Source organism: Oncorhynchus masou, chromosome 25 (assembly GCF_036934945.1).
Source record: "Oncorhynchus masou masou isolate Uvic2021 chromosome 25, UVic_Omas_1.1, whole genome shotgun sequence".
NCBI lineage: Eukaryota > Metazoa > Chordata > Actinopteri > Salmoniformes > Salmonidae > Oncorhynchus > Oncorhynchus masou.
Genome location: NC_088236.1, coordinates 30705932 through 30827827, shown reverse-complemented (window position 1 = coordinate 30827827; position 121896 = coordinate 30705932). Strand labels below are relative to the sequence as shown.

At 42.3% G+C, this 121896-nt stretch overlaps 5 protein-coding genes across 11 annotated transcripts in view; 2 read left to right on the top strand and 3 right to left on the bottom strand.

Annotated features, from left to right (window-relative positions):
* Positions 1–16975: 16975 nt before the first annotated feature.
* nkx6.3 (NK6 homeobox 3) lies at positions 16976–18703 on the top strand. The gene is made up of 3 exons (XM_064936416.1): positions 16976–17391; positions 18150–18315; positions 18473–18703. The coding sequence occupies exons 1-3, from the start codon at positions 16976–16978 to the stop codon at positions 18701–18703; spliced, it is 813 nt and encodes a 270-aa protein (XP_064792488.1).
* Positions 18704–21521: 2818 nt separating this feature from the next.
* LOC135514101 (inositol polyphosphate-5-phosphatase A-like) lies at positions 21522–78817 on the bottom strand. 4 transcript variants are annotated; one of them, XM_064937306.1, is made up of 17 exons: positions 65510–65950; positions 59414–59446; positions 44841–44882; positions 44289–44389; positions 43870–43957; positions 33644–33707; positions 32905–33008; positions 32609–32661; positions 31901–32020; positions 31702–31786; positions 31504–31599; positions 31332–31406; positions 29342–29415; positions 29119–29230; positions 28953–29021; positions 28789–28848; positions 21522–27657 (listed from the first exon to the last, which is right to left on the bottom strand). In XM_064937306.1, exons 1-16 carry the CDS (start codon positions 65567–65569, stop codon positions 28807–28809), a joined length of 1218 nt encoding a protein of 405 aa, XP_064793378.1. In that variant the 5' UTR covers positions 65570–65950; the 3' UTR covers positions 21522–27657; positions 28789–28806. The 4 variants fall into 4 exon arrangements, with proteins under 4 accessions (XP_064793378.1, XP_064793381.1, XP_064793380.1 ...); XM_064937309.1 differs by lacking the exons at positions 59414–59446; positions 65510–65950 and adding an exon at positions 76598–78817; XM_064937308.1 differs by lacking the exon at positions 31332–31406.
* Positions 78818–78916: 99 nt separating this feature from the next.
* Positions 78917–106073, bottom strand: LOC135514100 (glycerol-3-phosphate acyltransferase 4). Of its 2 annotated transcripts, XM_064937304.1 has the most exons (13): positions 105208–106073; positions 103275–103893; positions 97965–98034; positions 97562–97862; positions 92517–92591; positions 92312–92401; positions 85012–85105; positions 84614–84729; positions 83010–83065; positions 82775–82860; positions 82562–82690; positions 79843–79922; positions 78917–79674 (listed from the first exon to the last, which is right to left on the bottom strand). In XM_064937304.1, exons 2-13 carry the CDS (start codon positions 103446–103448, stop codon positions 79566–79568), a joined length of 1380 nt encoding a protein of 459 aa, XP_064793376.1. In that variant the 5' UTR covers positions 103449–103893; positions 105208–106073; the 3' UTR covers positions 78917–79565. The 2 variants fall into 2 exon arrangements, with proteins under 2 accessions (XP_064793376.1, XP_064793377.1); XM_064937305.1 differs by lacking the exons at positions 97562–97862; positions 97965–98034; positions 103275–103893; positions 105208–106073 and having other exon boundaries at positions 92312–92433; positions 92517–92579.
* Positions 106074–106550: 477 nt separating this feature from the next.
* Positions 106551–113692, bottom strand: LOC135514102 (DNA-directed RNA polymerase III subunit RPC4-like). Of its 2 annotated transcripts, none has more exons than XM_064937310.1 (9): positions 113535–113692; positions 110702–110870; positions 110556–110599; positions 110286–110443; positions 110055–110179; positions 109768–109939; positions 109402–109652; positions 109152–109304; positions 106551–107051 (listed from the first exon to the last, which is right to left on the bottom strand). In XM_064937310.1, exons 2-9 carry the CDS (start codon positions 110867–110869, stop codon positions 106932–106934), a joined length of 1191 nt encoding a protein of 396 aa, XP_064793382.1. In that variant the 5' UTR covers position 110870; positions 113535–113692; the 3' UTR covers positions 106551–106931. The 2 variants fall into 2 exon arrangements, with proteins under 2 accessions (XP_064793382.1, XP_064793383.1); XM_064937311.1 differs by having other exon boundaries at positions 113590–113692.
* Positions 113693–118923: 5231 nt separating this feature from the next.
* Positions 118924–121896, top strand: part of LOC135513534 (phytanoyl-CoA hydroxylase-interacting protein-like) — a 16849-nt gene continuing 13876 nt past the window's right edge. For both annotated transcript variants that reach the window (XM_064936415.1, XM_064936414.1), the window contains exon 1: positions 118924–119132. The gene's annotated coding sequence lies outside the window, so the exon portion shown is untranslated. The remainder of the gene's footprint in view (positions 119133–121896) is intronic.

The window sequence follows — 121896 nt, the reverse complement described above, 5'->3', positions numbered from 1 at the left end:
TTTCTCCCCAGATCTACCTTGTTAGCAGCACATTCATAGAGCTCGCCAGCCCGGAAATAAGTTACCTCTGGTTTGTTCAGGGCCCTCACCTCCTCCCTGCAGGCTGTCTCTTCATTGTTGGTAATTAGTCCTACTACTGTTGTGTCGTCTGCAGACTTGATGATTGAGTTGGAGGCATGCGTGGCTACGCAGTCATGGGTGAACAAGGAATACAGGAGGGGGCTGAGCACGTATCCTTGTGGGGCCCCATTGTTGAGGATAAGCGAAGTGGGGTGTTGTTTCCTACCTTCACCACCTGGTGGTGGCCCTATGAGCTTGGAGAGTACTACGGTGTTGAATGCTGAGCTATAGTCAATGAACAACATTCTTACATATGTATTCCTCTTGTCCAGATGGGATAGGGCAGTGTGCAGTGCGATGCCGATTGCATCTGTGGATCTATTGGGGCGGTAAGCAAATTGAAGTGGGTCTAGGGTTTCAAGGAAGGTAGAGGCGATATGATCCTTAACTAGCCTCTCAAAGCACTTCATGATGGCAGAAGTGAGTGCTATGGGGCAATAGTCATTTAGTTCAGTTACCGTACTTTCTTGGGTATGGGAACAATTGTGGACATCTTGAAGCATGTGGGGACAGCAGACTGGGATAGGGAGAGGTTGAATTTGTCCGTAATCCCTCCGGCCAGCTGGTCTGCGCATGCTCTGAGGACGCGGCTAGGGATGCCGTCTGGGCTGGCATCCTTGCAAGGGTTAACATGCTTAAATGTCTTACTCATGTTGGCCATGGAGAAGGAGAGCCCACAGTCCTTGGCAGCGAGCCACGTCGGTGGCAATGTGTTATCATCAAAGCGGGCGAAGAAGGTGTTTAGCTTGTCTGGAAGCAAGGCGTAGGTGACCTGGCTGGTTTTCCCTTTGTAGTCCGTGATTTTCTGTAGACCCTGCCACATACATCTAGTGTCTGAGCAGTTGAATTGCGACTCCACCTTGTCTCTATACTGACTTTTTGCCTGTTTGATTGCCTTACGGAGGGAATAACTACACTGTTTGTATTCAGTCATGTTTCCAGTCACCTTGCCATGGGTAAATGCGATGGTTTGCTCTTTCAGTTTTACGTGAACGCTGCAATATATCTACGTTTTCTGGTTAGGGTAGGTTTTATTCTTGAAGACTACCCGGAACATATCCCGGTCCGCGTGATCAAATCAGTATTGAAGCATGGATTCCGATTGATCATGTCAGCGTTGAATAGTCCTTAACAAGGGTACTTCCTGTTTGAGTTTCTGCCTATAGGAAGGGAGGATCAACATGGAGTCGTGATCAGATTTGCCGAAGGGAGGGCGGGAGAGGGCCTTGTAGGCATCCCGGAAGTTGGAGTAGAAGTGGTCGAGTGTTTTAGCAGCTCGAGTACTACAGGCAATGTGTTGATGGAACTACGGTAGCATTTTCCACAAATTTGCTTTGTTAAAATCCCCAGCTACAATAAATGCGCCTCGGGATATGTGGTTTCCATTTTGCATAAAGTCCAGTGTTCTTTGAGGGCCATTGTGGTATTGGCTTGAGGGTCAATATACACGGCTGTGACTATAACCAAAGGGAATTCTCTTGGAAGGTAATACGGTCTGCATTTGATTGTGAGGTATTCTTGGTTGGGTGAACAAAAGCACTTGAGTTCCTGTATGTTATCACAATCACATGAGTAGATAATCATAAAACATACACCACTGCCTTTCTTCTTCCCGGGGAGATATTGTTCCGTGAAACAGAGTATCTTACAATCCCTGATGTCTCTCTGGAAGGAAATCCTCACCCTGAGCTTGTCAACTTTATTATCCAGAGACTGAACATTAGCGAGTAATATACTAATATAAGCGGTGGATGGTGTGTGCGCCTCTGGAATCAGTTCAATTTCCCTAGGGGGTATGAACAAAGAATCCAATTCGGGAAAGTCGTATTCCTGGTCGTAATGCTGGTGAGTTACTGTCGCTCTGATATCCAAATGTTTTTCCAGGCTGTAAGTAATAACACATTTCCTGGGCTAATAATGTAAAAACAACACATAGAAAAACAAAATAATGCAAAGTATCCTAAGAGCTAGAAGCACGGCAGCCCTATCCGTCGGCCCATTTTGTCTCACATAAGACCACTAGGTTTTTATGGGTATTATGACATCTCCACTGTGGGGCTCTATTCACCACTCTGTCCAACGGCAAACTCCGCCCACATAACAACTACCTCAGCCATGACGAACAGTGGCATAGAGACATCGCTGACATCGCTTTACGTCCCGCGACTCCTGCCGTGTCAACAGACTTCACCCAAACAAACAAAAACGGACTCTCGGAGAATGAATGTACAACTGATAAATAGTCACTGATATTTCAGTCAGATGGCTAGCTAGCTAGGTTAATCAAGGGCTCTGGCTGTTAACCAGATCGCTAGCTAGCTGGCTAGAAGGATGAAGTTAGAAGCTAACATTCAAATGGAACCTGACCTCAGCAGGAGCTGTTGACTGAAATTAAAGTGGAACTGACAGCGTTTTAACTACTTTGCAGATATGTAACAGACAATCATAATATCAATCAAAAATATAAAATTCCTAGTTTATGCTACAAAGCCAACTTTATAAGAGGTTTAAAAATAGGTTATATTTGACTCAAAACTCCATGAAGTACAGTAAGGCATTGTTGGCAGAATAAATTGATGCAGTTCAATGCATGATTAATATAATTCACCAATACATTTCTTGGTAGTCCCAAAAATATTGCTATCAGGTTGTAAATCACAGCTGGTCTCCTACATTGTTTGCTGCCTCCACTAAATTTTGCAGTCTGGCTTCAGTCTGGTTTTTAAAGCTTAACAATTAATAACCTAAAATCCAAATCTGCAACAAAATACCATGCAAAGGAGAAACATGTAAGTTAGTTATCTATTTATTAAGCTAAAAACACGGAGCCTGACGTTAGCTAGCTAACCGCTGGGAGGAAGTCATGTCATTGGAGGAGTGGGTGAGTGACCGACTTTTCCCCCTCATATCATTTTTTAAGTGGCTACAGCTAGAGATGCAGGTGTCATGGTTAGCTAGCAAGAAATGTGAATAACTTTACTAGCTAGCTACGGGGTTGGCAGGTCTAGCTAAAATGTCCAGACCAATGACCACTCAAAACCAGCCCAAAAGGCCTGAGAACTAGCCACCAAAACAATTTCGCAGCAAGAGAGGAGTTTATTTATTCTACCTTCATATAACTAGGAAAGTCAGTTATGAACAAACTCCTATTTTCAATGATGGCCTAGGAACAGTTGGTTAACTGCCTAGTTCAGCGGCAGAACAACACATTTTTACCTTGTCAGCTCGGGGATTCAATCTTGCAACCTTTTGGTTACTAGTCCAATGTTCTAACCACTACCTGCCGCCAGAGTTGCCACCTCTATACAATAACATTATCAGCCAATTAAGAAAGAATATTGAAGTAACTTATTACGAGGTTAGAAGTAAAATTCAGTTTTCATCCAAATAATAATTGTGAGCTATAATGTGACGTAATTAAGGAATTTAAATATGTCTTAAGATAAAATATAATTTTCTCATATTAAACTGGCCAGATGATTTTCCATCAATGGAGATCGATTTAACTAGTTTGACTGCTATTATTGTCACACCCTGATCTGTTTCACCTGTCCTTGTGATTGTCTCCACCCCCTCCAGGTGTCGCCCATCTTCCCCTGTGTATTTATACCTGTGTTCTCTGTTTGTCGCCCTCCTGGTTTTGATCCTTGCTTGTGCTGACTCTGAGCCCGCCTGCCCGACCACTCTGCTTGTCCCTGACCCTGACTGCCGACCTGTACCATTGCCCCACCTCTGATTTACTGACCCCTGCCTGCCTTGACTTGTCTATTGCCTGCCCCTGTTGGAATATTAAAACATTGTCAATTTGATGTGTCTGCATCTGGGTCTTATCTTGATTCCTGATAGTATGAACTGGCCATAACTGACGCCATCTCCACCCAGGGAGCCACCATCAGTAGACACAAGGAATTGCTCGTGGCCTTGTGGTGGGGGTCCAAATGTTGGCTGAACGCCATGACCGGGCATTGGACTGTTTGCTGGAGCAATTCCACGGGTTGTCTGGAAGGCCGCCTACCACGGTGGTAACCCCACAACTCCTCAGCAACTCAGCTGCTAGCAACGCCGTGTCATCGGTCACTCCACCTTCTCGGGTGTGGACTTACCTCCTCCGGAACGCTTCAATGGAGAGTCAATTACCTGTCAGGCATTCCTAGCTCAGTGTGCTCTCGTCTTCGAGCTTCAGCCCTCCTACTTCCCTTCGTATCGCTCCAAGATAGCCTACCTCATCACGCTGATGTCCGGGAGGGCACTCACCTGGGCTACTGCCATGTGGGAACAGCCAGCCACGTGTGCTAGTCTGGAGGGGTTCGTTTGAGGTTTTTGATGCCCCATTCTCCGGAGGCTAATCCAGCATCGGCAGGACTCCTGCAGTGTAGCTGATTATGAGGTGGATTTCCGCACATTGGCAATGGAGACTGCTTGGAATCAAGACGCACTGTTTGATATGTTCCTGCACAGTGTATTGGAGGAGGTCAAGGATGAGCTTTCAGCCCAGGAGCTACCTACTGAGATCGATTCCCTCATTGCTTTGACCTTCCATATCGATGGGTGTTTACGGGAACAACGGAGGAAGAGGAAATTGGATTTCGCTCGCATGCCCAGGGATCCCAACTTACCTCCAAGTCATCCCGGAAGCTACCGACGGTCTCATCGCCGAGATAAACCGAGGCTTCCCGACCTGCCCGAGGGCTGCAGAAGACGGCCGAGTCATCGCTTCCTGAGCCTATGCCACGAGGCAGAGCTGGGCTGTCGCCAGCGGAATGGCAACGCAGGATTGACATGAATAGTTGTCTGTATTGCGGGACTCTTGGTCATTTCATGTCCTCTTGTCGTTTAAAAAAAAAAGGCTCACCGGTAGGAGTGAACTCGAACCACAGTGAGGCTATCCAGTTCCTGCTCATCAAGTCCCCTCAGATTCCCGTAGTATTGTGGTTCTCCCGGCTCCAGCTACACAATCCCCTCATTAACTTGTCTACTGGTGCCATCATGGGCTGGAGCCCGTTCTACCATGCCCATTGCCTGAAATCAGCACAACCTGCCTGGGACATCTTCCCGGGGGCTCGGATGGTGCCCCTGGCCTCTCCGTCATTCCAGCGGAGTACCAGGACCTCCGGGAGGTGTTCAGCAAGGCCCGGGCAACTTCACTCCCACCGCACCGACCTTCTGAATGTGGGATTAACCTTCTCCCTAGCACGACTCCGCCCGGGGACGACTGTACTCTCTGTCGGGACCAGAGACCAAGGCGATGGAGACCTATATTGGGGACTCCCTTGCTGCAGGATTCATCCGTTCTTCTTCTTCTCCCGCCGGGGCAGGGTTCTTCTTTGTGGAGAAGAAGGACATGACCCTGCGCCCGTGCATCGACTACTGGGGTCTCAACGACATAACAATGAAGAACCGCTATCACTCATCTCCTCTGCCTTCGGGCCGCTCCAGCGGGCCACCGTGTATTCCAAGCAGAATCTACAGAACGCCTACCACCTGGTGCGGATAAGGGAAGGGGCCGAGTGGAAGACCGCTTTCCACAATGGCCAGTGGTCACTACGAGTATCTGGTCATGCCATTTAGCCTTACCAACGCCACTGCTGTGTTCCAGGCTCTGGTCAATGATGTTCACCATGACATGTTTAACCGGTTTGTCTTTATCTACCTAGATTACATCCTCATCTTCTCCTGTTCCACCCAAGAACACGTGCTACACATCTGACAGGTTGTCCAACGCCTCCTGGAGAACCAGCTGTTTGTAAAAGCAGAGAAGTGCGAGTTCCATCGATCCACCATCACTTTTCTGGGTTTCAACATCACCGCAGGGAGTGTGCAAATGGATCCCGGGAAGGTGGATTGGCCCCAGCCTACTTCTATGGTGCAGCTGCAACACTTCTTGGGGTTTGCCAACTTCTATTGCCGCTTTATCCAGGGTTACAGCACCCTAGCTTTCCCCCTGCACCTCGTCCAAGGTTTCGTTCAGATGGTCTCCAGCTGCTGACCGGGCATTCCGGGACCTCAAACATCGCTTCACCGCAGCTCCCATCTTGGTTCCTCCTGACCCTTCCCGTCAGTTCGTGCTGGAGGCTGATGCTTCTGATGTCGGAGTGGGGGCGGTCCTGTCCCAGCGTTCTGCCCTGGACCTCAAGCTACATACCTGCACCTTTGTCTCCCACTGCCTCAACGCCACGGAAAGGATCTACGATGTGGGGAATCGTGAGCTTCTCACGGTGAAGATGGCATTGGAGGAATGGCAGCACTGGCCGGAGGGAGAGGAACACCCATTCATCATGTAGACCAACCAGGCAACCTGGAGCATCTCCGCACCGCCAAGCGTCTCAACTCCAGGCACCCAAGATGGGCCCTGCTTTTCACACTGTTCAACTTCTCCCTCTCGTGCCGAGAATGTCAAGCTGGATGCGCTGTCCCGCCACTATAGTCCCACAGGTACAACCCCGGAGCCCAAGACCATCCTTCCTACCTCGTGCCTGGTGACGGCACTCAACTGGAGTACAGTGAAACAGGTCTGGGAGGCACAGCGGTCACAGCCGAACCCTGGAGGGGGCCTGGAGGGGGCCCTGATAATCGGATGTTTGTCACTGACGTTGTCCTCTCTGCGGTCCTGGAGTGGGCCCAACAATACTTTTGGTGGCCTATGATGGTTCTGGATGTCGCCACGTTTGCCTCTGCCTTCAAGGTCTCTTCGGCAAGCTCTGGCTGGTCTTCTGCAACCACTGCCTTTCCCTCATCGTCCCTGGTCCCACATATTCCTGGATTCGTCACAGGTCTCCCCCCGTCTGAGGGCAACACTGCCATCCTGACTATGGTCGGCCGGTTTTCCAAGGCCGCTCACTTCATTTCTCTCTCCCAAACTACCCTCGGCCAAAGAGACAGCCCAGCTCATGGTGCAGCATGTCTTCCGGATCCATGGACTGCCCGTGGACATGGTGTCTGACCGGGGGCCTCATTTCTCGTCCCGGTTGTGGAAGGCATTCTGTGCCCTCATTGCGTCGTCGGCCTGCCTGTCCTCTGGGTTCCACCCCTAGTCCAATAGCCAGTCGACGCAAGCCAACCAGCTGCCTGGTCTCTGCCAACCCCACCTCCTGGAGCCAGCAGCTGGTGTGGGTCGAGTACGCCCGCAACACCCTTCCCTGCTCCGTGCCTATCTCCGTTTGCCACGTGTCTATCTCCGTCTGAGTGTTCCCTGGGGTATCAGCCCCCGCTCTTCCCCGAGCAGGAAGAAGAGGTCGGCGTACCTTCTGCCCAGATGTTTGTCTGCCGCTGTCGTCGTAACTGGAGGAGAGCCCGACTACCTCCAGGTATTGACGACAAGAGGATTGCCATCGGACTCCGGCTTCCCGGTATCGTCTCGGGTTAAAGGTATGACTATCCACCCGGGATCTGCCCCTCCAGGTGGAATCCGGCTAACTCTCCCCCCGGTTTATAGGTCCATTTTCCATCTCCAAGATGATTAGCCCCTCTGCTGTTCGTCTTCTGTTGCCCCGTACCCTTTGTTTACATCCCACCTTTCATGTGTTCAGAGTCAAACCTATGTCTCACAGCCCTTTGTCTCCTGTTTCCAGGCCCACCCCTCTCCCCTGTCTCATTGACGGCCAACTAGCTTACTCTGTGAAGCGTCTCCTGAAAGTTCAACCTCAGGGCAGGGGGTTCCAGTACCTGGTTGACTGGGAGGGTTATGGCCCAGAGGAAATGTGCCGAGTCCCCGCCAGGGACATACTGGACCCAGGCCTCATCGCGTATTTTCAACTCCGACGCCCCGGTCAACCAGGTATGCGCCCAGATAGGATGCCAGGTGGTGCCCCTAGAGTTGGGGGGTACTGTCACACCCTGATCTGTTTCACCTGTCCTTGTGATTATCTCCACCTCCATCCAGGTGTCGCCCATGTTCCCCATTATCCCCGGTGTATTTATACCTGTGTTCTCTGTTTGACCGCTGCCAATTCGTCTTGTTTTGTCAGGTCAACCAGCGTTTTTCTTCCCAGCTCCTATTTTTCTAATCTCTCTTTTCTCGCCCTCCTGGTTTTGACCCTTGCCTGTACTGACTCTGGGCCCGCCTGCCTGACCACTCTGCCTGCCCCTGACCCTGAGCCTGCCTCCCGACCTATACCTTTGACCCACCTCTGGATTGTTGACCTCTGCCTACCCTGACCCTGCCTGCCATCCGGTACCGTTGCCCCACCTTTGGTTTACTGACCCCTGCCTGCCTTGACTTGTCTATTGCCTGCCCCTGTTGGAACATTAAAACATTATTAATTTTACGTGATTCCTGATAATGATTAAGCAATAAGGCATGAGGCGAGGGAGTATGGTATATGGCCAGTATACCACGGCTAAGAGTTGTTTTTAAGCATGATGCAAAGTGGAGTGCCTGGATACAGCTATTAGCCATGGTATACTGTCCATATACCACAAATCCCTGGGGTGCCTTCTTGCTATTGGCTATCAACATAATTAGAACAGTAACAATTATTTTTTTGTCATACCCCTGGTATACCACAGCTTTCAGCCAATCAGCATACCGGGCTCAAACATGGTTTATAATTGTAAATACATCTATTTTGCAAGGGCATAACTATAGATAAATCCGACAGGAGAGTTTGAGTGATGAAAGTTGGACAGAGGATCTCAATCTCCGAGCAAGAAACACTTGAACGAACTTAAAACAAAGTAATGTTAGGCTATTTTCTGGCAATTGCGCCATTGTGATGTGCAAGATCTTAAGACTGCAAACAGATATAAATGGCACATTTGTGAGATCGACTTGTCATTTTAATTGACATAGGCTAAAGACTAAAATCTGGCTTTATCATTGTAATACAACTTTGCCATGGTTTGCTTGCTTAGCTAGATGCAGGTAGCCTATAGCCCCTGATAGGCCTACATCTCATTTCCTACAGTAGCCTAAGCAAGACGTAAACTGAATATTGTACTTCATACCTTTCAGACTGTCAGTATGATCGAAAGTATGGATTATACCCCTCGTGCTTTGCGCAGGTCGAGTAACAATAACAACAAAGTCACGCCGGTGACGTGACAGCGTGGGAGGACGTGCCCCCACAGTTCATATTGTCTCTTATTTTTTCTCGCAAAGTTAGTTTAGTCTTATCACGCAAGTTGACTGCTTCCGTTTTTTGGATCGCATCTTCCCAGGTATAGGTAGGGTAAGCTAAACTCTATGGGAGTTGTGTGTACTGTCTGTCAGCAACAGCCTGTGACCTGTGGGTGAGAGTGTGACATTCGCCTTGCAAAGCTGTGTGATAGCTCTGCACCTATCCCTTTTATCTGATGATATTAGGCTTCCTTAGCTTGTGCTGACTTAGCCCTCCAGCTAGCGTGTGTGTGTGTGTGTGTGGGGGGGGCACTGTATTCCTGTGCTAACCTTGTCAAGATCCCCCACTGCTGTGCTCACCATCAAGGCCACCTTGATCATCGAGGCCTTCTCATCGAGGCCTTCTTGATAACAGTGATGACTAAAGGATTCCACCCTGAAATCATATAATTGTACGAAATGTGTTAAGAGTCATAATTCCATAATATGTGTGACTAGACCATTGTGTTACTATGTAGTAATGTGAGAGTTGAGAGAACAAAGGACAATGGGAAAGAGGCTCCTTCCAAGTGTGTGTGTGTGTGTGTGTGTGTGTGTGTGTGTGTGTGTGTGTGTGTGTGTGTGTGTGTGTGTGTGTGTGTGTGTGTGTGTGTGTGTGTGTGTATGGGGGGGTTATAAAGACTGTTCACATTTTGGATGACTTTAGAATGTTCTCTGAATAAAGAACCAACCTTTTGCAGAAATCTGGGAAATCTTTGCCTAATTCTTATTAACCCTAGCTTTACAACAACGGGGGAATTGGTCAAAGCTATAGTGATTGTTATCATCATTGGGATTGCAAATTTTCGTGACACTTCTTAACAACGCTATCAACAAGGCAGGTCCTACAGGCCCTAGTTTTGTTGCACCTTAACTACTGTTCAGTCGTGTGGTCAGGTGCACAGCTGGCCCTTGGATGTACACAGAGAGCTAATATTAATAATATGCATGTCAATCTCTCCTTGCTCAAAGTGGAGGAAAGATTGACTTCATTACTACTTGTATTCATGAAAGGTATTGACATGTTCAATGCACCTGTCTAAACTACTGGCACACAGCTCCGACACCCATGCATACCCCACAAGACATGCCACAAGACGTGTCTTCACAGTCGTCTTCCCATAGTCCAGAACAGACTATGGGAGTCACACAGTATTGCATAGAGCCATGACTACATGGAACTCTATTCCACATCAACTGACTGACTTGGGGACTGTGAAGAGTAACTGACGTAATAAAATAATATTAGATATAAAAAACACCTTATAGAACAGCGGGGACTGTGAAGTTTCACAAACATAGGCACAGACACATGCATAAACACACACACAATAACATACGCACTATACACACACGTACACATGGATTTAGTACTGTAGATATGTGGTAGTGGTGGAGTAAGGGCCTTAGGGCACACAGTGTGTTGTGAAATCTATGAATGTATTGTAATGTTTTTTAAATCGTATAAACTGCCTTGATTTTGCTGGACCCCCAGGAAGAGTAGCTGCAACCTTGCAGCTAATGGGGATCTATAATAAATACAAACTCGGAACTGGTCACTTCCCTAGATAACCGAGTTTAGGAAGGTTGTTAGCCTAGCCAGCTATAACACTTGAGATTTGAATTAAGTAGCTTGCCAGCATTTATTTCACCTCAGACTTTCAAGGACATTTATGTAAAAACAATGTATGAAAACAATATTTTATTGCAAACATTTTGAACAACAACCATTGTTAGACATTTAATTAATTTAAGCCAAAGTAAGGTTCCAAAGGTAGCCAATGGGCAGAGCTCAATGAAGTAGGCCAGTGTTTTTGAGAGATGGGCCCAGATTGCAGAGGGGTCATCCACATAAAAAGGCTCAGTGAGCAAAGTGAAACTGTATCATTTGTGTCCAACACAGGTGTGGAAGGTCACTGGCTTGTGAGAATCGCCATAGTGATCTGCCTGGATTTCACTGGTGTATTTACACAAGTAGTTCTCTGCAAAGTCAATATACATATGATCTCCTCTTTCCGCAGGTTCTCTTTTAATTCCCTTAGTTTGGAGTATTGATGTCGCATGTTGTACACGTGTTTCCACAACTTCTCTTTCAATCCTTTGGAGAAGTCCTCCAATAGAATCTGCAGTGTGCTACACGCCTTTTCTTTTACTGCCAAATAGACAGCGAACTTCTCCATGTTTCCCTCTTTGTTTTTCCTTCTCTCTCTTCAGCTTTATTTTTCCACTCCAACCACCATGTCTGCTCACCAGCATCACAGTCAGATGTTTTAAGCTCTTTTGCTTGGCAAAAGGAGCACTCTGTGTACATGCACTCTTTCTTCAGGTTCTCACAGCACAAATACGCAATAAGGTTCTCAATCTTTCTGCAGCTCATCAGTTTGTGATGGTGTAGGTTGTCCGCCATGAACTGGAGGTTGGCGTGGGTTTTGCAGAGGCATGTGTCCCTATCCTGGATTGTTGGCTTGACAACCCAAAAATGACTTATTTTGCAGAATTCATAGTAGTACATTTTAATCTCAGATTTGTCACTCTTAAAATTCTGATAAAGGTCTTCAATTGTGCCATACAATAAGCACTTCTGCTTTTTGTTGTTCCTCGTTAGTGTGTCCTTTTCCCCTGTTGTTACTCTACTGTTGACATCACGTGCACAGAATCTAGTGATTTTATTTTCTGTGGCTGTGCTAATTATGTTACACTGCTTTTTCCTGGAGTATTGAAAACTTGTTGGCCTGTTTCCATTTGCCCTCTGATCAGACCATACTTTCTCAGGATGTTGCCTCTGAGCATTTGTTTGTTCTTGGCACTGCACAGTTTTTGATACTTTTGCTTTAACTCTGCAATGATGGCATTTTGAAACAAGAAATTCCTTCTTAATAAGTTCTTAGGAGTTCCCTTCATTTGATGTTTTGTCTTTGTCTTTGGGGAATCTTGTCTCTCCATTTTCTTCATCAGTTGATCATACCTTTTTTGGGGTATTTTTCAGCTTTCCGTAAAGTTTTATCAAGTTTGACATTTGTCATGCAACGATCTCTGTATGTTTTTGAGCGACCTCTTCCAACCTTTTTCCTTCCATCAAGTATTTGACTTCTCATTCCTGTTGCAGATGATGAGGAAGGGGTATCAGGGCGTGCATCAGTGGCAGGTAAGTTAGGGGCAGGTATGTTGGCCTCATGTTCTGGCTGCAAGTCATCTGGTGACTGAGGTGGTGTGTTGCCTGATCTCCATTGCAACTGTTCTCTTTAAAGTCTGTATTCTATTCCGTTGGTTGCATTTCCATTGCCTTCTCTTGCTTATTTGTTCTCGCTTTGTAAGCTCAGAGATAGATTTCACTTCTTCCTTATCTTTTTCCTTCCAGTATCTCTTCCTGTCTATTTGCAGATGTTCCTGGTATCGGATCTTTTTTTACATGTTGTTTCTATGTCTGTGACCTCTGTGCTGTTTTATGTGGCATCTTTTAAAAGCAAAGAAAAATACTACTTAAGTTTTCAATTTGTGCACACCTTGGAGAATTTTCTAGATTAAATTAATTTAAAACATGATTAAATTAAAAAAATTAAAAAAGTAATAACAATGGATTTTGCCATTTCCACCACATTCTGTCATTTCCACCAGTTAAGTTTGTGATGGAAATGACTGTCATGGAAATGACACTTCTACAGTTTTTGGAGAAAAATGACAGACTGCTTAGCATGCTTTGGCTAGTATTACAGCTAGCATATAGTTTACACTAAATACATAAAAAGTAAAAAAATTATTATAATAATTCTACCACAAATTAAAGAAACTATAGCCTGTTTAGAAATGACCGACAATAAAAATATTCTCTACACAAGCAATATTTAGCTTAACATTCTCCAAAACTTTATTAATGAGGAATTTGCCCTCAGTAGTGGAAATGACATCACTACCAAAGGACGGGTATATTTTGTGTAAATAACAATATAAATTGATTCTCTCCATAGTAGATAACATGATATAATGTGTCATTATTAATGTTTGCTCATAGAAAAACAGTAGGACCTCAAAAAAAGGGGACAAGGGCAAAACAGTGAAATTGAGGTATAAAATGCATCTGAAAAGTATCTCAAGTTCTTGATAGAGAGGTGTTAAAACATCTGGGGGATTGTAAGTGTGAACTTAACACAAAGAATAGAAACATATTTTTTTAAATAAAATCCCAAAAATGTACCCTGAAGACATAGACGTGCCCGTAGCTGCAGAATCACCCATTAATAACTTGTTTCTCTTCAAATGGTTATAGAATACAACATGTTAGAGTCAACTAAGGGCCTTTTACACTGGTGCACTACTGAAAACTGAATTGTAGTTCAGCTCACATGAGATATTAAGAACATGAACGGGATTTAAAAGATAACACATTACAATTTAAACATCTTCACATGCTATTTTTCTGGACATTTCTATCTTTCAGTCCAAACGAAACATTTTGGGAGGGATGACCTGATGTGCATTTTGTGTCATTTTTAACTACATAAAATTACATTAGGCTTCCCTATAGACCTGCATGAAAATCCATTGTAGATTCAGTGAGCAGGTAATCTATTGGGTCAGGGCTGGGTCTCTCACAGGGGACTTGGCATGGTGGCAGATTTGACCCATTTGCAAAGTAGGCTGATGGCATCACTTACCGCTCAACTGTGACCCATTTCAAACTGTGCTTTCGAGATTATGCTGAAAATGTGTGATGGTAACTCCAAAAGCATATTTTCAGGTGTTTTTTTCTGATGCCATTCAAAACAAAGCAACTTGATCCAGTCAAGTCAACCTTTCATGGTAATAAACAGACGACTTAAAGCTTAAACCAAACTGCTGGTCAAACCCACTGCTCATACTGTGTTCATTGAAATATACCATATGAGAAGCAGTGAATACACTAACTTGGGAAAAAAATGTTTTGCATTTGGCTGCCCTCTGTTAGAGAGATGCAACATGCAGAAATCGCTTCTCCAATTCATAGTTGCTAAAATTCTAATAGTTTGCTTAGTTTCAGTTTGACAAAACAAGCACTCATAGTGTAGTGAATCATTATGCCATCTAAACTGCTGTGAAATATATTTTCCATAACCCAAAATATTGTGTTTGAAGCTGGTGTACAAAACTGAAAGTATAAGATGCAAAAAAACACATTTAAATCAAATATATTTGTCACATACACCTGGTTAGCAGATGTTAATACGAGTGTAGTGAAATGTTGTGCTTCTAGTTCCGACAATGCAGTACTAACCAACGAGTAATCTAACTAACAATTCCAAAACTACTACCTTATACACACAAGTGTAAAGGGATAAAGAATATGTTCTTCATGATGCTCTCTGCGCTTTTAACAGACCTCTGAGACTATCACAGTGCAGGTGCATTTATACGGACACTTGATTACACACAGGTGGATTGTATTTATCATCATTAGTCATTTAGGTCAACATTGGATCATTCAGAGATCCTCACTGAACGTCTGGAGAGAGTTTGCTGCACTGAAAGTAAAGGGGCTGAATAATTTTGCACGCCCAATTTTTCAGTTTTTGATTTGTTAAAAAAGTTTGAAATATCCAATAAATGTTGTTCCACTTCATGATTGTGTCCCACTTGTTGTTGATTCTTCACAAAAAAATACAGTTTTATATCTTTATGTTTGAAGCCTGAAATGTGGCAAAAGGTCGCAAAGTTCCAGAGGGCCGAATACTTTCGCAAGGCACTGTATACATATGAGATGAGTAATGTAGGGTATGTAAACAAAGTGGCATAGTTTAAAGTGGCTAGTGATACATGTATTACATAAAGATACAGTAGATGATATAGAGTACAGTATATACATATAGATATGATATGAATAATGTAGGGTATGTAAACATTATATTAAGTAGCATTGTTTAAAGTGGCTAGTGATATATTTTACATCAATTTCCATCAATTCCCATTATTAAAGTGGCTGGAGTTGAGTTAGTGTCTTGGCAGCAGCCAGTCAATGTTAGTGGTGGCTGTTTAACAGTCTGATGGCCTTGAGATAGAAGCTGTTTTTTCAGTCTCTCGGTCCCAGCTTTGATGCACCTGTACTGACCTCGCCTTCTGGATGATAGCGGGGTGAACAGACAGTGGCTCGGGTGGTTGTTGTCCTTGATGATCTTTATGGCCTTCCTGTGACATAAGAAAGGGAAGCATAGAAATAACTTACATTGAACAGGTCTATGTGAATTTGGTCGGGTCGCCCAAAAAGTTACATCTTGTATCTTTAGAGGTTGTGGAATTGGCAGGTTCAGCATCATGTGTGACAGGATACAGACCATTTACAGTACGTTCTAAAATCACCTTTTTTGGAAAGTACTTGGCAGATTTATAGTAAAGAGAAAGAGTAACAAAAAAAGTGAATTACATGTCACGTTATATCTTTCCTCCCACTAAATTGCCACAGGACAACTCTAAACGTCAGAATATGCAATGCCCTTGCCATTTCCCCCTTACATTTTCATCTTCCCTGGCAAGAGCAAAGTGTTTTGAATGTGCCTATATAGACAGCTACAGAAATCAGAGCTATATGTGTGCATATTACAAATACACCAGTTAATGATGATGATAATAATCATTTGTTTGTTACTTTCTGTAATAAATATACCCTACCACATGTAGTAAGGATTTTAATTTATATGCACAGTTGGATTTAAATAATCTATGTATTAATAAATTCACTGTTTATATTTATATTTCCATAGAGCGTTAAATACGTTCCAATATAGACAAAGGACAAACACATTTATTTGTATCTATTCATCAAATTAGTATGAAGAGATACAGAACACCATTAAATATGATGCATAAAAATGGACAGAGGGTAGTCACTGAATGTATCAACATTATAATCAAACTTACTGCAAAAGAGAAATCCAATGATTCCTTTGTGCATCAATACATTTTATAATAACCACTGTTCACAATATCTTACAAAAAAGGTAAATATGATACAGAGCTATTGTTTTACGATAAAGCTGATCCATCACAATATCAGTCTTTCCCAAATTAGCGTTCATACGCCATACTATGGAGTAAAACAGAAGAATTATAAACCTGTGTGTTGAAGCTGCTTCTGCCTCAGCACCACAGAGAGCCAGCCATGGCAGGTCATCAAAAAGCAACTTGTTCCCACTCCACCTGTTCAAAACGCTATTAATCTGCAGCCTTCCAATAGAAGGCTTGGCTTTGTCCCGGGAGCCAATAGAAATACGAGAGCTGCGGGACCGACCAATCCAAGGCAGCATTCTAATATGTCCTTTCTTTATCAAGGTGCCACTCCACTTCAAGATACTGCTTATTTATGACCCCCGAGGAGAGAGCAGGGAGGAGATATTTGTCTTAAGGAGCAACTGTGAACACTGTTTCTCAGGTTGCACAACACCTATGTTGATTTTGGAACTGTCACCTTTAGTACTATGGTACAAAGCAGGTGAAGGAAGACAGTGAAGAGGTTTTATGCTGGCACCAGCCCTCTGCTGTCATAGCCAGCTAGAGAGACACCTCTGCAGATACCAGTGACCTGGAGTAATCTAGTCCTCAGATAGGGGACATTGGCATCAGCATAATTTGAACATCAAAAGACTGGATTAAGAAATAAGAACACAATCAACGAACCCGTATTCATCCAGTCTTGGTGAGAGAGGTAAACGTGAACCTTTGTGGGCCGCACTGGGAATTTTCATGACTGGACCTTGTTAGGTGAGTTGGTGAAATCTAAAAGTGGAGGCACTTCTCATGGATTCCAACATACCGGGGTCTTTTCTGTTCAACAACAGCCTGAACCAGTTCTCCTCGGACTTAAAGGCACCTGTGTGTCAGTACTCAGTGCCCAACTCCTACTACAAGCTAAACCCAGGCCTGAACAGCCAGCTGCAGGCAGCAGGCACACCCCACGGCATCAGTGACATCCTCAGCCGTTCCATGATGGGTGCTACCGGCACTACCACCCTGCTCTCTGGATACCCTACCATGGGGGGCTTTGGCACCGTGGCCACCCCGGGGGTCTACTACAACCGTGCAGACTATAACCCCTCACTGGGCGGCTTCACCAAGCCTGGCGCTGAGTGCCCCGTGAAGGGTCGCAGTGGCAGCTGCTGGGTAGAGAGTGGGTACGAGTGGAGAGGAGGGAGGCAGCAGTGCAATAACAGTGAGTAACTCCGCACTATAGTCACTTAAACATCACATGACTCACACACCAACTGACTGAGGCATGGCTTATATCACCCATCCATAATACTCAGAGAACTGTATTATTAGCTAGATTCTTATCATGTTTTTTCTCAAAGCTTAAACAAATGAATATATTTGGTGTAAATTACTTTGTAACTCCTCTGTTTAATTAAAAAACAAATATCTTAAAACATTTGAATAACTTTTTAAATCCAGGTTCTGTTAGTTAAAGGTGTAAATATATTTTTGTATAAAGTGTATGGCAGTCTATTGTAATCTATAATGTAATTTTATGTGTCATTGTTTAAATACTAGTTATCACTAACCATTCAGTCTTTCAGTTAAAATAGTGTACATAGAATTTGGCTGACTCATTCACTTAACATACAAATATCTGGAATCTGATTACATGCTATACAAGGATAATGCTGCATAGGTCACATAAAACATTTTAAGATGTGAAAAAAGTTTGTATTTTATATATATTATATATATATTATATCAGATCATCTCTGCAATACAAACACACAAAAAATACAGTACAATTGGTTGTATATTCATTTTTATTCCTCCAATATGAGTATTTGACTAACTACTACTAATATTTTACAGATATGTAAAAATATCTATGTAATTGACCATCATTATTTACCTCACTATTTGTATGCAGTCTCCAAGTGACGTAAATTGAAAATAAGTGTAATGTAATAAGTGTAATGCATGCTTCATTTCCAGACAGTGGGCATCTAGAGGATATTTCAGGCAGGAAGAAGCACACCAGACCTACATTCAGTGGACATCAGATATTTGCCCTGGAGAAAACCTTTGAGCGGACCAAGTACTTGGCCGGGCCAGAGAGAGCTAGACTGGCCTACTCTCTGGGCATGACAGAGTCACAAGTCAAGGTAAAGCAAAAGTCTCCATATAGACAGATCTAAATGCATCCACTGACTATACACTTCATCTGAATTAATTTAGTAAAAAGGATTACAGTATTGTATAACTGAATGTATGCTGGTTAAAATAAGAAATCCCACTAAGTAAAGAAATTCTTTAAATCAGGTGTGGTTCCAGAACCGCCGTACCAAGTGGAGGAAGAAGAGTGCCTCAGAGCCCAGCTCCACCCAGGCGATGCGGGGTGAGCAGGGGGGGGAGGCCTCGGAGAACGAGGTGGAGGATGAGGAGTACAACAAGCCTCTGGATCCCGACTCGGACGACGAGAAGATACGACTGTTGCTGCGCAAACACCGCCGGGCTTTCTCTGTACTCCGCCTTGGACCACACCACGTCTGACACATGAACACGAACGCTGCCACACACACACGCACACAGACACACACGCACACAGACACACAACTAAATATTCAAGCATGTTCAAAATAAGGCAGATTTATAATACAGTAAGTTTAAGGAGAAAAAGGGGAACGGTTCACGTGAAGTGATGCCTTGACGTACCATATTTGTAACCATAATGGAAACAGAGGGAAGATGTTACCATTAAATGATGGGTGAAACAGTTTAAATTGAAAATAGAATTCACCAATGACTTTCAATGAGGCAAATGGTTAACTGTTATGTAGGAAGCCCATCATGACCTATTATCCTCAGCTGCACCATGATGGTTGCATTAAACGTGAAAGGAAATAGTTTCTCATGTGTACATACACATTATAGCAGACCAAAGCTAAATATATATGTAAACCATGGATAATGCAGTTGACAGTACCTGTTTTATTTGAGTAGAATAAACACTTCAGGTCAAGGACTTTTTATTTCAGTTCATCAAGTTAATTTGCTCGTTGTACTCTTAATATTGAATGTCCATTTGAACTTGTTTCAGTCAACTGCTGTACTATGAACACAGAATATTTCTATTATTAACTCTGATTCATTTAATTGAGAGCCTGGCAATGCTGTTTTTTTTATTTTTAACACTGGCGTTGAGGGTACACATATCAAGAGAAGTCTTGACCTTTTATTTTGACTAATGTGTTAGCTAATGTCATGCAGACATGCAAGCTTTCATGACATTTGAGGGTTTCTGCGCATCCAAATTAAGTTGCATAAGGATCATGTAAATGAATGTTGACATTTTTAATTGTACAATAAATTATTGTGAATTATTTATTGAATACAATGGTACAATGATTGTGTCATGCCTTGGTTTTTCAGTAATTGTTTTCATATAAAAGACAACAATCCTCAAACAAACAACTTATACTGTGCTGTATCTGACATCTAAACAGACATTGAAGTCTATATCAGCAATAGAGTTGTTAATACATTAAAAGCGACAGTTTAGACAGATGGTGGGTAGAAAGGCACAATCATTGAGTAGAAGTGAGGGGTCAAAGGCCAATCCCAAGGTGATCTATGTAGTTACAAGGGTGCTGGAATTGGACTGGCTGAACTGTTCTGTGTAGAAGACAAAGCCATCAGACCCATCCACGCCATCACAAAATCAATGCTACTTTTCTATTTCATTCACTAATTGAATATCTCTCACCCCTGGCCCCTGCAGCTCAGTGCTGTTTGTCATTAGGACAGATGCTACGGAAGTGTGTGAGGGTGTGCCCAGCACCAGGGAAAATATGCATTGTGCTTGTTGTACTGTTGAAACAATTATGCAATTGTTGATAGTAAAACATCAACAAGATGCTAGTCTCCCTAGGCAGACGGGTTGCCTCCCACAATGTGAACAATGCTCCAGGTCTGGGATTTCTGAGACTAACAAGACGCTAACGTCAAGAGTTAGGTCACTCTACAGTTGAGGATAGAGATATGTTAACAGCAACAGCATACACACTACAAACTTTGAGAATATAACCATATGAATATACTATACCAGACACCTTTCTACTACTAAAAGTTCTATACACAGGAGAGAAAAGGCAGGGAAACCCATCTCTGAGAAAAGCTGAAGAGCAACATTGATATCAGTCTTGGCATGGTTGGGAAACAAAGCATGTGCTGTATCACTGAATCTAGGAAACTCTCAGAACACTTCAGTTCTTGTGCAGCTTCGTATGAAAGTGATTTTTTTCTTTTCTTTTTTTTTTCCGAAGAGCCCAGTTCTGTGAAACTGCAAAAGCTCTTCATAAATGAGACTTGCATATTCATGGAATCTGCTTTACTTAAATCTTTCAAAATCTAGGCCAGGACAGGTCATTTCCATTGTTTTTGGTGCGCATTTTATATTTGCTGACTGCAGACTGTACTTTTTCTGCTGATTATTTTGCCTAGCACTTGATAAATCCAAGGCAACGGTATTGCATCAACATTTATCCTCCAAAATGCAATAATTGTGAGGATCGGATTTAGAGCAACTCACAATTTCAGTTGGTTTTTCCTTTCTGGAGTTTTAAAGGGTATTGATCGAAACAACTTTCCCAGTTCTGACCGTCCGAAACAGCCAGCCCATTCCACCTTGAGAGGGCACGTTTAATATCCCATCTACTTCACACAAAGTCCTATCAATACGCAGCCTCACTTTCTCTCTCCAACCAAAGAGGCAAGTCTCAGGCTGGGCTGGATTCTCAAACCATAGAATGGGAATAAATAACATGGCCATAATAAGTGCAAGTTGAGTGTGTAAGGTCCATGGACATTTAGCATGAGAATAATCAAATAAAAGTTTACCTATTTCAGCATGACCTCTCCAAAAGTGATCTGTGTGAGTTCCTCCCTGACAGCAAGTATAACCCATTTTAACCCAGTTGATGGGAACTGTTTAAGGACACTCCACCACGAGCATGGGAGAGTCCAGGCATTCTCGTTTCATGCATTAGGCCTACATTAAAGGAGTGGTACGTCGTCGGTGGTATGTTACAAACCAGCTGCATCCAGTGTTGTCGATAAGCATTGGAGTGAAACCATACACAAAGAGCTTTATTTGAAATCACATGGCAATGGTTGTGTTATGCAGAGCACTGGTGTGACTGAAAGAGAAAGCCCAATAGTGATCAGAGTTACCTGCCAAAAGGAAAACCCTTGCACAACTCTAAGATAAATTGCAAGTAGAATGTCAACTGAAAAGAAACAAGCTAGTAGCTCTAAAATTGATATTGATTTTGCAGAGGTAGATTCTCATGAAGGGAGAGTTATACAGTAATGTAATTGCAGTGGTCAACATTTATTTAAAAAACTGGAAGCATTACAAGAATGTAGTGTTTGTTTGTGTTCGACCAGAAATGACAAACATTAGTCCACTCCATCTAACAATACTACTGGCCTCATGTTGAACTCCAAACCAAGAGCATTCCCCGGAGGGCATTATTAGAATATGTTGACCATACCATGAATCAACTACTACAAATATGTTATTGACAGGTGAGCCTTGCACTTTCCACGCAGACACATCAATCATTAATTGTAAACAAACGTAAGGAAATTTGAGAGGGTACAGATTAAAAGGATCTATACATTTGAACTAATGAATCCTGGTATTATCAGTTTACAATTACTTCACAGCAGATTGAGTGTAAATCAGTCAACACATACTACAGAGGAAGATTGATTACAAATTATGCATTTTCTACTTCAAAATATAGGGAGTATAACAGTAAAATAAATAAGTCATTAATATGCATTGATCATTTAAGTGCATTCTGAATAACATATACAACTATAAAATAATATGAAAACCATGATTATATATTAAAAGTCTTTGAATTAGTCTGTAATAAAACAAAATTATGCAAACCAGCCATCCATTTCATACAAAATACAGAGGATGGACAATGAACAAAGATCTGCTGCAGCACAAATCAACATAGAACACGGAAAATAGATCAAATCAATAAAATAACTTCAACCAAAATAATATAGTTGGTTTCAAGCTTAAAATGTTGTGAACTTTGCGTGTGTTTGTGTGAACATGTGCCTGGGTGTGCATGTGCCTGGGTGTGCATGTGCGTGCTTGCATGTGATTTTGTGTGTGGCTGTGGTATCAGACATCCATTCCAGACACATTCATTTAAAATAATTGTATGGTAAACAAGTTATAGTGATTTGGCAGAAGTTAAACTGATCACAGTAACTGAAACAGTAAAACAATAGATGAGCCTTTCCACGAAATGAGTGCCTTTTGCGTCCATTTGATATTTTAAGAATAGATGATGCACAAATATTTAATTTTAAAAACCAGTTATATTCAATGAAGTGCCCTTAAATATAGACCACACAGATATTTCAAAAAATCAGATGAGTAAAGACTCTCTAAACGTCTTTCTGTGCACCCTCTGTGACTTCTAGAAAGATTAACCCACTTACCCCAACACTTCTCCAAGTTTTCACCATCATTGTAAAGCCCAAGCTATTTTGTTGCTTTGACAGTAATTTCTGAAGATAATTTATTTAATGTGATTAGTAATTCATTTATGTCTGTTACTCATTTTAAGGCCAACCCTGTTATGTGAACTGAACTCTTCATTTAATATGGTTAAACGACTCCTTTTTAAATATATTTTTTCCAAAACAAAAATGAACATTAATTGTCAAAACAGTGTAAAAGCAGGTGAGCTGGTTCTACTCTTTTTGTCCGTTTTCTGGTGTTTTGTGGTGGAGAACTGAGCGGGTCGAGAACACGTCAACCCTGTTACCCCACATATCGACAGTCTACATTTTTTTTATTAAATTTTTTGGGTGAAGCTTGCATTCAATTTTCACTGTTGAACACAACAAGCTTATATTCCCCGTCACAAGGGGATTTGCGGCTGATTTACAGTGGCAAGAAAAAGTATGTGAACCTTCTGGAAATACCTGGATTTCTGCATAAATTGGTAATAAAATTTGATCTGATCTTCATCTAGGTCACAACAATAGACAAACACAGTCTGCTTAAACAAATAACACACAAACAATGATATGTTTTCATGTCTTTATTGAACACACCATGTAAACATTCACAGTGTAGTGTATGTGAACCCTCCACACATAGTTTTGTATGTTCCATCCAAACAACTCAACCGTAGTTTAATCTGTCCACAGAATATTTAGCCAGTAGCGCTGTGGAACATCCAGGTGCACTTTTGGAAACATAAGACGCACAGCAATGTTTTTTTTGGACAGCCGTGGCTTCTTCCATGGTGTCCTCCCATGAACAACATTCTTGTTTAGTGTTTTATGTATCGTAGACTTGTCAACATAGATGTTAGCATGTTCCAAAGATTTCTGTAAGTCTTTAGCTGACACTAAGATTCTTCTTAACCTCATTAATCATTCTGCACTGTGCTCTTGCAGTTATCTCTGCAGGATGGCCACTCCTAAGGAGAGTAGCAACAGCGCTGAACTTTCTCCATTTATAGACAATTTGTCTTACCGTGGACTGATGAACATCAAGGCTTTTAGAGATCCTTTTGAAACCCTTTCCAGCTTTATGCAAGTTAATAACTTGTAATCTTAGGTTTTCTGAGATCTCTTTTGTTCGAGGCATGGTTCACATCAGGTAATGATTCTTGCGAAGAAAAGCAAACTCAAATTTTGTGAGTGTTTTTTAGAGGGCAAAGGCAGCTCTAACCAACATTTCCGATCTCGTCTCATTGATTGGACTCCAGGTTAGCTGACTCCATTAGCCTAGGAGTTCACATACTTTTCCCAACCTACACTGTGAATGTTTAAATGATGTATTCAATACAGGCAAGAAAAATACATTAATTTGTGTGCTATTAGTTTAAGCACACTGTTTGTCTATTGTTGTGACTTAGATGAAGATCAGATCAAATTTGATGACCAATTTATTTAGAAATCCAGGTAATTCCAAAGGGTTCACATACTTTTTCTTGCCACTGTAAGATTAAATTGTCAACCCTGTTACTTTATTTGGCACTTAATAGGCGCTTTCTATAGTAATTGTTTTATTAAACCTCTTGAGATGTTTGTGTTTTTTATTACGTTGACCATGTGCTCTTTATGACAGAATGTTAAAATTAGGCGAATGCATCATTAAAAACAAAATAACATTCAGCCAGTTCCCCTGAACAAGATACATCTCTATTAGCACACTCCTCATTTCTCTAAAAAGATGAACAAATATTTGGAACTTTGATGAGCTACTTTAAAGGACTAGCCCATAGTTTGTGGAATAAAGCACTTCATGGTAACAACGTAGCTGCGTACCACAGGCAATACGCATCAGAAATGAAAACAGACTACATAACTGCCAGCTATCATGGTGTCCTGACTTAATGTCCTGTAGAGTAGGGACTAACCTTACAGTTGAACCATAATAAGTTTGTCCATTACATGGGCCCACCCCATAATATGTCAATGTACAACCCGCCAGAGAGCACACCCAGCAGAGTGGAGTAGCAGGCAGGCAAAGCCCAGTGACAATCAGTATTCAGCAGCATATAGATGTTATATTTTAGAGTCTGCGGGAATCCAAGTTAGAGGTTCGATGGGGAGGGAGGGCATTTCCGTTTTTCATACTGACCTGATGGGCTCCCAGCCTGAATCTGGTCCCACTGGTCTTTTACATGATCTTATTGATTTAAGCTGAGTTACAACCATAGTTATGGAAGGAGGTTAGGAAAAGAGACCTCAGCGTGGCATTTTTTAAAAAGTAGACTGTTCGAGGGATGAGCTGGGATAGTATGTACAGTGCATTCAGAAAGTATTCACACCCCTTTACTTTTTCTATATTTTGTTGTCAGAGCCTGTATTAAAAATAGGTTACATTTAGATTTTGTGTCACTGATGCACACACAATACCCCATAATGTCAAAATGGATTAAAAAAAAATAATTCTTATGAAATTAATAATAAATGTAAGGTTCAAATGCCTTTAGTCAAATAAGTATTCAACCCCTTTGTTATGGCAAACCTAAATAAAAAAATAAAAAGCAGACGCTGTCAAATATCCCTTTGAGTATGGCAAAGTTATTAATTACGCTTTTGATGATGTATTAATACACCCAGTCACTAAAAAGATAGAGGTGTCCTTCCTAACTCAGTTGGAGGAGAGAAAGGAAACTACTCAGGGATTTTTGTGATTTTGGTTGTGATATGAGAAAACTGACGATGGATCAACAACATTATACTCACTCCACAATACTAATCTTGTCTCTATGGTGGTGCCACAGGGTTCAATTCTCGGGCCGGCTCTTTTCTCTGTATACATCACTGATGTCGCTCTTGCTGCTGGTGATTCTCTGATCCACCTCTACGCAGACGACACCATTCTGTATACTTATGGCGCTTCTTTGTGCACTGTGTTAAAAAACCTCCAATCAAGCTTCAATGCCATACAACACTCCTTCCGTGGCCTCCAACTGCTTTTAAATGCTAGTAAAACTAAATGCATGCTCTTCAACCGATTGCTGCCCGCACCCGCCCGCCCGACCAGCATCACTACTCTGGACGGTTCTGACTTAGAATATGTGGATAACTACAAATACCTAGGTGTCTGGTTAGACTGTAAACTCTCCTTCCAGACTCACATTAAGCATCTCCAATCCAAAATTAAATCTAGAATCGGCTTCCTATTTCACAACAAAGCATCCTTCACTCACGCTGCCAAACATACCCTCGTAAAACTGACTATCCTACCGATCCTTGACTTCGGCGATGTCATTTACGAAATAGCCTCCAATACTCTACTCAGCAAACTGGATGTAGTCTATCACAGTGCCATCCGTTTTGTCACCAAAGCCCCATATACTACCCACCACTGCGACCTGTATGCTCTCGTTGGCTGGCCCTCGCTACATATTCGTTGCAAAACCCACTGGCTCCAGGTCATCTATAAGTCTTTGCTAGCACCATAGCTGGGTTGTGTTCCGGAGAATGCACGGCTCTCGTACGGGAGTTGCAGCGTTGAGACAAGACTAACTACCAACTGGATACCATGAAATTGGGGAGAAAAAAGGGTTAAAAGGTATTTATTTTTTATAAAACACAAGGCCAAATCTACACTGGAGTTGCTTACCAAAATTACATTGAATGTTCCTGAGTGGCCTAGTTACAGTTTTGACTTAAAACAGCTTGACAATCTATGGCAAGACTTAATAGCGCCTGTCTAGTAATGATCAACAATCAACTTGACAGAGCTTGAAGAATTTTAAGAGGTATAACGGGCAAATATTGTACAATCCAGGTGTGCAAAGCTCTTAGAGACTTACCCAAAAAGATTCACAGCTGTAATCGACTTTTACAAAGTAGTGACTCAGGGGTCTGAATACTTACATAAATGAGATGTTTCTGTGTTTCATTTTCAATACATTTGCTAAAATGTATAAAAGCATGTTTCACTTTGACATTATGGGGTATTGTGTGTAGATGGGTGAGATTTTTTAAAATTGAATCCATTTTTGGAATTAGGCTTTAACACAACAACGTGAAATAAGTCAAGGGGTATGAATACTTTCTGAAGGCACTGTATGTACTGGTGAAATGTATGTTTTTAACAAAAGACAGCACAACATGAGAATGCACAGAGAAATGTGTATTATGCTACTGCTCTATTCTGAAGAGGGACTCAACCTGGCCAAACATGCTGACGGTGCATTGAAATACTGTAGTAGCTTCTGCTTATTGTGTTTCTGAATATTTGATTTAAGCATACTTATATTGATAGTAACCAGTTAAAAGTTAGAAAATAAATAGGTAAAATGAAAGACTACTAAAATACAACTGAAAAGCATGCATGCATATTCCAGTCAGGGATGTCAGAAGGAATACTTCACCGTAGACCCTTGACACTTGAAAACCGTTTGATCAGCTGAAGTTAGGGTATTTACTTGGCAAGATGCCAGTGTGTGTGTCCTCACATGTCTCTTTAATCCCATTGGGACAGACCGGTGCCCTCCATGACAAGACCAGCAGTCCCATTGTCTTTTCGTTGGCCCTATTCCTTCCAGCAAACTGCCACACATACTCTGGTTCCAATGGTCAAGCACTGAAGGTAGGACTCCGGAAAATACCCTGCATCTTTGTGTATTTTGGGGTCAGACGATTTAAGATATATGGCCGAGCACAGGACAGAGCAAATTGTCCGTCAAAAAAAATCCATAATGCTGATGATCAAATCTGTGGTGATGTCACCCAAGCCATCAATAACTTGGAGTCAGAGGAGAAGAGAACATGAGAAACCTGGTTGGGTGGATACTGACTGACTGCATGTACATCAGGGAGAGGCTGGTTCCCGTGACTGGCTAGGAGCTGTTCTGTTTATCCTCTGGTACAGATAGTGGAGTGGGAGTGTGATGGTGATGGCCAGTGGGACTTGTGTTGGATAGATATTGGCTTACCTAAAGGGAGAAAAGTTAATACACTCTTTACCATCCACAAGGAAAACATAACATCTATAAATAATTTGTTATTTCAATGTGTAAATGAATGATATAAGATTGGTTAAAGGAGTTACAAAAAAATAAAACATAAAAGTCCAAATTGGGTGAAATCCTACTGGATTCATAGATGGAACCAGGAGAGGCATGGCAGACCAGATCATCACATATTATTTGGAATGCTGTCCATCTCGTTGAAAAGCTAATTGACAGGCCTAAGTTCTTCCGATGCATAAAGCAAAGCCAGTTCAGAAAGGGAACCTGAGTGCATCTAATTAGATGCTAGTAACAATCCTGCTTACCTTATTTGGCGTTCCATTTAAACTGACAGGTTCTGTTCAAACATCCTACTGCTGCTTGCTGCTACTGCTAGTATGCGTTTGCTCCCACCACCAAACCAGCTTCCACCTGTTAGGTTCTGTTTTCCTGCTGGTGGATTGGTATAGCCATCCACGCTCACTGCTTGTAGGTCATTTTATATATTGATGCTTTGCTTGGGCTGTGAGCTACCCTGAAGTAGCAGAGCCTATATCGCCAAGACTTGCATTATTAATTCTTTAATAAATGGTTAAACATATTTTTATGTGGCGTTTCCTTTCTGAAATGGCTTTCATCACCTTTAGATCCTCCTGAAGAGGAATCCTCATAGAGGAGAGAACCATCCTATGAAAAAGCCATATAACAGGCAGCAAAACAAAATCACGGGCGTAAAAATGCCAATACACTGCTCTGCACGATGCATGTCTCTCTGGCCGGCGATCTGTCTGGTAATGAATGAACAGAGGTCCCACATTGGGCTTGGTGTAGCTACACACAGTGACAGAAGAGAACATTCTATAGACATAGATCAACAGAAGTGACATTAAACTACATTATGCACAAAGGGGACAGTTTGTCCACAGAGCCACTTCATCTTAGTTCATCCCCACAGCACTCCACTGGACCAGCCTGGCCTTTGGCTCTCTGGGGAATAAGGCCCAGGAGCTGGAAATGATTTTGGCCTGTAATCGCTCTTTCAGAGTGACCCCCTGGTTATGGTCCTGTATACCTACACAACATATACTACACACTCACTAGCACATATACTCTTACCATTGAGCGGGATCCTTGTCAATGGCCATTCGTCTTCAGTGCAAAGGACAAGAAAACAGGCTAGGAAAAAAGGAGCAATACACAATGGTACATAAGTTTCCTTCTGTTTATCAAGGGCCATTTTCAAGACCAGACATGTTACATTATATTTAAAAAAACATTACCTTGTGGTCTCCCATGCAGACATTAGGGCCCATTGTGTTGTAGACAACACTGCTCGCTCCCTCATCTCTCTAAAATGAAGCACACAGCTGTTTAATAGGCCTGTAGAACATGGATCTATGGTAAATCCATAAAGTGTGGATGGCAGAGTGTTGCCAAGTGACTCACCCTGTGAATGATATCCTGGGCAGTGTGAGACATGAGAATGCGGTCACACCAGGAGGGGCAGCGAGTGTTCATGTACTGGGTAGGTTTAGTGTAGTCCTCACAGTATGGGTAACTGACAGACAGACACACAGCATGGCAGTTATAGAGTCAGCAGTAACACTCCTTAGGCATAGTAACAGGGATTGATCGTAATAGTGCCAGGCCTGCCAGGGATGAGGCTTACCTGGGTGGAAACAGAATGTCTTCCTCTGTAATGACATCTTGAAAGGCTGAGATCTCCTTGTCATACTTCAGAATCTGAGGGATATAGAAGGATTAACAATTACTGGAGGTCTGAAAACATGGTATCTGCAAACCATAAAGATCTGCATAATGTGAATATTCAATTTCACCTAGAATTCACCATTACATGAACAAAAATATTTAAAACGCAACATGCAACAATTTCAAATATTTTACTGAGTTACAGTTCATATAAAGAAATCAGTCAATTGATCTAAATTCATTAAGCCCTAATCTATGGATTTCACATGACTGGGCAGGGGTGCAGCTATGGGTGGGCCTTGGAGGGCATAGGCCTATCCACTTGGCAGCCAGGCCCAACCACTTGGCAGCCAGGCCCAACCACTTGGCAGCCAGGCCCAACCACTTGGCAGCCAGGCCCAACCACCGGGGAGCCAGGCCCAACCACCGGGGAGCCAGGCCCAACCACCGGGGAGCCAGGCCCAACCACCGGGGAGCAAGGCCCAACCACTGGGGAGCCAGGCCCAACCACTGGGGAGCCAGGCCCAACCACTGGGGAGCCAGGCCCAACCACTGGGGAGCCAGGCCCAGCCACTGGGGAGCCAGGCCCAGCCACTGGGGAGCCAGGCCCAACCACTTGGCAGCCAGGCCCAACCACTGGGGAGCCAGGCCCAGCCACTGGGGAGCCAGGCCCAACCACTGGGGAGCCAGGCCCAGCCACTGGGGAGCCAGGCCCAGCCACTGGGGAGCCAGGCCCAACCACTGGGGAGCCAGGCCCAACCACTGGGGAGCCAGGCCCAACCACTGGGGAGCCAGGCCCAACCACTGGGGAGCCAGGCCCAACCACTGGGGAGCCAGGCCCAACCACTGGGGAGCCAGGCCCAGCCAATCAGAATGAGTTTTTACTCATAAAATGGCTTTTTTACAGACAGAAATACTCCTCAGCATGAAGTCCACCATAACAGTTTTCATTAGGTTGGGTTCATTTCAATCCTAGCCACATGCCCACAGCTGGCAGCATCCAAGTGATTGGGTCGGGTGCAGCTGAACCCAACCCAATCATAATGCCCATGGTCAATTTAGTTTGACATTCGATATCCATATCAGGCTATTTAGGGACCATCAGTAAATCACACAATATTCATGGGACAATATATTTTTTATGTCAATAGCTCCAAATTTCAACAACTTAAAAACCTAAAACCTACCATAAACTGTCAAAGTTCATATACAAATATTGAAAGCATTTAATGAGACAACTAAAAGATGTGCAACATGAAAATATTGTCCCATTTACATTGTGTAATTTATTGATTGTTCCCAACTAGCCCTAGAGATAAGCTACCCAATGTCAAACCAACTTTGCCACCGTTGCACACCAGCCGGCTGAAGCTAATTGGTGAAAGAAGTTGGCAAGCACTAGCTAGCCAATGTGACTTCAAGACAAGACCTGGTTAGACTGTTTCAAGTTATCTAGAAGGGTGAGTGACTAACTGTGTACTGTTTTGACAGAGTGAATGTACACACTCTTGCCATGTGCAATCACACACACACATACACACGAGACACCCAAATTAAACCACCATCACAAGACGTGTGGCTTCAGTCATGGCTGCTGCATTTCTTAATGACCAAGCCAAAAAATTAGGCCAAATCAGGACGTTCAGCCCCCATTTAATGAAGTATTTTCTGTGGTTGTTTTCGGTTTAGAACTGGTAGGGACGGGAAAGCGAAATGGGCTCCCGAGTCAGTTGGATACTGAATGCATTCAACCGAAATGTGTCTTCCGCATTCAGCCCAACCCGTCTGAATCAGAGAAGTGGGTGGGTGGGGGGTGGGGGGGGGTGCTGCCTTAAACGACATCCACGTCATCGGCGCCAAGGCATTAATGATCGCTGTCAAGGCAGCTAGTGGTAGCCCATGAGATTAATATGGGTGGGGTTGATGTGTACAGTAGATAATGTTCACACCGCTCTGCCGTTGTCCTCTGTGAACACTGCCTGGTGCAGGTAGGCAAACATCTTGGTCTCAATATGGAGAAGAACCTTGAGATGGAGGAACAGGGGATAGAGTAAACCTCCGAATCTGAATAACAACAGGGAAACAGTAGGATGGAAGAAGTTGATGGGTGTGGAGACTCACCTTGTGGTCATTGTCCTTTTGCTCACAGATAATTTTTTCCACCTCATTACTGCTGTCCTTCGTCACTGTCTGCACCACTGCTGAAGTGGACAAGTTCTGGAACACACACACAGTTTGGTCAACTAAAACTCAATAGTCATCTAACCATTAGTAAAAATTCTCGTGAAATTCTTAAGGAAGTGTGCCATGTAATAATACCTGGACCAGGCTAAGGGTGTCCAGGCGGAAGTTGAAATCCCCAAACAGGAAGAAGGGGAGTGGGGTGTAGCTGCTGTCTGATATCCTGGAAAGAAACGATAGTGGTATTAATCGAAGTGGGCTCAATGCAAAAGCCTTATATATCTCTCAAGTAGTTGCACTTGAGTTGTTCTCCAAAGCTGAGAATGGACAGGCCTACCTGTTGATGACATATCTCAGGGCCTTCTGGCGGTTGTCTGAGTAAATGGAGGGACTGGCGTTACAGGCAATGAGGTTGGAGGCATCATGGAAGAGGTGTACGTTGACTAGATCCAGACCCCTGCCGAGAGCACACACATGCACGCACGCACGGACGCACACACACACACACACAAAGTGAGAAGTGGCAGGCAGATCTATGAAAAAACTAAATTATTGGGAAGATATTTGTTATTGTCTTCTATCAAATCTACACGTGTGTGTGTGTGTGAACTGTTCAGTGGTAGTTATGAAGAGCTGACTTATTAGTGAGTGCACTCGACGTCCATGCTAGTCCACAAAGAAACACATTTGTCTCCTGTGCCAAGCATTAACTCCTTTTCTGCTGCTGCCACCTGAACACAATTAATGTGCATACAACTGGCAGGCTGTGTTTACTTACAGGGTGACCTTGTAGCACTCTGCCCATGAACTCCTTTTGTCTAAGACCCGGTGGTAGTGACACAGGAGGGCAAATAGTAACTATTGTGCAGAGGAAACCGAGGGTGTTTGCTGAGCTTCAGCTTCAACCACTGCAGTAGCAGTGAGCAATGGGCTGACAGCTGGCTGTGACTGTTCGAGCAGCCTCTCTCTGTGGGTCCCTGTCTATTGATGAGCTGTGATAGTAGACAGCAGAGTAGAGTAATGTAGAGTAGAGTAGAGCACGTACTGGTTGTGAATGATCCACCGGGTCCTCATAAAGCCCTTCCTAGACCATTTGAACTGCAAAACATATCACACAACAGAAGCTATACCGATGAATGTTTTGTATGTGAAATGTTCAACAAATAGCACCATTTAACTAACTCATTGGAGGGCCATTCTGGTAATTATTGATTATTCAATACAATTTGTCTCATATCCCTGTCAGATTGGGCAGACTCCCCCTTCAGCCCCTATAGACCCATTTGTCCCAACACATCCCGGCCCACCCTGACCTCTCCCAGCCCAGACACACACACTTACATCGGGCCAGAAATTCTTCAGGAATTTTTCTTTCTCCACTGTGGTTACTTCATCCAGGGAGCCTACATACTTGTTCTGTCCAGACACTGCTTTGAAATCCTTAACTGTGAGGGGGAGAGAGGCGTGGAAGGGTAAAATAGTGAGAAAACATGCAAACACTAATCAATAAAGTGACGTTCAGCTTATAACAGCACCATATGTGATCAGAGAACCTATAATCAGGCCATTAGGCAGTGTTTGGTCACTGTGCACTGATCTGACTGGCGACACAGAACATGGCAGGCCTGGGATGTTAATGGCTCTTCCATAAGCCTTTTCTGAAGAGCTTTTTCCATGCCTAACGTGACTGGACTATGCAACAAGAAAATAATACATCCCACTTTCAATTCAGATTCACTGATATGTCTGGGCCAAAAGAGGTGTCCATCCCCCGACGGCATTCAAAAGATGATCAGACACGTTGTATAAAAATACAGACAGGAATCTCCAGACTGACATACACAATTGATCTTGCTTCCTCCTAAACTCTTTTGTGCCAAACTCTAATTATATTATAATCATGATATATTACAAAGGGCCAAGTTTGCACACCAGGACTGATGCAGATGTTCTGAAATTATCGCCATGTGCAGGGCCTGAATGGAAGTGATCCATCATAAGGTGATAACAAAGTGTCATTAATCTTTTGTTATTCAAAGTCAATAATGATGTCATACAGATATGATTGTAATGTCCTTACCATTAAAATCATATTGGTAGATGTTTTTCAATGACTTATGGATGAAGTACATGCTTCCCAAGGCCTGTAAGGACAAATAATAAAATACAAGCTCATTTAAAACAATCGCTGAGAATGGCAGTTTGCTGCATTGATGATAGTATAGAGTTTGATTTAAGGTTGCAATTTTATTATGTACATTAGCTAGTACAGTACAGGTAGACAGATTTTTTTTCCTGTTAGTGAATATAGAATGTCTGATTTTCCAATATTGCATCCTTCAAGAAATACCTTGTACAGTTCTCACTTATAGTTTGAATCCATGCCAAATAGTTATTTCAGTTTCAACATTATCATTTCTTGCGAAACAGCTTCATTCACTTTGACATGCTCAGGAGACATGCTAGACCATGTTGGTCAGACGCAGCAGTGGTAGAATACAGACATAATGACTTAAAGAAACAACCCAATGTCTGAGTCATCCAACATGATCTGATTCTGATTCCATTATTATCATGAACCATCCCAATCTATAGTAGATCTAGTCTCCTGCCACACACACCCGGCCTTCAAACCTCCCCTTTTTCAAGCAATTATATTATGCTCAACTCACTCTTCTCCACAGAAACATACAGTCTTACTGCAATAACATGTACATAGTACACACTCAAACGGGCACACGCACATATACACACACGCAAGCACACAAACACACTTTAGCACCTAATCATCCCTGACATGGGCTGACAATTTTGATTGTACTAACTGCCTGCTTCAATGATCTGATTAATCAAACCCTGAGATCAATAAAGACAGAAAATTAAAACAATTTAAAAGGTATTAAGCAGTACGGCTGCTGACTGCCGACTTGGCGGCTGCGACTCGGGGACGGAGAAAAATATGGCGGCACCCAGAGGGTCTCAGGCGTGACGGCAAGAGAGATCTCTCCCTGAAGAGAGCATTCATCTTCACTGCCAGAGCAATCCTCATTTAATGGGATGGAGCTGTCCCTACTCCAACTAGCCCGGGTGACCAGCGATTAGGGACAGACCTGTCCATGTTATGTTAGAGGAGGAAGGGGGGTTAGCTGGGGGTTAGTAGAGAGAGAGGGGGTACGGACTAAACGGAGGGTCTCGCAAGGTCGATCTAACATCGACTAATTAAACTGAATCCCTTGGTTATAGCAGTTATTAAATTACATCACATTTTATTTTGCTTGAGCATTAGCTCAATTTTGAAGAAAACATGGTGGCAGTTTTAAGAGTGGTTACCGACCTAAGAAACCTTGTATAATGTATTGTGTATATATAGTGAAGGTATCAGTAGCATTGGATGTTTTTGTTGTTGATATTCTTAAAACCATAAAACTGTTTTATGACTGTAAAAGTCTGCTGTACCTTTTCTCAAAAACCTTAATGACACACACACACACAGAAAGGTTCTCCTCCACATACTCTGCCAACCACCTATCTTCATCAATCAGGTTTGTGCACAGTTTAATAAAAAACTATCGACTTACAAGTGATTTTTTATCAAAACACCATTTGTACAGGGAATGCCTGCATGCCTGCCTCCCTCCTCACAGCCCCTTTGAACAGAGACCCCTCCCCCCTATCCCTCAGCCTCTCCTGGCCAGGGAGCTGATGATCCACAGCCAAAGAGAAACAAATTGAAAATCAATGTGGGTGGCACAGGAGAAATGAGAATGAGGCATTGGGGGCCGCAGCCCTCTTAGGGCAGGAGAGGAGGGGCGCAGACACTCCAGCACAGCGGAAACATAGTCCCAACTGTCCGCCACTCCCCTCAGCCCTTATTTATTGTTTACAAATGGCCTGGGATCAATAGTTTTAATCTAGAGTTAAATTTATTGACTTTGGCCTGTCTCCCCACACCTGGCCATTGACTTTCCCCTCCACTTCACACACTCTTGAGTGTAGACAGATCCATTGACCCCCACTGTCAGGGCTCCAGTGTTAGGGTCTCACCTGGGTGGGGTTAGGGTTAATCACACTGTGCACGTGATAGGGATGGACCCTCCCAAGACTGGATTTATGCAACAACTACTGTGTTGACCTGCCAGACCATTAGGAACCAGGCTCTACTATGACAGTTACAATGTGGCTCAGAATTAAAAAAATGCTGGCAAACAGTCCTTATTCCAGGTACAGAGGCCATTGGAAAGGAGGCTGGAGATAGAGTTGGTCTGAGAGCTGGCAGTATGACAGGTGTGGAGATTGAGACAGCGTCCATGACCGAGACAGCCTCCTACAGCTCTATAATGGCAGTTTAGTGCTGTACTGACGCACAGTCATATACTGTAGTTACATTTAGAGAGAGGTGGGGGGGCCAGAGGATAGAGCCAAAACCAAGTGTATAAACCAGCCTTTAAACACATGGCCTCTGTGTGTACTCACACTTTGTAACTTTCAGAATATACAGTTCATCATACTATAACTTTGAGAAACATTCCCACCCACATACTGTCACGTTGCAATGAACTCTACAAAAGGATACAACAGTTAAGTGTGTTGGTTTTTCTATTCCTTTCATAGGTCAAATATACAAGCTCAGCATGTAACCCAAGGTCCTGCCTACACACGGAGATCAAAACCAGACGGAGATCACAGACGGAGATCAAAACCAGACGGAGATCACAGACGGAGATCAAAACCAGACGGAGATCACACACGGAGATCAAAACCAGACGGAGATCACACACGGAGATCAAAACCAGACGGAGATCACACACGGAGATCAAAACCAGACGGAGATCACACACGGAGATCAAAACCAGACGGAGATCACACACGGAGATGACACACAGAGATCAAAACCAGGGAAACATCCAACTGGAATTTAGGGAAAACCAGGGAATTTGTTGAAAGTTCCAGGAATTTTGCAACCCTAGGTCAAACTATACTGAACAGACACTGTATATAAAGGCAACAAGCAACAATTTCAAAGATTTTACTGAGTTACAGATCATATAAGGAAATTTAAATAAATTCATTAGGCTCTAATCTATGGATTTCACGTGACTGGGAATACATACAGTGGGGCAAAAAAGTATTTAGTCAGCCGCCAATTGTGCAAGTTCTCCCACTTAAAAAGATGAGAGGCCTGTAATTTTCATCATAGGAACACTTCAACTATGACAGACAAAATGAGGGAAAAAAATCCAGAAAATCACATTGTAGGATTTTTAATGAATTTATTTGCAAATTATGGTGGAAAATAAGTATTTGGTCAATAACAAAAGTTTATCTCAATACTTTGTTATATACCCTTTGTTGGCAATGACAGAGGTCAAACATTTTCTGTAAATCTGAAAATCCTACAATGTGATTTCCCCCCCTCATTTTTCTGGATTTTTTTTCCTCGTTTTGTCTGTCATAGTTGAAGTGTTCCTATGATGAAAATTACAGGCCTCTCATCTTTTTAAGTGGGAGAACTTGCACAATTGGTGGCTGACTAAATACTTTTTTTTGCCCCACTGTATATGCATCTGGCTGGTCAAAGATAACTTGTAAAAAACCAGTCAGTATTTGGTGTGACCACCATTTGCCTCAAGCAGCGCGACATATCCTTTGCATAGAGTTGATCAGGTTGTTGATTGTGGCCTGTGGAATGTTGTCCCACTCCTCTTCAATGGCTGTGCAAAGTTGTTGGATATTGGCGGGAACTGGAACACGCTGTATTACACATTGATCAAGAGCATCCCAAAGATGCTCAATGGGTGACATGCAATGTTCCTTCTAAAAAAATGTAGCACTGAGCTAATTTCTGGTCTGCTGAGTACAAACTTGAACATTGTGAAAATTCTGTGCAACTTCCAGTGTGCGTTTACTGTGAACACTGAGGCTGTACCCATTTTAAGTTACAGTTTTAACTGTGGCCAAGTACGCTACTGTGACTTTTTGGTCATAATGTAGGCCTACCAGAGTGGCCCATCATCAAAAACAATGGAGAAAATGCATCCCATAACATTTTAACATGGAAATCGCTGTTATATCATTCAGCATTCAGTAGTATCCAATTTGTGGTGTTTAATGTAAGCCTACATTCCATGACACTTAAAAAAAACATGCAGGGCTTGATATTAAACTGTTTATCCACTTGTCCTTCAGACAAGGAGATGACTGAAAATGTTATTGTGTTGTTTGATGCAAGAAACCACTTTACAAAATAAAATACCATTACTACAGAGAATCAGACAAATTATGCTGCCATCTGCCCATTGGCTACAACACTGCCCCTTTAAGACAAAAAAAACAATTTACCTGACTTTTCAAAGATGTCTAGAAATGTATACGTTTTGTGCTCTTGTAGGAAGTAATCACTCCCCTATTGCTGACTACAAATGATCTAGAACTGGGCTAATAACTCACTAACAAGCAAAGGATATGAACAAAATGTGCACACGTGGCTACATGCAGCTCTCGTTTTGATCTCAAAACAAGCTCATCTACTCACGACCGCTCATGCTGAAAACACAGTCCAGTTCAAAGTAAATGGCACAGATCCATATTTTGCAATGGTCTATTTGCATATAGGCCTACTGCAGCTCTGATTGTTTATGCCGCATTGTCTGCGTAGAGTATGAGCTGAGTAGTGCGTGTCAATGCAATAGAACCCTACTCTGTTCTGCCTACAACAAAATCTCTTGCATAGTTCATTTTGTTTTGGTATGTTGCATTGAAAGTGGCTAATATTGAGTTGATTCGATCACAATTGCCACAGTAAAGGGAAACGTTAACAGTGTTAACCGGAAAAACTCTAGAACAATGGTCACCAAACTTTCCTGAGTCAAGCTCCCTTGGAGTCAAAATTCAAGCCGAGATTGTAGTAGCCGGGCTGGCAAAACACTGGATCACTGCTACTCTAACATCTGTGATGCATGCAAGGCCCTCCCCCGCAGTCTGCTCGGTAAATCCGACCATGACTACATTTTGCTTCTCCACTCCTATAGGCAGAAACTCAAACAGGATGTACCTGTGACGAGGACCATTCAACACTGGTCTGACCAATCGGAATCCACGCTTTAAAATTGTTTTGATCACGCGGACTGGGACATGTTTCCGGGTAGCCTCAGAGAATAATATAGATTTATACCCCGATTCAGTGAGTGAGTTTATAAGGAAGTGCATAGGAGATGTTGTTCCCACTGTGACTATTAAAACATACCCTATCCAAACACCATGGATCGATGGCGAACAACCGTATTTAACCATGGAAAGATGGCCGGGAATATGGCCGAATACAAACAGTGCAGTTATTCCCTCCGCAAGGCAATCAAACAAGTGAAACGTCAGTATAAGGACAAAGTGGAGTCGCAATTCAACGGGTCAGACAAGAGACGTATGTGGCCGGGTCTACAGGCAATCACGGACAACAAAAAGAAAACCAGCCACGTCACAGTCACCGACGTCTTGCTTCCAGACAAACTGAACACTTTCTTTGCCTGCTATGAGGATAATACAGTGCCACCGACGAGGCCCTCTAACAAGGACTGCGCCCCCCCCCCCCCCCCCAAGGCCAGTGCGAGTAAGACATTTAAACGGCACAGACGGCATCCTTAACTGTGTCCTTAGAGCATGCGCAAACCTGCTGGCTGGTGTGTTTACGGACATATTCAATCTCTCCCTATCCCAGTCTGCTGTCCCCAAATGCTTCCTGTCCCCAAGAAGGCAAAGGTAACTGAACTGAATGACTATCGCCCCATAGCACTGACGTCTGTCATCATGAAGTGCTTTGAGAGACTAGCCAAGGATCAAATCACAGCCACCTTACCTGTCACCCTAGACCCACTGCAATAAGCATACCGCCCCAATAGGTGCACAGATGATGCAATCGCCATCACACTGCCCTATCCCATCTGGACAAGAGGAATACCTATGTAAGAATGCTGTTCATTGACTACAGCTCAGCATTCAACACCATAGTACCCTACAAGCTCACAATAAGCTTGAGGCTATGGGTCTTAACCCCGCCCTGTGCGATTGGGTCCTGGACATCCTGACAGGCCTCCCCCAGGTGGTGATGGTAGGAAACATCATCTCTACTTTGCTAATCCTCAACACAGGGGCCCCACAAGGGTGCGTGCTCAGCCCCCTCCTGTACTCCCTGTTCACCCATGACCGCGTGGCCATGCACGCCTCAAACTCGATCATCAGGTATGCAGACGACACGACAGTAATAGGCTTGATCACCAACAACGATGAGACAGCCTATAGGGAGAAAGTGAGGGCACAATGTGGTGTCAGGAAATCAACCTCTCACTCAACGTCAACAAAACAAAGGAGATGATTATGGACTTCAGGAAACAGCACAGGGAGCACCCCCGTATCCACATCAACGGGACAGCCGTGGAGAAGGTGGGAAGTTTCAAGTTCCTTGGCGTACACATCCCGGACAAACTGAAATGGTCCACCCACACAGACAGTGTGGTGAAGAAGGCGCAACAGCGCCTCTTCAAACTCAGGAGGCTGAAGAAATGTGGCTTGTCACCTAAAACCCTCACAAACTTCTACAGATGCACAATTGAGAACATCCTGTCAGGCTGTATTACAGCAGGAAGGCCAAAAAGATCATCAAGGACAACAACCACCTGAGCCACTGTCTGTTCACCCCACTACCATCCAGAAGATGAGGTCAGTACAGTTGCATCAAAGCTGGGACAAAGAAACTGAAAAATAGCTTCTATCTCAAGGGCACCAGACTGTTAAACAGCCATCACTAACACGGAGAGGCTGCTACCTACAGTTGAAGTCGGAAGTTTACATACACTTAGGATTGAGGCATTAAAACTAATTTTTCAAACACTCCACAAATTTCTTGTTAACGAACTATAGTTTTGGCAAGTCGGTTAGGACATCTACTTTGTGCATGACACAAGTAATTTTTCCAACAATTGTTTACAGAGAAGATTTAACTTATAATTCACTGAATCAAAAGTTTACATACACCTTCAATCTCAGTGCCTCTTTGCTTGACATCATGGGAAAACCAAAAGAAATAACATTTTAGACCTCCACTAGTCTTTTTCATCCTTGGGAGCAATTACCAAACGCCTGAAGGTACCACATTCATCTGTACAACCAATAGTACGCAAGTATAAACACCATGGGACCACGCAGCCGTCATACCGCTCAGGGAGGAGATGCGTTCTGTCTCCTAGAGATGAACACACTTTGGTGCAAAAAGTGCAAATCAATCCCAGAACAACAGCAAAGGACCTTGTGAAGATGCTGGAGGAAACAGGTACAAAAGTACCTATATTCACAGTAAACGAGTCCTATATCAACAAAACCTGAAAGGTTGCTCAGCAAGAAAGAAGCCACTGCTCCAAAACTGCCATAAAAAAGCCAGACTATGCTTTGCAACTGCACATGGGGACAAAGATCATACTTTTTGGAGAAATGTCCTCTGGTCTGATGAAACAAAAATAGAATTGTTTGGCCATAATGACCATCGTTATGTTTGGAGGAAAAAGGGGGAGGCTTGCAAGCCGAAGAACATCCCAACCGTGAAGCACGGGGTGGCAGCATCATGTTGTGGGGGTACTTTGCTGCAGGAGGGACAGGTGCACTTCACAAAGGAAGGAAAATTATGAGGAAGGAAAATTATATGGATATATGTAATATATATAATATACAATAATGTAATATACTAACTGTACTAACTATTACTCTTGTTAAAAATATGAAATGGTATTACATTTGTTGAAGAGCACATTCATCACCTGCACATCTGAATCCAGTATTTTATTGGTATATTGTAATTTCTTCGCCACCATGGCCTATTTATTGCCTTTACCTCCCTTGTCTTACCTCATTTGCACACAATGTATATGACCTATTCTACTGTATTATTGACTGTCTGTTTGTTTATTCCATGTGTAACTCTGTGTTGTTGTATGTGTCGAACTGGCCAGGTCGCAGTTGAAAATGAGAGCTTGTTCTCAACTAACCTACCTGGTTAAATAAAGGTGAAAAAAGAGCACATTATGACCTGTTTAGGACTTGAAACTCAAAATTAAAGACTTGAGACTTGACGGTCTTGACTTGAGACTTGAGTGCTAAGACTTGAGACTTACTTGTGACTTGTAAAACAATGACTTGGTCCCACCTCTGCTTTCTGCACATGTCACGGTCAGTGTGAATCGGTGTGAATCGGAGTGACTTGACACAATGCTGGTCAAACAAGATGTAGCTACAAACAAAACGGAGTTAAATGATTCCAGTCTGCCATGACGCGTTTATCCATGTATATGGATAAGAGTCTAGCTACATTTTCAGATACAAGTTTCTAATTTTGTCAGAAATGCGTTTTTATTGCAAGTTAAAGTGTACTGTTATTTAGCTAGCGAATGTTAGCTACCTGGCTCGTGAGTTAACGTTACATGTATGACCTGTGTAGTAATATTATTCAAATCAGAAATCTATTTGCATTGCTAGTTATAGCCTAGTCAGTTAGCTTTAGCTACCTGCAGATTCATACTACATCTATGACAATGTTTGTATTGGTAGTAGTATGAGTTGGGATTGTGCCGGTTCATTGTTTAGCTAGCTAGCTATGTAGCTAGCTACATGTCTAAACAAAATACTCCACTTCGATTATTACACTACCCATCAAATTAGCCAGTGGTGATTATGGCCATCTATTGTATTTTATGAACATGTGTACATGTCTAGACAATAGTGACCCATCCGCTTAGCTAGATGTGGCTGGGGGGTGGTAATAGCATTTCCTTCACAAGACCCATCAATTTAGACAAGTGTGTCGGGTAATAATCTAATAATTATAAAATATGTATCAAATATTTTGATCTGGACACTTTCTTATTTTGATATTGCTATTATGCAAGTAACCATCTCAGTGTACCGTTTACACCATCTGTATCCTGTGCATGTGACAAATAAACTTACATTTTATTGACATAGTATGTGTTTACCAGATGGCCTCACATGTGAATCCTTAAAGAGATGGGAGGGGCTAAGGCTTAAGAGGGTGTGAACGATGCAGAATGGGTGTAGACAAAGAAGAGCTCTCCTGTAGGTGTACCAAAACATTCAAGGGACATTTTCTGAAAAGTGGGGTTACAAGTTGATCAACTTTCAAAGCAAAATTACTTTCCCATTGTTCCTCAACTGCCGTGTATGACATACCATTTTCTAGCTCGGCGTCTCTACATTTATCCAATGTAAAATTTGAGAAATTAAGCTTTTTGTGTGTATGGAAAATTTTATTTTTGCTCATGAAACATGAGACCAACACTACATGTTGCATTTACATTTTTGTTCAGTCACCCTAGTTTCAATGGTCAAATAAACTGCGAGACCCTAAGTCGATGATAAACCTGAGCTTTCCGGTGGGTTAGGGTCCACCACCATTGACTGCCTTCATGTTGTTGAAGCTTGGTCCTCAGATTATACTATTGAGAAAAGCAGATACTTATATATTTAATGACAAGCTTTTTGTAAAATAAATATGGCTACCCTGTCTATGTAATGAAACAATAATGTAAAGCCTCACCCTATGATCATGTTTAAAATACTCATATCATGTTCAACAAGGTGAGTGTATCAGGCGTGCTTGAAAAGAAATGTCAAATTATTTAAGTAAGACCTTTACAGAACGGATGTCCTGAAGATAGCATTTTGCTTTGGCAAGCATAAAATGTATATTGATATTCTAATATGCAATATTCCCTCTCAGGGCATTTATATAAAGGGCCTTTGGCCCTCAGTAGAGCAGTAGTATGGAGCAGGGCCCCACCTTGTGGTCACAGAGGTACACTGCTGTCTGAACAATAATTTGACTGTCGTAGGAGATGCAAGCTCTTCTAAAGGCTGGCACACATTCCACCGAATATGGATCTAGCATTTATCTACTGATCGTTCACCGCACTGTGTTTTAGGGATCACCCGCTGTAATGTCTGACAGCCTCATTTTCACACGATTCTACATGTAAAACTCAGAGGTGTTCAGAGGTGCTAAGTAATCTCGGCCAGCAAATGCTATTAGTGTGTCTGAGCCCTAAAGACAAAGACACCAATGGTAACTCTTGTAAGGATTTACACAACATGTCATTGCTTTACCTAGGCCTCATGTCCATCAAGCTCCACTGCATTACTATATCGATGTTCATGACAAACAACTGAAATTGGTGTAAACCTAGACCAAGCATTGTGGTTACAGAGAGTCTCTCAATTCAACTTCAGTCAGTTGATCACTGTATTACTTACAGTGAAACTGTCCACGTTCTTGAAGTGGTTGTCCACATAGGTGCAGACCCTGTCAAAGTCCCTCATCTCCTCATTGGACTCAATGTTACTGAAGACCAGAGGAGAGAAGAATAGGCTGAACATATTGCTGCATACGATATCACAGTATCATTACTTTTTAGGGACTTGGCTGTCTGGTGGGAGGTGTGGACAGTAGATGTCTGAGGTTATGATAACATCATATAGTCTTTCACACAGATTTTATAAAAATGTTCACAGTTAAAATCCCTTCTGGCACATCACCTGCCAGATAAATAATGAGAGTTATACTGCTGATCAGATAAAATAGTCAGAAAACTATAATGAGTCTAGGCAGCATTTATGAATACTTTGGCACATGAACCATGGAGTTTGGCACAGTGATGTGAGTGATATCTTACCAAAAGAAGTTCTCTGCATGGCCCATGTTGACCATGTAGTCCTTTCCTCCAACCTCCTGGAAATGCAGGGCGATGAAGCGTGGTTTGTGACTCTGGACTGTCTGTGAAAAAACAGAGACATCAGACAGGCTGTCAATCTACCACAATCATGTGCCATAATCGTGGTAAGTGTGGGGCTAGCTACTGAATTCTGGTAAGTAAATATTATTTCTTAAGATTACTTTTACAACTTTGGACTTTTACGAGGCATAATGTGTTGGCTAAATAGTAGAACGTGTCTTTTCCACCTCTTTGGGAATGGAGCCAGTATCTAATGACTGATATTGAAAAGCTTGAGTAGCAAGGACAGTTTATAATGCCCATATCTGGTCAAAGTCCACCATCCAGGAGTGCTCATGGTTTGGTCACAGAATGAGTGAGTGACTTAAGGTGTTTGCATCTGAACAGTAAAACAGCTGACCTACGTAGTAACAGTAAGGAAGAGTCACAGAGATATTTGTTTTACTTGAGGATCCATTCTATAGTGGACACCTGAGAGGGATCCAAACTCACCCCAAAGAATTCTCGCATCCAGTCACTCTCAATCTCACCCACCTGTTGGTTTAAAAACATAAATATTTTAAATTCACACATGGTTTCTACCACTTAGCCTACAGTCAAATATAATAACTGAACAGTTGAGACATACAACACAAAGGGCATAAACATAATGGTTTAAATGAGATCCTGGAAGTTATCATGTCAACCCAGGTGTACCAATCAACCTGACCAGGCACCTTTCCTCTCCACTGACCATGTTTAATAATATATTAGCATTTGACAGTGGAGGATATAAAACATGCAGAAAGGTGGATAAACACAACACGGTCTTGTCAAACATTTTGGTGGGAAATACAGTAAGGCAGACACCCACCATGATTGACCAAACAGGTAAGATATGTTGAACACTTAACTAATGCAATACACAATGTTAATGTGAGATTAAACTAGCTATTTGTCCTTCCATTTTGTTTCACCTCTTAAATGTGAAGTCCCCATGTTTGGTGACCCTATTAGATTTTTTTAATTCAATTCAGTCTGGTATGAGAACAGTAGCCCCTATCTGCAAAAGCAGGGTGTATGCGGAAAGCTGAGTGTCTTGGTTATTGATATGTGCCTTAATCTTTGTGTGATTTACTACCATATATTGGCATACGAATGTATAAGGGCACGCAGAGCAGATGACCTAATTTCAAGATGGCTGTTACCTACATTCCGGTTTGCGTTGTGAGGCATGAACGAAATAAACAGGAAATACGTTTATTCACACCGAAAGCCGGGACTCCACATATCATGAGGATGTCTTATTTGTCTATTTGTGACCTACTGTTATTGATCACAAGCCCCGAGAGTCAAAATGTTTATTTTACACAACGTTTATATCAAACAGCAAACATCTTACAAGGTAAGCTTTGATTTGGTCTGTGTTTGAGCTATAACTACATGGGGTTATGAAATTAATCCTTAAGTTGGTAGGAACAAATCTAACATATTTCCAATATTATCTGATGATGTATGACTTAATGGCAACATCAAATGTCCACCGAGTGATTATCTTAGCGCTTGAAAAATATGATGTGTCCTGCTTACGTGGCGTAGCCATCCATTACGCAGGGGATTGGCTACTATGGCACATTGACAGTCTTGTAGCCGATGAGATAAGCTTTCCAGGGATATGCAGTTGACCTGGGTGGGACAAAGCAAGGCCTAGAACCTTATGTGTAACGCTTCGATTACACCGACAGCATCCTTGCGCAAAATAGCACCCTGCATCATCTGGATATGTATGCAACAAAAGTTAAACATTCACCTTCTGCTATCATTCCTGTCAAGCCGTCACACATACAGTTTGACACATATGTTTGATAAATCTAAAGTATACACCACTCTACAACTGCAACGCAATGCTGCAAGGCAAACGCAGCATTTCATTGGAAATGAATGTAATTCTGATGTACCAAAATGCAATGATGCTGTCGGTGTGATCGAAGTGTAATGCAAACCATTGCTACCTGACTCAGAGACGAGACGCATCGGGCACGCTACATTACATTGTAAACAGATTTCATAGCTTTAATTTCATAATTTTAGCATAAAAGATGGTTTCTCAAGGGGGGAAGAAAAGGTCAAAACTAAGAATATCGTAACAGGAAGCTAAAAAGAGACAATTATGAAAATGTATACTGGAGTTGGACTCGGATCAGGGGAATGATTTGGACTCGGATCAGGGGAATGATTTGGACTCGGATCAGGGGAATGATTTGGACTCGGATCAGGGGAATGATTTGGACTCGGATCAGGGGAATGATTTGGACTCGGATCAGGGGAATGATTTGGACTCGGATCAGGGGAAGGAGTTGGACTCGGATCAGGGGAATGATTTGGACTCGGATCAGGGGAATGATTTGGACTCGGATCAGGGGAAGGAGTTGGACTCGGATCAGGGGAATGATTTGGACGAGGATTTCGACTCGGACGACGAAGATTGTTTTTGATCTGTAAGTCAATTATTTTCATAACTTTAAATAGCTAATTTATTATATTTATTTCATTTTTTAAATATGTTGTCTGATTTGTGTGCTTTAGATTTAGTTTATAGGCCTATGTAATAAGTCATTTCAATGTTATATAATTCCAAAGTAGTTACTGTCCATGTTTCATATTAGTTCACTGTTCTTAGTTAAATTCTTTTATCTTTGGAGAGACCATTACACTCTCATGGCCATTGTTTATTTGTGGTTCTCACCTCTGCCTTTGTCTCCAAAGTGTTACTGTTAGCAATGTGTGTGTGTGTTTCACACCTTCTATGCAAGTCAAATCAGATCAAATTGTATATGTTACATGCGCTGAATACAAAAGGTACATTTTAAATGCTTACAAGCCATTAACCAACAATACAGATAAGAAAAACATGTTAAGAAAGTATTTACTAAAATAAACTGAAGTGAAAAAAATAAGAAAAATAGAAAAATAACAATTAAGGGGCAACTATAAAATAACAGTAGCGAGGCTATATACAGGGGGTACCAGTACATAGTCAATGTGTGGGGGCACCGGTTAGGTGAGGTAATTGAGCTAATGTGTACTGATAGGTAGAGGTAAAGTGACTATGCATAGATAATAAACAGACTGTAGCAGCAGCGTAAAAATGACAATGCAAATAGTCCGGGTAGCCATTTGATTAGTTGTTCAGGAGTCCTAAGGCTTTGGGGTAGAAGCTGTTAAGAAGCCTTTTGGACCTAGACTTGGTTCTCCGGTACCACTTGCCATGAAATAGCAGGAAGTCTATGACTAGGGTGGCTGGAGTCTTTAGGCAATTTTTTGGGCCAACCTCTGACACTGCCTGGTATAGAGGTCCTGGATGGCAGGAAGCTTGGTCACCGTGATGTACTGGGCCGTACGCACTACCCTCTGCAGTGTCTTGCGGTCGGAGGCCGAGCAGTTGCCATACCAGGTGGTGACACAACCAGTCAGGATGCTCTTCATGGTGCAGCTGCATAACTTTTTGAGGATCTGAGGACCTATGCCAAATCTCCTGAGGGGGAATAAGCATTGTCATGGCCTCTTCACGACTGTCTTGGTGTATTTGGACCATGATAGTTTGTTGAAGCTCTCATCCTGCTCCACTAAAGCCCCGTTGATGAGAATGGGGGCGTGCTCGGTCCTCCTTTTCCTGTGGTCGACATCATCTCCTTGTCTTGAGCACATTGAGGGAGAGGTTGATATCCTGGCACCACACTGCCAGGTCTCTGACCTCCCCTATAGGCTGTCTCATCGTTGTCTGTGATCAGGTTGTCGTCAGCAAACTTAATGATGGTGTTGGAGTCATGGGTGAGGAAGTACAGGAGGGGACTGAACACGCATCCCTGAGGGGCCTCTGTGTTGAGGATCAGCGTGGCAGATGTCGTTACCTAACCTTAGCACCTGGGGGCGACCCGTCAGGAAGTCCAGGATCCAGTTACAGAGGGAGGTGTTTAGTCCCAGGGTCCTTCATTTAGTGATGAGCTTTGAGTCCTGGTAATCCGTCTGGCCCTGCGGCCTTGTGAATGTTGACTTGTTTAAAGGTCTTACTCACATCGGCTACGGAGAGCGTGATCACACAGTTGTCCGGAGCAGCTGATGCTCTCATGCTTCAGTGTTGTTAGCCTCGAAGCAAGCATAGAAGGCATTTAGCTTGTCTGGTAGGCTTGTGTCACTGGGCAGCTTGCGGCTGTGCTTCCCTTTGTAGTCCATAATAGTTTGCAAGCCCTGCCACATCCGACAAGCATCGGAGCCGGTTTAGTACGATTCAATCTTAGTCCTGTATTGATGCTTTGCCTGTTTGATGGTTCGTCGGAGGGCATAGTGGGATTTCTTATAAGCGTCCCGCTCCCTTTAGCTCAGTGCAGATGTCGCCTGTAATCCATGGCTTCTGGTTGGGGTATGTACATACAGTCACTGTGGGGACGACCTCATCGATGCACTTATTGATGAAGTCAGTGACTGATGTGGTGTACTCAATGCCATCGGAAGAATATCGGAACACATTCTAGTCTGTGCTAGAAAAACAGTCCTGTAGCTTAACACCTGCGTCGTCTGACCACTTCCTTATTGAGTGAGTCATTGGTACTTCCTGCTTTGGTTTTACTTGTAAACAGGAATCAGGAGGATAGTTATGGTCAGATTTGCCAAATGGACCGAAAATCCAGCCAGCTGTATGTTATCTATGTCATCGTTCGGTTACAGTTTTTAATGTCCCGTTGGTAGGATAGTCTTGATCGGAGCTCATCCATTTTGTTATCCAATGACTGCACTTTGGCTAATAGGACTGATGGTAGAGGGGGATTACTCACTCGCTGTCAGATCCTTACAAGGCACCCCCGACCTACGTCCCCGATATCTGTCTCTTCTTCATGCGAATGATGGGGATTTGGGCCTTGTCGGGTGTCTGAAGTAAATCCTCCACGTCTGACTCGTTAAAGAAAAAATCTTTGTCCAGTATGAGGTGAGTAATCGCTGTCCTGATATCCAGAAGCTCTTTTCTGTCATAAGAGACAGTGGCAGAAACATTATGTACAAAATAAGTTACAAATAATGTGAAAAAACACACACAATAGCACAATTGGTGAGAAGCCCGTAAAACGGCAACCATCTCCTCCGGCACCATCATCACTCACTGTACAGATAAAGTTTAGGCTTTTTTTTTTACTCACAGTAATGTCATTTTGTAAATTTTGTCAACTGTAATTCTGTGTCTTACAACAATATCCCTTTTTTTATTCACCACAGAGTGGAGAATGCAGATGATTTAGATGGTGATGTTTGGGAGCCATCCCTCTCAGCAAGAGCCCCCAACGGTCTAGGTTTTTACCACCCACTGCTATGTCAATCACCCCGTCTGATGGTTCTCCATCCACTTTTCATAGACCTCTTGAAAAAGAAAATGGTGTTTGTGGCACCATTCGTCCTAACAGAATCGGGTTCCCCAAGACCAAGGTAAAAGACATGACAAAGACAGCAGAGAGGGGGACCATACGTTGGATCAGGACTAACAAGCTGGTTTTGTGAAATGGAAGGAAACTAGGAAAGTAACCATGCTCACTACACAGCATAAGGCATTCAATAACAACCATGTCTCAAGGAGGGTGAAAAAGGAAGAATATCCCCATTCCTGTTTCTTGTGAAGGACTACAATCCCAGCATGGGGAGTGTCGACCTATCTGATGCTCCGATAGGCTACTACCAGGTCCTCCACAAGACCAGGAAGAGGTATGACTTTTTTTTACTACTTTGTGGACATTGCAACAGTAAATGCTTCCATTCTCCACATGCAGATGGCCAAAGCAAAAGGTCAAAACCCTCTCTCCCAGTTGGCCTTCCAAGAGCAGCTGGTATTGGAAATGGCTGAATTGGGGACCAAAGCAACCATCACAATACACCCCACTCAAGGTGAGCGGCACTATCCAACACATGCCAAAAGAAAAATGGAAGAACTGAAAGCATTGCACAAAACACATGGGGGGGGGTGAAATGACTGATCTTCTGTCCGAAATGGCTGTTTGCTTTTTGTTTCCTGGCAGAGAGGGACTGCTTCAAAGACTATCACGACATGCACAAGCTAAGTTGAAAGTGAAATATCATTGTCTACACCTGGAATGTAAAACAAACACCATTTGTAAATAGTTCAGCTTATTTCTGTATTTGCACCTTTTTTAGTGAAGGACACGTGTGTAACCAAGTTTGTGTTTGATAAAACATGCTTATATATATTTTTTTTATGTCTCTGTTATATTGTTTTTGTTAACAGTTCATTTGTATGTGGGACCAATACATTGGATATGCCGAGGCTAAACATTCAGGCACTTTGGAGAGGTTGAAAAAAACTATTGGATATCCCCTGTATGTCCCCCGACACCACCACAATGTTTGAGAGAGGTTGATGTTGTAGAGTTTTGTTTTTATAGTGAACACTAACTTTTAGGCACATCCAGTGTGCAAAAACAGTGCAATTACCACATTGACACTTTGAAGAAGTTGAAAGGACACTTGAATGTATCCTGCATACACCATAACACCACCACAATGTATGAGTGAGGTAGATATGGTGTCTTTATACTGAACAAATAGCATTTAGGGATTGCAAATATGTAATAGCACTGTAATTATCTAGTTTAGACTTTTCCCACTAGAACATCTGCCCATTTCTAGTTGTTAGGTCTATCAATACCATTTTTCTTCTGATATTGTTCACATGTTGTGGAAGCCATCTGGTGTGTTTCCAGCTCTGGGCATCAATAATTCACTTATAGCATTTAGATTACTTTTAAAATAAAATAACTGTTATTTTGTGTGTGCTTGGTCTTGTGTATTCTGAACTATGTAACTCCTATATTCTTATAATTTCCTCATAATCACCCAGATCTCATCTTTCCAAATATACCAAGTGTCAAATAGCAGTTATTTTGGGGTGTCTATTTAGGCAGAAATCAACATTTCTCAATTGCATCCAAGAGGTTAATGACTGTTATTCAATGAAACATTTCCAGGGAAACCCTGTGAGCAACTGAGTATCCAGAGTACTGTGGGTGTTTTGGTGTTTCCCCGCAATGCCAGACCAGAATACAGATGGTGTTGTCTTTTCCAGGGCCAGCCTGATCCAGGCCAACCTGCCAGAGTGGTAGCAGCACCACACTGCCTTTGCATAGGGCATTTGCATGGCTGAATGACTGCTGCTGCCCACCGTACCCAGGCTATGAGACCTGACAGGAGGTGTACTCATCCATAATACAGGTGTCTGACTGAAGAAGCCCAACTGCATGTGTCCTCATGCCTCATGGGACAGTATTATCTTCGTCCAGCAAAACTCATCCATAAAAACATAATGGTTAGGTCTAACAGATGCTGAGATACAATTTCTAATTGCAAAGCTTTTTATTGAAGGTTTGGTGTCTGAACCAACATTTCATTACAGTGCTGTATTTCCATTTTCTTCCGTTTCTTAGGGTAGAACATTTTATACAGACGCAGCAAGATGTAACAAGGTAAAAATTCAAAATCCTGAAAACCCACCCAAAGATCATATGAAATGACATACAAAAGGATCCACGGCACTCTGATCTGAAGTCCTTTCGAAGTAACAGAAAGGGTTTGCTACAGAAAGTGAAACTTTCCCTATTCTGATCCCAACACAATATTGACACAATGCTCTTTAAAAGGTAGAGAACGCCAAGATAAATGTATGTCCATCTAGGGTTGCACATTTCGGGGAATATTTAGGTGGAAACTTTCTGTGGGAATTAACGGGAATATATGGGAATTAGTATTAATACCATTTCAAATGTTTTTTGCATTGGCTATATTTACCATATCATAGGGAGACAGAAACATAACATGTTTATCATAAGTAGACATAATTGCAAATAATGAAACCCTTCCAATAGAAATCAAATGTAAAATATTAGTTACGAATTGAACTTTAATTAAATGAGTTGACTCATTCATCGCATCTCCCAAAAACATTTTCAACATACATCTGTAAAATAATAGTCTAGCAACTAAAGCTTGGTTGCCTTCCTCTCAGGCTTCCATGTCTTCTCCCTGGACCTCATCAATGTCCACCTCTTGAACATCAGACTCTTGAGGCCTCATCATCACTGTCACTTTCCAACCTTGTTGAGGATTGCTTGTTGTAAGACTCAAAAAAACTCAAATTTGCCCAGATGGCCACCAATTTTTCAACCCTTGGTCAGCCTGTTGCGTACTTTGGTGTGTGTTCCCAAACAAGGACCAGTTACGCTCTGAGGTGGCTGATGTTGGTGGGATTTGGAGAATGATGAAGGCAACAGGGGAAAGAGCCTTAAATCCACAAAGTCCCTTCCACCAGGTGGCTGATGAGATATGTTGGCACGACTGCCATATTGCATCTCCATCCCAAAAGCCCTTGCTTGGAAGTGTACCTCGCTAGACTGCCAAGAACCTTGCCCTCATCCAGGCCAAGGTGGTGAGACACGGTAGTGATGGCACCATAGACCTAGTTGATCTCTGCACAAGACAGGATGCTCTTGCCAGCACACTTGGGGTCCAACATGTACGCTGCGGTGTGTATGGGCTTCAGGCAGAAGTCTTCATGCTTTTTGATGTATTTCAGAATTGCATTTTCCTCAGGTTGGAGCAACAATGAAATGGGCAGGGCAGTACAGATTTCTTCTCTTACATTTGCAAGCAGAGTCTGAACATCAGACAGGATGGAATTCTCCCTCAATCCATGCAATGGCTACTGCTATAGGTTTCAGGAGTTTCAGGCTGCTTACCACTCTCTCCCAAAATACATCATCCAGGAGGATCCTCTTGATGGGGCTGTCCATATCAGCAGACTGTAATATGGCCATTTCTTGGAGAGACTCCTTCCCCTACAGAAGAATGTCAAACATGATGACAACACCACCCGTTGCTGGGCAGCTTCAATGTGGCGCTCTTATTCTTCTCACTTTGCTTGGGGAGGTACATTGCTGCTATAACTTGATGACCCTTCACATACCTAACCATTTCCTTGGCTCTCTTGTAGAGTGTATCCATTGTTTTCAGTGACATGATGTCCCAGGGGAGCAGATTCAATGGGTGTGATGTGAGGGTAGGACTCCTCCACTTTCGACCAAGCAGCCTTCATGTTCGCAGCATTGTCTGTCACCAGTGGAAATACCTTCTGTGGTCCAAGGTCATTGATAACTGCCTTCAGCTCATCTGCAATGTAGAGACCGGTGTGTCTATTGTCCCTTGTGTCTGTGCGCTTGTAGAATACTTGTTAGGTGTGGAGATGATGTAGTTAATTATTCCTTGCCCACAAACATTCGACAACCCATCAGAGAGGATTGCAATACAGTCTGCTTTCTCTATGATTTGCTTGACCTTCACTTGAACTCTGCATCCAGCAAATGAGTATATTAAGCATGTCTGGTTGGAGGGGTGTATGCTGGGTGACGGACATTCAGAAATACACATTGCCTGTGAGCATCAGCGGTGAACCAGTTGCATACACAGCTCGAGCAAGACATTCATCAGCATTTCTCTGACTACGTTCCTCCATTGAGTCAAAGTGCTATTGATAAGGTGTCCGATTCATCATTTTTTTTTTATACCTCAAATAGAAGTAGAGGGAATTTTGTCAGAGGTTGCTTGTTGCGGAGTGAACTTTATGCACTGGGCCAGATGATTCTGCATCTTTGTTGCATTCTTCACATATTATATGATTTGGCACAGTATTTGCAAATGTATACAGCTTTTCCTTCAACATTAGCTGCGGTCTCCCAACATCAGAGTGCCTGTGGCATATTCCTGTAAATATTAGAAGAAAAAAATGTAAAAGAAAAACCAGATACAATTCCATGTACAGATAAATAGTTAAATTAAACAACTCCTTTGTAAGATAAATGTTTAAAAATGAAACATGAATGGAAACAGATGAATTAACACTCCTCAGTTAGCAGGCTCAAGAGCAAGCTAAAACCAATATGGTAGCAAAAACTAACCATCAGAAATGGTTAACAAGTTAGAAATTATTTAAACACACTTTTCTGGAGGTTACTATTTACTGGTTAACAAAAAATCATGTATGTCATAAAATACACTGCTCAAAAAAATAAAGGGAACACTAAAATAACACATCCTAGATCTGAATGAATGAAATATTCTTATTAAATACTTTTTTCTTTACATAGTTGAATGTGCTGACAACAAAATCACACAAAAATGATCAATGGGAATCAAATATCAACCCATGGAGGTCTGGAGTTGGTGTCAGACTCAAAATTAAAGTGGAAAACCACACTACAGGCTGATCCAACTTTGATGTAATGTCCTTAAAACAAGTCAAAATGAGGCTCAGTAGTGTGTGTGGCCTCCACGTACCTGTATGACCGCCCTACAACGCCTGGGCATGCTCCTGATGAGGTGGCGGATGGTCTCCTGAGGGATATCCTCCCAGACCTGGACTAAAGCATCCGCCAACTCCTGGACAGTCTGTGGTGCAACATGACGTTGGTGGATGGAGCGAGACATGATGTCCCAGATGTGCTCAATTGGATTCAGGTCTGGGGAACGGGCGGGCCAATCCATAGCATCAATGCCTTCCTCTTGCAGGAACTGCTGACACACTCCAGCCACATGAAGTCTAGCACATGGAGGGCTGTGCGGCCCCCCAAAGAAATGCCACCCCACACCATGACTGACCCACCGCCAAACCGGTCATGCTGGAGGATGTTGCAGGCAGCAGAACGTTCTCCACGGCGTCTCCAGACTATGTCACTATGTCATGTGCTCAGTGTGAACCTGCTTTCATCTGTGAAGAGCACAGGGCGCCAGTGGCGAATTTGCCAATCTTGGTGTTCTCTGGCAAATGCCAATTGTCCTGCACGGTGTTGGGCTGTAAGCACAACCCTCACTTGTGGACGTCGGGCCCTCATACCACCCTCATGGAGTCTGTTTCTGACCGTTTGAGCAGACACATGCACATTTGTGGCCTGCTGGAGGTCATTTTGCAGGGCTCTGGCAGTGCTCCTCCTGCTCCTCCTTGCACAAAGGCGGAGGTAGCGGTCCTGCTGCTGGGTTGTTGCCGTCCTACGGCCTCCTCCACATCTCCTGACGTACTTGCCTGCCTCCTGGTAGCGCCTCCACGCTCTGGACACTACGCTGACAGACACAGCAAACCTTCTTGCCACAGCTCGCATTGATGTTCCATCCTGGATGAGCTGCACTACCTGAGCCACTTGTGTGGGTTGTAGACTCAGTCTCATGCTACCACTAGAGTGAAAGCACCGCCAGCATTCAAAAGTGACCAAAACATCAGCCAGGAAGCATAGGAACTGAGAAGTGGTCTGTGGTCACCACCTGCAGAACCACTCATTTCTTGGTGGTGTCTTGCTAATTGCCTATAATTTCCACCTGTTGTCTATTCCATTTGCACAACAGCATTTGAAATTTATTGTCAATCAGTGTTGCTTCCTAAGTGGACAGTTTTATTTCACAGAAGTGTGATTGACTTGGAGTTACATTGTGTTGTTTAAGTGTTCCCTTTATTTTTTTGAGCAGTGTATACTCACCCACCCATTATTGTAATCAAAACTTACCAGAAAGCATGTAGTCCTTGGCTCAGACAGTGTAGTAGTGGCCTCAATAGCATCTCATTAGTGTGCAAGATCTTGAGAATCAACTGTACATGTGATGGAAGAATGCACTGTGCATGCAGAGGGTTGCAATTCCATTGAATTGGGGATAGTTTAACCAAAATATGCCACAAGACCTAGAATTGCCATGTGTATCCCACAAAAAAAAGGTTCACTGTTATAAGCTAACTTATTTTATGAATTTAAGCAAAATTCCCCAAATTCTAGGGCTTAACTTCCCATGGAAAATTTACCGGAAGGTTTCCGACCCTATGTCCATCTAACATCGACTGTTTTTCTGACCAGGGTAATTATATTATTTCCATTGCTATGACCTTAACTGTATACTGTGCCAACAGGATGTCTGCTGACTGAGGCAACAACACCAGGCATGTTTAATAGCAAAAACCTGTAGATGATCCTGACCCATCATCCATGTCCTGTACAACCATCAATCTCTGCTCCATCATGCCCTCTAACGAAAAGTCAGCCAACATAGAAATTATTCTAAACCTAGAGGTGATTTATACTGTTCTCCTCAACAACAAAATGTCCTTTCATTTCATGGCCTGGTGACTTTCATGTGCATTGATTTGATTTAAAAGCACACATTAGCCCTAACAAAGCTTGATTTCCAGTGCAGACCCCTCACTTTTCCTTCATGTAAACAGGCCCTAAAAAGCGAGGCCAGCCAATGGGATCTAACATGTTTTCAACAGTGCCATATACGGCAACCGGAAACATGGTCCTGAGCCAAATTTCCATGAGTGTAAGTTCCTCCCTCCCATTCAGTCACGATGACAGTCAAGCCCCTTTTTCCCAAACACCACAGCCCAAAACTAAAGACTAACGAACATGGAGTTTATCAGAGCACAACCACCTAAAGTAGGGCTAGTGATTCCTCAAAAAACCCAGACCAAAAAAAAGACAGAGGTTTTCATATACTGCAATCCATAGAATAGTCTTTGAGTAAGGATTGTTGACTTATATTTGACATGTGCATCTAAAAGTATAACTTCAAAATAATTTATCAAAGTTGGCGGGTTGTTTCAGCAAGCCATGACACCCACCATCTCAGATTGTTATGAAATCGTTTCTGTAGTTGGGGCTCCCGAGTGGCGCAGCGGTCTAAGGCACTGCATCTCAGTGCTCGAGGCATCACTACAGACACCCTGGTTCAAATCCAGGCTGTATCACAGCATTGTCTGGTGTAGGCTGCCATTGTAATTAAAATGTTTTTAACTGACTTGCCTAGTTAAATATATATTTCACCTTTATTTAAGTAGTTAGAACCCGATAAGATTAGAATTCCTTCAACGTGATTTTGTTCAAATATAATTTACTCTGAGAAATTAAGCTAATTGATTGCACCAAAATCTGACATTTTAATTCATAGGATTCATATAATATTCAATAAATAAAGAACACCCGATTTGGAACAAAACCAATTATAAAAATTATAAAGACATGAGGAATCCAAAGAAATGGTCAATCACGAACCCCCCACACCAATCCCAACCCAACAATGAGTATACAGTATCAGTTCTCAATGTCTGACAAGGAGTATGGAGCTGCGGCTCTGAGTATTGTTTCTTCATCCTATGTAATGTATATTCCCCCTCCAGTTCAGAGAAATTGAAGTTGTTAGGTGAATGTCCCATCCTACAATCCCGATATTACCAAGTTCTGATCACTAGATTTAAAAAAAAAAATCTCTCAATGTTAAAGGGATAGTTAAAGCAAATTACTAAATGACCTAAATGAGTTTCCAGTCTATGGAAAGGTATGACAACAACCCATGCTTTGGTTTTGTTTCCCTGGCCACTGTTTTCAAATGCTAACGTTTGAGCATTTCACAAATCCAATTCAAGTCAATGGTAACTAAATAATTTGGGTGTTTCATATCCAAACCATCTATAAGTAACATTGTGTAAATCAATCTATTGTTGTATACTTTAGGATGATTTGAACATGACGTGTGAAAATGCTAATATACGGTACCAGTCAAAAGTTTGGACACAATCATTCAAGGGTTTTATTTTATTTTTTACTATTTTCTACATTGAAATAACATACGGAATCATGTAGCAACCAAAAGAAAGTGTTCAACTCTGGGTCTTCCTTTCCTATGGCAGTCCTCATGAGAGCCAGTTATCATAGCTCAATGGTTTTTGCAACTACACTTGAAGAAACATTCAGAGTTCTTGACATTTTCCGGATTGACTGACCTTCATTTCTTAAAGTAATGACGGACTGTTGTTTGTCTTTGCTTATTTGAGCTGTTCTTGACATAATATGGACTTAGTCTTTTATCAAATAGTCTATCTTCTGTATACCACTCCTACCTTGTCACAACACAACTGATTGGCTCAAACGCATTAAGAAGGAAATAAATTCAACAAATTAACAAGGCACACCTGTTAATTGAAATGAATTCCAGATGACTACAGCATGAAGCTGGTTGATAGAATGCCAAGCGTGTGCAAAGCTGTCATGAAGGCAAAGGGTGGCTACTTTGAAGAATCTCAAATACAAAATATATTTTGATTTGTTTAACACTTTTTTGGTTACTACATTATTCCATATGTATTATTTCATCATTTTAATGTCTTCACTATTATTCTACAATGTAGAAAATAGTAAAAAACAAAGAAAAAACCTGGAATGAGTAGGTGTACAAACTTTTGACTCATACTGTAGGTACCATTGACTTACATTGGATTTCTGCTACACATGCCAAAGGTTAGCATTTAAAACAGTGGCCACCAAAAACCAAAGCATGGCTTGCTGTCATACTTTGTCAATAGACTGAAACCATTGTCATTTTGTAATTTGGGTGAAAAATCCTTTTAAAATGGGGGGTGGGGGGCTTCAAACTTTTCACCTAATAACAGGTACTGCACAATGTAGTGGTCAGAAACGGGTAATATCAGGATGGGACATACAGCTAACAACTTCAATGACTAATTTCCCTGAACAGGGGGGGGGGGGGGGGCATAGCCACATTCACTGAGAATACATTACATACAACAATACTTGAGCCGCAGCTCCCTACTACTTGTCAGACACAGATAACTGATAATATATACTTGTTGTTGGGGTGGGATTGGTGTAGGGGGTCCATGGGTGGCTTTTCACCATTCCTCTGGATTCCACATGTCTAAAACTCACTGTTGGAAGTTTGGTACAGGTACTATGGCAGGTACTATAATTATTGAATATTATATGAATCCTATCCATTTAAAATGGCCCATTTGGATGCAATCAATTAGCTTCATTTGTCAGAGATCAAATTATATTTCAACAAAATAATGTTGCAGGAATGCTCATTTTATCTGTTTCTAACAGAAACTATTTTAGAACAATCTGAGATGGTGGGTGTCAAATCCTCTTTCTTGTGCTTTTTGGAAGTGGAAAGACCATGGCATATTTATGACATTTTCGCCTTACCCAGGCCTCCTTTAAGACTCCATAGTGTTCCATCTGTTGGTGTTACAAAGCAAACATTAGTGTCATATGAAGCTTTACCACTTGCTCTGTAATATGATACTGCTTTCAGATAGGATTTATGGTATTTCACTTGTAAAACAAATTGAGCAATGTTTATATGACCTCCTTACAAACAGGCCCATTTTTACCATACTTTATAACTCCCATGAGCATGCCGGCAACGAATGATATTAGTGGAATGCAGATGTGGGTGGGCGTCTATTTGAATAAATCTATTGAGAATATACACCATCAAAAATAAATCCATGAATTTCTTTAGGCAATTCCCAAGAAACATTATAAGACTAATAAAATGTATTTGCAAAAGAATAGAATGGCACATTTTGAGTTGATGTTACTGGTGATGTTACTGGTGATGTTACTGATCTGTGCAGACTATATGGCTGCAGCATGTACTCAATAGTTATTTTATTAATTAAACCGACAAGACACACTTAGGCTACCCCGATCACAGTCAACACATTCATATTTCATACTAGGTTAAGAATATAATGAAATAACTAAAATACTAATTATATTTTTACCACAACTTGCATCATGGCAACCGCTGTCATAAAAAAAGATATATTTTGAAAATAGAGCCCAAGGCATGACCATGCTTTTTTTGATCCGCATTTCATATCTTTCTTACCTTCACTCTGCTTTGTTAGAGAGCAGGTGTAGGGTCTAACATTGAAATAATAGCAATCTATATTGAAGCACTGAAGTCTCGTTCATATTTCACAACCTCTGCAGGCTTGTGGAGTTTCCTAAACGCGACCCAGCAAAATAATAGACCTACACTAGATTTAGGCTACATTATTACATGCTAAATGTTTCTGATCAGTGATAGATGAGCAAACAAATAGATGAGCTACACCACTTCCACTTATTTGCCCCGCCATAGAATTAACCAAATATACTGACAGAGATTCAGTGAAACAAAATCACATTAATTGATTAAGACACATCACAGGGTTTTGGTCAGGAGTAGGCCTCGGCTACAAAGTGACTGGAGTGAAGAGCAAAATAATCCACTTGTTGAACTACATAACATGCTGGCAACATTTTCTAACCAATGCTAATAAATGAGCCAATGAGCTTGCGGAAGGCCAAAATGTAATAAATATGCCAACTTTGATAAATTATTTCACAATTATACTTTTAGATACAATTGTGTCAACAATTCTTCCTCCAAAGGACTATTTTACTGATTACATTTCATGAAAATCCCACAAATCCTAGCCTTTTTTTGTCCTGGGTTTCATGAGGAATCACTCTCTACTCATATATTATATTGATTCCTTACTATTATTTCCACACACACAAAGTATCATATCATTAAGGCAACCGTCTCCATGATCTCAAATCACAATACACACCATGTGACTAATAAGGCTGTGGCAGTGGTGTTTCCAGTAGCCTATCACTATCAGTGTGTCAGCTGGGAAGGTATCTGAGATGCTTAAGATCACACAGATAGGTAAATGTATATATTACAAGTAATTGTGACAACAAGGGTCCCTGGTGCCTGCAAGCAGAGTATGTGAATAAAATCTTCCAGCATAGTAGCCTAGCTCTAGATCATGACCCAACATCAGATTCTGCATGGCCCCCACTGACCATTAAATTTAATTTAATTTGTCACATGCGCCGAATACAACAGGTGTAGACCTTACAGTGAAATGCCTACTTTACAAGCCCTTAACCAACAATGCAGTTAAGGAAATAACCCCCCCAAAAATGTAGACTATATACAGGGGGTACCTATACAGAGTCAATGTGCAGGGGCACCGGTGACAAGGTAATATGTACATGTAGGTAGAGTTATTAAAGTGACTATGCATAGTAGCAGCAGCGTAGAAGGGGGGGGGGGAGTGCAAATAGTCTGGGTAGCCATTTAATTATCTGTTCAGGAGTCTTATGGCTTGGGGGTAGAAGCTGTTCAGAAGCCTCTTGGACCTACACTTGGCGCTCCGGTACCGCTTGCCGTGCAGTAGCTAAGAGAACAGTCGACAACTAGGGTGGCTGGAGTCTTTGACAATTTTTTAGGGCTATCCTCTGACACCGCCTGGTATAGAGGTCCTGGATAGAAGGAAGCTTGGCTCCGGTGATGTACTGGGCAGTACGCACTATCCTCTGTAGTGCCGGAAGCCGAGCAGTGGCCATACCAGGCAGTGATGCAACCAGTCAGGATGCTCTCAATGGTGTAGCTGTAAAATATTTTGAGGATCTGAGGACCAATGCCAAATCTTTTCAGTCTCCTGAGGGGGAATAGCTTTTGTCGTACCCTCTTTACGACTGTCTTGGTGTGTTTGGACCATGTTAGTTTGTTGGTGATGTGGACACCAAGAAACTTGAAGCTCTCAACCTGCTCCACTACAGCCCCGTCGATGAGAATGGGGATGTACTCAGTCCTCCTTTTCCTGTAGTCCACAATCATCTCCTTTGTCTTGATCACGTTGAGGGAGAGGTTGTTGTCCTTGCACCACATGGTCAGGCCTCCTCCCTAAAGGCTGTCATCATTGTCGGTGATTAGGCCTACCATTGTTGTGTCATCAGCAAACTTAATGATAGTGTTGGAGTCGTACCTGGCCATGCAGTCATGAGTGAACAGGGAGTACAGGAGGGAACTGAGCACACACACTTGAGGGGCCCCCGTGTTGAGGATTGGCGTGGTGGATGTGTTGTTACCTACCCTTACCACCTGGGGGCGGCCCGTTAGGAAGTCCAGGATCCAGTTGCAGAGGGAGGTGTTTAGTCCCAGGGTCCTTAGCTTAGTGATGAGCTTTGAGGACACTATGGTGTTGAACGCTGAGCTGTAGTCAATTAATAGAATTCTCACGTAGGTGTTCCTTTTGTCCAGGTGGGAAAGGGCAGTGTGGAGTACAATAGAGAATGCGTCATCTGTGGATCCGTTGGTGCAGTATGCAAATTGGAGTGGGTCTAGGTTTTCTGGGATAATGGTGTTGATGTGAGGAATGACCAGCCTTTCAAAGCATTTCATGGCTACAAATGTAAGTGCTACGGGTCGGTAGTCATTTAGGCAGGTTACCTTAGTGTTAGTGTTCCCACCACTAGTCTCGTGAAATATTTGGCCAGATTTAGTGGAAAATCAGAATTAGTTCAAAGAAAATAAAATGTGCAAACACTTCAGCCTCACAGTGTTTGTCACTGCCTTCCTCAGAATGAAAGGAAATAAGTAAATTCACAATAAATGTTGTCTAGGGAACAGAGGTAATTGCATTAGGCTACTGCACAGTGTGCATAATGTGAGTACACCCAAGTCTGGGCAATTCCATGCTGACCATGATCAGTCTACTACATTTCAGTCTATACATGTGTAAAGTACTTATGTAGTAACACTGTAGGCCTACTCTGGTACCAGCATTGTTTTTGATATGTTGTTACACAGTAATAGCAGGTGTTAGGCCCACGTTATTGAAACAATATGCTATAGGCAAACAAATCTAATTGCCAACACTGTAGCCTAGGTTACAAATTATATAGTAGCTGAAGCAGAGGGAGCTTTGTGACTGAAAAAGTTATGCACTGCACTTTCGCCGCAATAACTTAAAACGGAGAAGTGCACTATTTTACAACTTGATGGTAGATGGTACCAAAACCTGAAAATAGTCAATGGGCCAGGAGCAAAGGCAATCCATGGTTCAGTTCCTTAAACATCCATTACAAAGTTCAACTAACTTTTGCCACCGCTAGCTAAAAATAAATGTAAGATAGATAGTCCTCTGTAGCTCAGTTGGTAGAGAATGGATAGGGGAATATGAGACAGTGGAACCCAAGAAAGTGGGTTCGACACCAGGACCACCCATATGAAAAGGGGGGGGGGGGGAGTTGCTTTGGATAAAAGCATCTGCTAAATGTCATGTTGCAATGTCCAAAACAACTGAAATCAACTCCATATTTGGTTTGATGTTTCTTAAGTCCGATGCAGATTTTCTCAATTTCAAATCATTTCTGAGTAACAATGAAGTACCCTCCTGAGATTGTTTTTCATTAAAATGGTCAAACGTTTGACTTGAACTAGACTTTATTCTACTGTGCTGTAATGTACTATACTGAGCTCTACTGTGCTGTAATGTACTATACTGAGCTCTACTGTGCTGTAATGTACTATACTGAGCTCTACTGTGCTGTAATGTACTATACTGAGCTCTACTGTGCTGTAATGTACTATACTGAGCTCTACTGTACTGTGCTGTAATGTACTATACTGAGCTCTACTGTGCTGTACTTTGATGTCCAAACTAGTGAAACATGGACGTCTTTGATTGGTTCATATTTGGTCCAATTTAGACCAACCAAATTTGGTCGTTTGGTGGCAGAGCTCATTAAAATAATAGCCTGTGTGTGGAATAATACCCAAATATGCAAAGAAGGATATTGCATATTTCTACCTATTTAGGATACATCACCATGAAGAGAATTAAATTTATATCCATAATTATGCATTTCTGTGTAGTACAGATCAGGGACCCATGAAGAACATTCTGTTACCGCTGTTACTTGGTATAAATCCACTTCCCTTACTGTAGTTTAATAACCAAAATATTATTTTTTTCAAACTCAAGGTGTCATGTCATAGCTAGCACCTTATTATTTCTGCAGACATCTTTTAATCTTAATTCAAAGGAGATATTTAAGGTTTTTGATAATCTGGTCACTTAACAAATGAAGAGATTTCAGTAAATGTGCCTTGTAAAATGTTCAGTGAAAATTGTTAAAAGTAGTTATTGTGCATTGAGCTGTATGGTTTGTTAAACTTTAAAGTCATTGGTTTTTGTTTGGCATACATTTTAAGTGAAAAATAGGAGTCTCATTCCATTACCATGGAATTGCCCAGTTGTGACAAGCCTGCACACATTTCAATGGTGTCTGCAGTGCTCAGTGGATGTTTGAGAAAATTCTCTGTTTTCAGTTATATGAAATGGTGCCAATATTGTACTTTATGATCATATTTGACAGTTATAAGAAAGGTGAAATCTTATAGTAAGTTGCTTATCATTTTGTTACTGTATTTAGAATGCATTTGTCATTTCAAGCCCTATTGCCCCACTTTTGTTGAATAGGGGAATCATGATTTTTCATAATATATGTACTATGTACTTGAGCTTGTGTCTTCAAAAGTGAGTACACCTCAGCAATGTATAAACTATTTTTTTACCAGAAAGGCGAGTTCCTGACTAGACCTTTCTAAAAAATTATGCAACATTGCCAGTTATTATTTATGGCCATGAAAAATAGTTACATCTATTTAGGCAGAAATCTAAATATTGCCCTATCAAAAACAGAACGATAGACTAGTTTATCCTGGCCCATAGACTACTTTCAGGGTGAGTCAAACATCAAGTTCTTAAAAAAAAAAAGAGAGTTAACTTCTCCTTTAAATGTGACGTTGTTACACGCCATCAATTTCCTGTTTGATTTAAACTGTATTGGACCCGTTGTTGCTTAATGGTTCTTTCCGCGGATCTGATGTGAGAACACTCACGCAACCTCAATAATCATGCCGCAAAAAAACCTCGGAAAATACGGAATGAGGATAACTAGGCAGAGGACTTGCAGTTGTATAGGCCGAACGAAGTAAATAACAAAACAATTATGTCGTCAGAAGCCGCAATAACAGTGTCCCAAGGCGCAGCTACAGCGCGTGAAGTGACTTAAAAGTTATGATCCACATATCGATTGAAAATAAACCATTTAGGCTACATAAATAACGGTTTTCGTGATGAAAATGAATAGTCAAAGGAAGCCTGATGTTGAAAAATAACTCATTTTATGGCCTATTAATGATCAATTTAAATAGTGGATTGGATCGCATGCCCGGTGACAGACTGGGATTTGAATTTGTCTTCATTCGAATCTATGGAATGTTGTTACAGGCAGTAGAATTTGGTCTTGTACGGTTCTAGTGTTCTCCGGCAGGTCTAACTGCTTCCATAGGAATATCGCTGTTCCACTGAAAAAAAATAATAATCACCATTCAAAGTGACTTAAAACAGTATATAGTCAAGTAAACATGTGTTTAATACTTACATTGTCGAATAATGATCCAACATTTGCAGTGACAAGTAGGACGTCAGTGTACATTTCCATGATAACGATCGAATTCCAGAAATAGTCCGCGGAAGAACTCCGTTAGACGCGATGGCAAAATCCTTTGCGTGTGTTACAAACAGCTTACTGATACGGTGTTGTATTGTATATGTCGCTGAAGAAGTCGGTCGTATAATTCATCTTGATCATTTGTTTCTGCTGTTTTTAACTTGCCCGCTTTTGGTTGATAGCGGGAGTCGTCTGTCGTCTTAACTCCTGCTCAAAGATAGACGTATCTTCCATGTCTGCTGAGAAATAGCAGGACAGGATTTCTATCTATCTTCGTTGTAATTGGATTTATACTTGCTGCCTGCGCCAGAACAGTTCCTTCTGCCCCGCGCGACCAGATCAAGCAGTTGTTGTCAATGTTGTGTCATGAACTTCGGAGCTCCGCCCACGGCACCCAGTTATTAAAGACACATTCCAACAATTTCTGAAAAACAATATCCCAGGTGTAAATACAGTAATGTACACCCACTATGGTAAAACAATGTGTTTTGAGCAAGTGTTTCTTTAGACAAGTGCAAACTTCATGGTATAGTAGGCCATTCAAGGATTTGTTGGTCTGATGGGGCCCGCTGAGTCTCATGTCATCCTTCTCCCGCTTGCTTGCATGAACTGATGGGTTAGATGACAAATATCACAACGATGTGCACGCTTCAATGGAGCAGAAGTTCGCGAGTTGTAATTCTGGATGGCCAGATAGCTACCAACAATGACAAGAAACTGCCATGTGGGGAATCGTAAGTGACTCGTTTCAGCTAGTTATTGATACCATGTCTTCTTGACTGATTTCATGTCAATGTTATTTTGGCACAAATGCACTTGCTAGGTAACCAACAACTGTAACGATGTATTTGAAAGACAAGTGCTCATTGTGCAAATGTATCTGTTTTCAATAAACTTCGGCGAAGAAATATAGTTTACATGTCAACAATCTAAGCCACCAGCCTGTTTTGCCCCATAGTTCGCACGCGTCAGTCAGTACAGATACAATAATAGATATTTCACCAGATGTATAACTGAGAAATCCTGTTGGCGTTTCTACTCATTACCAAATATGGTGGTGAGAGGAAACTCAGTGGCCGGCAGTGGGAGAAGATGGAGTGAAATGCTAATTTACTAATCGATTAAACATTTGATCTCAATACAATTTTCTGTTTTGTAGACTTTACCCTTTGCGAAAGCTTTAAACAATTGCATTGTTTAGTAGTGCATGGCCGAATTGAGTTATTGCACATGCGTGCTTCAGAGTAGGCGTTTCCTTACAGAAATATGCAAATACATGCTAGAACACGCCAACAGACTTTCGCTCGCTCGTGCTTGGCTCTGCCCACCTTGCTTGTTCTGCCCACTATGATTCATTTGCTCCTATTGGAAACAGGCCGTGGTCTATCTTGGGTTAGTTTTACAAATCTTTGGCGTTGATTTTGTAGCTAAACAACCAACCTGTCATTAGAGGAGAGGTGGAGAACAAAAGAGGAATGCCATGAGGATACCCGGACCATCTATTGAGATGTGCCCTTTGTTAAGTAAAGCAGGTGTGAGCACACATCAAATGTTATTTCTCACATACAAGTGTTTAGCAGATGTTATTGTGGGTGTAGTGAAATGCTTGTGTTTCTTGCTCCAACAGTGCAGTAATATCTAACAATATACACAATCTAAAAGGAATGGAATTAGAATATATAAATACTCGGACAAGCAATGTCAGAGCGGCATAGACTAAAATAGATTAGAATAGGATACAGATGAGATGAGTAATGCAAAATGTAAACATTATTAGTGACTAGTGTTCCATTGTTAAAATGGACAGTGATTTCAAGTCTGTGTGTATAGGGCAGCAGCCTCTAGTGGGCTAGTGATGGCTATTTAACAGTCTGATGGCCTTGAGATAGAAGCTGTTTCGGTCTCTCGGTCCCAGCCTTGATGCACCTCTACTGACCTCTCCTTGATGATAGTGGGGTGGGCAAGCAGTGGCTTGGGTGGTTGTAGTCCTTGATCTTTTTGTCCTTCCTGTGACATCGGGTGCTGTAGGTGTCCTGGAGGGCAGGTAGCTTGCCCCCTGTGATGCATTGGGCAGACCACACTACCCTCTGGAGAGCTCTGCGGTTGCGGGCGGTGCAGTTGCTGTACCAGGCCGTGATACAGCCCGACAGGATACTCTCAATTGTGCATCTGTAAAAGTTTGTGGGTTTTAGTTGCCAAGCCAAATTTCTTCAGCCTCCTGAGGTTGAAGAGGCGCTGTTGCACCTTCACCACACTGTCTGTGTGGGTGGACCATTTCAGTTTGTCAGTGATGTGTACTCTGAGGAATTTGAAGCTTTCCACCTAATCCACTGCGGTCCCGTCGATGTGGATAGGGGGGTGCTACCTCTGCCGTTTCCATTTAGGTTTTGTTGACTTTGGGTGAGAGGTTATTTTCCTTGCACCACACTCCCAGGGCCCTCATCTCCTCCCTGTAGGCTGTCTCGTCATTGTTGTAATCAGGCCTACTACTGTTGTCGTCTACAAACTTGATGATTGAGTTGGAGCTGTGCATGGCCATGCAGTCATGGGTGAACAGGGAGTACAGGAGGGGGCTGAGCACACATCTTTGTGGGGCCCCAGTGTTGAGGATCAGCAAAGTAGAGGTGTTTTTTCCTACCTTCACCACCTGGGGGCGGCCTATCAGGACGTCCAGGTCCCAGTTGCACAGGGTGGGGTTCAGACCCAGGGCCTCAAGCTTAATGATGAGCTTGGAGGGTACCATGGTGTTGAATGCTGAGCTATAGTCAATGAACAGCATTCTTACATTGGTATTCCTCTTGTCCAGATGGGATAGAGCAGTGTGCAGTGTGATGGCATCATCTGCAGATCTACTGGGGTGGTAAGCAAATTGAAGTAGGTCTAGGGTGTCAGTTAAGGTGGAGGTGATATGATCCTTAACTAGCCTCTCAAAGCACTTCATGATGACAGAAGTGAGTGCCACGAGCGACAGTCATTTAGTTTATTTTCCTTGGTGACAGGAACCATGGTGAACATCTTGAAGCATGTGGGGATAGGAAGAGATTGAATATATCCGTAAACACTCCAGCCAGCTGGTCTGCGCATGCTCTGAGGACGCGGCTCGGGATGCCATCGGTTAACACGCTTAAATGTCTTACGTCAGCCACGGAGGAGAGTCCACAGTCCTTGGTAGTGGGCCGCATCGGTGGCACTGTGTTATCCCCAAATCAGGCGAAGAAGGTGTTTAGCTTGTCAGTAAGCAAGACGTCAGTGTTCACGACGTGGCTGGTTTTCCCTTTGTAGTCCGTGATTGTCTGTAGACCCTGCCACATACGTCTCGTGTCTGAGCCGTTGAATTGCGACTCCACTTTCTCTATGCTGACGTTTTGCCTGTTTGATTGCCTTACTGAGGGAATAACTACACTGTTTGTATTCGGCCATATTCCCAGTCACCTTGCCATGTTTAAATGCGATGGTTCGCGCTTTCAGTTTTGCGTGAATGCTGCCAACTAGCCACTGTTTCTGGTTAGGGTAGGTTTTAATATTCAGTGGGTACATCACCTATACACTTCCTGATAGACAAACACACTGATACGATAACTGAGTTTGTTGTTCTCATAGGCAACACAGAACATATCCCAGTCCGCGTTATCAAAACGATCTTAAAGCGTGGATTCCGATTGGTCAGACCAGTGTTGAATTGTCCTTAGCACGGGTACTTCCTGTTTGACTTTCTGCCTATAGGAAGGGAGGAGCAAAATTGAGTTGTGATCTGATTTGCCAAAGGGAGGGTCTTGTAGGCATCCTGGATGTTGGAGTAACAGTGGTCAAGTGTTTTAGCAGCGCGAGTACTACAGTCAATGTGTTGATAGAACTTCGGTAATGTTTTCCTCAAATTTGCTTTGTTAAAATCCCCAGCTACAATAAATGCGCCTCGGGATATGTGGTTTCAAGTTTGCATAAAGTCCCGTGAAGTTCTTTGAGGGCTGTCGTGGTATCTGCTTGAGCGGGAATATACGTGGCAGTGACTATAAAAAGTTCATACATTCGCAACCAAAGCTCACGCTGATGTTGGCTTCGTTCTGTAGTTATTATCTGAACCGTTCTGACATCGGACCGTCGTCCTCACATCCTCGGAACAGCAGGTTTTTTGTCGTCAAGGCTTTATATAGGAAGGGAGAGGAGGGCGTGTTTGAAAAGTTTTATAGCCCATGTCCCTTCACAGGTGCGGCCCACTGATTGAGCAGAGCCCTAACCTTTAAAAAAACAATTCTCACATTTTAGAAGCTAAAATCACATTTCATCCCATCAAATAATTTCATATTCAAACATTTAATTTGAACAACAATTCCATGTGAATCCGATAACTCTGATGTGTAGACTTTCCACTGTAGAGTTTGTCGTCTTATCATTGATGAGAACGTCTCAGATGACAACCGAACTGTCATCATATTTATTAAGTACCACCACATATGTTCAATTGGTCGGATTACCAGAATATAGTTCATTCCACCCCCACCTTCTGATGTTTCCAGAATCTCTACGTTAACCAAGGTGTTTGCAAATGTAACATCAGTAGGTCAGAGAGGAAAAGGGGGGGGGAGAGGTATTTATGACTGTCATAAACCTACCCCCAGGCCAACGTCATGACATAATCATGAAACATACACCCCTGCCCTTTTTTTATCCAGTGTTGAACATTAGCGAGTAATATACTCTGAAGCGGTGGATGTTGTGCGCACCTCCTAAGTCGGACTAAAAAGTCCACTCAGAGTACTTCTTTTTTGGCAGACGATGTTTTGAATCAACGTTTCCACATAATTTCAACGAAATTACGTTGAATTTACGTGAAATAGAAGTTGAATTGATGTCTGTACCCAGTGGGTGGACTTTAATGCCTACCTATTTTCTTAGTCAAGTTTAACTAAAACCACATCCAGTCCCTAAAAACAAATAGGCTAGTAGTAGCATTTATACAGATAGTAGCCCATTAGGTTACCACATTAACCCACACGTGTATGTCTGAGACTGGTGGAAATTATTATGAATGGTTGGGCCTATCAAAAACCAGATATTAAGCTACTCTACAAATAAACAATTAAGCACCATTAATATACATGTAACCTATTAATTTATAGAGATTGTGGATCATGTTCAATCTGTTATCAGTGGCCTGGCAAAATGTTCAAAGCATAGAAGATGAAAGACCAGATGCAGTTTTCTGATTTAAATTATCCATCAAACTCAGACACTGTTGTTGTAAAACATAACTGGTTGACTATTTTCAATGATGGAAACAAAAGAGCAGAGCGGTGTACTTTTAATTGGATTGAGCTCATCTCAACATCCTTTTATTCGTGACGAGCTCCATTTGGACATGTGCCCACCACTTTCTGCCACCATGCCTGACAAGGCAGAACTATTACGTTTTTCAAGTGTTTTGACTGAATATGATTCATTTTGGCTTTACAATATGCTATGATCTTTGAGCAGACACTACATTGACAGTTCTGCACTAAAACAGCCACATTCTTGAGTGATACACTGATAGTGAAAGAGCAGAATTCTGCCCCTACCTCATGTTGTCATAGACCTCACAGCCTACTCTATTGGGCTTACTTGATAACAGGATAAACAACACCCCACTTATTATGGTGAGCTGTTGAATAACCCGGTCAGACCTAAGGAAGTGTATAAAAATGGCATAGACCTATGGGGAAGGTCAGATAAAATGTTTAACCTTGTGGTGAATAGGCCAGATAATTCAAGGATTAGGTGAAGCTCTCAGCAGAAGCACTATCTTTATTAAATGCAGTACATTCTACAAAAAGTTGCTTTCACAGTTCCTAACCATGTATTTTTCTTCCAAGTGGGGTTGCAACCATTATTTTGGTCTTGAACTTGCCTCAGTCTGAATTTGCACAGAACGAGTCAAAATAGTAAAGCACTGAAAGGGTGCAGAGGCCGAAAACATCTTCTCCATAGTGCTTGCAACGAGTTGATAAAGGTTGGTTGTGTAAACCATGTCATGGTTTGAGGTTTTCACACTGCTTCCTCTTGCTCCTCTGTGTATTGCATGCTGGACAATGGATCCATTTGAAGCCATTTCAGCACACAGAGGCAGAACATAATGCTGCCCTGTCCATCAGCAGTGGAAACAAAGCCACCTAAAGGGGAAATTCCCTTGAAAGGCTTCTGACGCAGTTCCTCACTGTTGGGATGCCACCTGGGTACTGGATGGGGTCTCAACAGAATCACTGGCAATTTACCCTGGCTGAAAGGAGTCCTGGCTGGACAACATGTCACTGAGTGCATGGCAAGATAATGAATCGATATAGAACAGGGACCCCCTCCAAGGCAAACCATCGTACGTTAGCACACTTATCTTTTCATTAGATGACTGAATGGAAAGGAGAAGTAATCATTATTTTCACATTCTAAATAATAATTGGAAGAGAAAGTGTCATCTACCATAGCCTATTGCGACACTTAAGATACTCCTAAAAATAGGCAAAGCGTCAATACAGGACTAAGATAAAATGCTACTACACCGGCTCTGATGGTCGTTGGATGTGGCAGGGCTTGCAAACTATCACAGATTACAAAGAGAACCCCAGCCACGAGAACTGCCCAGTGACGTGAGCGTACCAGACAAACTAAATGCCTTATGCTAGCTTGGAGGCTAGCAACACCGAACCATGCATGAGAGCACCAGCGGTTCCAGACGACTGTGATCACTCTCTAGGTGATGCGAGTAAGAACTTTAAACAGGTTAACATTCACAAGGCCAGACGGATTATCAGGATGTGTACATGTTTCAAACAGACCACCATGGTCCCTGTGCCCAAGAATACCAAGGTAACCTGTCTAAATTACTATCGCCCCATAGCACTCACATCTGTAGCCATGAAATGATTTGAAAGGCTTGTCATGGCTCACATCAACACACTCATCCCAGGCACCCTAGACCAGGGGTCTCCAACAGGTTGAATGCGAGCTACCAGCACACGTATGAGTAGCTCGCCAAACAATTCTGAAAGTACACTACATGCAATTCACACGTGTTCCACTGCAAACGATCATAAATTTCACAAATTTTAGACACCGCACGCTCCCAGCTACTATCTAATCAATGCAACATTGACATTATCCCACCCCTGGTTAGCCACTATTGGCTTAAAAAGCCAAACGTAACACAATATCTGGCAATTCATTTCCAGCAGTATTGCCCATCTGTCTGTGGTGCATGCGTTTGTCCATCACTTCTTGTGTAGCCAGTTGATGTGATAACCGTCTTGTTGATTGACAGAAATACTTTACCTAAAACCTTCAACTAAATGTTAACTGCAAAGTAGGCTTACCTGGCAGAAGTTTCATTTGTATCTAGTATGTTATTTTCTAGCTTTGCCAGGAAATGAGCAGCAGCAGTACAGAACCATCATTAGACCTGAACATTAGAAGGCACATTCCTCACTCGCTAGATGCGCAATTACACTGAAGAATGAAAATGTTAGTTTTCTTCCAGACCTAACAAGAAATGTCTTGCCATGTAGTCAGAACATCCAATTTTGCTCTTTCTCCTTGGGTAATTGTAATTTTGAGAGTAAAAAAAAAAAAAAAAACAGTACATCATTTGGGAAAATATACCATTTTAGGGGGGGGGGGGTGTAACAGATTTTATACGGCCCCCTTTAGAGTTGTTTATTAACCATTTTACCAGGTATATTGACAGAAAACAGTGCACTAGTTCCTATTGTACACTAAGGACCCAGGTAAGAGTTGCAGGGGTGAGGCAAAGAGAAGAGTGTGCCTATTTGAATGCTAGGGAAAAAAAGTTGTAGCTCGTAAGCACTCTTTTTTTTAAGTAGCTCTCTTGCTAGAAGGTTGTAGACCCTTGCCCTGCTCACTCCAATTCACATATCGCCCCAACAGATCCAGATGACACCATTGCTATTGCACGCCACACTTCCCTTTCCCACAAGGAGAAAAGGAACATCTACATGAGGATGCTGTTCATTGACTACAGTTTAGCATTCAACACCATAGTGCTCTCCAAGTTCATCACTAAGCTAAGGACTCTGGGATTGAACACCTCCCTCTTCCTGACAGGTGGTGAGGGTAGGCAACAACACATCAGCCACACTGACCCTCAACACGGGGTCCCTCAGGGGTGTGTGCTTAGAGCCCTCCTGTAGTCCCTGTTCACCCACCCAGTCCCTGTTCACCCACTCAACTCTAACACCTTCATTGACGATAAGTAAATGCTGCATATCTCAGCTCAAATTGGAAATTACCTTTACATTTCTAGCGCAGTATCTGTAACGCTTCAGCTGATCGTCAACTACAGGAAACAGAGTGACGGGAACGCCCCAATTCACATCAACAGGGCTATAGTGGAGTGGGTTGATATCTTCAAGTTCCTGGGTGTCCACATCATTAAGGACCTATCATGGTCCAAACATACCAACACAACCGTGAAGCGGGCACGACAACGCCTCTTCCCCTTCAGGAGGCCAAAAAGATTTGGCATGGTACCTCAGATCCTCAAAGTTCTATAGCTGCACCATTGAGAACATCTTTTTCTCCCTCTTCTACCGCACGGCAAGCGGTACCAGAGTGCCAAGTCTCGGACCAAAAAGCTCCTGAACAGCTTCTACCCCCGGCAGTCTTATGGCTTGAACAGTTAATCAAATGGCTACCTGACTATTTGCATTGACCCCCTTTTTATTTGGACAGACTCTCTACCCACACATACATGACACTCCAACACACACGAGACACTTGCAGATAGACACTTTCACATACGCTGCTGCTACGGTTTGTCTATCGTGATTGCCTAGTCACCTTTACCCCTACCTACATGTACATATTAACTCAACATCATCATACCCCTGCACATTGACTCAGTACCGGTACTCCTTGAGCTAGAAAGGTAACTCCAAACACGTTTTCACTAAGAGCAGTTTTTTAGCTGGTTTAACAAAGTTCAGTCATGGGTTGGCAAAAGTGTATACCCATGTCAAAGCTTACCAGCAGTTTTATTCTATTTTCTACTGTATTTAATTCAATTGGTTTCTGTTGCTAGCAATATTCACATTCAATTTTTTTTAAAGAAAATATCCCACAGCACCTGCAATACCTCCGGAGACTCAAAACTAGTTATTTTTAGTGTTAATTGGTTAATGTATCCCTTAACGCAGTGGTTCCCAAACTAGTCCTGTACCCCTTCAAAACATTCAATCCAGCTGCGTACCCCCTCTAGCACCAGAGTCAGCACACTTACAATGATGGCAAAAAAAAACATTTGCAAGCCTGCCACACACTAAACATAAGAATGAGTGCGAGTTTGTCACAACCTGGCTCGTGGGAAGTGACAGGGCTCTTATAGGACCAGGGCTCATTATTTAACATCATTATTTAACCATCTTCTATATTAAACCTTATTTGTTTATCGAACAATGTTATTGAGAAGGGTGTGCTTGAAAGGATGCACATAACTCTGCAATGTTGGGTTGTATTGGAGAGTGTGTCAGTCAAATCATTTTCCACACAGTCTGTACCTGTATTTAGTTTTCATGCTAGTGAGGGCTGAGAATCCACTCTCGCATAGGTACGTGGTTGCAAAGGGCATAAACGTCTTTACAGAGCAGGATACTCTGAACGCAGATCAAATCCAGAAATCTGGCTGCAGCTTCTGATTAAATACAATTTTCACAGAACCGCTTGTTGTAATTTCGATGAGGCTCTCTGGTTCAGATATCGGTAAGGGGACTAGAGGCAGGGTACGAAAGGGATAACGAATCCAGTTTGTTGTCGGTTTCTGGAAAGTACCTGCATAATTGCACACCCATCTCACTCATAGCAAGGAACCTTATCACATTTGACATTGTCCATAAGCTTGAGTTCATTTGCACACAAAATCATACAATGATGGAAAGACCTGTGTGTTGTCATTGTTAATGCAGACAGAGAAGAGCTCGAACTTCTTAAATCACAGCCTCAATTTTGTCCCGCACACTGAATATAGTTGCGGAGTCCCTGTAATCCTAGATTTAGATCATTTCGGCGAAAAATAACATCACCCAGATAGGCTAGTCGTATAAAACTCATCATGCAAGCGGTCAGACGTGAACATTACCGTCAGTAAAAACTAAGCTCGTATCTCTCAATTTAAAACAAAAAACATGTCAATACTTTGCCCCTTGATAACCAGCAAAAAGCGTTACATTGTCTCTGTAAAATAGTTACATTGTCACTGCCCATATCATTGCACAGTGCAGAAAATGCACACTAGTTCAGGGGCCTTTCTTGAACAAAGTTAACCATTTTCACTGTAGTGTCCAAAACATCTTTCAAGCTGTCAGGCATTCCCTTGGCAGCAAGAGCCTCTCAGATGCTGCAGTGTAGCCAAGTGGCGTCGGGAGCAACTGCTTGCACGAGCGTTACCACTCAGTCTCCCTGTCATGGCTATTGCGCCATCAGTACAGATACCAACATGAGCAACAGCAATGTTTGGCTACATACGGACCGTTAGTGGAATTCCCGTGAGAGTAACGATTAACGTGACTGGATGTTAATTATTTGACTAGGCTACCTATATTTGACGTCATTTCGCTGAACACTAGATGGTTTAATTATATTTTTAGCAGTGAAACGAGGCTACTCAGGCAAGGGGAAATAAACTCAACAAAATGTATTGCCATGTTGGAAAATGTAAAATATTTTTTTAAATGTGAATCACTTTATTTGGTGTACCCCCAGTACCCCAGTTTGGGAATACCTGTCTTAAAAGGAACTTGAAATGATCCCCACATATAAATGATTTATTCAACCCCATCAATCATTACTAAAGCAACACTTAGTTTTTTTGGATGACATTCAGAAACAGGAATACTTGAATAACACTACTGTGAAGCATCAAGAACAAAGCAATATCAGTCAGGCAGCCAACAAAATATTGAAAGGAACCTGGTACAGGGTAAAATGTAGCCAACATACCCACTGCCGGCCAGCAGGCCCACAGCCGGCCACCTTCCTTACCTGAATGCCAGCTTCATGCTTTGAATTCTGATGGAATCATTCTTCTTAGGGGTTCCAGAGGACAAAGGCCACTCTTTTCAACGAGCCAGTCCAAGTGTGTATTCTTGTATACTAATGAGAACAAAAGAAATGATGGCATATGCTTGCGTTGACAAGTGCTCTCAATAGCTCATTCTACATCAACTAAACTTGTACAAGTTTGATGTCTTCATCCAGGGATTTTTATTGGTCAACACTGGAACGTTTATACTCCTGGTACAGTATTGGGATGAAAGAACCAAAACAGGAGTTTGAGGAAGTCAAGGTCCAAGGATTTCCACTAGGCTTGCACTGCAGCCTAGCAGGGCGTAAGACTAACTCTGCATCTGCACTCCCTCTCTGTAAGGCCCCTTCAAATAAGCTGCCAAGCTATGGGAAGATAGTTGATTAAAAAAACATGACAGCTAACAGCTGTCACTTTCTGAAGTGAATTTGGCAAGAGGATTCCCACAGTAGATGAGAAGCTTTTCATAGAAACATTAATAGATTCAGCAGCAAGGGAACAAGGCATTTTGAACATCCGTGGCCCAGTATATCACATTAAAACCATGTTATACCTAAAGTGCCTTGCAAAAGTATTCACCCCCCTTGGCACTTTTCCTATTTTGTTGCATTACAACCAGTAATTTAAATTGGATTTCACATAATGTACACATACAAAATAGCCCAAATTGGTGAAGTGAAAAAAATTACTTGTTTCAAAAAAATGTACAACTGAAAAGTGGTACGTGCATATGTATTCACCCCCTTTGCTATGAAGCCCCTAAATAAGATCTGGTGCAACCAATTACCTTCAGAAGTTAGATAATTGGTTAAATAGTGTGCAATCTAAGTGTCACATGATCTCAGTATATATACACACACACACTTTTTCTGAAAGACGAGTCTGCAATACCACTAAGCAAGGGGCACCACCAAGAAAGGGGCAATATGAAGACCAAGGAGCTCTCCAAACAGGTCAAGGACAAAGTTGTGGAGAAGTACAGATCAGGGTTGGGTTATGAAAAATATCTGAAACTGAACATCCCACGGGGGACCAATAAATCCATAATTAAAAACCTGCCAAGAGAGGGCCACCCACCAAACTTCACAGACCAGGCAAGGAGGGCATTCATTAGAGAGTCAACAAAGAGACCAAAGATAACCCTGAAGGAGCTGCAAAGCTCCACCGCGGCGATTGGAGTATCTATCCATAGGACCACTTTAAGCTGTATACGCCACAGAGCTGGGCTTTACGGAAGAGTGGACAGAAAAACGCCATTGCTCAAAGAAAAAAATAAGCAAACACGTTTGGTGTCCAAAAGCCATGTGGGAGACTCCCCAAACATATGGAAGAAGGTACTCTAGTTCGATGAGACTAAAATTGAGCTTTTCGGCCATCAAGGAAAGCACTGTCTGGCGCAAACCCAACACCTCTCATCACCCCGAGAATATCATCCCCGCAGTGAAGCATGGTGGTGGCAGCATCATGCTGTGGGGATGTTTTTCCATTGGCAGGGACTGGGAAACTGGTCAGAATTGAAGGAATGGATGGTGCTAAATACAGGGAAATTCTTGAGGGATGACCCGAAGCATACTGTTAAAGAAACACTTGAGTGGTTTAAGGGGAACATTTAAATGTCTTGGAATGGCTTAGTCAAAGCCCAGATCTCAATCCAATTGAGAATTTGTGGCATGACTTAAAGATTGCTGTACACCAGCGGAACCCATCCAACTTGAAGGAGCTGGAGCAGTTCTGCCTTGAAGAATGGGCAAAAATCCCAGTGGCTAGATGTGCCAAGCTTATAGATACATACCCCAAGAGACCTGCAGCTGTAATTGCTGCAAAAGGTGGGGGGTGAATGCATGCTCAAGTTCTCAGTCTTTATTTGTTTCACACAAAAATATGCATCTTCAAAGGGGAAGGCATGCTGGGTAAATGAAATGAAACAATCCCCCCCTTTTTTAAATTCCAGGTTGGAAATTAAAAAATAGGAAAAATGCCAAGGGGGTCAATACTTTTGCAAGCCACTGTAAGTAAGTAAAAGCACAGAATGCTGCTTAAACCACATCTATTGTGAGGTGGCATACAGCTCAGAAATAAGCTTCATGGTCAATTAGGATGGGAGGCAGACGTGAGTGTTTAGATTACGTAGGCTAGTTTAGATGAGACGAAGGTGGGGTATCTACTACACTTGAACAACCCTCAGTCACTGAGAATGTATATTCTCCACATCATAATGTGAACAGTCTTCCACATTCCATGGACACAAGAACAGAAACAAAAAACAAAACCCAAGCTCCATTTTAACATAACTCCTATATTTTACATGTGAATACAATGCTTAAAATAAAAAAGGTTTTCATTGAAAAAAAAAACAATTAAAAAGGTATTAGAAACATTCACGTGGTACCTTGCCATCTCAGTCTGTTGGGAACAACATGGTCACAGATTTCCCCTTCAGTACAAGCTCTCCAATAATTCTCTATGCTGCACTGCTACGTCCCATGGCAGATCACTTGTAACTTAAAGAACAATGATGATAACTGTCATAATACTATTAACAATAAACAGAGAGACCAGATAAAAACAAAACATATACATTAACTCAACGAAGGTCATAAATATATTAGTCACTCAAAAGAGAGTGTGTTATCTTCCCTGATGGTGAGAGAACTCTTAGTGCACAGCATCATGACAGGCTGGTGCAGTAGTGGCCAGTCCATTGTCAAATCATTAGAATCAGAGGACAGTGACCAGAATGGGCTGTAACAGCAATAAGAACTTAATATGCCAAGCTGAGGCACTGACCGAGGAAGCCAAGTGAAGAATTCCTGACATGAGGGTTGGAGTATTCCAGGTCAAAAACATCCTTAAGGGTGCAGAAGACTGTCCACTCTGTTGTCCACAGGTGGGTCTCTGATCATCTCATACTCTGTACGTTTCACTTCAAGAACGACTGCGGTCCTCTTGGGTTCCCACTAGCATTTTGCTGTATAACTTTTGTTGCTCCTCTTTGAATGTATCTTTTACTTTCCCTCGCTTTAAACCGCCATCCCTAAAAAGCAACATCATTCACAAATCCATTACATAGTACTCTGTGATGCTCACACAGGGATACAGCTGAGCAAAACTAAGCTGGGTTTAACAATGACACAGACCTGGTATTATAAGCCTATAACTCATGTGTACATATGTTCACAGATGTTTGCTATGGGTTACTCACCATAGCAAGTCCACCAGCCCTCCTTGCCTGGCGATAGCTGCTTTGACCCGACTGGCAAACTGGACTGCATCCTCTCCGTCCTGTTCAGAAAGGAAAACAAAGATGAAGACCAGGTTGACACACAAAGCGGACTGGGCCACCTGAGCATCAGACATGTGCTGGAAAGGGTCTCTGTGCACATAATGTATGAAGGACCTATCCTATTCAATGGCTACAGCCACTAACGGGCAAAATTGGCATATTGTAGTATAGTATCAAGTAAATTGACAAACTGGGATATCAAATCAAGCACAGTGCAATTCATAGGCCATGCATCAAGAGGACAGAAGAATCTCTAAAAATGGAGTGTTCTGATTCTGTGTGACTATGATCTCCAGGTTACAAAGAGACTGGAGAAGATGGCTGCTCCAAATGTCTGCACCAAGTACTAGTTTCCCTTCAAGCAGCAAGTGGAAAATGTATTCAAAGGGCAGGACACCTCTGAGGACCAGTTGGATCCCAGCCCAAGTTTCTTCAACTCTGACATTTACAGAAAAATGTCCCAATCTTCCCTCCCTCTGCTTTCTACATCAAAATGGGACAGTCGTCGGTCAATGGCCAGGGCCACAAAGCTAGCCAATCCCTGCCGCTGAACATGTTGTTTTAGAAGTGGGTGGTAGTACTCAACTCTTTCCTGTTATTCATGAGCGAGGTCTGACCAAGTTCACATCCACACCCGGCTCAAAATACTAAAATCATTATACCAAGTCACACACAATGGTCATCCACAATCCTGGTACAAATTGATTTGTCAAGCTCTGGTTTTGCAATCAGCATGAATGTACTGTGAAAGACAACCTAACATGAAACAAACCAACAAGTGCATAAGCCAGCGCGTCTAAAGGAGGCAGCCATACTAGCATCTCAAAATATTGATTTGAATCATATTTCCTTAGAATCAGGGGTGGAAGCTGAGAGGCTATCAACCGTAAAATGTTAATGAGATGAATGCTGATTTGAAAACCCACTGAGAGCAGGATTTATTGAACATAACCCTGCATGATTTACCTAGGTTAAGGTCAAAGGAAGGTGTGCATCATATGCATCCATTCAATATGACCTACTGGTGTATTGAAATTATAGATTGTGCAATGGCAATAATATCAACCACATAAAACAGCCAACTTCAGGGAGGTTAGCTTGACTACACTAATGCTTTTTTATTTTACCAGGTAGGCTAGTTGAGAACAAGTTCTCATTTAGCAAACGACCACCCCTCATCACTGTCAAACGCTCCCTAAAACACTTCTGCGAGCAGGCCTTTCTAATCGACCTGGCCGGGGTATCTTGGAATGGCATTGACCTCATCCCGACAGTAGAGGATGCCTGGTTATTCTTTAAAAGTGCCTTCCTCACCATCTTAAATATGCATGCCCCATTCAAAAATGTAGAACCAGGAATAGATATAGCCCATGGTTCACTCCAGACCTGTCTGCCCTTGGCCAGCACAAAAACATCCGTTCTGCATTAGCATTGAATAGCCCCCGTGATATGCAACTTTTCAGGGTTAGGAACCATTATACACAGGCAGTTAGGAAAGCTCAGGCTAGCTTTTTTTAACCAGAAATGTGCATCCTGCAGTACAAACTCAAAAAAGTTCTGGGACACTGTATAGTCCATGGAGAATAAGAGCACCTCATCCCAGCTACCCAGTGGTCTGAGGCTAGGAAACGCTGTCACAACCGATAAATCCACTATAATTGAGAATTTCAATAAGCTTTTCTCTATGGCTGGCCATGCTTTTCACCTGGCTACCCCTACCCCGGTCAACTGCCCGGCATCCTCCACAGCAACCCACCCAAGCCCCCACCATTTCTCCTTCACCCATATCCAGATAGCTGATGTTCTGAAAGAGCTGCATAATCTGGACCCCTACAAATCAACAGGGCGAGACAATCTGGACCCTCTCTTTCTAAAAAATGATCTGCCGAAATTGTTGCAACCCCTATTACTTGCCTGTTCAACCTCTCTTTCGTATCGTCTGAGATTCCCAAAGATTGGAAAGCTGCCGCGGTCATCCCCCTCTTCAAAGGGGGAGACACTCTAGACCCAAACTGCTACAGACCTATATCTATCCTACCCTGCATCTCTAAGGTCTTCGAAAGCCAAGTTAACAAAAAAATGTTTTTTTAAATTCTCAATTATCACGGATTTATCGGTGGTGACTATGTTTCCTAGCCTCAGTGCAGTGGGAGGAGGTGCTCTTATTCTCCATGGACTTTACAGTGTTACAGAACTTTTTGGAGTTTGTGCTACAGGATGCAAATTTCTGTTTGAAAAAGCTAGCCTTAGCTTTCCTAACTGCCTGTGTATATTGGTTCCTAACTTCCCAGAAAAGTTGCAAATCACGGGGGCTATTCGATGCTAATGCAGTATGCCATAGGATGTTTTTGTGCTGGTCAAGGGCAGTCAGGTCTGGAGTGAACCAAGGGCTATATCTATTCCTGGTTCTACAGTTTTTGAAATCGGTCGTGCTTTACAGTATAAATTTTACTGGGGCTAGAGTGTGCTAATCAAATATCATGTTCCAGCCATCATTAAACAACGCACAATTGCCAGTCAAAAACGCCACTGAGCTTAGGGTCTTGAATCAATGTCAAAGCAACCCTTAAGCCTTTTAGCGATATTTTCAAGAAGATAGATTTTAAAAAGAAAACGGTGAGGTTGTTCCCAGACTAACCTCTCTGGTCATGGGTGGCAGGTACCACACACTGCACACAATGGCCCAGCTGCTCATCATCCTCAGCAGGTAGTTGACCATCCCAAACTGGCTGCTGTTCCAGAAGGCATCTCCAAAGCGGGGGTCGTACTGTTGGGACCGGAGGGACATTGATTAATACTGAGAGACCGGTAATAATAACATCACACGCAAGCGCTCACGACACACACTCACCTTGATGGCCACAGGGTAGACTGTGGAGCCAATCTCAAAGCTGCCCTTTTTAAACATCATTACTGAAGTGTTGTTGATGCAGGTGCCTATGGGGAAAAGTCAGTGTTAACAAATTGGGATAGGAAATTATATTAAAGCTAACTTATAGTCACATTTCCACAATAGAAATGCAGTAATCAACACTACTGTAACTTGTGTTCAAAGCAGTAACTAAGGAAAAACAAAAATGACTCACCTTCGGGGAAAATGAGAATAGGAAGTTTAGTTGTGTCTTCTACATGATCACTCAATCTGCAACACAAGAGGTGTTGTAAGTGTACAGTAGAACTGGGCTATATGGACACATCTATATCCCGATAAATTAACTGAATTCTCATGATAGAACAATAAGTTTAACAATAATGTGCACCAGTTACTTTTGTATACTTGTAATTGCTACTACTACTTTGAATGTTGTAGTTAGCAATTGCCCAAATTAAAGACTTATTTCAAACTTCACATTTCTCTAGTATAGGCTACTTATTGTTATCAGTAAAATGTCTTCGATGAGTGGTCGGTTTGGTTGGTGTCAAATTTTAGATTTATTGTCCCAGCTCTAGTGTACAGTATATTGATTAGATACAGCTTGACTAGTCTTTACCAATACAAACACTAAACCCAAAATAGTCATTAAATCAAAACATGGTCACAGTAAACCGTCAATGGATTTGTCAATGATCTATTTATACTTAACAAAAAAACGCAACATGCAACTGAGTTACAGTTCATAAGAAATCAGTCAATTTAAATAAATTCATTAGGTCCTAATCTATATATTTCACATGACTGGGAAAGAGTGCAGCCATGGGTGGGCCTGGGAGTCCATAGGCCCACAAACTTGGGAAGCCAGGCCCAGCCAATCGTAATGAGTTTTTCCCCACAAAAGGGCTTTACTACAGACAAATACTCAGTCAAGGTGGCTGGTCTCAGACGAATCCGCTGGGGAAGATGCTAGATGTGGAGTTCCTGGCCTGGTTATATGTGATCTGTGGCTGTGAGTCCGGTTGGGCGTACTACCAAATTCTCTAAAATGACGTTTGAGGTGGCTTATGGTAGAGAAATGAACATTCAATTCTCTGGTAACAGCTCTGGTGGACATTCCTGCAGTCAGCATGCCAATCTCATGCTCCCTTAAAACGTGAGACATCTGTGGCATTGTGTTGTATGGCAAAACTGAAAATTTTAGAGTGGCCTTTTATTGTCCCCAGCACAAGGTGCACCTACCTGTGCAATGATCATGCCGTTTAATCAGCTTCTTGATATGCCACACCCGTCAGGTGGATGGATTAACTTGGCAAAGGAGAAATGCTCACTAACAGGGATGTAAACAAATTTGTGCACAAAATTATTTGAGAATAAGTTTATACATTCTGAACATTTCTGGGATCTTTTATTTCAGCTCATGAAACTAACACTTTACATGTTGCGTTTATTTTTGTTGAGTATAGATTCTTTAGGTCTTAGCTAAGGTACAGCTGAGTTAGCCTGGCTGACACGACTAACGTGGTACACAGCGAGGTTGAGCTGTGCCCCACAGGTCTGCACAGGATTCTTTTTTGTGCGTATATATTTGCTTAGAAATAGAGCGAGCTTTGATTGGTTTACTCAAACTTATTATTATTTTTTTTTACAAGGGGATAGACTTTTTTTGAGTGGGAAAGACTGAACCAACCAGTAAACGCACAGTCCCCTTTATAATTGACGCATCATGCTGACATCAAGCAGCTTCCGAAACTCTAGGTACCTACCAGACTCGAGCGGAGTGACTTCCAACCCAAAAGTGCAGATGTGCATTACTACCTTTTGGCCACTAGATGTCGGTCTTTGACTTCAGAGCGTTCAAACCAAATGTGTGGACAGGCTTTCACCATAGACTTCTGGATTACGCCCATCAAACCACCATGGATTTGCCCAACCTGGAATAGACGCACACACAGGTGTGGTTTAACAAACATCTGATGATACAGGTCAACAATCTCACACCTGCCTCTTTAAAATACTATTTTAATTGTACATTTTTTGGTAAATTCTCAGTAAGAAAATTTGAGAGCTTGCTTCTAAAATATTTTGTGTTATGGTAGTAACTAGCACACCAGTAACTTTCTAATTTTGACACTAACTCAATGATTGACAGCAGTCATTCAGTGCTGTGGTAGGTAGCATTGTCTGACTGCTGTGCTGTTCATCATGGGCCTTACCATTGCATAGCAGCCATCACTGGCCAAGATGATGACGTCGATGGGTGAGGTGTGGTTGGCCACACAGATCCCTCCATTCTTGGGCTTGTTTTCACTGAGAGGATAGATAGAGAGAGAGAGAGAGAGAGAGAGAGAGAGGACAGGATGAGTATCAGTAAACAAGACATTATCAGGAAATTACCATTCCAGTGTAAACTAGATCCTAAGAAACCTGTGGATGATGGAAAATGGGTTTGAGGGAGAAGCCAGGCTCCCTCTCCCTCACCCCTCCCTAATTAACATGAACGTGAGAGAAGACAAATGATGTTGGCATCCAAAGCCTGACCCCCTGAACATGTTGGACTGGAGTACGAGGTTACATTCAGGAGATAAATGGTGATCATGTTGTATTGTTAACAAAACAGAGCCCTTCTTACACCACTTCAGTATTTTTTGCCCCCAGACTAGGCAGAGGAACATGCTGTAACAGGCCCAGCGCTATATGTAGATTCCTTCAGGGGACATAACCCATACTGAATACACCACATTCTTAGACAGTTTGGCCTATTAGAAACATGTTTATGAGCAGTTATTTTCATACCGATGGATAAGTCTTTGAAAATATTGGCACTTAGGGCCAATTTCATGGACAAAGACGAACCTAACCCTCGTGGTCTTGGAAATAATGATTTATTTGAATGAGTAGGCCTACGGGTTAAATACAGTCCCTGACTATGGCGGCTCATGTAAAAAAAAAATGTTACTGCAAAACAAAGACTATATTGACACGTTCATATGACAAGTTCCCTCTCTGACTTAGAGTTGGTGGTAAGGACTATTTCTGCATCTGATTGAGACATCTCTTTTGCAACATTTCCCATAATTTTCTTCTTTAACGTGAGCATTTGGCAAGTAAGGGCTTTGACAAATAAATGTGACTAATGGTTTTGTAGAGTGTTACTCTCCAGCATGTATTGAAATCAACACATCAAGCCAAGGCTTTGGGCACGGTCTGGCATTGCCTCACACCACAGAAACGGAGTGTCAATAAAATCAACTCAGATGACATTGGAACTGACGGCAAACAGCCTGCATCATGTCAAAGGGAATGTCCACTTTGTGCTTTTCGAATTTAGACTAATCAAACACAAATTGTAGCAGAAACTAATGTAGAGTCAGGTAAATATAAATAATCTGATTAACTTCCTGTACTACTTCCTGCTGAGCTGTGCCAGCCAGCCTGAACAGTAGGTCTCACCATGGGTCTCTTGACAAACAGTTCCCCCAGGGCACAGGCTACAACACTGTGGGTGTTAAACCCATAACAGTCTAAGCCCTGTCTAAGCTGGGGGGGTTCTACTAAGTTATATGGAATTGTTTTAAATCAGGTCATACCAAGGATCATTCAGCAATTTGATTTTGAATTTAAAAACCCCTTGAAAGTACATTTTTAAAAGTATGATAAATAAATTTAGGGTCTTACTGCTATTAGCCCATACAAACATTGAATAATAGATTCACTACACGGAACAGAAAGGAAAGGAAGTCTGTTCTGAAGTGTCTGACCTATATCTGAAAGATGTTTAGAAAAATATATATATATTTTGGCACTAAACAGTCCCCATATTCGGAAAGTACAGTCTTGGCCAAAGGTTTTGAGAATCACACAAATATTAATTTCCACAAAGTTTGCTTCTTCAGTGTCTTTAGATATTTTTGTCAGATGTTACTATGGAATATTGAAGTATAATTACACGCATTTCATAAGTGTCAAAGGCTTTTATTGACAATTACATGAAGTTGATGCAAAGAGTCAATATTTGCAGTGTTGACACTTCTTTTTCAAGACCTCTGCTATCTGCCCTGGCATGCTGTCAATTAACTTCTGGGCCACATCCTGACTGATGTCAGCCCATTCTTGCTTAATCAATGCATGGAGTTTGTCAGAATTTGTGGGGTTTTGTTCGTCCACCCACATCTTGAGGATTGACCACAACTTCTCAATGGGATTAAGGTCTAGGTAGTTTCCTGGCCATGGACCCAAAATATCGATGTTTTGTTCCCCGAGCCACTTAGTTATTACTTTCGCCTTATGGCAAGGTGCTCCATCATGCTGGAAAAAGCATTGTTCGTCGCCAAACTGTTCCTGGATGGTTGGGAGAAGTTGCTCTCGGAGGATGTGTTGGTACCATTCTATATTCATGGCTGTGTTCTTAGGCAAAATTGTGAGTGATCCCACTCCCTTGGCTGAGAGGCAACCCCACACATGGTCTCAGAATGCTTTACTGTTGGCATGACACAGGACTGATGGTAGCGCTCACCTTGTCTTCTCCGGACAAGAATATCAGTCTGTCCCACTTTCTTGGGCACCCTGAAGCCTTCTTCACAACAATAGAACCACTATCCTTGAAGTTCTTGATGCGTTAAATGGTTGATTCAGGTGCAATCTTACTGGCAGCAATATCCTTGCCTGTGAAGCCCTTTTTGTGCAAAGCAATGATGACAGCACATGTTTCCTTATAGGTAACCATGTTTGATAGAGGAAGAACAATGATTCCAAGCACCACCCTCCTTTTGAAGCTTCCAGTCTGTTATTCGAACTCAAACAGCATGAAAGAGTGATCTCCAGCCTTGTCAACACTCACACCTGTGTTAACGAGAGAATCACTGACATGATGTCAGCTGGTCCTTTTGTGGCAAGGCTGAAATGCAGTGGAAATGTTTTTTGGGGATTCAGGTAATTTGCATGGCAAAGGGGGACTTTGCAATTAATTGCAATTCATGTCATAACATTCTGGAGTATATGCAAATTGCCATCATACAAACTGAGGCAGCAGACTGTGAAAATATACATTTGTGTCATTCTCAAAACGTTTGGCCACGACTGCATGTCCACATTGTTAAACTATAGCCTTATTCTAAAATTGATTGAGAAAATATTTAAATTAACAAACAATACCCCATAACGACGATGAAAACAGGTTTAGAATTTGGCAAATTTTATAAAAATAACAGAAATACCTTATTTACTTTAGTATTAGTCCCTTTGCTAGGAGACTTGAAATTGAGCTCAGACGGATCCTGTTTCCATTGATCATCCTTGAGATATTTCTACAACTTGGGAGTCCCTGAATTGGAGTCCCCTGAACTCTGAGCTAAATGTCAGGTGTCACGCCTGGAGGAAACCTGGCACCATCCCTACGGTGAAGCATGCATCATGCTGTGGGGATGTTTTTCAGCGGCAGGGACTGGGAAACTACTCAGGATCAAGGGAAAGATGAACGGCGCAAAGAGATCCTTAACGAAGTCCTGAGCGCTATGGAGCAGATTGTGGCGAATGTTCTCAGACTGGGGCCAAGGTTCACCTTCCAACAGAACAATGACCCAAAGCACACAGCCAAGACAAAACAGGAGTGGCTTCGAGACAAGTCTCAATGTCCCCGAGTGGCCCAGCCAGAGCCCGGACTAGAACCCAATCAAACATCTCTGGAGAGACCTGAAAATAGCTGTGCAGCAACTCTCCATCCAACCTGATAGCTTGAGAGGATCTGCAGAGAAGAATGGGAGAAACTCCCCAAATACAGGTGTGTCAAGCTTGCAGGCTGTAATCGCTGCCAAATGTGCTTCAACAAAGTGCTAAGTAAGAGGTCTGAATTATATAAATTAGCAAAAATGTCAACGTGTTCTTGTTTTGTCATTATGCGGTATTGTGTGTAGATGAAATATTTTTTACCCCCACATCAATCAATCTCAGAATAAGGCTGTAACAAAATATGGGTGAAAAAAATCAAGGGGTCTGAATGCACTAAACTTCCATTATTTCTTTTGACCGTTCGCAAGTCTTTCCATAGAGGGGTCATAATAGTTTATAGGCCAAACTGTTCGCATATCACAGACAATTTTGTGAGAAGACCGATTTTCGGGATGTCTCATGGTCTGACAAACACTGCTCACTGTTACCTTTGACAGCAGATGCAGAAGTGGGATTTATTTAATTAACAGATTTCCACCGGGTGGGAACATTGGGTTTTTAATGCCCGAACAATGAAGGATTTTCTGATGTTTCTCTGGCGCTAGTGCCTTTAGTGACACCTAGCCTGGTAAGGTCTGTGGCAGCAGTTTGTGCTGGGTTCCTGTCAGGGTAGTCTACCGCAGACCTAGATTAAATGTGATTGCCTTGTTCAAATCACCAAACAGGCAAAGCAACAATACAGGACTATGATCAAATCCTACTACTCCGGCTCTGACGCTCGTTGGATGTGGCAGGGCTTGCAAACTATCAGGGATTACAAAGGCCGCGAGTTGCCCAATGACTCAAGCCTAACAGAAGAGCTAAATACCTTCTATGTTTGATTTGAGGCAAGCAGCACTGAACCATGCATGAGAGCGCCAGTTGTTCTGGATGACTGTGTGATCACGCTCGCAGTAGTGGATGTCAGTAAGACCTTTAAACAGGTATAATTCACAAGGCTGCAAGGCCAGACGGATTACCAGGACGCCTACTCAGAGCATGCGCTGACCAGCTGGCAAGTGTCTTCACTGACATTTTCTACTGCTCCCTGACCTAGTCTGTCATACCAACATGTCCCAAGCAGACAACCATAGTCCCTGTGCCAAAGAACGCCATGGTAACCTGTCTAAATGACTATTGCCATGGACCACTCACATCTGTAGCCATGAAATGCTTTGAAAGGTTGGTCATGGCTCACATCAACACCATCATCCTAGCAACCCTGAACCCACTCCAATACCAACCCAACAGATCCACAGATGACACTCTATTGCACAGCTTACAACACTAGTGATGACCTTGGAGGGCACTAAGCTAAGGACCATGGGACTGGACAACTCCCTCCACAACTGGATCCTGCACCTCCTGACATGCCGCCCTGAGGTGGTGAGAGTAGGCAACAAGTCCGCCACGCTGGACCCTCAGGGGTACGTGCCTCGTCCCATCCTGTACTCCCTGTTCACCCACGATTGTGTGGCTGCGCACGACTCCAACACAATCATTAAATCTTCCGACAACACAGGTCTGATCACCGATGACAATGAGAGCCTATAGGGAGGAGATCAGAGATCTGGCAGTGTGCTCTCCCTCAAAGTCAGCAAGACAAAGGAGCTGATCGTGGACTACAGGAAATGGAGGGCCGAGCATGCACCCATTCATATTGACAGTGGTTATAGCGGAGTGGGTCGAGAGCTTCAAGTTCCTCGGTGTCCACATCACTCAGGATCTATCATGGTCCACACACACCAACACAGTTGTGAAGAGGGCACAACAATGCCTCCTCCTCCTCAGGAGGCTGAAAAGATTTGGCATGGGCCCTTAGATCCTCAAAGTTCTACAGCTGCACCATTGAGAGCATCTTGACTAGCTGCATCACCGCTTGGTATGCAACTGCTGCTTGGCATCCGACCGCGCTACAGAGTGTAGTGCATACAGCCCAGTAAATCACTAAGGCCGAGCTCCCTGCCATCCAGGACCTCTATAATGTATCAGGCAGTGTCAGAGGAAGGCCCTAAAAATTGTCAAAGACTCCAGCCACCCAAGTCATAGGCTTCTCTGCTACCGCACAGAAAGTGGTATCGATAAAATGTTAAATGATACGCCAGGTCTGGAACCAATAGGACCCTGAATAGCTACTACCCCCAAGCCATAAGATGGCTAAATAGTTAGTCCAGTTAACCATCTGCATTTACCCTTTTTGCACTAACTAGGGATGTACGATATAAATTCGGTGAACATATCGGAATCAGCCGATATTAGCTAAAACTGCCAACATCGGTGTCGGCCCGATGTCTAGTTTAACGTCGATGTTAAAAACCGATGTCAAAGCTAACATGCATACCTACATGACGTAATGACGCCACGTAAAATGTTACACTACACGTGCAACACAGCATTCCTAACCTAGCCCACACAATGTCTGCTGTGTGGCTTGAGCGGTCAACAAGTCGAGCAATCATTTGAAAGAGTAAGAACATTTCAGCGAGACAACTCAAAAGGCGAAATCCATTAAAACGCCAAGATAATGGAATTCATTGCCCTTGACAATCAGCCGTTCTCTATTGTGGGTGATGTTGGCTTTCGCCGACTGGTCGAGCACCAGTACACACTACCAACTGCACTATTTTTCAGATGTTGCCCTACCGGAGTTACACAGTAATTAGCGTCACTGCTATTAGCTTCACGACATACATACTGTGGAACGCCGTTTGGGTATTTGCACGTCCAAAAATATACAGTAGCACTGTCAAAGCTGCACAAAACAAAGTCTGCAAACACCAGCCACGAACAATGTGTTTACAATACCGCGTTGGTAATAAAGTATAATTTGTTCAACCGCAATTTCTGGGGTAGCTAGCTAGCACCAATACCATCAGCCTGATAACAATGAACAGTAGAAACTGAGTAATTTTCATTATTCTTAGCAATGATTTAGGAATCTTGGTGTGTAAGTATTAGCTAGGTTGGCACCTGTTGTTCACCTATTGAAATTGATCTTCTGTTCATAAAAATAAAAAGCTAGCCAGCTACTGAACCCTGTTGCCCAAAGCTAACATTATAAGCAGCCAGCTAGCGTCTGTCTAGTGAGGCTTGACCGGACCGGGTTGTGTTGTGAAGCTAGCCACAGTACGGATTAGACACAATAGTGGAATAGTGTTATTTGACACGTATCTTTTTTGACACGCCAAGACCCAAACGGCGTTCCATAGAAATCCTGGTTGAGAATGAAACGACTGAACGGAACAGCACAGCAAGTAAGTGAAATAAATAGGTTTTGATTATGTTTTACTGGTAATGGGGACACATGTAAATGCCAACAAAACCTTTTGGGAGGTCCGTGGGGCGACGCACAATTGGCCTAGCGTCGTCCGGGTTAGGGTGGGTTGGCTGGTAGGGATATCCTTGTCTCATCGCGCACCAGAGACTCCTGTGGCGGGCCGGGCGCAGTGCACGCTAACCAAGGTTGCCAGGTGAACGGTGTTTCCAACCCGGCTTCCGCAGTGCGGCTTGGTTGGGTTGTGTATCGGAGGACGTATGACTTTCGACCTTAGTCTCTCCCGAGCCCGTACGGGAGTTGTAGCGATGAGACAAGATAGCAGCTACTAACAATTGGATACCACGAAATTGGGGAGAAAAAGGGGGTAAAACTTTTGGTCAGTGTGGTGTGTGAGTAACCTTGATTTAACTAGGCAAGTTAGTTCCTATTTACAATGATGGCCCGGACAATGCTGGACCAATTGTGCGCCGCCCTATGGGACTCCATGCGCCGCCCTATGCTTTCCATGTGTATGCATTGTGGTTGCTGCTTACCTGTCGTGGTAGGTGATGATGGCAGTGAGCGCTCTGACACAGATACGGTAACACATAAGATGCACCTGCTCACTGAGGAAGTTCTTCATCCTTCAGGAAGAACACAGGAAACAGCTTGGTACCTAGCAACACCAATGTTGTTACTACCGTAATTACTATGTTACGACTCAGGTAGAAGGAAAGTGTTACAATGAGAAATCCTTACCTCCCATTTGGAAGAAACCCGATGATGGATGTGAGAACGACGAGAAGACCCACCCCAGTGAAGGCAAGAGTTACCCTGTCAGAGAACACACAGAGCTCCAGTCAAACACAGCTCAGTACAGCCCATTCAGCCAATTCTAATCACATGATTTCTGTGTTTGAGCTCATGTGCATATCACACAACATTAGACATTTTCAAAGTGTCTTTAACAGACAGTTGCGGCAATGCTTTCACTCTCCCTAATGATAAATGCCAAGTGGACATAGATTACTCTGGATACGAAATTACGTTGCGTAACGTTGAAACTTTGATACTTTCATTAATAAGAGCCATGTTATCCTACACCAAGTCTGTCTCCACTTTTCCTGGCTGGCGGGCATGCAGGCAGACAGAGGCAGCAGGTCTAATCCAGGTGAATCCGCACTACACACAAAGCTGGATAAAGGAGGTGCAGACTTAGATTTATCAGAGCTCGTTAACTCAACATCACGTGAGGAAAGGTGTGTGTATGTCAGGAGGTGAATGAGGCTAACAGACTCAGACCACTGACCTAAAGTAGCTCACTGTGGGTTTATTAAACACAGTTTCCCATGCTTGTTCAATGAACTATAAACAATTGATGAACATTCACCTTTGGAACGGTCGTTAAGACACTAACAGCTTACAGACAGTAGGCAATTAAGGTCACGGTTATGAAAACTTAGACACTAAAGAGGCCTTTCTGCTGACTGAAAAACACCAAAAGAAAGATGCCCAGGGTCCCAACTCATCTGCGTGAACATGCCTTAGGCATGTTGGATGGACAGCATGATCGCCATTCCCCTCAGAAACGTCCAGGAACTTGCAGGTGCCTTGGTGGAAGAGTGGGGTAACATCTCACTGCAAGAACTGGCAAATCTGGTGTGGTCCATAAGGAGAAGATGCACTGCAGTCAGTACTTAATGCAGCTGGTGGCCACACCAGATAGTGACTTACTTTTGACCCCCCCTCTTTGTTCAGGGACACATTATTCCACTTCTGTTAGTCACATTGTCTGTGGAACCTGTTCAGTTTGTCTCAGTTGTTGAATCTTGTGTTCATACAAATATTTACACAAGTTAAGTTTGCTGAAAATAAAAGCAGTTGACAGTGAGAGAACGTTTATTTTTTTGCTGAGTTTACATACAATACTGTATGATGATACAGTAGAAATGACATGGTATACAGAAAATAACACATTTTGATTGGAACGCACACATATCCAAAGTTATTATTTGTAAGGAAAACAACAATGCGAGCGCCAATCAAAAAATGTTCGAGTTTGTGCAAGACTGCACAAATGTCGGCATACTTCATATGTGGGGAAAATGCGGAAGGGCTCTCCTCGAAGACTGAAGTCTGACTCAGTAAAGTCTCAAACATAAGTTGTTCACATCACTGAAATTGACTACTTCTGTGAATTAATGAGGCAGAACACACCTCAATTCAAACTCATGTTAGAAAAGAATTAGAAATTTGACAAGTTAAAACAGCCTATAGGTAATTAGCGGGCAGTGCGGGTTAACTGTCCTGTTGCATAACAATCACATTTTAGAACAGTAAGTGCATTCTGACATCACGTGCATAAAACTCGCGCTGGGGCGACCGTTAGCGATATATGGAACTCACATGTGAAAAGGATAATGCGATTGCAGCCTGAAGAGGTTAACGGGATGATATGACAACAGACAGTGAAAGTGCAGGGCGCAAATTTAAAACAAAAATCTCATAATTAAAATTCCTCAAGCATTCAAGTATTTTACACCATTTTAAAGATAAAATTCCTCATTAATCCAGCCACAGTGTCTGATTTCAAAAATACTTTACAGCGAAAGCACCACAAACGATGTTAGGTCACCACCAAGTCACAGAAAAACAGCCCTTTTCCAGCCAAAGAGAGAAGTCACAAAAAGCACATAGAAATAAACTTAAATCACTATCCTTTGATGATCTTCATCAGATGACACTCATAGGACTTCATGTTACACAATACATGTTTTGTTCGCTAAAGTGCATATTTATATTTTAAAAAATCCTTTTACATTGGCACGTTACGTTCAGTAGTTCTAAAACATGTGGTGATTGTGCAGAGCCACATCAATTTACAGAAATACTCATTATAAATGTTGATGAATATACAAGTGTTATTCATGGAATTAGAGATATACTTCTCCTTAATGCAACCGCTATGTCAGATTTCAAAAAAACATTACAGAAAAAGCAAACCATGCAATATTCTGAGTACAACGTTCAGACAACAAAGCAGCCAAAAAGATATCCGCCATATTGTGTAGTCAACATTAGTCAGAAATAGCATTATAAATATTCACTTACCTTAGATGATCTTCATCAGAATGCACTCCCAGGAATCCCAGTTCCACAATAAATGTTTGTTTTGTTCGATAATGTCCATCATTTATGTCCAAATACCTCCTTTTTGTTAGCACGTTTAGCCCAGTCATCCAAATTCATGATGCGCGATCACTAGGTGCAGATGAAAAGTCAAGATGTTCCGTTATAGTCCGTAGAAACATGTCAAATTATGTATAGAATCAATCTTTAGGCTGTTAACATAAATCTTCAATAATGTTCCAACCAGAGAATTCCTTTGTCTGTAGAATTGCAATGGAATGCAAGCTAACTATCACGTGAACGCGCGTTGCCAGCTCATGCCTCTCTGCCAGACCACTGACCCATTCCCACCTCCTTTACAGTAGAAGCATCAAACAAGGTTCTAAAGACTGTTGACATCTAGTGGAAGCCTTAGGAAGTGCAGTATGACCCCATTTACACTGTATATTGGAATGGCAAAGAGTTGAAAAACTACAAACCTCAGATTTCCCACTTCCTGGTTTGATTGTTTTTCAGGTCTTTGCCTGCCATATGAGTTCTGTTATACTCACAAACATCATTCAAACATTTTTAGAAACATCAGGGTGTTGTCTATCCAAATCTACTAACTATATGCATATTCTAGCTTTTATGGCTGAGTAGCAGGCAGTTTAATTTGGGCATGCTTTTCATCCAAAATTCCCAATGCTGCCCCCTACCCTAGATTAGTTAATTGAAATGCATTCCAGGTGACTGCCTCATGAAGCTGGTTGAGAGAATGCCAAGAGTGTGCAAAGCTGTCGTCAAGGCAAAGGGTGGATACTTTGTAGAATAATATATTTTATATTTGAGATTCTTTAATGTATAACTTTTGACTGGTACTGTACGTTCACTCAATTCTCTAGAATGTAGAGAAAGGGGCAATTCCAGAGGATGCTATGAAATTAATCTCAAAACAGTTATTTTCCCTGTCTTTATAAATCAAGAAATGAATCATTGTTCTCTACAATATTGTAATTTAATAAACTTGTACTTGATAGTGTTGATGAAATAAGAAATTTAAATTGCTTTGACCATTGCTAGTTTAGACTTTCGTCGCTCTTGGTTGTATCTCTTTCATATTTGGCTTTGGGAGGTGCTCTGATGAAGGTCCACTGACCGAAAGCTCAGCCACAATTAAAGAAATTTGCAGATAATTTTTGACTGTTTATCCAGCATTTGGAGGTGGAACCATTTGGGTGGGTTACCGATGGTTGGACCAATTAAAATCAACTTGATACCCTTGTCATATTTATGTCCAGATCCATAGCTTTCATTGGAGATCAATCTACATTGAGTTTCTATGGCAATTTAAAGGGAAAGAATCAGAAATACACTATGAAAACAGGAATACTGTCTTCAGGGGTTGGATATTAAAATTCAGTCTGTTAGCTTTGGAAATAAATATATATTTAGTCCTTATTTTGCATTCTGCAGATTTCATTTAGAAAAAGCCCATGTCGATCACAAACCGGCAGCCGCTAGTTAGGTTGTCAGTTGATGTTCAAAGTCAGTCCCGTTGTCACGGAGCAGTGCCACAGAGTTAAGTTAATGCTAAATTCTCAGAGTAACTAGTCTAACTTTTGAACCATATACAGTGCATTCGGAAGTATTCAGACAGACTTTTTCCACATTTTGTTAGGTTAAAGCCTTATTCTAAAATGGATTTAAAAAATAACACAAAAACCTCATAATGACAAAGCAAAAAGAGTTTTAGAAATTTTTGCAAATGTATAAAAAGACTGAAATATCACATTTACATAAGTATTTAGACCATTTACCCAGTACTTTGTTGAAGCACCTTTGGCAGCGATTACAGCCTTGAATCTTGGGTATGATGCTACAAGCTTGGCACACCTGTATTTGGAGAATTTCTCCCATTCTTCTCTGTAGATCCTCTCAAGCTCTGTCAGGTTGGAAGGGGAGCATCGCTGCACAGATATTTTCAGGTCTCTCCAGAGATGTTTGATCGGGTTCAAGTCCGGGCTCTGGCTGGGCCACTCAAGGACATTCAGAGACGTATCCTGAAGCCACTCAAGCGTTGTCTTGGCTGTTTGCTTAGGGTTATTCTCCTGTTGGAAAGTGAACCGTCACCCCAGTCTGAGGTCCCAGTGCTCTGGAGCAGGTTTTTATCAAGGATCTCTGTAGTCGTGTGCCTTTTACTGAAGAGTGGCTTCCGTCTAGCCACTCTACCATAAAGGCCTGATTGGTGAAGCGCTGCAGAGATGGGAGAACCTATCAGAAGGACAACCATCTCCAGAGGAACTCTGGAGCTTTGTCAGAGTGACCATCAGGTTCTTGGTTTGGACGATTGTTTTTCGGACGCAAATACCTATTGAATGGACATTTTTATAAACCTTGAAAGAATTATTCATTTTATGGGTGAACACCATACAATAGGTTACTGTATAGCTCAATCAATAAAAATAAAAATTCTGGTTTCTAAAGTTCTGTTGTGTTCCTTACTTTTATTAGTTAGAGCACTGCCTATGGCCAAATGTTTGTTTGTTTTTTGTTCTCAGGAAGAAACAGAGAAGTGATTTTGATGTTAGCCTGTCAAACACCTTTGTTTCCACATGTCAGAAAACAGAGAGTACTATTACTGAACCAACCAGCGCCCCATCTGATCCCTTGAGCTAACCTGGACCCTGTCTTACCTGAGAGGCAGCAGGAAGCCGTAGCGGATCACCACCCCCAGCCCCCACAGGACCGTCAGCCTCAGGCTGATGTGCTGGAAGTTATAGTTGCTACGGGTCAGCAGGTTCCATGACTCCAGCTCCTCAGCAGAAAACCTCTTGGTCACCTCGTCGTCCATGATGCTCTCCACTCCTCGCCGGCAGAAGTAGAAGATGTCTGACATCTCAAACTCAGAAGCGGAGTCCAGGTCCCGGTTACTGCCACGGCGCCGAATCTCATTAATCTCCTCCTCCAGGGAGGTGGGCTCCTTGGCAATGATGGCTGCAATGCCCCAGGGAGACATGGGAAATGGTTAACACCTAAACACCAGACAAACTCATCAACAACACAGAACACACTCAAAACACACAGCCTATCACTCACCATTCGAGTAGGGCTTGTACAAGAGATGGTTGTTATCCTTGGCTCCTCTTTCAATTCTATGCGTGGCCCACTACAAGAAAAGTAAAGTAGACAGGTCAGGGATTTCTCTGTCATTTTGGGTTGCCTAAGTCCAAACTGTAGTAAAAAATATATACACTACCAGTCAAAAGTTTGGACACATACTCATTGAAGGGTTTTTCTTTATTTTACTATTTTCTACATTGTAGAATAATAGTGAAGACATCAAAACTATGAAATAACACATATGGAATCATGCAGTAACCCAAAAGGTGTTGAACAAATCAAAATATTTGAGATTATTCAAAGTAGTCATCTTTTGCCTTGACAGCTTTGCACACTGCTCGCATTCTCTCAACCAGCTTCACCTGGAATGCTTTACAACAGTCTTGAGGGAGTTCCCACAAATGCTGAGCATGCGTTGGCTGCTTTTCATTCATTATGCAGTCCAACTCATCCCAAACCCTCTCAATTGGGTTGAGGTCAGGTTATTGTGGAGGCCAAGTCAACTGCTGGAGCACTCTCCTTGGTCAAATAGCCCTTACACAGCTTGTGGTGTGTTGGGTCATTGTCTTGTTGAAAAATAAATGATAGTGGGACTGAGCACAAACCAGATGGGATGGCATATCACTGCAGAATGCGGTGGTAGTCATGCTTGTTAAGTGTGCCTTGAATTCTAAATAAAAATCACAGGCAGTGTCACCAGCAAAGCACCCCCATACAATCACACCTCTTCCATGCTTCACGGTGGGAACCACACATGCAGAAATCATCCGTTCACGAACTCTGCATCTCACAAAGACACAGCTGTTGGAACCAATAATCTCAAATTTGGAAACGTCAGGCCCAAGGTCCATTGTTCGTGTTTCTTTGCCCAAGCAAGGCTCTTCTTATTATTGGTGTCCTTTAGTAGTAGTGGTTTCTTTGCAGCAATTTAACCATGAAGGCCCGATTCACACAATCTCCTCTGAACAGTTGATGTTGAGATGGGTCTGTTACTTGAACTCTGAAGCATTTATTTGTGCTGCAATTTGAGGCTGGTAACTCATGAACTTATCCTCTGCAGCAGCGGTAACTCTTGGTCTTCCTTTCCTGTGGCGGTCCTCATGAGAGCCAGTTTCATCACAGCACTTGATGGTTTTTGCAACTGCACTTGAAGAAACATTCAAAGTTCTTGACATTGTCCGGATTGACTGACCTTCATGTCTTAAAGTAATGGACAGTTGTTTCTCTTTGCTTATTTGAGCTGTTCTTGCCATAATATGGACTTGGTCTTTTACCAAATAGGGCTCTCTTCTGTATTCCAACCCTATTTTGTCACAAAACAACTGATTGGCACAAATGCGTTAGGGAAAGAAATTCCAAATTAACAAGACACACCTGTTAATTGAAATGCATTCCAGGTGACTACCTCATGAAGCTGGTTGAGAGAATGTGAAGAGTGCGCAAAGCTGCCATCAAGGCATTGGGTGGCCACTTTAAATATTCTCAAATATTTTGATTTGTTTAATACTTTTTTGCTTACTACGTGATTCTGTGTGTTATTTCATAGTTTTGACGTCTTCACTATTATTATACAAATGTAGAAAATAGTAAAAAAAGAAAAATCCCTACTGTATAATACTGGAAAAATGTAAAAAGATAGAAAGTCAGGGAGAACTTAATTCCAAAAACAATGAATTCAGCAGTATTGATTTTGTTATGTTTGAGCAAAAGAACAGCATTAGCCAAGGCAAAAATGACTTGAATTTCAGGAAATAAGCTTTAAAACGGCAACATTCTCTGAGCTCCATGACAGAACATGTACAATTGCAGGAAATTACCTTAGAAATTGCTAAAATGTCTCAGCTCCATAGAGAAATGTTTTGAATAGCAGGAAATGAACACAATTCTTGACACCGCCAAAAATGAAAAAAAAAAAAAAAACATTTACACAGCGCCAATTTACACACCCCCTGCCACGCCCACCTAAACCCCCTTTTGATCCAGAAAAGATCCTGCAGGTGTTAGCCTGTTACTTCCTAGAGAAACATTCTGCCTCAACCTCCTTCAGACAATAATCAAATTCTAAATAATAGACTTTCCATTTTTACTTTATTTCACATAAAATGACCAAAACAGCTTCATGCTTTATTACGGGAATTATGGGGCAGTTTGACAGGTTAGATAATACAATTACAGATAGGCCTACATTGATATGTCCATTATATTTTATCTACAACACTTGAGTTTATATAGATGTGCAGTAAATTGTGGACGTGTTATCAACAAGTGCCATTTCCAATAGGCCGATATTGCACAAGACAAACACAGTATAACATAAAGCAGTTAATTCTACTAGGTTGATATGGTATTTTGCTATTAGTTTGATATTACTATTCTAGGGCAGCTAGCGATTATGAGAGGAGTCTGTCCCCATGGAAATCATTAGAATAATTTGTTTTCTCTTTTTTTTTTAGCAATTGTCCGTTTTATGTAGGCCTAAAAGACCATGCTCACCTAAGCTGAATGAAGTGCAGATGTCCATACTGTATCTGCACACCTAGACAAACACTAAAGTATGAGGCTGGAAATGGACAGTGTTGCACATACCTTAGCAACAACAGGCAGAGCAGGGAGGAGAGGAGGAAGAGGGAGGGGATCCACTGTTCTCAAACTTTTACTTCAACCTCAGGCACTGAGCTGGGTGCAAGTTCACACAACACATCTTTATAGAATCCTGATGTTCACAGACAGGGCGAAGATGAGCAGAATTCTGCTGCCAGAACATTCCAATCTGCTCAAGCATCTATTTTACACATACATTACACTCCAATACAGTTATTTGAGCCAAATGGCTAATGGAAGTAGATCTGGGCACCTAGCTAAAAAAAAAAAAGTGTATAGACTGTGTTCACATTCTAAAAAGCTTTACTAGGCAACAGGCCTTGACAGCAGTTAAGGTTCACCTGATCAACTTCACAACATTCCTCTGACAGGATAGGTAAACTGGACATTTACAAGACTGACCACTTGTGGACAGAAGCACAATAACATAGTAAGAGGCAAAGCATCTTTGCTACTTAGCAGTGCCAGGCCAATGTCAACAACACTACAGGATGAAGGACAGTTCTCTTTAGAAACTGAAATTGACCATCCCACCTTTTGAAATGATAACACTGCTCACCGAGGGGAGATTTTACAGTTGGTTGGCCTCAACAAAATCCTTACTGACATGACAATACCATTACATGTGAATCATAAGACTAAAGTGCAGCTTATAGGGACACAAATGTGTTTGCTTTGGTTTAGGCTAGTAGATGACGAACATAGCAATCTTGTTGAGTCTGAACTGGAACAGGGCAAATCAAGGCCAGGACATGGCTTAGGACAAACGGGTGTGGTAGCACAGGATTATATAATACTAGCCAAAAAAAGAGCCGGTGTGTGATACCTCTACACTCACTTCATAACCTAGATTGAGTAGGAGTTGCAGGGTCCTCCTTGTTCATTCTCTCCTTCCCATTCTCTAACACTGCAGTTGATGCAATTTGACTTGTCAAAAATCATTATACATTTATGGCGATTTAGCTAGTTAGTTTGCACTTGCAAGCTAATTTGTCCAATTTAGCTAGCTTGCTGTTGCTAGCTAATTTGTCCTGAGATATAAACATTGAGTTTTTATTTGACCTGAAATGCACAAGGTCCTCTACTCCGACAATTAATCAACACATAAAAAACGGTCAACCGAATCGTTTCTAGTCATCTCTCCTCCTTGCAGGCTTTTTCATCTTTGAACTTATATGGTGATTGGCATCTAAACTTTCATCGTATTACTACACCAACCGGCAACACAGTTCGTCTTTCAATCACCCACGTGGGTATAACCAATGAGAAGACTGCACGTGGATACCTGCTTCTATAAACCAATGAGGAGATGGGAGAGGCAGGACTTGCAGCGCGATCTGCATCAGAAATAGGAATGACTTCAATTTTAGCCTTTGGCAACGCAGACGCTCGTTGACACGTGCAAGCAGTGTGGGTGCAATAATTGAATAACATAGATTCCTACATTTATTTTGCAATGTGAGCGGTGTGGTCAGCCTGTAAGCTTATTTCTCTCATAAAAATGCTGGTAGACTAGGCTTGGCGCTACTGCGAGCTGAGAAACCTCTCATATCGCCAGCCATCTCCCTCCAGCCCAATTATTTCTGCCACAAGAACTTTCTCTCAAAGGGGTTGACTGGAAACTGCTCACTGGCTTACTGTCAGCACATAAAGCAGAGGATGACAGAGGGAGATAACCTTCTCTGGTTTCATCTCACTAGTGAGAGGTGAACAGACAGCTAGGCTAACTCCCAACAACCATTGAAACCTTTGATTAATCATATTGAGAGACACTTGATCCCATCAGCAGGCCAAACAAGAAGGTCAATGTTGATAATGTAGGGTCAGAAGCACATATCCCACAAAGTCATGTTCATACCATAAACATGTAGCCAGATAAAGACTTTTAGTACCCAGGTCTGTACCGTTCTCTCTGGTCTCTCCATAGTTACATAATGAGGGGGAGGCAGGGCCTCTGGCCATCATGTAATCTCCACCCACCAACCACTGAATGCACGGCTGTCTGGGTACTAGTGATAAAAGGTCACTGTGAAGCCAGAGTTGTGAAGAGTGCCACTAACAATTGACTTATAGTGGCCAGCCAGCAAAGTTTTTATTGACTCTCTTGGCAGTGACCCATTATATTGTTGAGTCATTGATTAGAGTGGTGCTAACTTTATGCTTGTGTGCTATTGCTATTACACACTCATTATACCCATCTTATATTACATGTCCTGCTTCGGCATCTCTGTGACAACAAAGGTGCTTGTCGTGACTTCATGTGAAGCACATTGTAAATATGGACCTGAACTGAACTCAAGCAATAGAGTTGATGTCGAAAGGGAGGGATTGAAGGTGGGGAGGTGCACATGACCTACACTAAACTAAATTCCCATTGCTAAATCCCAGTTTGGGTCAGGTGCACTGTCAAACAAGGAAGTACCACATCACTGCACACAGTGAGTATAAATAAAATCACATAGACATGCTAACCATGTGTATGTGACAAATAAATTTGATTTGTATAATTCATGCACTCCACTCAAGTCTATGTCAGTCATAAATGTTGTGTGACATATGCCTACCATCTATTCTCGATCATTCAAATGAATTATGCATGTGCAAATGTCTGATATGATGTCCTATCTGACCACAAACTGATAACATCTGTGAACCCCAGCAAACAGTGAAGTGGTTCCCACTCACCTCAAAGATCTTCAGTAAGGTTTTCATGTAGAGCCGGCGAATGCCAAAGGACACTCCAAAGATGGCAGGCACGATGATGAAGACGAGCAGTAGGGTGAACCACACAGTGAAGGAGATGCCCAAGAGAATGCACAGCAGGTTATCAAAAGGGTTGAAGTCTAAGAATGGGCCCATCTTGAGGCTTTAGGGGGCAATGGGGAGATCCTACTACACAGAATATAAAGGCTACCCAAAAGCAGGAGGAGACAGTGTCACACTTGTCCGCCTTTTAGAACTCAGTCTCAGTCAGAGCAGTGCCTTCATTAAGACATCTGAGGGACCAGACTCCTCCTCACACTGGTCAGTGAATCAATGTCTGTAGAGACCAGCATCTTGCTGCTGTCTCCCAGCTTTATAGATATGTTATAGCAACTGGGCCTTCCAGTCTATCAGTTAAGTTGTTTTCTGTAGCTTCTTATCATTCAAACTTATTGCAGGGCATTGGTCTACAATGAATTTGGGTTTAACTTAACTCCACTACTACCAAACATTTTTTTTTATGGACCCGGAAAGGGTTTGAGAATATTGTGCATTGAAAGAATCCAAAAGTTGCAACTGTTTAGTTGAGTATCACATGTTCCTGAAAGAGATGTAAACAAAAACACAAGGTCAGGCCTAAGTGCTGGTCGATACTAGGAAGGTCGGAGATTTCTGATTTGCTAACTCGTTGTAGAAATGTGTGTCCCACTTGGGAAGTATCATAACCAATATGAAGCTTTACGCAAATAATGTAAAATAACATTAACTGCGCATGATGGACACGACCATGATGCTGGCATGGAGTCTCTCTCCTTCAAATTATGATGACTCAAATGTTAGGATGGTCAGGCCAGCCAAGTCTGTTCTTCGTAACATTAGTTAGCTAACGTTAGTACTTGCAACTAGCTACAAAGAACTAACGCCACTATATACATTTTTAAAAATACGCTACTATTTCCACGAAACATCACTCCTCGCTCCAGTCACGACATGTTATTATAACATCGGAAACCGGCAAATTAGCTACGTAACGGTAGCTGGCTGGCTGATAACATTTTGGTGAGGGGCTTGCTATTGCACAGTATGAGAATCGAGAAAATTATGTACGTAAATTTTCTGACTGTTGCAATAATTTAACACCAACTCCAGCAGACCAGGAAGGGAGAAATTGCACGGATTCTAGCTAATAATGTGTCAAGATTTATGCATTCAATCCGTATCACACTTTTAGGCTAGCCAATTAAACTAAACTCCACGAATTACAATGAGTTGAGCAACTCAACAAATTACGACGGACTTGAGCTGCTACGGATGTGGGCGGTCTGGATTTCAGCAGCCAAATAGCCTGCATTTACACATTAATTGCGGGCTATTCTTAAATCATAGAGTTGAGTCGGCATGGCTAGCTAGGCTAGTATTGAGTACTCTGACTAGGTGGAATGCAGCTACGACCAGATGGGACTTTTTCTTAGCACTTTAGAAATTACACATTAGTTTAGAAGTAACATAGCAGTTTATGATAAATAGGTTAAGAAAAGGGTTATGGTTAGCTAAAAATGCTTAGTTCTAACCTGCTGTACTCTGTCACTATTTACCACAGCCACAAAGTAAACATTGGCTAGCTATATAGTACACATTCATTAAACAAAACTTTGCTTATGTGTCTTAATTTAAGATTAGGCATAAGGTTAGCAGTGTGGTTAAGGTTAGGTTAAAAATCACATTAAGACAATTGTAGAAATAGACAGGGTTGAGACGATCACTTTGTGGCTGTGGTAACCATTGACGCTGTACACCATCTATTCACAAACAATATCAAGCAGTCGATTTTTTTTGTGCTACGTTAGCTTTCTATCATGGAAGATGATATACAATTTCCTGAAACGTGGGTAGATAGCTACATTAATGTACTCACCTAACATTGTTGTCTCCACCCGTGGCCAACGGACAGCGGCATAGACGTACATTGATGGAACGATGATGGTGCGCATCAGATGTTCCTGCGAGAATCTCGTCGGTTATGTGGTCTCGTTTTTCAGCAAGAACAAAAACATCCTTCCTCGTCTCTAAACTGACATCTGGTGGTAAGGACGTGGAAGCACCGGCGCATTACTGCTGAACACAAAATACATGTATATAAAATACATCACAGTCGGCCCAGTGAGGGCAATCACACATATGATATAGTTGCGTAAATGCAGTGGTGGAAAAAGTACCCAATAGTCATACTTGAGTAAAAGTTAAAGACACCTTCAAATAAAATGACTCAATTAAAAGTATGTCACTCAGTAAAATACTACTTGCGTAAAAGTCTAAAAGTATTTGGTTTTAAATGTACTTAAGTATCAAAAGTAAAAGTATAAATAATTTAAAATGTCTTATATTAAGCAAACCAGACAACACTTTTTTTTAATTTACAGGTAGCCAGGGTCACAGTTCAACACTCAGACATAATTTACAAATGAAGCATGTGTCTAGTGAGTCTGCCAGATCAGAGGGAGTAGGGATGACAAGGGATGTTATCTTGATCAGCGCATGAATTAGACATTTTCTGTCCTGCTAAGCATTCAAAATGTAACGAGTACTTTTGGGTGTCAGGGAAAATGTAAGGAGTAAAAAGTACATTATTTTCTTTAGGATTGCAATGGAGTAAAAGTTGTCAGAAATACAAATAGTAAAGTACATAAACCCGAAAAAACTACTTAAGTAAAAATACTTATGCAATCCACGCTAGACCCTGATAAATCCTCATCTCGCATCATGTAAAGTTGAAAATATATATATATATCACAATGAAAATGTTTCAAGTATAACAAGTTACCTTAAGAGCTTCAGTGCTAATATAAGTATATGAATACATAAAGCACACAGGAACTTTTGTTGTTTTTATTCATCTTACATCCAGTCATTTAGGTATGGGTTTACAGGATACCACATGGGAAATATTACTGCTCTACTTATCCCTGCCAAGCTTAGACCTGATAGTGTGATCTGCTTATAAAACTGGAATAGGACCAGTGGTGTAGTGGATGGTAAACACAAGTAAATGTAGTTTACCCACCTTTGTGAGACAGTTTTACCGACCAACCTTTTCTGTATGACAGTAAGAAAATTAAAATGGAAGCATAGATCACGTTCATTTTTACAGCACGACCGGCAATCAGAGTTTACCCACCTATTATCTTTATCACTACATCACTAAATAGGACATTTGGAATTTGGCACATTCATGTAGGCTAAACATTTTTAATGAGAGAATACTGTACCATCCCTTTATTAGAGTCATTTAGCACACATCTCAAACAAGGTAATCTTTCCCCATCACTTTCAGCAGAGAAAAATAAATAAAATGTTCTGTAAACAAGCCAGCTTTTCTTACAAACTAGTGGTAGGAAATCTGTTTACAAGACTTTCTATTTCGCATTCTGAAACTATCCAGGGCCAAGTTACAACAATGGACACTTGAAAAAACATGTATAGGTTTTAGGTGCCATGTTTGCTTGTGGTACTACTGTCCTTATAGACCTTATACAGCGCTGCACGGTCTGTGTTATTCTGTATGTGGTCCCCACTGTACTGTAGAAACCCTGGCCTAATGGTGGGTGCTTATATTTGTTCTGTTAGTCCTGTCCTGGTTTGTCATACTCTGTTCTCCAGCAGGGCTTCGAAGTCTGGCGAGCAGACCAATTTGTGTTTGATGTGACCCAGCACTGACAAGTCACCAGTCCGGCCCTCTCCTGTTCCAATTGACACCAGCTCCTGAGGGGGTGGGGGGAGAGGCAATTATATTGGCAGACTTGCACTTTGCTTTAATAATTCCTAATTTGTCTAAAGGTTTAATTTGAAAAGGCATCATGAAATCAGCAGAGTGTCAGGTGTTTTGTGGTCCAATGTTCAACCCAGTGTCCAAATATTGAGTCTCCTTTGAAGGTTGTGGGTCTTCCAGCATGACAAGGACCCCAAACACACATCAAGAAACACACGGGAATTGTTAAGAGGATATGCTGGACTGTTCTTGAGTGTCCAGCTTAGATTCCAGATCTGAATCACATCAAAACCTATGGCGAGCTCTGAATACAGTAGTTGATGGAGGGCACCCATCAAATATTGAAGAATTAGAGTAGTTTGCTGCTGAAAAGTGGGCCAAATTGTCAGTAGAAAGGTGAAGCAAGCTTATTGATGGCTACGATAAGTGTATTTCTGCAGATATTTTGTCCAAAGGCTGTGCAACCAAGTACTAGCTCCGGGATGGCAATCATTTTGTCCATTCCCTTTGTCTTTATATTTTTTTATTCAAATTGTAAACTTAAGTTAAAAAATTGTTTCTGCAATGTTGAAAATCCGATAACAAGTGTGACCAAGTGTTTTTCAATTTCAACTTATTTAAGAATAGGGAATTATTTAAGAAAAGTGCAAATGAGCCCATATTAATTGGCCACACCTGTATGTTTACATACAACTACAGGGAAGTGAAGATTTGAAGGGAAATTTCACCCTTTTTCCAACATCAAATTCATCACCAACATCAACATACACTACATGACTAAAAGTATGTGGACACCTGCTTATTGAACATATAATTCCAAAATCATGGACATTAATATGGAGTCGGTCCCCGCTTTGCTGCTATAACAGCCTCCACTCTTCTGGGAAGAATTTCCATAAGATGTTGGAATTTTTCTGCAGGGACCTGCTTCTATTTCAGCCACAAGAGCATTACTGAGGTCGGGCACTGATTAGGCCTGGCTCAGAGTAAGCGTTCCAATTCATCCTAAATGTGTTAGATGGGATTGAGGTCAGGGCTCTGTGCAGGCCAGTCAAGTTCTTCCACACCGACAAACCATTTCTGTATGGTCCTTGCTTTGTGCACAGGGGCATCATCATGCTGAAACAGGAAAAGGCCTTACCCAAACTGTTGCCACAACATTGTAAGCACATAATCTAGAATGTCATTGTATGCTGTTGCGTTAAATGGGGCCTAGACCGAACCATGAAAAACAGCCCCAGACCATTATTCCTCCTCCACCAAACTTTAGAGTTGCACTATGCATTGGGGCAGGTAGCATTCTCCTGGCATCCGCCAAACCCTGATTAGTCCGTCGGTCTGCCAGATGGTAAAGCTTGATTCATCACTCCAAAGAACGCGTTTCCACTACTCCAGAGTCCAATGGCGGCGAGCTTTACACCATACCAGCTGACACTTGGCATTCTGCATGGTGATGTTAGGCTTGTGTGTGGCTGCTCTGCCATGGAAACCCATTTCATGAAGCTCCCGACGAACAGTTATTGTGCTGACATTGCTTCCAGAGGCAGTTTGGAACTAGGTAGTGAGTGTTGCAACCGAGGACAGACGTTGTTTGTTTTTTACACACTACATGCTTCAGCACTCGGCGGTCCCATTCTGTGAGCTTGTGTGGTAGCACTTCGCGGCTGAGCCGTTGCTGCACCTAGACGTTTCCACTTCACAATACCAGCACTGACAGTTGACTGGGGCAGCTCTAGCATGGCAGAAATTTTAAGAACTGACATGTTGGAAAGGTGGCATCCTATGACGGTGCAACGTTGAAAGTTACTGAGCTGTTCAGTAAGGCCATTCTACTGCCAATGTTTGTCTATGGAGATTGCATGGCTGTGTGCTCTATTTTATACACCTGTCAGCAACGGGTGTGGCTGAAATAGCCGAATCCCCTATTTTAAGGTGTGTCCACATACTTTTGTATATATAGTGTATATGAAAACATCAGATTTCCGTGTTTTGTAGTAAAACAAAATAGAAAAAGATAAGTGTTTCCGGTGACATCATCCGTAGACACTAATTTCAACCAACTATGAGCTGCCAAAGGTTGTGTTTTCTCTGACCTGGAGGAAAGCGCATGAGGTTCCCAGAGCCACATCTAGTGTGACATGCCCCAGTATGAGCTGCACCCGACCAGACTTCCGAACCAACAGTCGTCCCACCAGACCCTCCTGCAGGTCTCTCAGATGGCAACTGTTCTCCTCCTGCTGCTCCTCCTATTACACAGGAGGACACACAAACAAACTGATCGTATACAGAGTACACAGAAGCCTTGCTCTCTGAACCACATATTTAATACACCTGAATACCTACTTGAGATTCAGTTTTCAATAGCATGGACTGTCCATCCTCTGACTGCATCTCTGTCTTCACTGGCCTGACCTCTCGGGTGGGCGGCTGCCCTGGTAGAGAGTCAGGGAGCTGGATGAAGAACAGCTCCTCCACTTTGCTCTGACTCCAGGTGTCCAGCAGTTCAGGTAAAACTTCAGGCTCAGGGAGTGGAGGTTGTCTGAAAGTCGGTTCCACCTTCTTGACCTCTGGAGCATCTTCTGGCTCCTGCTTCACTGAAGAGAGGGAGGGAGGGAGACAAATTAGACAGTTATAGTAGATTGTTTTGCCATTCTGTTTCATTTGAACTGACATGAACTTTGGCAATGTAAGAGCTGTGATTATAGTTACCTTTGACTGCATTTGTTCCCTCCATGGCCTCAATGTCCTCCTCAGACTTGTCTGGTTTGAAGGCTATATCAGTGACATCACTTTCCTCCTTGAATCCCCACCCTGACACAGCCAGGGGCAGCTGAACAGGGCAGCTCCTTACATCACTCCTCAGGTGAGGGTCATCCAGGAACTGGTGGAAATTAGTTGTAAATTACTCATAAGTGGACAACAAACGAGACAATTATTGTACAGACAGACAGTATGATGAGACATACATGGACATACATGGTACATGGAGGACTCACATTGTCTCGTTCCAGATTCCGCAAAATGTCTTTGGTCTCTTCCTCTGTCTCCCTCTTTTCCTTCTTAATGTTGATGATGGGTGAGGGACCCACACTTGGTGCATCTCTCTCACCTTCATAGCCACCTGAATGGAGCACAGGAAGAAAGTTCAAACAAAATGATACATCATTATGCTAATGATACCCTATAACAAATGTTATGGAATTACAGCTGAGTGACCCTGATTCTACCTCTTTTCTTCATCATCATCTCTGCAGGCCCTTGTTCAAAGATAGAGTGGGACTGGATGACTTCTGGACGTCCCCGGCCCCGGCCACCCCTACCACCTCGCTCACGACCCCGATCATTCTCTCTCCTTTCCCTCCTTTGCCCAGCCTCAACCTTCTGCCTATAGTATAAGAAAGTAAAACTCTTAACATATGGTGCTTTAGTATGTGCTGGAAAACATTTCAGTATCATGCAATCACATATATTGTCACAGACAGAACAACTGAACTTACTCTTCTTTAGCTTTTCTGCCAATAATGTTAGGGGTGAAGGTTTTCTGAAATATAAAACATTGAAGTCAAGATGGACCTAGTTAAATAAATACACAAGTGCTGGTGATAGACCATTAAAAACACTCCATACAATTCACTGAGCCTACCTTCTTCACCCCTCCTAAGGTGAGGTCTTTGGTGCGCATGGAAGGGAAGCGGCCGGTGGAGAGGGTAGCTGGAAGCCGGCGTCCCATCACCAATCCCCTGCCAGTCCCTCCAGGCGTTGCTGGAGTGCTAGAGGGGCCACCAGGGTCGCTTGAGCCTGGCTCCGCCATCCTGGACAAAGCAATTAGGGAGAAAATTGTATAGGAAAGCTAAATGGACACCTATCCACACGGCTTCATTCAATAAGTCTTCACAAGAACACCTACAGTATATCTGCATGTAGCCCTTATCATGACTACAATTACATTGGGTGATTCCACATATCTATATGCTGCCTGAGGTAAATGCCCTGATGTGACACTGCCCGATATCATGTAAAAAAGTTCACAGCGTGAAATACCGCGGGGAAAAAATAAGTTAATAAATCGCAGCACCCCGACCCCCGAACTACTTCCCGCGGCTATGGCTCACAATCAATGATTATCTTTCTTTTTACGCTTGTGATTAGTAGTGATTGTAAAGTCGCAGCATGATAAAGCTCACAGATTGCAAATTCTCACTGGTCCTTTGCTCGTGCCAGATTCTCTTTTAGCCATTGAGGTATTAAAATAACAACTTTTGCGCAAGTGTCCACTAGATAACACAGCCAAAGTCAGATTCCACAGCCACAAGGTCCAAACTGCCTACAAAATGTGTATTTACTATTTGTGGATCTGTGACATTTACTGCATTGTTAGGAGCTAGTAACATAAGCATGTAACTGCACCTGCTATAACCGCTGCTAAACTGTGTATGCGAGCAATAAACATATAAAGTCCCAAAAGGTTTCCAAAACCGTATCACTAGCAAGGATTAATAACGCTTCTAAACGTTAAAACAGAGCAGGATTGTAGTTCACATGGAGCCAGCTGTGGTCCATACCTTCAGCTGAGAATCCAAGAGGGGGACCCGCTGGCCTTCAAATCAAGTTGTATTTGTCATATGCGCCGTATACAACTGGTGTAAACTTTACTGTGAAATGCTTGCTTATGAGCCCTTCCCAACGATACAGTGTTTAAAAATAATAACACAAGAGGAATAAAATACACAAGAATGGAGCTATATACAGGGAGTATCAGTACCAGATCAATGTGCAGGGGTGCGGGGTATTTGAGGTAAATATGTACATAAAGGCAGGGTAAATTGACTGGACATCAGGATAGAAAGGAGTAAAATAAAGAACAGAGCTACTGATGAGTAAAAGTGGGAATGTGTGTGCGTAATTTGTATGTTTGTGTTGCATTGGTATGTGTGTGTGTGTGTATGCGTATTGATGGCACCCAAACTGTGCTGACTATCTTGCACTGACCCTACGCACACTCACTAGACTATATATACACACCATATACGCACACTATATTGACACTCCCACACACACTAGGTACCATTAATTTACTATTTATCAGTCTTATGGCTTGGGGGAGGTCGAAGCTGTTTCTGAGCCCGTCGGTCCGAGAGCCGATGCTCCGGTACTGTTTTCCAGACGGTAGCAGAGTGAATAGTCTATGGCTTGGGTGACTAGAGTCATTGGCAATTGTTCAGGCATTCCTCTGACACCACCTGATATAGAGGTCCTGGCTGGGAGGGAGCTCGGCCTCAGTGATGTACTGGGCTGTCAGCACCACGTTCTGTAGCACTTTGCAGTTGAAGGCTGTGCATTTGCCATACCATGATACAACGCTCGACCCGCTCCACAACAGCCCTGTCGATGTGGTTGGGGGAGAGCTCTCCCTTTTCTCCTATAGTCCACGATCAGCTCCTTGGTCTTACTGACGATGAGGGAGAGGTTGTTATCCTGGTACCACACTACTAAAATGCTGAGCCATCGCACGCATGTTGTTTTTGTCCCCCCACACCAGACGCAATCAGGACAAGCAGGTTGAAATATCAAACAAACTCTGAACCACCTATATTAATTTGTGGACTTGTCAAAAAGCATTAAACATTTATGGCAATTTAGCTAGCTTGCTTGCTGTGGCTACGCAGATGTTTGCGTGCAATGTGGGTGCAATGACTGAATAACGTGTATATTTATATTGCAACGCGAGCCGGTGTGGTCAGCATGTAAGTCTCTGACATCCTCCCTGTAGGCTGTCTCAACAAACCTGTCGTCGTCTTGTCGTCAACAAACTTGATGGTGTTGGAGTCGTGGGTGAACAGAGAGGGACTAAGCACACACCCTTGAGGGGTCCCCGTGTTGACAGTATCATTAGTCATTTCTAAAACTTTTACTTTAAGGAAAATGTTATATATTTGTTGTTTAGCTCACAATGTAATTTAAAGAAGTATACATGAAGACAGAGGTGTCAAAACTCATTCCACGGAGGGCCGAGTGTCTGCAGGTTGTTTTTTCCTTTCAATTAAGACCTAGAAAAACTGGTGAGGGGAGTTCTAATTAGTGACCTTAATTCATCAATCAAGTACAAGGGTGGAGCGAAAACCCGCAGACACTCGGCCATCTGTGGAATTAGTTTGATACATGTACATTATGGTGTCCGCGATAGAATAAACGTTCCAAAAACTATAATGGTAGGGGAGTGCCAAGATGGAGGCTTCAACGTAGCATCATCTATTGTATAACTTATATAAATAATTGGATGGAATGCGCATAGCTTTATATTTGTCTTTGAGACCACATTCTTCAAGTTTTATAGAGCCTATGCTATTGGTAGTTAGACAAAATTATAGCTACCACAACTGAGAATCAAGAAGTTGTCAACACATGGCAACAATGCATGCTGGTTACATTAGTTAGCAAGGACCGACTGCGTTTAGATATTGTCTTATTACAATTACCTGATTACTTCTATAGATGTTCACCAAACCAAGATTGCGTTTAAATGTACTGTACCCCTTCTATGAGTAAAACCGTGTCAATTTCTTCAGCCAGTGGTCTACTCAAAAAGTCAACATTGACTGCTGTACAGCGCCATGACAGATAAACGTGACGTTGCATCTCGCGTATTTTTGCGGATCAAACATGCGCAAGATTTCTTCTTCTATGGTATAAAGGTGCTATACAAACAACCGTTTAATGTGCATGCTGCCTTCTACTGTGCTGGATTGTGCGATCAATCATGGGTTGCCTAATTCTGTACAACAAAGACAATACACTGAACAAAAGTATATACGCAATATGCAACAATTTCAAAGATTTTACAGTTCAGATAAGGAAATCATTCAATTGAAATAAATTCATTAGGACCTAATCTATGGATTTCACATGACTGGGAATACAGATATGCAACTGTTGGTCACAGATAACAAACAAAAAAAGGTAGGGACGTGGATCAGAAAACCAGTCAGTATCTGATGTGACCACCATTTGCCAGATGCAGCTCTACACATCTTCTTCGCATAGAGTTCATCATGATGTTGATTGTAGAATGTTGTCCCACTCCTCTTCAATGGCAAAGTTGCTGGATATTGGCGGGAACTGGAACACGCTGTCGTAAACGTCAATCCAGCGCATCCCAAACATGCTCAATGGGTAACATGACTGGTGAGTATGCAGACCATGGAAGAATTGGGACATTTTCAGCTTCCAGGAATTGTGTTTGCAACATAGGGCCGTGCATTATCATGCTGAAACATGAGGTAATGGCACGACAATGGGCCTCAGGATCTCGTCACGGTATCTCTGTGCATTCAAATTGCCATCGATAAAATGCAATTGTGTTCATTGTCTGTTGTGTTATGCCAGCCCATACCATAACCCCACAGCCACCATGGGGCACTCTGTTCACAATGTTTACATCAGCAAGTGCTCGCCCACACAACGCTATACACATTGTCTGCCATCTGCTCCGGTACAGTTGAAACCGGGATTCATCCATGAAGAGCACACTTCTCCAGCATGCCAATGGCCATCAAAGGTGAGCATTTCCCCACTGAAGTCGGTTACGACGCCAGTTCAAGACCCTGGTGAGGATAACGAGCCCGCAGATGAGCTTCCCTGAGACAGTTTCTGACAGTTTGTGCAGAAATTATTTGGTTGTGCAAACCAACAGTTTCATTAGCTTTCCAGGTGGCTGGTCTCAGACGATCCCACAGGTGAAGAAACCTGCTGTAGAGGTCTGCCGTTGTGAGGCCAGTTGGACGTGCAGCCAAATTCTCTGAAATGACATTGGAGGTGGCTTATGGTAGATAATTTAATGTTCATTTATCTGGCAACAGCTCTGGTGGACCTTCATGCAGTCAGCATGCCAATTGCATGCTCCATCAAAACTTGCGACATCTGTGGCATTGTGTTGTGACAAAACAACGCATTTTAGAGTGGCCTTTTATTGTCCCCAGCACAAGGTGCACCTGTGTAATGATCGTGCTGTTTAATTTGCTTCTTGATATGCCACACCTGTCAGGTGGCTGGATTATCTTGGCGAAGGAGAGATGCTCACTCACAGGGATGTAAACAAATGTGTGCACAACATTTGAGAGAAATAAGCTTTTTGTACTTATGGAACATTTCTAGGATCTTTTATTTCAGCTCATGAAACATGGGACCAATGTACATGTTGCGTTTATTTTTCTTCAGTATAAATACTTAAACCTTCCCCCTCCACAAAACCCTCCCAACCTCAAATATTATCTGTATCATGCTGACTCATCCTTAGGATTATTCAGCATTTCAAAAATCATGTCAACCATGACATCTGTTACCCTAATAACACCTTTGACATATCTACAATCATCTTTAACCTGGCATTTCTGCTTTCCACAATCCAAGTTGTGTTGATAACCTTTCCAATGAATGCTAGTCAATTTTATTTACAATCAGTGTCCTTTGACACAGCACAAATATGGGAACAAGATTTCTGAACAGGCCTTAGAAGCATCAGTTCTGACAGAAGGTCCATTAACTAGGAGAGCAGCCATGGTAGCTCCATTGTCCACCTAGTAGTTCCACCAATCGGTCTTACAGCCTCTGCATATAAGACATCATGATTGTTTCTATATCTCTGGGCCTCTCTAGCCTTTCTCTGCACCTGGCATCCACCAAATGTAAATCAAAACTAGTAGTTGAATTGACCTCTGTACCCAGTGGGTTGGCACATTTTTTTCTACCATTTCCAATGAACCGGGCTAGTTTTACATCACCTCTTTCTTTAGGTAATTTGTTAATTGGATAGCGTGAGGATGCGGCCCTGTGGTGACAAACACAACTTTCCACAATACATACATCATTACTCTTGTTCCCTACCATCACTCTTCATGCTCTCTGTACTAGAAGCACCAGTACTTTCAATAACATGGTGTAATGAATACTCAGGAAGAAAAAGGTGTAGATTCACACGCAGAGCGCAGCAGGTGTTTATTTTGCCTTCACAGAAAGCAGGAATAGTGGTCACAGGCAGGCAATGGTCATACACAGGTAGACAAATAGGCAGGTGAATCAAAACTGGGAATTAAGTCTGTTTCTTACAAATGGGCTAGGCAAAATGAACAATACCTCACAAAGCTACAAACAGAATGAACTGAACTAAATAAGGAGCTGATGAGACCAGGTGAGTAACTAACACAGGTGAAATCAATGAACAAAAATGAAAGACAGGGCTACGTTCAAGAACACAACGAAACACAACAAGGTTGACTAAGAAAATAAATACAGAACCTTACACATGGTCTCTTTTTGTGCGCAGGATTTGAGTTTGGTAAGACTATTTGAATACAGAAAACATATGTACATTTACAAAGCCATAGATCAACATACCTTTGATAAACAAACAAATAGTTTGTTTTCGGGTGTTATTTTTATATCGTTCAGGAATTGCATGATGTAATAGTTTTCCTCCTCTTCATCTGAAGAGGTGAGGCGAGAAGGATTGGAGGACCAATATGCGGCGTGTTAAGTGTCCATAGTTGTTTATTTAAACACAAACTGAACACTCCATACAAAACCAATAAACGTAACGTGAATAACCAAAACCGAAAACAGTACCGTGTGGTGTAAAACACAGACATGGAAACAATCACCCACAAAACAACAGTGAAACCCAGGCTACCGAAGTATGATTCTCAATCAGAGACAACTAACAACACCTGCCTCTGATTGAGAACCATACTAGGCCGAACACAGAAAAACAACCTAGACACACAAAACATAGAATGCCCACCCAACTCACGTCCTGACCAACTAAAACAAACAATTAACACAATAACTAGGGTCAGAACGTGACACATGAAAACATAATAATAGTCTAACAAGCCTGCAACATTTGCAGTAGGTGTCACGCCCTGACCATAGAGAGCCCTTGGGGTTCTCCCTGGTGTAATAGGTCAGAGCGTGACTAGTGGGGGGTTTCTAGTCATTTTAGTTCTATGTTGGTGTGTGAGTATGGTTCCCAATTGGAGGCAGCGGAATATCTTTGCCTCTAGTTGGTGATCATACTTAGGTTGTCATTTTTCCCACCTGCGATGTGGGATGTTTTTTTTTTATTTTTATTATCTATGTGCGCTACGTACTGCATGTTCGTGAAGTCTTTGTGGGGAAGTTTCACTGTAATAAATATGTGGAACACTACTCACACTGCGCCTTGGTCCGATTATTTATATAATGATCATGACAGTAGGCCTATGCCTCAACATGCTTCAGTTCGGCTGGGCTTGGTGAACCGAACAAGTGTGCTTGCATACTCCCTTAAAACCTTTGCTTAGTAAAACTAGAAAGAAGTGCAATAGTAGGCCTACTGTTTGTCCATTTTGATAAGCCGTAGCCAGTATACACGTCCTCAAAGGAGTCAGAATTAAGCTAAAATAACTCAAGAAACTGTATTCATTTTGATGTGCAAAATGTGCATGAAAATGAGTCAACAAAGACTTAATTGAAGAATCTCTAAGGTTGACCAATAAACAGTGTTTGGCTCCCTTCTGCTAGCCTCAGAAGAAATGTGTGTCCGATCAGCCGAAAAAAACTTTACCAAAGTCCAAACCAACAAACGTTACATGTCGTTACAATATATGCACAAACTCTTACAGTTTTGTCTGGGAAGCATTTAAACGCCTTAATGCTGTGTCCACGTCCTAGTGGAATCTAGGAAACTCCAACTTGCTAACTGGTTGTAGTATACGTGCTGTGTTATGTTCAAGCAGTTAGCAAGCCGAATGTCAGTTTCCTAGTTCCGACTAGCATGTAAATGAGGCATAAGTTGTGTTGTGACCCTGCTCCCTCCCCCTGCTGCTCCAGCCCCCTCCATCTTGCCCTTGCATGGCTGGAATGTCTAATGATGAATGATTGCATTTTGATGGAATCTGTAAGTTGTGGCTGGCAAGCCTTATAAAAGAGCCTGGGTGCTGGGTGATAACTCACACAGTCCAGTCCTGGGAAATCACAGAGTGTATCTTTAAATGAAGACAATGCTGCAGCAAACAGAGTATTTAGTCAACAATGCCCTAGAGAGAATGAACAGCTTTTATGAATGTCCAATATGCACTTATTCACCTCACCTAAGGCTGTCTACACATATTTTTCCAGATTCCATTTAGTCCTACGCTGTCTTTATGATTCAATGATCAGATGTGTTATTTCAGCCTCAAACGGCCACATAGCAATATCAGCCTGTAGCAATATCAGCCTTTTCATTTGATGTCTTCAAAGGGTTAGGTTGCTCTTTCCACTTACAGCCGGACCAACAAACCATTTTTTGAATATGCAAGCACACCTCTATCTTCAATAATATTTTTCTTTGCAAGCATCCAGTACCAGTCTCTTCCTGTCCTATGGATTACCAAGGGTGGAGGTACTGTGGAGGATGCCCATATGGTGTTACTCTGTGAGCTTAAGCACTGGACTACATGCATCCTCAGAACCCCCTCCATCCCCTCCTGGCATCATCGGATATACAGTATGAGTCTGTGTAGTCAGATGTAGGATGATTTCTCTGTCAGCTACTGTCAGCTATGTAAAGCTGCTGTCCCTGTCCCATTAGAGGCATGCTAGTCAGTGATGTGTAATTGCGTTGCCATTTGTCAGCAAGTTGGTGCTGATGTCGGTGAATGGCTTATCCCAATTGCACATGCACCTCAGTTGCAAATCTCTTGTGTTCTCAGCATCAGCAGTTGTTTCGTGTTAGGCGATGCAGCTGTACAGCAGTCCAGTAAATATCCTTATCAGAGCCCAGCTAGAGGAGGAGAGAGAGGGAGGGAGCGTGTGTGATAGAGAGAGAGAATGAGAGGGAACGAGAGAAGGAGAGAGGGAGAGTAGAGGAAGATCAAGTGAGAATAAGAGTAAGAGAAAAGGAGTGTTCATTTTACTTCCTAATCGGATTTCCTGGGGGAATCTATCAACGACTGCAGAAGAGAATAAAGGGGTAAAATAGAATAGATTTCTGCAGTCATCTTCTCTGGTTAAGGACCTATTGCATTTTGTTTGCATAGACACTCACCTACCGCACGGAGGTAAGGCTATATTTCCATCTGATTTCTCTTCAAGTCAGTCTCTTAATGCATCAAGTGTTCAGAAGGTAAACAACACCTATTGTAGAGCCACAGTAAATAGGATGACAGTTTGTTCATTTATATGCTGGCAATTGCATGCTCTTTTTTCCATGCTTATTACCAGGGCATTCTCCATTTACTGTTCGACACTATGTACTGTAGATACATTGATCCACTGATAATGTGAGTGTGCTTAGTGTTAGAATGCCTGTTTACATTTCTTATTATTGAGGTAGAAAGAATTCTTATATTATGCTATCAGACAGTCGTTGTTTTTGCAGTTAGTGCATTATGTCAAGCCAATGATCTTGTAATAAACAGTTTTGAGTCTCAGCTGTGGTACAGGCATTTAGAATTTTCCCCAATGCAGGTGTGATTATCATCAGCCCATGTGTAGAGATATGTCTATGACTGACAGTCATTAATAACCTGGCTGAAATATGTATTAAACAGTCACAATCACAAACGAGCTTTGAGAGATTACAAGAACCACTGTGGAAATAGGATCCTTTTTGTTGATAGCATAATGATTACCACAATTATCACACAATGACTACCACACAGTAATTACCATACAATGATTACCACACAGTGTTTACCACACAATGATTACCACATAATGATTACCACACAGTGATTACCACACAATGATTACCACACAAAGATTACCACACAATGATTACCACACAGTGATTACCACACAGTGATTCAGTGTAGAGTACACCATATGGTATAGACAGTGGATACAGTTAATTTGAGATCACACAGTCCCTCTACCATGACCTGATGTGGAGCAGAAGGCACGCTAAACTTGCCTCTCTGTCGCTTCATTTCCTCAACCTCAGTCAACTGACTGTCACATATGTATGACCCTCCACCTTATAGGACACATCCCATGACTTGTATCTTACATGCACCTGATACCCACTATTCTAGTAGAAAAATGTCAAAGGCTGTGTTTACACAGGCAGACCAATTCTGATATTTTTTCCACTAACTGATCTTTTCCCCAATCCCGTCAGATCTTTTCACAGCAGATCTTTTTCAGAGCTGATCTGATTGGTCAAAAGACCAATTAGTGAAAAAAATATCAGAATTGGTCTGCCTGTATGAATGCAGCCTTTGAGGCATGGAGCTGCTTACTGTGCGTACATTATTCATTTTTGGTGTATGCAGCAGCATTCATCACCACACTGTCACAGCACAGTGATAATGTATGCATCAGGGTTCTAGATCACTGGAGAATGAGAATGAGTAATATGCCCTTCACAGTTCCCACTGTGTACACATCACATATTTACATAACAAACAAATATATGAGTCAAACTGTAAAATGTGTTACTATCAAAGACCAATTATTATTATTGTTATATTCAATTGCTTTACCCAAGAGTGGAATTGATCTATGTAGCTCAATAGTCTGTTTTCTTGCAGATCTAATTAGCTGATTATGGACAATTAGATAGGGGAAAGACAGTTGAATGAAATCTCTCTCTATTTAGCATAATGATATATAATTAAGAGCTTAGGGAGGACTATTTAAGTGATGTGGGGGACTTGCGTTTGAACTGTGTTCAGACATATTCAGTCAGAAAGTGGAGCAAGCACAACTGGAAATTAGGAGGCTTTGATGGTTTTCTCTATGAGAATCTCCTCTTGCCCTAAATTCTGTGTGTGTGAAAAGAGGGAGAGGAGCAGACAGGCAGGCAGCAGCTGGGTAACACAGGAGACCCAGGGAGGGAATATGTGTGGTGCCACAGCCAGGTCCCTCATCCCTGGTGTGAACAAGCTAGCTCACACATTTCACAGCTCTGTGGCTTTAATGAGCTGCCGCCATCATGGGGTGGACAAGAACACAATGGCTCTTCAGGCCACATACAGTGCATTGTAGAGGGGGCTGGTAGGAGGAGCTATAGGAGGACAGACACATTGTAAATAAGGGAATGGAATAAAAGGAACGGTATCAAACATATCAAACATATGGAAATCACATTTGACTCAGTTCTATTTATTCCATTCCAGCCATAACATTGAGTCCGTCCTCATAGCGCCTCCCACCAGCTCCCTCTGGTACACATAGGGCTGTTGCGGTGACCATATTACCGCCACACCGGCAGTCATGAGTCATAGTGTTCTATGTGACCATTTAGTCATGGTAATCTCTTATTCACTCTGGACATGTGTAAGTAGTACCCAACTCACGAATGATAGTCAGGGTGCTTATGGTCTGCTCCAAAACTGCCATAAAAAAGTCGGGCAATGGTTTGCAACTGCACATGGGACAAAGATCGTACTTTTTGGAGAAATGTCCTCTGGTCTGACGAAACAAAAATAGAACTGTTTGGCCATAAAGACCATTGTTATGTTTGAAGAGATAAGGGGAGGCTTGCAAGCCGAAGAACACCATCCCAACCGTGAAGCACGGGTGTGGCAGCATCATGTTGTGGGGGTGCTTTGATGCAGGAGGGACTGGTGCACTTCACAAAATAGATGGCATCATGAGCAAAGAAAATTATGTGGATATATTGAAGCAACATCTCAAGATATCAGTCAGGAAGTTAAAGCTTGGTCGCAAATGGGTCTTCCAAATGGACAATGACCCCAATCATACTTCCAAAGTTTTGGCAAAATGGAGGACAACAAAGTCAAGGTATTGGACTGGCCATCACAAGCCCTGACCTCAATCCTTTAGAGCATTTGTGGGCAGAACTGAAAAAGTGTTTGC

Coding starts and splice junctions, on each gene's coding strand:
- nkx6.3 (XM_064936416.1), top strand. CDS start 16,976: ATGGATTCCAACATACCGGGGTCTTTTCTGTTCAACAACAGCCTGAAC. Junction 17,392..18,149: donor CAGCAGTGCAATAACAGTGA/GTAACTCCGCAC, acceptor ATTTCCAGACAG/TGGGCATCTAGAGGATATTT. Junction 18,316..18,472: donor TGACAGAGTCACAAGTCAAG/GTAAAGCAAAAG, acceptor TCTTTAAATCAG/GTGTGGTTCCAGAACCGCCG.
- LOC135514101 (XM_064937306.1), bottom strand. CDS start 65,569: ATGGAAATGTACACTGACGTCCTACTTGTCACTGCAAATGTTGGATCA. Junction 44,390..44,840: donor GGATGCGAGAATTCTTTGGG/GTGAGTTTGGAT, acceptor GTTTTTTCACAG/ACAGTCCAGAGTCACAAACC. Junction 29,416..31,331: donor CAGAGGACAACGGCAGAGCG/GTGTGAACATTA, acceptor TATATCCCTCAG/ATTCTGAAGTATGACAAGGA.
- LOC135514100 (XM_064937304.1), bottom strand. CDS start 103,448: ATGGGCCCATTCTTAGACTTCAACCCTTTTGATAACCTGCTGTGCATT. Junction 97,863..97,964: donor GTACAAGCCCTACTCGAATG/GTGAGTGATAGG, acceptor GGGGCATTGCAG/CCATCATTGCCAAGGAGCCC. Junction 85,106..92,311: donor ATCATCACCTACCACGACAG/GTAAGCAGCAAC, acceptor CTATCCTCTCAG/TGAAAACAAGCCCAAGAATG.
- LOC135514102 (XM_064937310.1), bottom strand. CDS start 110,869: ATGGCGGAGCCAGGCTCAAGCGACCCTGGTGGCCCCTCTAGCACTCCA. Junction 109,305..109,401: donor TATTGAAAACTGAATCTCAA/GTAGGTATTCAG, acceptor CCTGTGTAATAG/GAGGAGCAGCAGGAGGAGAA. Junction 107,052..109,151: donor CCTCATGCGCTTTCCTCCAG/GTCAGAGAAAAC, acceptor CCACCCCCTCAG/GAGCTGGTGTCAATTGGAAC.